At 41.2% G+C, this 144,179-nt stretch overlaps 3 protein-coding genes, 1 long non-coding RNA gene and 6 other non-coding genes across 18 annotated transcripts; 8 read left to right on the plus strand and 2 right to left on the minus strand.

Annotated features, from left to right (window-relative positions):
- The first annotated feature begins 8,622 nt into the window (after positions 1 to 8,622).
- Positions 8,623 to 22,163, plus strand: cygb.L (cytoglobin L homeolog). The gene is made up of 3 exons (XM_018235363.2): positions 8,623 to 9,064; positions 19,635 to 19,866; positions 20,739 to 22,163. The coding sequence occupies exons 1-3, from the start codon at positions 8,922 to 8,924 to the stop codon at positions 20,901 to 20,903; spliced, it is 540 nt and encodes a 179-aa protein (XP_018090852.1). The 5' UTR covers positions 8,623 to 8,921; the 3' UTR covers positions 20,904 to 22,163.
- Positions 22,164 to 36,753: 14,590 nt separating this feature from the next.
- LOC108701134 lies at positions 36,754 to 46,722 on the plus strand. 6 transcript variants are annotated; one of them, XR_001933103.2, is made up of 12 exons: positions 36,754 to 36,833; positions 38,452 to 38,508; positions 38,714 to 38,740; positions 41,279 to 41,335; positions 41,546 to 41,593; positions 41,728 to 41,782; positions 41,987 to 42,012; positions 43,257 to 43,343; positions 44,058 to 44,106; positions 45,658 to 45,807; positions 46,084 to 46,134; positions 46,425 to 46,722. It is a non-coding gene; the product is annotated as an uncharacterized LOC108701134 (long non-coding RNA). The 6 variants fall into 6 exon arrangements; XR_001933105.2 differs by having other exon boundaries at positions 46,428 to 46,722; XR_001933104.2 differs by lacking the exon at positions 36,754 to 36,833 and adding an exon at positions 38,046 to 38,297.
- On the plus strand, positions 38,571 to 38,643 carry LOC121398587. Its single transcript, XR_005964408.1, has one exon. It is a non-coding gene; the product is annotated as a small nucleolar RNA SNORD65 (small nucleolar RNA).
- Positions 41,397 to 41,469, plus strand: LOC121398588. Its single transcript, XR_005964409.1, has one exon. It is a non-coding gene; the product is annotated as a small nucleolar RNA SNORD65 (small nucleolar RNA).
- Positions 41,844 to 41,916, plus strand: LOC121398589. Its single transcript, XR_005964410.1, has one exon. It is a non-coding gene; the product is annotated as a small nucleolar RNA SNORD65 (small nucleolar RNA).
- On the plus strand, positions 43,112 to 43,185 carry LOC121398581. Its single transcript, XR_005964402.1, has one exon. It is a non-coding gene; the product is annotated as a small nucleolar RNA SNORD49 (small nucleolar RNA).
- Positions 44,185 to 44,258, plus strand: LOC121398590. Its single transcript, XR_005964411.1, has one exon. It is a non-coding gene; the product is annotated as a small nucleolar RNA SNORD65 (small nucleolar RNA).
- LOC121398582 lies at positions 45,935 to 46,008 on the plus strand. The gene has a single exon (XR_005964403.1). It is a non-coding gene; the product is annotated as a small nucleolar RNA SNORD49 (small nucleolar RNA).
- A 19,243-nt stretch (positions 46,723 to 65,965) lies between the features above and the next one.
- On the minus strand, positions 65,966 to 88,730 carry st6galnac2.L (ST6 (alpha-N-acetyl-neuraminyl-2,3-beta-galactosyl-1,3)-N-acetylgalactosaminide alpha-2,6-sialyltransferase 2 L homeolog). Of its 4 annotated transcripts, none has more exons than XM_018235378.2 (10): positions 88,385 to 88,730; positions 76,819 to 76,899; positions 76,672 to 76,711; positions 75,573 to 75,750; positions 74,369 to 74,531; positions 70,636 to 70,774; positions 69,332 to 69,435; positions 69,171 to 69,254; positions 68,862 to 68,961; positions 65,966 to 68,436 (listed from the first exon to the last, which is right to left on the minus strand). In XM_018235378.2, exons 1-10 carry the CDS (start codon positions 88,486 to 88,488, stop codon positions 68,269 to 68,271), a joined length of 1,161 nt encoding a protein of 386 aa, XP_018090867.1. In that variant the 5' UTR covers positions 88,489 to 88,730; the 3' UTR covers positions 65,966 to 68,268. The 4 variants fall into 4 exon arrangements, with proteins under 4 accessions (XP_018090867.1, XP_018090864.1, XP_018090862.1 ...); XM_018235375.2 differs by having other exon boundaries at positions 76,672 to 76,723; XM_018235373.2 differs by having other exon boundaries at positions 75,573 to 75,756; positions 76,672 to 76,723.
- A 28,892-nt stretch (positions 88,731 to 117,622) lies between these two features.
- On the minus strand, positions 117,623 to 130,045 carry LOC108701136 (alpha-N-acetylgalactosaminide alpha-2,6-sialyltransferase 1). Its single transcript, XM_018235379.2, has 9 exons — positions 129,832 to 130,045; positions 125,050 to 125,296; positions 123,946 to 124,114; positions 123,044 to 123,215; positions 122,424 to 122,568; positions 121,764 to 121,867; positions 120,738 to 120,827; positions 120,446 to 120,545; positions 117,623 to 118,370 (listed from the first exon to the last, which is right to left on the minus strand). Exons 1-9 carry the CDS (start codon positions 129,945 to 129,947, stop codon positions 118,200 to 118,202), a joined length of 1,314 nt encoding a protein of 437 aa, XP_018090868.1. The 5' UTR covers positions 129,948 to 130,045; the 3' UTR covers positions 117,623 to 118,199.
- Positions 130,046 to 144,179: the final 14,134 nt, after the last annotated feature.

A 144,179-nucleotide genomic window follows, 5' to 3' on the forward strand; every position in this document is an offset into this window, starting at 1 on the left:
CATACCACTATCCAGGGCTCTGTATATCTCTACTACTCAATTATTGCCTGCTAATCCCCTTATTGAAGAAAGTCTGTAATTGTTTGCCAGATATCTCACACAAAAGAAAGATTCCACCATTCTATGTCCGGCCACTTACAAGAGAGGAGCTCTCAGTTCAAAACTCTTCTGCACACCATACACATTAAGATCTGTTTGTTTGGTGGGGTCTTCAAACAAGTGGATCTTTGCCTGATTTATCAACCTACATGTTTGGCCAAATCAGGTTGATCTGATTGTTTGCCTCTCGATTGGATAATAACAGGCATCTATGCAGGCCCCTTGGGAAAGGGCCACATTAAGGTGCCAATCTTGCCTGAACCTGGTGATAGATCTTTGGCCCAGATATCTGCTGGGGAGACAACTGTGTAGTGACCATACATGGGCATATAAACTGCCAACTTGCTCTGAAGGAGCCAAATTGCCATCTTAAATCTGGCCATGTACAGTATACTCAGCTTTAGTGGGAAAATCCTCCTGGCCAATGCAGAATACATATAGGAATAGGGTCCTTCCATATATCAGTGCTCCGCACACAGGAGCGTTGCCTCCTCCATGCAGGAAACACATATACTATGCAAGGAGTCGAATGAATTATAAATAATATTAAAGTAGTAATATGGGTGGAAAGAGGTGTAGTAGAGCATGAATAAGCGAATGGCACAAGTTGTGATGTTTGCATTCAGTGCAGAATCCTGTGAGTGAAACGAGAACAAGAGCAAGGTGAGAAGCAAACACAAAGGGGCTGATTCACTAAATTCGAGTGAAGGATTCGAAGTAAAAAAACTTCGAATTTCGAAGGTTTTTTTGGGCTACTTCGACCTTCGACTACGACTTCGAATCGAAGGATTCGAACTAAAAATCGTTCGACTATTCGACCACTCGATAGTCGAAGTACTGTCTCTTTAAAAAAAACTTCAACCCCCTAGTTCGGCAGATAAAAGCTACCGAAGTCAATGTTAGCCTATGGGGAAGGTCCCCATAGGCTTGCCTAAGTTTTTTTGATCGAAGGATATTCCTTCGATCGTTGGATTAAAATCCTTTGAATCGTTCGATTCGAAGGATTTAATCGTTCGAAGGAAGGAATAATTTTCTGCGCTAAATCCTTCGACTTCGATATTCGAAGTCAAAGGATTTCAATTCCTAGTCGAATATTGAGGGTTAATTAACCCTCGATATTCGACCCATAGTGAATCAGCCCCTAAGTGACAGCAGCAACTGACGGATAGATGTATAGATGTACATACACCAGTACTAACGTCAGGTAACATGACATGCACATTCATTTCACATGAAAGCACAAATACACCAAGAAGAAGCAGAATCTTTCCAATACAGTAAATCATTTCAATGGAAAATAAAAGAAACAATTCAAGGATGACTAATTGGTGGCTATGCTATATTTTTAAACTGCAACTCCAACCATCCCACTAATAGCTGAATGCTGAGCAAAAAGCCAGAGCTTTCATAAGCTGGCCATACACGGTGTGATAAAAGCTGCCAATGCTAGACTTATGGTTCCTCCAGACTGAGTTGGCAGCTTATGACGCTCCTGATCCATTGCAAATCGTTTGGCAAATCAGGACTGTTTTACACCTAGTAGGAACCATACTGAGGTAAGCCTCAGGTGAGTTTGGATTCAGAATATAGAGCTGCTTGACAAATCCAGCTTATCCATGCTTCCACCCACACCTGCCTGAATGTAGTTTAGGAATAGCTCGCTGCTCACTGGAGGAAGCTGCACCAAAGTGGGCCACATCTGTCAACTTATTTTTTACCATATAGGCCTGACCACAGTACTCACATAGAGAGAAATATGTCCAAAGAGAAATAGCAATTTTTAGATGCCAAAAATGTACATAGGTGTTCCTAATCATTCTCTTGATACATGGCATAGAGGTCCATAAACAGAGCTGTGAAGTCAATTCAAATATATACAGTATCTAGCAATCTTCTGTTTTATTTTGTAATCATTTTCTGTTTTGTTTTTGGACAAAAGTGGTTCAACTTTCTTTTCGCTCACTATCAGGAGCTGTGTGCCTTTTTTTCACCTTGGATCTCACTACAAGCAAAGAAAAACACAAGAAGGGCTAAGACCACAATGTGAGAATTAAAATCCAGTTAAAATGATAAACACTTTCCTGTACATAAAACCATGCTCTTGTTATGTTAGAACTCCCAGTACCTTCAACTTCTGCAATGAGATTGGACATCCCAGAACTAAACAATTCATATATAATTTTCTAAGCACCCCCTCTGACCCAGAAGTGGCGGAGGCTTAGGGTACATGCTGCAAACAGGCTTTAGCTGGGAAAGCTATTTTAATTGGCTTCCTGGTCCTAATCTACTATGGCATAGTACAGCAGAAAATCCCATAACATTGTATATTTTTCCCCAAACAGCAACAGAGAAAAACAGGACATGCCATGCATTCACTTCCATAAAGATATGTGAGCAAAACAATAGTCACATTAAAAATGGATTTAATGTTAAAATAAGACAATGGCTTGTTTACTTAGGGGATGGCAAGTGCTGGAATGCTAAGGGTGCAAAATTGCTCCACTCATATTCCATATGTTAAGGACCTGTGGTGGTTCATGCAGGTTTATTTTTGTGCAAATTATGTCTTAGGTCCCCTTCCTAATGCTTTCCCCTTAGCTTAGCACAAATTTGTGCTTTGACTAATTACAGGAGTGGCGCTGCTACATAGGTAATACAACCTGCACTTGCAGGTCCCATAGTTTAAAGGGAGGCCCATCACTGGCAAGAGATGATCTAACTTAGGTGGTGGGGCTGGTGAGGACAAAAGACATGGGTCTTTGCCCTAGTTAATCTAGATCAAAGTGAAATCCTTGAAAACATTGTTAAGGTTGTTTTTTTACCAGTAATAACTGATAACATGCCGTGACATAACTAGTGTGCACCACCCCCTTATAAAAAAAATCTTCAGATGGGCCTGGTGTGCAGGTGGCAGCAGCCACAAGCTGAAATTTCCACGACTCGCATATTTTCACAGTAAAAAATCCTATTCATGCCGTAGGATAAAATAATCTTGCTTCTGTTTTCATGGGATGCCCTTGAATGTAATGGTGAATAAGGCACCAAGGGGTTTATTTTAGGTTTTAGGATCCCTTTAAAAACGTTGGAAAAGTTTTCAATACCTACAGTTTAATGGTATTTATTATGATCTATATGCACAGGCTATGAGCAAACACAGAGGAACCATAGAGGCTGTTCCTGCCGTTTCCTTTGTACAATTACAATATATCATCTATGCTGGCATACTTTTGCATAACTGTGCTCAGTACAGGAAATTTTTATGCAGGCATAGTTTTTAGATATGTCCAAGCTATGAGCAAAGGGAACATCTCTATAATTTGTGGAATAGTCTTGGAAAGAATTATGTTGCATGGTAAACATATCATATATAAGTTGTCTTGTGAAGAAATCAGATTGGTAACAAAAGTCACATGAGATTTTGAAGGCAGCTCCCTGATCCGTTGTATAGAGGGTCGGAGAATGAATCATAGGCCTGCCCTCCGCACCTGTTAAATTATATACAGTGTACAGGGGTTATGTACAAAGTAGAGGTTGTGTCCTGCTAGTGTTAACCGGAATAAAGTGGTTGTACATAGGTTGAATCCAGTTAGAGAAGCTTCAGTCATGAGACAAGGTGAGAATACCCCTCAGCAATTTAACATCAGCAGTAAAAATTCACCCCTGGTAACAATTTTTACTTTGTGCACCATAAGTGCTAAATTGCTAAAGGGTACAAAATTGCTTAAACCTCATACATTAAAGGGAATCTGTCATCATTTTTATGGTATAGTTTTTATTACTAAATTACACATTGCAAGCAATTAATTCTCCTATTTAACATTTTATTATTGAACCAATAAATATATATTTTTTTAGTCGTAATATTGGTGTGCAGGCAGCTATCTCAGGTCATTATGACTGGTCATCTGCTTTCAGATAGAGCCAGCACTTCACAATGGAACTGCTTTCAGATAAGCCTTTGTTTATACTACTCAATGTAACCGAAAGAGTTGTAGTGTGACTTGCATTTTTACTATTGAGAGCTGTTCTCATATCTACCATGGAAGCATTTTTAGTAGTGCAGCTGTTACTGTACCTTCTCATTGTTCTACTGAAGGGCTGCTGGGAGAAGGGAGGAGTGTGAAACCACTGCAACTTGCAGTAAAGCAGTAAAGAGTGACTGAAATTGATTATAACACAAGTCATATGGCTGGGGGCACATGAAAAACTAACTAGCTCCATGTCAGATTTCAAAATAAAATCTAAAAATAACAAAATGTTAGCAATCTGTTGGCTCTTTTAGGATTTCAATGCTGGATTCACTATTAACTGATGCACTTTGTAAAAACATGTTTTCCCATTAGAGCATCCCTTTAAGGACCTGTTGTGCCGCATGTAAGTTGCCTGATTTGGCCCACCCCGTTGCCTTTTATACATTCTGACCAAGCAATGAGGGTTTATTTTAGGGTTGTTCAAAGATGGTTCACTGGAAATAAAGACCTTTTAAAAATCTTCTATTTTCTTTGTACCTCTTTTTCTAATAGTGAAATTTAATGTTTTCACCTCCTTAAGTTTTTCTGAAGCAGCCTGAGATGGGGGATGTCACCAACTCTGTAAACTGTTCTAAATTGATAAGAAACCATTTTTAATGGTGGTAATGCCAACAGTATGATGGCATAATTTAATGGTATCTATACATACAGGCTATGAGTAAACATAGATGTAGGGGCTAGCAAGTACAGTTACAATATAACTATTGTATACTTATACATTATATGCAGGCATTGTTTTTTCTGGTCTTCTTGTAAAGAGTATGCGTTTGTTTTAGGTTATCTCTCTGTATCGCAAGGGGGAAATCTCTTTCTGTAATTTTTTATATAGTTCCTGAAGTAATTTTGCTGTATAGTAAATATGCCGTATATAAAGGACGTGTGAACAAATCAGACTGTAAACTTGTGTAGCAAAGGAACACGTGATTTTGTGGCCTTCTCCTTGACCCGGTTTCCCTGTAACTGGTATAGATTGTTTGAGTCGGAATCAAAGGCCTTTCGTCAGCACCTATTAATTTATATACAGTGAACAGGGGTTGCGTGCAAGTTGGTGTTAGTGTTAACTGATATAAATGGGTTGTGTACAGGGTGAAGGCCAGTCAAGGATGTTTCCCTCACGAGTCAAAGTGAGAACACTGCCTTAGGCTGCACTTTAACATAGGTAGTGAAATAATTTTTTAAAGGGAATTTTTTTTGCAAATGAGGGAGGAACTAGCAGTGTCCCCACTCCATTGCATGATATGCTATGCTATGCTTCCTGTAAGTGCCATACTCTGTCCGCCCTATGTTCCCTATGTGTGCCATACTCTGCCTGCCCTATGCTTCCTGTATGTGCCATACTTTGTCTACCCTATGTTCCCTGTGTGTGCCATACACTGCCTGCCCTATGCTCCTTGTATGTGCTATACTCTGCCTTCCCTATGCTTCCTGTTTGTGCCATACTTTGTCTGCCCTATGCTCCATGTATGTGCAATACTCTGTCTGCCCTATGTTCCCTGTGTGTGCCATATGCTGCCTGCCTTATGCTCCCTGTATGTGCCATACTCTGTCTGCCCTATGCTCAGGGCCAGAAGTAGGCACATGCCTAGGGCACAAAGCTGGGGGGGGGCGCCAGGCAAGTACCCGCTCTGTCACCTACCCCATGTCCGGTCCCTGGCTCCCCATCTTCCTGCGATTCCGCACATGTGTGCTCAGTCGGTGCCGCAGCCGGCCAGGTTGCCTAGGGTGCCGCAGCCGGCCAGGTTGCCTAGGGTGCCTGGCCAGTGTGACCCAGCTCTGCCTATGCTCCCTGTGTGTGCCATACTCTGTCTGCCCTATGTTCCCTGTGTGTGCTATACTCTACCTGCCCTATGCTCCCTGTATGTGCCATACTCTGTCTGCCCTATGCTCCCTGTTTGTGTCATACTCCATCCGCCCTATGCTCCCTGTGTGCCATACTCTGTCTGCCCTATGTGTGTGTGCTGAACTCTTCCTTTCCTATGCTCCCTGTGTGTGACATACTCTGTCTGCCCTATGCTCCCTGTGTGTGCCATACTCTGCCTGTCCTATGCTCCCTCTGTGTGCCATACTCTGCCTGTCCTATGCTCCATTGTGTGTGCCATACACTTCCTTTCCTATGTTCCCTGTGTGTACCATACTTTGCCTGCCCTATGCTCCCTTTGTGTGTGTAAATTATTTTTAGGGTACCCTAAGGTGTAATCATGTGCTTGGGGCTGCTGTGTTATCTACAGCGGAGGAGGCATCATATACAGTATTTAAGGGTATGTTTTAATATGACTTAAATTTTCCACATATGAGTGATGAGTGCTATCCCTTCAGTCAGCCCCAATCAGTTTTGTGGACATGGTCTTAAAAGATTTTTGGGTGTAGTTTACAGTGGGTGTAGATTAAAAAGCGCAGTGGCCACAATTTGGCTTCTATTATTGGCCCTCCACCACATTGGCCAGAAAAATACCAGCCCTCTGTACTAGTTAGAGGCTAGCTAATGCACACATTCTCTTGTATCTGTTGCACAATGGGTGAACATGATATATTTTTATTCCTGCATCTTGGCCATTAGTTCTACATACCTCTTGGCTTGGCATCATCATTTTAATAAAAACGAGTCCACTGACACAGCATGTATAGGATAACTGAGACACTAGATGGAAAACGTCTGACAGCACCGCATCATAGGAGATCTGCAGTCCAGTCAAATTTACAGCCCATCATGTGTAGGATATGGATTAAGTGCTTTAATTCCGCACCGGGGCCAATGGATCTTGGCAAAGATAAACATCCACAGTACACCTACTATGAAACTTCAGGGTCCTTAGATATCTAACAATAACAGGTGAATGTAGGGTTACTTGAAAGGAAAGAGCTGTGTGAATAGAGAAGTACAGGAAGGTCATGTCTGAAGGAGAAAGAAGAGAAAAGCCAAGACTGGGGGAGGGCAAACATAGTAAAAGGGCAGATTACATACACTCAATAAAAGAAAGAAAAGGGAAGGGGATACTGTAGCAAATCAAACTGAGGAATGCAGAGTATGGGGAGAGACGTTTGTAGAGAAAAAGGAGGATTTTTAAAATTGAGAATACTGGCTGGGGGAAGGATAGACACTGTCAAAGGAATATAGATTGAAGAACATTAGGGCAGCCATGCAGTGGAGTGAGATTATATATATATATATATATATATATATATATATATATATATATATATATACAAATACAAGAGGTCCTCTGCAATCAATCCATTATCAATATATTTAAGACATAGACATTTTGTGCATACTGCTACTGAAAAATGCCTTAACCTTTAAACAAAACAGGGATTGTTTGTCCATATATTGCAATATATTTAAGCTGGCCAACTACGTCAAAGTCATCCCATATCTGGCCAGTCCTACACTCAAATTGCATCTGATTCATTAAGAATTCAATTGCTTAATTATACATTTTACAAAGGGACTAAGTTTTACCTGCAACTTACTAGCTGCTTTCAAAGTAAAACTCCCAAACTTGGCTGCCCTTTTATTAGACACCAGTGGGATCACCTGACTATAGTTGGGAAGTGTGGGAGCTACAACAAGGAGCTGGTCACTGCTCCTGTATAACTATAACAAACAAGGGAAAGTTGTGCTCACCACTAGTTTCTAAAAACATTAGGCGGGGGTGCAATGAGGCTGTGACCACAAAATACATATAGACAAAATGTTATAAATGTTATAATGTTATAAAAATGTTAAAAATTAGTGGTGAGCACAACTTTCCCTTGTTTGTTATAGTTATACAGGAGCAGTGACCAGCTCCATGTTGTAGCTCCCACCCTTCCCAGCTCTAGTCAGGTGATCCCACTGGTGTCTAATAAAAGGGCAGCCAAGTTTGGGAGTTTTACTTTGAGAGCAGCTAGTAAGTTGCAGGTAAAACTTAGTCCCTTTGTAAAATGTATAATTTAGCAATTGAATTCTTAATGAATTTAATGAAAATTGAGCGTAGGACTGGCCAGATATGAGATGACTTTGACGTAGTTGGCCAGCTTAAAAATATTGCATTATATGGACAAACAATCCCTGTTTTGTTTAAAGGGTAAGGCATTTTTCAGTAGCAGTATGCACAAAATGTCTCTGTCTTAAATATATTGATAATGGGTTAAGTGCAGAGGACTCTTGTATTTGTCTATATGTATTTTGTGGTCACAGCCTCATTGCACCCCAGCCTAATGGTTTTAAAAATTAGTGGTGAGCACAACTTTCCCTTGTTTGTTATATATATATATGGGGTCCCAAATGTCCTATTTGTAGAAGCCCCTAGCGGGTATTATGGGTTTCCATTGGTGGCTTTTGATATCATAATGACAAGCTAGGAATGATATGCAGATATAGAGGGGTAAGGGGATATATTCATGGGAAATAGGCAAGGCGTAGTGAAGAAATAGTTAAGAATAAGTAAAAGGTGAAAAGGGGAGGGAAGGAGGCTGGGACTAAAAGGGAGATAGACAGGGAGAGATGAGGAGGGGGAGAGGAGGGAGATGAGATGTTTGCACCCTGCCTCAGCCTTTTCACAATGCCTTGAAATATCTTACTTTTGATCAGTTCATTTCCCAGCTGACAGATTCGCACACACACACTCTCACACACAGCAGCAACAGTGGTGGTGGCAGCAGCAGAAGCAGCAATGGGCTCAGCCTGGAGGTCTGACAATTAGACAGATCTCTTTCCAGACACACACACAGCCACCTCCTCCCCCTGAGCCCAGCTGGGGGGCTCTCATTCCTGCTTGGGGGGCTGTGTGATTTCTTCTTGACGGGTCCATGGAGAAAGTCCAAGGGGAGAACGACATGGAGCGATGGGAGAGGCTGGAAGATATAACTGAGAGTGAGAGAGGTGTCATCAAGGAAACCTGGGCACGGGTATACACCAACTGCGAGGATGTCGGAGTCTCTATACTGATCAGGTAATGTCAGGACAGAAGAGCAATGAAATCCTTAATCATATTAGTGTCACACACACACACACACACACATACAATCAAAGGATGGCTTTGCACACACACACATGCCACTGTAGTTTGTCAGGGTCACACACGCAAACAACCCGCGTACTGCATACATAGGAAACATGCCCCCTGAGTCTGTCAGTGTCACATAACAGGGAAGACTTATTGGAAACACACACATGAACAGAAAAGGAACACCCAATGTTTATCTGTGTTACACACAGTCTCCCTCAGTTTTTCAGTGGCACACATACACTTATTGCCTCCCCAGGTAACCTGGGCACTGTCACAAAAGACCAAATTCTCAAATCATCTTATGGCAGCAGCGCCTCTACCTAAAAGAGCAGCCTGGCTCCCTAAGCTATCATGGCAGACAGATTGCCACTGTTGTCCAACAAAAAGCAGCAGTGGTCAAAGCCCCTCTGTTGGTCTGCCATTGCTTGTAATGTCACGCACACATAGAAAAAGGGTTCCCTCAGTCTGGTGGTGGCACAAACACACAGGAGAGGGGTGCCCTCAAACTCTGAGTGTCACAGACAGAGAAAAGGGGTTCCCTCAGTCCTACAGTGTCACACAGGGCTCCCTCACTCCCTGGTGGTGGCACAAACACACACAGGAGAGGGGCACGCTCATGTCACAGGTAGAGAAAATGGGCTCCCCCAGACACATAGAAAAGGGGTACCCACAGTCTGGTGGCGCACAAAAATACACACAGGAGAGGGGCACCCTCAAACGGAGAAAAGGGACTCCCTCAGACTGTCAGTGTCACACACAGACAAAAGGAGCTCAAACACACACGCAGGCAAGGGGTTCCCTCAAAATATCAGTAGGGGGGCACCCTCAGTTTCTCAGTGCCATACACACAAGTGCACTCCCCTCAGTCTGGCAGTGTAACTACTACACATAAAAAATTGCTCCTGTCCACAAATGTAACCCTATTCATGACTGTAATGGCATGTTGCATTCATTTTGTATATTTTCTTATTTAGCAATTAAAGACATTAAAAAAATTGCTCCATCAGACAGTACCCATGTCACATTCCAACCACCATTAAAAGACTAATATCTTTATCCTACAGAAACTGTTTTGTATATTACAGACAGTTGTTGCATGAAAAAAATGCCATTCATTAACGGTACTTGGGTCCAAAAGCGCTCCTTGCACTTCCGCATAGTTGTGCTGAGCACCTGTTAGTAAAAATTGCATGCAGTACATCTATTGCCACAGGGGGACCCTGAAGATACCAGCACTTTGGAAGATGATAGTAGCTTCAGGGTTCCCACAGTGGCTCAAGTCAATAGAAGTCTAAACAATCATGAGCAGATGTAATTTTGCTTGAAATGCTTGAAATTAAAGCTTTTCATTGCACAGAATGCATGGGTTCCAATTGTGTAAGGCGCACTCCCCGCCTTAACTGTAATTACACTGAAATTCTGAGTAAAAAAATGGAAATTTGCACTCTAAATTGCACTTTGCACTTGTAAATGACCCCTTTAGCCATCAGTGGATAGCAGCAGGTCCCTTTTTTTATTTCTCATCGCCTCTTCTCTCTCCCACACTCTTCCTCATCTTTTGCTGCCTCCTGCTGCTTTTCTACCATCTTCTGGACCATTTTCAAATTAGCAGAGGGTGTCTGTTATAATTACATAATTAATTAGTGCCTGGAATTCTCGCCGGCTGCAAGAGGCCAGGCTGCGAGGGGCGGATGTTAAATATATGTTTAAATAATGTACAGAACTTTTTTCAGGGGACCAAAAACAATTGTGAAAAATGTAAAATCAGGAAAATGTGTTCAAGCAAATTATTCTTCAAGTACACAGGAAACACATGTGTCAGTTTTTACTAGGTTAATCATAAGAGATAAGCATTGCCACATTAATACTACACTATGGGGTTGGGACATGTGCAAGATCTTTCTGACAGTCGCATGCACGACCTAAAGCAATAAGTGATTTGTGCTTGGCTGTAAGTGCAGACTTATTGGAATTGACTGTTTACAGTCAGAACCATTACAAAATATGCCTCTGGTTAGTATATTAAACCTCTTAATTTTACTAATAATAACATTCCCAGAGGACAAACAACCATTTTTGGGCACATCAGACGTTAAATCCATAACAATGTTATGTAAAATTAGGGAAAAGCACCCATTAAAATGCATTACAAATGAATGGGACAACAAAATATTAGGGTAAGTAAAATTGAGGTTTCACTATATATGATACATCACTTACAATACAAACACCTCCCAAACTACAGTAGTACTCTTCCCCTTCCTTACACTTTTATATTCTGATAGCAGTTGAGATATAAAAATGGAATGAGAACATTTTTCTCGGAAGAGGGAAAATTCGTATTTGGGCCAGTCTCTGAATAAACATGTAATTAATGTCAGCAGCCCTGTGTTTTAACACTTCCTTGAGACTTTATAATATATTACCGCTTCAGGGAGACGATTCCTCACTATAAAGAAGCCTTTTCACATCTTTTAATGAAACCTTTCTGTTAATCTCAATAGAAACCTCTGTATCTTTTGTAAAGATCCACTTGTGATTTAGGCAGCAGGTATTTTATTCTACAGTTGCCTTATATTATTATCCTTTTTTTAGATAGCTGCAAAATATTCTGGGAACAAGAGTACCTGGAGGAAACCAACCCACATAGGCACTTCTTCTTCCATAAACTTAATGCAATACGTAGAAATGCTGGCACAAACTGAACCGACATGTTCAAAATGTTGCAGATAAAAACATCATTTTATTTAAAGAAAAAGCATCTCAAATCAGAACAAGCCAACACGTTTCATGCCTAGGGGGCACTTTGTCATATCCTGGAGAATCACATATAAAGTACAATATTTAAAGCCAAGAACACCAAACAAAGTGCACAAATGATTATCCAATCAGATAATGTTAGTAATTAGCAAATAGCCAATTTGAGTGGCACAATAAAACATATATTAAAAAGTGGTTTCCTAGAACCATTTGAAGATGTTATTAGCCTTCATGATATTGGGGGCGGGGGGGGGGGTTCGGTGGGTGTTGTTTGATTGATTCAAGCAATTCATTTTTTTTTTGATTAATTCGAGTATTTGGGTTTTTCACCCCAAATTCACAGATTTGAGTTTTTTACATTCTAGCTTTTTCACAACATCCAAATTGTGAGTTCATTCCAGATATATATATATATATATATATATATATATATATATATATATATATATATATATATATATATATATATATATATATAAAAAGCTCACAAACTTGACCTTTGATAAATAACCCCCTGTTTGTCCTTTTAAGTATATTTTCTCTTATTCTTTCTTTTAGAGTACGCCCATTTGTCCCACATATTGCTTAAGACATTTATTGCATGTAATTAAATAACATTTTTAGTGTTACAGTTTATTGTTTATGGCATATGCTTTACCTGATGTAGTGAAAGTAAAGGTTTTTGTATTTTGTACATGTAATACACCTAGCAGAACTACATCTATACATGCCTTTAGTAGCAAGTCACATGGTTGGTGTCATTTCTGAATTACTTATAAAACTAAGTGATAACATGTCTCTGAGTGTCCTTGAATGCCTACAAACAAAATTACATTTAGGGTCCAATATTTCATTAAGGATGAGTTCAGTGTGGTGTATAGCCAAATTATTTTGTATAATCCTTTATATCTTATGGAACTGGGAGTTAAAAGTTAGAATGCAGGATATACTATAAACTATAGTAGTGTTTCTACAGCAGTTCTTTTTGGAATTCTCTAGTGGGATTGTGGGAAAGCAATTTATATGATTCCATATCAAAATATGCTTGTCTATCTAGAATCACAATTCAGCCAGCCTTATCAGCTTTTGATTTTTTTCTAGGGCCTTTTTCTCTTATACTGTTATGTTTGATTTTTTTATTCATGTTAACAAATTGGTCAACTACCTCCACTTGTTTTTGGAACATGAGTATAACATTATCCCTTAGACATACTGGAAAGAAGGACACCATTTTTTAATCTGAGATAAAGGTAAATTAGCACCCACTTTCCCTGCATCAGGTGAAGTTTCCCTTCTAGTTCTAGAGCAGCATTAATCTCTTTAAACGTGCCACATCTGAATTAATAAAATTCTTGTTTAAATAGAGATCAGAACATTAGAATTATTCAATATTGATTACATCTTCTTCCATGTCAATAACTGCAACCTGGCCAAGCTTTCCTTATAACCTTTTATACCTTTTATTGGCTTAGTTGCTCTTCTTTGGATCACTGGAGACCAAAACACCACTGTCTATTTTAGATGAGGCCTTACTACTTATTATAAACAATAATTACGCTCTCTTCTTGTTAATTTAAACCCATTTTAATACAAGACAATAGCTTGCAGGCATTTGCTTCTGATGACTTATATTGCTTGCTACAACTAGGTTTATTATCCACAAGCACCCTTAAGCCCATCTCCATGAATGACTAGCCTAACTACAGGTTGCCATATACTATGAGATCCACTTATTTAGAGAGGTCACCAAATAAGCAGATCTTAGCTCAATTTGTCCAGCCATGCCAAAATGGTATTTAGCGATTGAGGCTATTTTGGCATTTGGCTGAATCCAATATTTATGGATTATGGCAGGTTTAGCTATGGGTAAAGGCTCTCCCAATTTAGATAGAGCTCTCTAACTACTGGGGAGCCTAAGAGTCTAGATCAGGGGTCCCCAACCTTTTTCACCCGTGAGCAACATTCAGATGTAAAAAGTGTTGGGGAGCAACACAAGCATGAAAAATGTTCCTGGGTGCTGCCAAATAAGGGCTGTGATTGGCTATTTGTAGCCCCTATGTGGACTGGCAGCCTACATGAGGTTCTGGTTGGCAGTACATCTGGTTTTCATGCAACCAAAACTTGCTTCCAAGCCAGGAAGCACCTGCTTTGAGGCCACTGAGAGCAACATCCAAGGGGTTGGGGAGCAACATGTTGCTCGTGAGCTACTGGTTGGGGATCACTGGTCTAGATAGACTCCTCAACTGATATCTGTTTGGGCTTAGCCAAATATCAACCAAATATCTGGTTATTACTGCTTTAGTACATGGGTCTGCAGTGATCCGATTAGTGACCTGTGGGATAAACAATCCAATATGCCCAATTTAACCCACCTCCTGGGTGGTGAACTTTGGCAAGGGTCTACTTATTGCGTGTATAACGTGGTAAAGGCATTTTGGTCAAGCAATTAATAATTTTTTAGCCTTTGAAATGGCAGATTGCATTTTGCCATTCATCTTAAATTGTGGGAGCCAAAATGCAAAATAATCTCTAGGTTTTGTAAGCCCTGATTTAACATGGGAGGCAAAACTTCCTGTCTGTCATCACCCTTAAGCTGGCTATAGACCCAAAGATCTCATCGTACGAATCGAGGATTCTCGAAACGTGTGTGGAGAGTCCAGACATTTTTCGTCTGGCGGAGATCGGTTGTTTGGTCGATCAGACAGGTTAGAAAATTTCTGTCGGCTGCCGATAATATCTCTGCGTGTATTGCTGATCGTACAATTTTCTGTGGGAGACTGTCACTAGCTTTGTCTATCGTACGATTGCTGTCAGGGGCAGAACATCGGCTGACCTGTTCTTTAACTACTTTATTTGGTCGGAATGGTAAGACGTTGATCGGAATGGTTAGTGGCAGGTCGGGAGGTGGGAAAGTCCGATCGTACACTGATTCGTACAATCGGATCTTTGCGTCTGTGGCCAGCTTAAGGGTTAGCACATAGAAAAGAGATAGCAGACTGGAGAATGAACCAAACCTGATCTTATTTGTTGTGTGTTGTTCTGTATATAATTAACTATAGCTAACTTGGTGGTTACATGGTGGTACCATGTGATACATTCAAACATGTAACATATGATACGATGTGGATGTTTCTTCTTGTTATACTGCCTTACAAATAGAGTCTGAAGTCTTGTTTCTTTAATTCCTCCAGTTATACTGAGCCTGTCACAGAATAACAACAAGAGGTAGTAAAAGAGCCAAAACCAACATGTTGTTGGGGACAACATCTTTGTGCATCCATGGCTGACCAGAGCAATCTGTAATGTGAGAAATAATAGTCCATACAGCTGGGGGCTATGAAATGTTTGGTTTATAGTTTAAACCATATTCCTATCAATCACATTCTTTATCCACACATCAAAGGAGACCAAATGCCATGCATAAATTCTCTCTCTCCCAAATCGCTATTAAACTGTCTACAGATTGTACCTCCCTTAAAACCCAGTGGCAGCACTGACATTAGTGTTGAATTACATCCAGCCTGCCAAGTATCAAGGACACTTTACCCTTCTGAATCCCAAATTCGCTGTTGCTTCTGACACTGTCAGTCATTGCCATCCCTTGGGCTTTCTCTTCTAAGAGCAGGTTATGAATAATAAAGCTTGCTGTTGCTTCATATTATTCATTCTCTGGCACATTTCTCCATATGAAAAGGCTATGAGTTTGTCACTGCTCTACTCCTTAATTCTTCGCTTTATAAACTTGAGGTTACCCAACTGCAGGGCTGCACTATATGGGGGGGGCAAAGGAATTCTACGCATGATGTCATTCTTTATGGCTGTCCTAAAACTATACACTATTAACACCATCATTTTATTAATCTGTAACCCTTTTATAAATGATTATGTATGTGCGGGGACCAAAGTTTGGATGAGAAACAGGGCTTATAATTTTGCAGTAAAATAATACAATCTTTATTCTTTCATCAATTTACCACCTCATTACACAATATAACCCCTCTTCTCCCAAACATCTCCCAAATGAGTTCAATTAGTGGAAGGGAGTCTGAACAACATTGTTTTTATAAAAAAACTGAGATTAATTCAAGTTTTAGTAAATAATTGCAAAAAGTGCAATCTACCTGATGATACACAGGGGCATTCTCTACCAACTTCAGCCAATCAGAAGAGACCGCAAAGCCACCACAGCTACTTCATTCATCTTTTTTATGGGAGTGGCAGCACAAAGTTGGTAGTAGCATTTTTAGCATGAAAATGTTCATAATAGATTGCGCTGAAAAGCACCAGTATGAGTGCTGCTGTGCATTTAGTATTCTAGTGAATAGGAGGCAGCAGTGGGGGCTTTGGGCACTTCTTCATTTGAACTTGGCTCGTGGAAAATACACCCCCTGTGTCATTGCTCTTTTAAATATTTGTTTCATCAATATCCAACTGTTTTCCTTAGAATTTTTTTTTCAACAATCCCATTACTAAGAAGTGCTCTCCTATTTCTAATTTTTTCTCAAAGGCACACTAATGCAATAAAATGATTCTGGTTAAAAAATGCTGTATTTTATACACTAAACCTGCTATCCCAACCCAGAAGTTCAGCGGTCCTATAACTCTAATGATTCAGGCCTTTAAAGTTGTCCATAGAAGTGCTCCATTTTAGATGTTGTTAGGCAATCCTTTGGATGGCACACACACAGCGTGAACTGGGCCGCTGTTGAGGTTCGTCATAAATTATCCATCATGAGGGTATTTTCTTATAGAAATGGATGCTACAGGGCTGATTATTACATTCTGATGTTGAATGCACTGGTTTCTGGTATGCCATGCAATTTAAATCCGAAAGAATTATTAACTAGCCTTGTATTGTGACATATATATATATATATTATACACTGTATATCTTGCAACTGACAGTACAGAATGAGCAGGAAAGAATATGGGGAGTTTCTGGGGCCAAAAACACACTAGAGCTGGGCATAAATGCGAAGATGAAGTCATATGTATCTTCGCTTCGTTTGATTTTCAGACCTGTCTTGTCACTTTTCGTGCCATGGCGATCAATCGTTTAGACGATCGGGCATGTTAGAACATTTCTGTCGGCTAATGATAATATCTCTGCATGTATTGCCTATTAATGGGTGACTGTCACTGCTATTTTCATATGAGTGCTGTCTTTGAATGAATGGCCAGAACATTGTCTGATTTGTTCTTTTTATTACTTTATTTAATCTGACTGGTTGGTGGTAGGTTTGGAGATTGCAACGAACGAGCATGCATTGGACATAAGGATATATCTGCATGTCTATGGCCTAGGGTTGCCACCTGGCCAGTGTATTACCGGCCAAGCTGGTAAAACACCTGCCAGGGCCGGTATTACAAATTTACTGGAAATGTAGCTGCTGGTAATTTGTAATACCCTTAACAAAAGCCCTTTTCTTTGTCTTCTGTCCCTCGTGCGATGTGGCCCCGCTCCCCTTTGCGGTGCGACCCCTGTGGCCCCGCCCTTTTTGTGGCACGACCCAGCAACTCCGCCCATTTTTACATCACGGCCCGCCCATTTAGTTACTGCCCCCACCACTGGCCAGTATTTTTTTTTTTTAAAAGGTGGCAACCCTACTATAGCCAGTTTAATTTACATCTACAAGTGCAGTGTGCCAAATGCAATTGTGGATGTAATCGGGTGGGGCCCTGAGGGGGTGTGGGCCCTGGCCAAATCGCACCCCCTGCTCCCGCGGTAGTTCTGCCACTGGATGAAGTTGGGGTGCACATCTTTCCCATTGTGGAAAAATGTGCACAGTTGTGCAAGTGCTTTAAGATGAATAGAACGCCTTTGTGCTGTAAATTGCTTGGAGTCAGGAGAGCGTCCATTCCTATGCTCAGCATAACATCTACAAGTGATTCTTTAGTATATTGTGTGTATTGACACAGGTCACAGTTGGAACCCTGGAGCTAGCGCCACCAATAAGTTCCAGGGTCTCCCTGTGTCAATTGATTTGGACCAGGAGGCAGGAGAGACGTACCTTTGACAAACTATAGGGCTATGTAGTAATGTCTTTGTACACAAATACCTTTAATGAGTGGAGTCAATAAGCAAAACCACTAAATCCGTTGTTGCAACTTATAGCATATCTGAATGAAAGTGTTTTAAAGTAATGAAAATATCATGTACTGTTGCCCTGCACTGGTAAAACTGATATGTTTGCTTCAGAAACACTACTATAGTTCATATAAACAAGCTGCTGAGTAGCAATGGAGGAAATTGAACAGGCACAGGTTAAATAGTGGATAAAGATAATATTATGTTCTACAGAGTTTATCTGCTATCTGCTCTGTAACCTGATTCTTTTCTCCTTTGAATGGCTCCCCTATGGCTACACAGCAGCTTATTTATATAAACAATAGTAGTGTTTCTGATGCAAACACAGCAGCTTTACTAGTGCAGATCAACAATGCATTATATTTTTATTACTTTAAAACAATTTCATTTTTTGATGTTACTGGTCCTTTAAGTTGTGGCTAACCCTGGATGAAAAATGTTACCATTTTAAAGCAATTGTTTTGCATAATAATAATAATAATAATAATATAAAATAAATATAATTTATTCTAGAAAAAGTAACATATAGCATCTGAATGCTGACCTGACCAAAATCTAAGGTCATTCTGCAAACTCAAATCACAAAAGTTGACCCAGGACTTCAAAACACAAGAATCATGGCCACTATCATTGTCATTAGCAAAGTGGCAAATTAAAATATATTAATACATTAATATTTGACAGGCGCATAATTATAGACCCTGTGGCTGCAGGGGGGCCCAGGAGGTATAGGGGCTTTATGAGACCCTAATTAATATACAATTTCAATAAGTATTGGTAAACCAGGACAACCACTAGACATTTTGGGGGCCTGAAAAATAATTTGATGTGGGGCCCAGTAATATCTAGTTACGCCACTAAGATTTGGAATTGGCATATCATTTTATGTGACTGAAGGATAGGACTGGCAACTGCCACTGATATGTATAAATGTGTGTAGGCTGTAAAATAATTTTTATACTGTACTGTGTAAGAAAAACAACATGGCAGCAATATGTACAGAGCAGGAATATTTTCTGGGCTCATGATGCTCTAGCTCAGGGGTGCCCAAAAGGTAGATCAGGATGTACCAGTAGACCATTAGCTGGTGGTGATCAGTAGATCTCAAGACACTGTCAACAAACAGCTTGGCTAAATCACCCCCCTGTTTCATGCTTTTTATTCAGATATTTATTATGTTACATACGAAATGGTTGTTTCTTAAATAAAATAAATAATTACATTCTTAAATATAGCAATATAACTTTTTCATTTCCATGGAACAGATGCTCTTATGGATGTAGATCATAATGGGACAACATCACTAAAGTAGACCTCTCATTAGTAAAGTATGGGCACTCCTGCTCTAGCTATTATATGGAGAGGATTTGCTATCTGCAATATTTTTATGGAGAGCTACAAAAAGAAAGGTATTTCTAAGGCCAAGTTTTATTCCGCTAAACACAATGCTGCTCAAAGCCCTTCTGATAAGATAAGCAAGTTCCTGCACACTGAACATTGACAGACCCAAGCGGCATACATGAGCAACTGTTCTGCACACATTGGTAGCCTAGGAAATCTGTCTGTGTTCCAGCTCTGAAACTCACACTGCAGTATGTAACTCTCTTTTTTTAATTTTCTCTCCCAAAATACTTCACCCTTTTTCGCCCCACAATGCAAAAAAAGGTTCTTTGTCAACTTTCCATCCGCCAAGCAGCACTTCAGCCAGTTTAAGCACATGGAGGACCCTTTGGAGATGGAAGGCAGTATGCAGCTTCGTAAGCATGCCCGGCGGGTGATGGGTGCTGTCAACAGTGTGGTGGAAAACCTCGGAGACCCAGAGAAAGTGACTACTGTTCTGTCAATTGTAGGAAAGAGCCACGCTCTCAAACACAAAGTGGAGCCTGTCTATTTCAAGGTAAGGGAGGAAGACCTCTCCCTAGCATTCAAAGGCATTCCAAATGTTAAAAACACCCACACATACAGTGGGACAGAGGTCCATATGTTTTGGGCCTCTTGTGCCATCCCTTAATTAAGAAAGAGAGATTGTCATAATTGTTTGTTTGGAAAAGGGTCGTAAGCAGTCCTGCCATACTTTATGGCTACGATTCTAGTTATCTGTATAATTAGGGTTACCACCTGGCCGGTAATTTACAGGCCTTGCCGGTAAAAATGAAGGTTGATCCCAATGTTATTAATAGGGGAAAAAAGATAAATATATAGGAAGGCTGGTATTTTTTTCCAGAAAAGGTGGCAACCCTATGTATAATAGAGCATTCTGTGACACAAATCCTATCTGATCCCCATTGTAAGCAGCAGTCCTGCCCTGCTTTATGGCTGAGATTCTAGCTATCTTTATAACAGAGCATTCTGTCACAGTGACACAGATCCTATCTGATACCCATTGTAAGCAGCAGTCCTGTCCTGCTTTATGGCTGAGATTCTAGCTATCTTTATAACAGAACATTCTGTCACAGTGACACAGATCCTATCTGATCCCCATTGTAAGCAGCAGTCCTGTCCTGCTTTATGGTTGAGATTCTAGCTATCTTTATAACAATTCACTGTGTTCCAAAAACTTGGTTATGTAGATATGTAATTCCAGGCAATTCACCATTACAAATTCAAAAGTTGTGCCCCTTTGTAAAGGCTTCAATGGCATCTGTGTCTAGATGGATTTTGTTTTGCATGCCCTTGTGTAAATAATAAATAATAGGGCAAAGGTGTTGCTCATACATTGACAGTATTACGCAGTACTGATATTCTGTTGCTTTGACTGTTCCTTTTTAGATTCTGACTGGGGTAATGCTGGAGGTCATTGCAGAAGAGTACGCCAAAGATTTCACCCCCGACGTACAGCTAGCTTGGAACAAACTTCGAAGCCTCATATACAGCCAAGTACAGTCCGCATACAAGGAGGTGGGCTGGACACAGTACCCCAGTAATTCTGTGTGAGCCCTCCCTGAGTATCTCCCAATGATGGCCTAATAAGGACTCCTGGCCCTGGCTGTCTCAGACCAAATTTATCTGGGGCAGGTGAAGCAGAGAAAGTTTTAGGGTGGGTGGGATATTACAATTGTTGCTGCTAGTGGGGTTTAAAACATATTAATTGTATGGGTGGGAAGGGGACAACAGGGGTGGATTAGAATTAAAGGGCCAGGAAGAGATATTTTTTCATATGCCAGTAATTTTCCGGATTTGGGCATACTGTTATCCTTAAACATTTATTACTCTTTCCTTAGTAAAATCAAGGAAATATCATTACAAAAATGTCTGTAAAAATGTGAAAGTCTTCTGGGGGGAAATAGAGAAAGGGCAGAGATATATGAAATAGATTCTAATAACCAATATATATTATATCCAGCATGTTCAGCTATATTACAGTCTTTCCTGTTATATTTTGTTTACAAACATATACAGTCTGCAGCCAACCAGTTGTTTACATGTAACTCCCAACAGACTACAACAATAGTGTTAAGAGATAAAAAGCTGTAGGGCTGCATGTTGGACATCCCTGCTCTATTTCATGCATTATTCAGGTTTTTGAGTGCATTCCGCATTCTGAGAAATATTACATTATATATATATATATATATATATATATATATATATATATATATATATATATATATATATAGCAAAACCAAAAGCTGCTGTTTGGGGCAGGAAATAGTATCTGGAATTAAATGGGTTGGCTGTTCCATGTTGTTAACCTTCTAATCACTTGATGTCTCCTGATTCGCCATCTCTTCTTGTTCTTGGAGTGACTTTGATGACATCATCTGAGAGACATCCCTTTGCTGTTGTCAGTTTCAGAAGGACCAAAACTGGAAAGTCTTTTCGGGGGAAATAGTAGATAAATAGATTAAAAAAATAGAAGCAGATCAGCTAAAATTGCCATGTCTGTGCCAAATGTGTTACACAAATAAATGATTGTCCACAGTACATTAATGAAATGGACCACCCCCCCCCCCCCATTCTGGATTATACCAATTTCATCTTCGGGTTGCTAGAGAGGTTTTCACAAGGTGCCATATGAATTTTTTGAGTGGTGTGGAGAGAATTAAGTTGTGAATGGGATGGGAGAAAAAGAATTTCTGGGACAGACCCAGTTGTATTCATTTATGGGCTATCAGATGTTGTGTCATAATATGTCAGTCCTTATATTACTCCGTTTTACTGTAACCTAGAAATAAATATATCTATATATATATATATATATATCATTTGACTTTTTTTTTTAATTTTGTTTGGTCATGATTGTTTATAAATTGATATTGATTATATTATGGAGAAAAAGACCCTTGTTATGAGCTAAGGCCCCCTTAGCTCATAACAAGGTTACAGACATATAGAAACATTGAGGTAACACTCTGCTATAATGGGGTACCCAGGGCACAATAAACACTCACCCCAAATCTCACCTTAACTGGCCTTCAGGCTTGGCCCCCATGGCTCATAACAAGGTTACAGATATATAGAAACATTGGGATAACAGTCATCCTGCTATAGTTCCAGGGGCACAAAATAACACTCACCCCAAATCTCCCCCTAACTGTCCTTCAGGCTGGGCCCCTTTAACTCATAACAAGGTTACAGATATATAGAAACATTGGGGCAACATTCACCGTTCTACAGTTACAGGGACCTAGTTTAGCAAATAATCCCAATGCTGTGTTTGGTTCCCTTAGATGCCCTAAATTGACATATGTATGATAGAAAATATGATATAGAAGCTACCTATATAATTGTATTGTTTAAAGCCAAACTCTTATTGAATCTATATCCTGCATGGCTAATTATCAGTTAAATAAGATGCATGCTGCAACAGACTGTTTTGGTTTATTGAAACCAATGAAGGAATTTCAATATAATTGCTTTTTAACATTTCTTTACATTATACATTGCATTCCATATGCCTTTCCCTCCTCTCTGCTTCACAAGGCTGAGGAATTTAACTTTTTTTTTCTAATAGTGTAACATTTCTCCCATGGGTGAAGGTGTCAGTTTTGCTTCACTGACAGCTGGGGAAACCATGCAGAACTAGAGGTGACAAGAAGCATCTGTGTGAGCTGTCACATCTTCAACACCAGAAAGATGAGGTCACTAAACAAGACTCACCCTTTCACCCGCCTTTCTGGAAGAGCAGAGATTCAGCTAAAAGAACAGCTGAAGGGACAAGTGGGATCTGAGAGACCATCAGTCCTTTGTATAACAAGTGAGATAGGATCTGAATAGCCACCAGCTGGATAGGATATGTAAGGCATTACACAGAATGCTACATACTGTCCGCAGAACATTATAAAGTCCGCTAAACACGTGCTGCAGTCTATTTTATTTCTTGGAGAGCATCTCACATTTGAATATATACAGGGCTGGATTTACATAGCTAGCACCCCTAGGCCCTCTGACATTCATCGTCCTGTCCCCTCCCTTTTATTCGCACAAATTTTCATCATCGGGATATATAGTACATTTATGGTAATATTAGACTACTTGAGCAGTGTGCAACCAGTTGGGCAGGATTTAGAGATCAATAGTCAAATAGATGGGCACAGCCAGCATAAGCAGACTTGCATAGCTGTAAATAGGTAACTAGACCTACAGTATCTTTCTGATACAACAGATCAGTTATCAAATCCCTAGCAACCTGCTATGAAGATTCAATAAAATAGTGTCAGCATGGCCGGAACTGGGGGGAGGTAGGCAGGGTCGGACTGGAATGGTGGGACACCGGGAAGAAACCTGGTGGGCCTCGCTGGCCTAGACCCAATCGCCACAGCCAGCAGCTCCTGCGCTTCATGTCCATTAAACTATGGCAGCATAGGTATTCCCCTGTACTGAGCACAATTCAGCAGCAACAGTTTGAAAATTGCCATTACACATACAAGTGAAATTATGCAGGCAAATTTGAAGGTAAAGAGGCCTATGACTATCATAACTATGCTCTTCCAGCAGAGTATTTTGTACAACTGTGATACATGTAACTATCAAAATATCCAAACAACGACAGCTTGCTGAGAGATATCACAAACAGCTTCAGTGTTCCTTGGCATAGAATTGTTTGAAACTCTTTTGAAAGGAATGCTGCGCTAGTGTTGCACACAATATTCAGCTCATGTTTTGCAAGCTTGGCTGCAAAATATACAGTAAGTGAGCAGTTTGGTAAAGATCTGCTAACTGGAATGGTTACAATATTGCTTGCTACACTATTCTTGTCACATTATTCAGTGGCCACTCATACCCCTAGCATGCAAACACTGTTATGCTGTAAAGCTAGGACCAGACGCGGCAGAAATCAGCCTGCTGAAATCCACAGGTAAGTTACAGGTAAGTGTACAGAATGAATTCATATTTGTTGGCATCTAATTTGCCCTTGATAGCACTGGGTTCCAGAAGTTTTTGGTTCAATCTCAAACACTTGGTATGCGTCCAGTCATCTTGCTCCAGTGTAACCAATGTAAATATATACCCCATATTAAGAAAGCAACAATAGCAAAAGGGGAATTTTTAGCTGCACAATAAGGTTTATGCACTGCTGTCCATCTTCCTTGATGTTTTGATTTGGCTGAACCCCTCTGATGTCCATCATTAAGTCTAGCCAATTAATTAATTTAGCCATTCATTTAGCTAATTAATACCAGTGTTTGACCCAAATCTGATCCCCAATGGTCGTTATGCTTGGCTTTTAGTAGTAGGCATAACAGAAAAAGCTGTTACAATTATATGCAACTTGCCTGAAAAAGTATTTTTAAAAATGACCTTGTGAAGGTGAGATTTGACCTTCTAAGTGGTTCATTGACAGATTGGATCAAAAATAACTGATTATGGGCACTAGGACTGTGTAATTGTGCAACATCATCCACATCGGTGTGGAAGAAACTGGTTTCAATATAAATTTACTTATTGTGAAAAGTCCAAAATTACACCTGTGCACCTTCTAAATAGCAACCAATCAATAATGACTTTAGTTTAAGGTGACAACAAGCTGGGAAATTAAAGCAAAGTTCAGACTGGTGCTATTGGCAACTGCATTGATGCAGTTTAGCATTTCTATTCTATACTCATGTCATTTACTCAAGTGCTCCATTTACCTAGGTATGTGATATGCTTGGCATTGTAAGATAATGAGGGTAAAATGCCATACATGTGATTGACAGAACGCTAGTTCACAGAGAAATAAAATCTTTAGAGACACTGCACAACCTGATATGTGTAATCCAAGGATTTGCCGAGCATTCCACTAGGAGCCTGCGGTACGCTGGCAAGTTATCAGTACAAGCTGTACAAAGTATATGAATGTGCCTGTTATAAGCCAGGAATACTGAACAGCCGTCCTTACAACAAATCAGTCTCTGTGTTATCCATGAAAGGAAAGACAGACTCCCTCCTCCTTCCCTCTGTCTTGCTATCTTACTGCAACCTTTCCTGGTATTATTCAGTTCTACTTCTTCCGACTCTCCTCTTTATTCTCAGCAACATATTGCTCTCCAAACCCTTGGATGTTGCTCTCAAAGCAGGTGCTTATTTTTGAATTACAGGCTTAGATGCAAGTTTTAATTGCATAAAAACTAAGTATACTGCCAAACAGAGCCTCCTGTAGGCTGCTAGTCCACATAGGGGCTACCAAATAGCCAATCACAGCCCTTATTTGGCACCCCAAGGCACTTTTCATGCTTGTGTTGCTCCCCAACTCTTTTTACATTTGAATGTGGCTCATGGGTAAAAAAGGTTGGACAGTCACTATTTATTGAGCTGGTGGGGGCTGATTTGGCCTTTGTGTACCTGAAATGCCAGGGCCTATTTTGATTTTCAGTGCAGACCTGCCCTAGGAGATCCAATCATGGTAGTAAAGAACTCATGTTAACATTAGCATTCACAGACAAAATAAATGTTAACCTATGGCCTTCATAGTCAGTACATTATTAGAGTACATTAAAAAAAATAAAGCATCCCAGGATTACATAAGTGTAAGTGTTGCCATCTTTCTCTATCTTGTTCTACTGACACCATTACGTTAATAGACCTACAGTGGCCATATAATTGCATTTCCATTCCCACTTTGCCATACTGTCATTAAATTTGTGCATGGGTTTGAGGAGTATACTTGGATACTAATAAATTGTGTGTAGTTAATGATGTGAACAGTTGCAGCCCTGGCTCGTACTATAACCCCAGTAACTTTCATTAGTATCCTTAACAACCTTTAAATACATCACTTTCCCACCAATCCCACCAATCCCTTACCACCCATTTGTTCTTCTGTCTTTTCCAGCTGTTCCCTGCTATTCCTCAGTTCCAAATTCCTTTTACAACATTCTTATTCAATTTTAAAAGGTTATTTTTCTTTACTATTGTTGATTTCAGAGGAAGCATCTGCCAGAAACAAGTTTAGCCAAGCACCACAGAAGTGTAAAGTGATACATTTTGAGCACAAAGCAATGAGAAAGCTAGAGAGACCATCAGGACCTTACAGAGCAGATAAAAGGATAGGAACTCTTCAGCTATAAATATATTAGGCTTCTACAGCACATAAATATTTTAGGTACAGGCAGGAAAATAGGAGTACTGAGAGCAAGTGGTTTCCAAATTATAGGATAGTGGAATGAAGGAGCATTTATAAGCAAGATGGATAAATGAGGAGCCCACTGAATAAAAAAGGGAGGGCAACCAAATCAGAAAAACCAGACCTTCCATTTAATGTCATAAAAAGATATATTGTCAGTTCAGCCTCTGCGTGTATTTATTATGTGTCTGTGTAGCAGAGATCTTACTGTTAGTACTAGGTAATATCCCTGGCTGGGCCACGCCTGTAAGAGGTATGATGGTGTTCTCATTCAGGTGTAGGCATGAGAGGTGGGAGCTCCCTATTTGGCCAGGGTTCTCGGATGGCGTTGCCATAGGTTAAAAGGGAGGTATGAAACCTTGCTAAGACTTATATTACATTCATGCAGGAGAGAAAAAGGTAAATGGTAATGGGAGAAGACACTAAGGGGCACATTTACTAAGGGTCGAAGTGAATTCGAAGTGAATATTCGAATTCAAAAGCTTCGAATTTCAAAGTAATTTTTGGATACTTCGACCATCGAATAGGCCAAATTCAACTTTGATTCAAAGTGAAAATGCTTCGACTATTCGACCATTCGATAATCGAAGTACTGTTTCTTTAAAAAACTTTGACTTCGCCACCTTAAACCTGCCGAATTGCTATGTTAGCCTACGGGGACCTCCTAGAACATATAGCCAACATTTGGCTAAGTTTTTAGAAGTCGAAGTGAAATCGTATGATTGTATAATTAAATCGTTCGAATCATTTGATTCGAAGTACAATCGTAGTACGATCGTACAATGTTAAAAATCCTACTAATTCGACTTCGAATGTCGAACTAGCTTATTCGATGTTCGAATTTCAAAGTTGTTTGCACTTCGAAATTCAATGGGGACCTCAGTGTAGGGAGTAGGGACCCTGTAAATTAGGACTAAGTAACATGGTAACATACATAATAAGTTAGGTTGAAAAAAGACACTTGCATCAAGTTCAACCTTTTAACTCTATTTTAACCTGCCTAACTGCTAGTTGATCCAGAGGAATGTAAAAAAAAAAAAAATAATAATTTAAAGCCTCTCCAATTTTCCTCAGAGGGGGAAAAAATCCTTCCTGACTGATCAACTTGTACTATGAGCTATTTCCCATAACCCTGTATTCCCTCACTTGCTAAAAAGCATCCAACCCCTTCTTAAAGCTATCTAATGTATCAGCCTGTACCACTGATTCAGGGAGAGAATTCCACATCTTCACAGCTCTCACTGTAAAAAGAAAACCCTTCCAAATTTTTAGACTGAACCTCCGTTCTTCTAATATGAATGGGTGGCCCCTTGTCAGCTGGAAGGACCTACTGGTAAATAAAGCATTAGAGAGATTATTATATGATCTCCTTATATATTTATACATAGTTATCAAATCACCACTTACCCTTATTTGCCTCTTTTCCAGCATGAACATCCCTAATTTGGCCAGTCTTTCCTCGTAGTTAAGATTTCCCATACCCTTTATGAGCTTAGCTGCCCTTCTCTGTACCCTCTCTAATTCAGTAAGGTCCTGTTTAAGCACTGAGCAGTTTCGGACTGGCCCACCGGGATACCAGCAAAACCAGGTGTCAGTGGGCCCTTTTGCTTCTAACCATTTGGCCAATTTAATGGTCATTCCCTATTTCTTTATGGATACAAATGTGTAATAATGGAAGAATATAGTAAGTAGATATAAAAGACTAGGAGAATAAAGCGTTTGAGTGAGGAGATATTATATATATAATACATTATCTGGAAACCTGTTATCCAGAAAGCTCCAACTTAAGGAAAGTCCATCTCCCATAGACTCCATTTTATCCAAATCATTTTTAAAAATGATTGCCTTTTTCTCTCGAATAATGAATATATTATCTTGTCCTGCATCCAAACTAAGATGTAATTAATTCTTATTGGAAGCAAAACCAGCCTATTGGGTTTATTTAATGTTTACATGATTTTCTAGTAGACTTAATTATGGAAAGATCTGTTATCCAGAAAACCCCAGATCCCGGTTCCAGATTCTGGATAACAGGTCCCTGTATGTTCTTTAGATTCAAGTATCAACTCTGTATCCAGCAGGTTTTAGATGGCAAATGGTTGAAGTTGAATTTTTAAAGAGACAGTACATGATAAATTTCAAAATGCGAATTTTCGATTTTTTTTCAAATTTGAATCGAATTTGGACTATGCCCTAGTCGAAGTACACAAAAATACAAAATTTTAATTTTTTTCATTCTAAATTCACCTCGATCTTTGATAAATCTGCCCCATAATGTAATTCTATTATTTTGGAGAGTAATGAGATTTGAATTTGAAAAAATTTGTAAAATTCGAATATCGAAATATATCATGTACTGTCTCTTTAAAAATTCGACCTCGACCATTCGCCATCTAAAACCTGCCAAATTGCTGTTTTAGCCTACGGGGGACCTCCTAGAACCCATTTGGAGTCAATTGGTAGACTTTTTTGGGAAAAATTTTGAATCAAATTCGACCGAATGCACTCTTCCTCCGATTCGAACCAATTTGAATTCGGCCAAAAATGCACCTATTTGATCGAAAACTGACCTATTCGACCAAAAAAAACTTCAACTTAATTTTCGGTTGGTCTTCTTGAATTCGAATTTCGAAGTTTTTCAATTCGAAATTCGACCCTTGTTAAATATGCCCGTTATTGTTAATTTATTTCTTAATTGTAGACATTGTAGACAAAGGAAGAATTAAGGTAGGTAGAAGTGTACTTTAAGGATACCAGCATACTACTTGGGTTAGGAGAGTGGGTCAGTTTTATAGGATATTGAGGCACACTAGATCAGGTGCAATATAAGCAACAGAAAGAAACAAATGCAGGAAAAACTCAGGGAGTAGAAAAGAGTATTAATGATCCAGCCTAGATTGTGTTTTTATCTCTCAGTGGTAGGTTAATCTTCTCTTTAATTTCTAATCAAGTGTCTGCTTAATGGCCCAGCGATATGTAAAACCTGCAATCCAATTAAATCTCTTAATGGGCTCAGCACTTTCAGTTCTATAGTAAACCTTAAGCTACTCTATGTAGCCCTGTCTGAGCAGAGGAATAATTAAAGGGGTAGTTCACGTATGTTATAGAAGGGCCAATTTTAAGCAACTTCTCAATATGTCTTCATTATTCCATCTCCATCTAAAAAACAAATGCTCTGTAAGGCTACACATTTATTGTTATTACTATTTTTTATTACTCATCTTTCTATTCATGCCATCTCCTATTCATATTCTAGTCTCTTATTCCAGGGGTCCCCAACCACCGGGCCGCTCCTGCCAGGGCAGCGGTCCTGGTGGGCCCTGGGCCACCCTCCGGACCCCCTGACCTCCGTACTTGACGCCACACATGCGCACAAGAAGATACACATATGCGCACAAGAAGGTGCGCACGGAGCCGCACTGCGTGCTTCAGTGCACGGAGACGCTGAGTGCTGGGGCCCACTGGGTCTTTTCCCGGTGTCCCTCCGGGCCAGTCAGACCCTGGCTCCTGCACTGGGCAGCCGAGCCCAGCCCACAAAAACGAGGCGCGCCCAACTTGCTGTCGAACCGCCCCCCAACCACACCCCCAACTCCACCCCCGGTCCTTGTAAAGAAAAATATATTTTTTTTTGCACCGGTCCCCGGTCCAAAAAGGTTGGGGGCCGCTATCTTATTCAAATTGATGCACAGTTGCTAGGGTAATTTAGACCCTAGCAACCAGATTGAAGAAATAGCATACTGGATAGCTGCTGAATAAAAAGTTAAACAACTCAAAATATGAAAACCAAATGCAAATTGTCTCAGAATATCACTCTCTACATCATATTAAGGGGCAGATTCACTAACTTCGAGTGAAGGATTCGAATGAAAAAAATTCGAATTTCGAAGTATTTTTTGGGTACTTCGACCATCGAATTGGTTAAATTCGTTCGAATTCGAACGAAATCGAACGAATCGAAGTAAAAATCGTTCGACTATTCGACCATTCGATAGTCGAAGTACTTTCCCTTTAAAAAAAACTTCGACCCCCTACTTCGGCAGATAAAACCTACCGAAGTCAATGTTAGCCTATGGGGAAGGTCCCCATAGGTTTGCTAACCTTTTTTTGATCTAAGGATTTTCCTTCGATCGTTGGATTAAAATCGTTCGAATCGTTCGATTCGAAGGATTTAATCGACCATTCGATCGATCGCAGGATTAGCGCTAAATCCTTCGACTTCGATATTCGAAGTCGAAGGATTTCAATTCGAGGGTCGAATTTCGAAGTATTTTTAACTTCGAAATTCGACCCTTAATGAATCTGCCCCTAAAAGTTAATTTAAAGGTGAACAACCCCTTTAAGCACATCTATAACAAGATTTAGTACCAAGGAATGCCAAAACGCTTACTTGTTCATATCAAAGAGGGTTCAGATGGAAATCCTCCATGTGCCATGTGAAGCAGAGATCTAGTTACTCCTGACTTTCTTAAAGGAGGAACAAACTTCTTATAAAAATAAAAACCCTACCCCCCCAACCCCACATAGACCCCCACAGCCTAGCTGCAACCCATGGCAAATGCTCCTAACTTTTAACTTACCCCTCGGTGCAGATTCAGGGATCGGAATTCACGGCAGCCATCTTCCAGGTCTTCGTGTCTTCCGGCGCTTCTGCAATTTCCGTCAATTTCGGTGAAATTCAATTTAAACCCCCTGGGCCACCATGCAGTTCCCTTAGGACAAGTGAGGATGCAGGTTGGGAATAGAAAGTTTATAGCAAATCAGTTTATATGAATTATTTTTAATGTAATTTCGAGTTCATCCAATAAAACTAACTATGGAATAGGTTTGGGGCACTTCCCTGTAGGTGTCAATATCCTTTTAAAGGAAAACTATACCCCCCCAAACAATGTAGGTGTCTATAAAAAGATATTGCATAAAACAGCTCATTTGTAAAACCCTGCTTCACGTAAATAAACCACTTTCATAATAATATACATTTTTAGTAGTATGTGCCATTGGGTAATCGTAAATGGAAAATTGCCATTTTAATAAATAAGGGCCGCCCCCCTGGGATTGTACGATTCACTGTGCACACAAACATACTAACAAACCATACTTTAGGTCACATGAGCCAATTAACAGACAAAAGTTCTGTCTTTTGTTTTAACACTTCTTCCTGTTACAGTTGGAGCTGCAGTAGTTCTGGTCAGCTGATCTCTGAGGCAGCACAGAGGCAAGGCAAGAAATGTAAAAGGGCAAGATTTACTTAAATATATAGACCAGTTTGGTAAGATTATTAAATATGCCACCTAATATGATGTAAACTATCTGTTGCTTAAGTGTTCATTTTGGGGGTATAGTTTTCCTTTAATGCACTGCTTGCTCACATACACAGGAGAGATTTGGTTTTTGAAAGACAAAGAAGAAAAGTGATAGTGCCCATACAAAGAACTGCCTGAGGCGCTTGTTCAGTATGGCAGCAGGTGGTGAAATCTATCCTATTAAATACTCCAGTTCCCACATTGTGAAAACATTAACAATTACAGCAGCAAACCAATTCTAGACGTGAAAGTTCCATTTAAGTTAAGAATATTCTACAAACTTTGTAAAGACACTCCTAGGATTGAGACGCAGAATATACTCAGTACACACTCAGTACTGGCAGAAGGGAACATTCTCAAAGAAATGCTGCCACCTGGTGGTGTTTAATTTGTTACCAAAGCTCCAGCTTGACAGCTAGTGCATAACATGTAGACATCTCTGTACTATTTATTTAATGTTCAATATCATCTATCTATCTGTCCGTCTGTCTATCTATCATTTATCTAACTATCTCTCTATCTATCTGTCTATCATCTATCTATCTATCTATCTATCTATCTATCTATCTATCTATCTATCTATCTATCTATCTATCTATCTGTCTATCATCTATCTATCTATCTATCTATCTATCTATCTATCTATCTATCTATCTATCTATCTATCTCTCTATCTGTCATCACTCGAGATGCATTTATGTTTTATTTTATTTATTCTTAACAGTTTATGTAATTAGGGATGCATCAAATCCAGGTTTGGGAATTGTTTGCCAATTCTAAACCGTTAGGGGGTTATTTATTAAGGTTCAAGTTGTGTTTTCCATGAGAAATTTGAGTTTTCAAGGTTATTTTTAGTCAAATATAAATTTTTTGAGTTAGAAAAAACTCTATAATGTTTTGATTTTTTTTTGTTTTTAAAAAAATAAAAATTTCGAGATTTTTTATACGCCGAACCTGGAAATCTGAAAATACACCATCTAAAACCTGTCAAGGTCATGTAGAAGTCAGTGGCAGAGGTCCCTTGAACTATTAGAAGATGTTAATAACCTTCATGATGTTCAAGTTTTTTTTCGGTGGGCTTCAATCGAAAACTCGATCAGTTTGTGCAATCCAAGTTTTTTCCCAAGGAAAACTCGATTAATTTGAGTTTTCAGGTTGTTGACCCTGACTTCACTGATAACAGTTTTTTCTTAAATTAGAAATCATTCAAGTTGTGAGTCCATTCGAAGTCTAAAAAAGTTAATGTGCAGTGGTGTAACTATAAGGGCAATAGATCCTGTCAAGAGAGGAGGCCCAGGAGGGAACACAAGCCTTCTACTCAGCATGTGACCTGCAAACCTCTAAACCTCTACGTTCCAGAATTCATCACTTCACCAGTGCCAGGCCTGGCCAGCCAGGTGCTCTAGGCAACCTGGCCGGCAGCTGCACCAAATAAGCGCACGCATGTGCACCAGTGCGAGTAGGTGCGAGCATCTGCACCAGCACGAATAGACGCGCATGCGAAAAAGGCCAGAGAGGGGACCGGCCTAGGGAGAGGAGCCAAAGAAGGTACGTGCCTGACGCCCCTCCAGCTTTGCGCCGTAGGCACGTACCTACTCTGCCTACTCCTAGTTCCGGCCCTGCACTTTACAATAGAACAAAGTAAGTGAGGAGTTGCATTACACTGTAAATCTTAGGCTATGGACAGGCAGAGCTTGGCTCTTAGTCTGTATATTTTTTTTAGGCTGAGAGAAGCATGTATGCTCCATGCCCCATCTCCGCTGATTTAAACTAGCATGCATGCAGGCAGATGCAAGTCAGCCCAAATACATGAAAGCAGGCCTGCACACAAATGGAAGCTGTTCAAATGAATGCAGCTGGAGCACACAGTGGATCCGCTTCTCTGAAAGCAGCGGAGTCAACACTCCATCCATGGCCTTAACGTTGTGGGGAATTGGTCCCAGGCAGATCAGACAGACTATAATGGTTTCCTTTCAGGCCTGGACTGGCATTATTTGGATTCTGGCAAATGCCAGAGGGGCTGCTGTAAGTTGCCATAGACAGGGTCGGACTGGGGGGCCGGGGCCCAGGGGCTTCTGCCTCAGGGCCCCCTTTGGCCCCCTGGACTGATGCCTTAGGCCCCACCTGTCCGCCCCCTCCATCTGGCGCACGTGTGCGCAAGCACTGCGTTTTCGTCATGACCGCCAGTAGCAGTAGGAAGAAAAGCAGGGTGCGGATCTGGGCTGGTGGGGCCCACTAGAGACGGATTTTTCCTGGTGTCCTTCCGGCCCAGTCAGACCCTGGCCATAGACACTTCCTATTAATTGGGCTGGTGGGGGCTGTTTGGGCCTCTGTGTTTTTGAAATGGCAGGACTGGACTCCCAGTCCAGTCCTGTTTCCTTTAAATCTATGGAATCAAGTGTGACTATGTATTTTTGGAAATTTAGATGCACCTTTTTTACGTAAGCCCAACTGAACTGAATCAGATCATGTCAAATAGATTAGAATTAGATGAAAATGATCAGCAGTAATGAAGGTAGAGAGGCTTGCACACTATAAAAGAGAATGGAGACATCCTGGGTACATCAAAGTATTGCAGAAGAAGGATGAAAACCAGCCAGAGGTCTGGTCTCTTGTAGTAATATAATTGTTCATCTCTGTTGTCCTGTTATCCAGATGTATATCGGAGAAAGTAAATTCAGAATGCTGATCTGTTCTCAATTTTACTTTATGTGTGGTGTGTATATATATATATATATGCCGGCACTCACGAAAAAATGGATCGATGTTGTCTGGGTGTTGCTATTTGGGCTCCAATGTGACATTGTATGTCAAGATACATTTTTTGCTACACTGTCCTGATTGCCCATTTAGTTGCTACACAATAACTAATTGTTTCCACATAGGAGTTACTGATGGAGCGCGCCCTTATTATAACTGGGGTTTACCTCTGTGTATTATATTGTATGATACATACAGTATGCACAAGTTTTAATTTTATTCTGTATTTTATGTTTACACCATTTTGTGGTTTTGTTATGTCACTTCCTCTGTTTGTCTGTGTTCTTTCCCACCACACCATGTATATATTCCATTTGTTGTATATCCGGTTCCAGCCGAAACTTTAGTTTTTGTCCAAAATAAATACTTTTTTGATATAATATAAAACCTGTGAGTGCGGTGTCTACAGCTTATATATATATATAAAGCTCTTTGTCGACAATAGATATATGGTGCCTTCCTCTGCAGGGTACTTAAAGGGGAACTCTGGCTTCCAAACCAAAATTTGATAAAATGGCCCACGTAACACAGAAACCGCTAACATATCCATCACAGTTACCTGTTTCTTCAAAAAGTATGAATAAATGCGATTTTCTATGCTGAAATCCAGCTGGTTAATAGTTATTCTCTTTCTGCATCATTTGAAATTCCTGTAGGGAAGGAGGGATTAAACACTGATGTTACAAACTAGTGATGTGCGGGCCGACCCGATACCCGCGGGTTTACCCGCTGGTCAGGCGGGTTCGGGTCGACCTCGCACTGCTCCTCGTGGGTGGCGGGCTTCAAATGTCGGCTTCCGACTTCCGGTTTTATAGTCTTGCGTCTGCTCGCCCCGCCCCTTTTGTGACGTCAACGGCGCGGCGGGTTGGCGCGGGTCTATAAAAGGACCCCGGTGCGGGCTGGAGCAGGGCGGCAGGGCGGGTTAGGGTCGGGTGCGGGTCAGGAAAACCCTGACCCGCACATCACTATTACAAACTTCTCCACAGCCTACAGACAGTATGCAGGAACTAAATAACCCACAATGCATTGCAATGTGATGTTCCATTCCTTATTGAAATCACATGTGCAGGGAATTGTGGGGTTTGGAGTATGCAGGCTAAGGACTGCTGTCTGCTGATACAAAGTAATAGCAGTCAGACAGCTCAGCAAAGTAGCAAAGTAGTCAGACAGATCAGCAGGAGAGCAGGGGGCTAGGCTTAGGGAGCTGTTTCAAACCATTAAAAATCAAGTCTGCATATTTTTTAATTGATGTATATTGCAAAGTTGTTTGAAATTATGTCTACTTTTCAAAAAGTTCAAGTTATGTTTGTGTGGAGTTCCCCTTTGAACACAATCTCCATGACCAATTAATACCATACAGAAATACTGTTGTCAACTTTCAACATATTTAACGTATTTTCACAATGTTCTACATATAGATTGATTGCATTCTGTGATTTCGTAAATTTGAATACACACAAGGGCACATCACTTTGTGTGTATGTATCGTTTGCACCAATATTTTCAGCATAGCACATGAGATACAGGCTGTGCCATTGTGTTACTATCTTTTTTTCAGATAAAGCAAGACCATTAATAAAGTGCCAGTCATACCGACAAATGGAATTTGTGTATCTTCACGTATAATGCGTTGTTTTACTTAGGAATGCACACAATACAGGATTCGGTTCGGGATTCGGCCAGGATTCAGCCTTTTTCAGCAGGATTCGGATTCGGCCGAATCCTTCTGCCCGGCCGAACCGAATCTGAATCCTAATTTGCATATGCAAATTAGGGGCAGGGAGAGAAATTGCGTGACTTTTTGTCAGAAAACAAGGAAGTAAAAAATGTTTTCCCCTTCCCACCCCTAATTTGCATATACAAATTAGGGTTCGGATTCGGTTCGGTATTTGGCCAAATCTTTCGTGAAGGATTTGGGGGTTCTTCTTTAACATGAAGTTACATTTAAATTAAATATTATAGAGAGCGTTTCTTTATTCAATTACCCATACTAATTGATGTGGTGGTTCACTAACATTTACCACATTTAACGTTTCAATGGCTTCACACAACTCGCCAAAGCGCCACTGAAATTACGCCTACAATTGAATTGCGGAGGCAGGGCGCATGCGTCGTGTAATCGCCCGGTATCTTATAGAGACTACATTTCCCGGCATGCAGCGCGTAGACTCGCGAGATCTCGGTAAGGTAGTTATGGGTATAAATTAGAATGTAGTGGATACGGAAGTTCTTTTATGCAGCCATGGTTGGAGTGTGCAGGTTAGTGGCGTGGGAATCTAACATCATCGCGTTGATGGTTAATGTTCTGGGGGTTGTAATGATAAATATAAGTGTCTTGCATCGTTGTCAACTATTGCTAGTTGAATGGTTTGCTTTTAAAGTGATGTGCATAATAACCCTGTTCCCCAATACCATGTGTGGCCCTTAACTTTGTGTTTTTTATTCGCTGGTTGACCAGAAGCACGTGCACAATCTTCAAAATTACATTTCCCATAACTTTCTCACTGATTTGTTTAGGAAACTTGCCAGGGCCCATTTTGCATAGGTGAATTTAGCAGCAAACTGACCTTAAGGGCAGGAACTACTTTTAGCAGTAGGCAAGTTTAAAGCTGTGGATTTAATCCTATGTTAAACTAAAGATAAGCTGTATACTGTAAGATTGTTTGGTAAGCGGATCTACTTAATCGAAGAGTATAGCCACCTTAAAAGAGAACTAAACTCTAAAAATAAATAGGGATGCGCCGAATCCAGGATTCGGCCTTTTTCAGCAGGATTCGGCTGAACCTTAATTTGCATATGCAATTTAGAGGTGGGGAGGGAAAGCACGTGACTTTGTCAGGGAAAAAAGAAGTAAAACATTTTTCCCCTTCCCACCCCTAATTTGCATATACTATTTAGGGTTCTGTATTCGGCTGAATCTTTCACTAAGTATTTGGGAGTTCAGCCGAATCCAAAATAGTGGATTTGGTGCATCCCTAAAAATAATATGGCCAGAACAGATTTCTTAATTTATTACACCAACCTAAAGTTTCAGTTTCTCCAGTAGCAGCAAGGATCCAGGACTTCAAACTTGTCACAGGGGTCACCATCTTGGAAAGTGTCTGCGACACTCACATGCTCCGTGTGCTTTTAGCTGCTGCAAATTATCCGCAGAATTGTCTGTTTAAGATGATGCTACAGGGCTGATTATTAAATTCTGATGCTAGTTGTGCTGGCATATAGTAATTATCTGTATTAATGACTAATCCGCATTATATTGTCACATTTATATTTAGTGTACTGTATATTTTGTAGGGATGCACTGGATTCAGATTTGGCAGAACTGAATCCTAATTTGCATATGCAAATTAGGGACTGGGTGGGAAATTGTGACTTTTTGTCACAAAACAAGGAAGTAAAGTGTTCCACTTCCTACCCCAATTTGCATATGCAAATTCAGGATCGGTATTCGGCCGATCTTTTGTGATGGGTTCGGCCGAATCCAAAATAGTGGATTGGGTGCATCCCTAATATTTTGAGTCAGTAATTGAGGTCAGTAACAGCAGCAGCACAGAGCATGTGCAGTGAATCGGCAGAAAAGATGGGGGAGCTACTGGGGCATTTTTGAAAGCACAGATTCATGGTGTTGGTCTGAGGGATTGGGACTAGCAAATTACCTAAAACGCTATAGAAAAGTGCAAATTGATTTAAGATATGCAGGGTTTGTGTGCACTAGTGAAAATGGTAAAAGCACTTTTTTTATATATTTTTTTTTTTACTGCTTTGTCTCATGGCAAATTATCATTGAAGGGGGTTTCATTGTAACTACATTAATCCACCTGCATTAACTGCAATCCAATGAGGGCTGCATTTAATCTATAACATGTTTGTTTTACAGGTCTTTGCCATGTCATAATGAATCACCTGAAGGAGTTCTATTCACTCATAATGTGATGTAAGTAACCAATGCAGGGGGAAGACTCTGGATAGTTTTAGCTTTATTATGGCAACTGTGCCCTATGATGAGTTCAACCTGAAATATAGCTGGAATTACCGGCAGATTGTAGGTGGTGAGACTGGTTTTCTGAGAGCTTTGTAAGAAACGGTAAATGAGTGCATTTCACAAGCAGTTCTATAAAGTTTTTTTTTTTTTTTTTCAGGCAGGACTTTCTGCATAGCAACCAATGGTAAGTGTCTGGTGTCTATTGGCATGTGTGTGATTTCTGGTACCTAGTTTTGTGCTGCGATCATTGTAGAGCAGGACAGGGCACTCTGCAGCTGTACATAGGCCCTATAGTACTGAGTTGGCCTGTGGGCTAAAAGGATACAATTGAAGAGGAGTTGTAGAGCAGCAGATCCTTAGGGTGAGGGCACATGCTAAGATTCTGGGGAAATTAGTCACCCAGCAGCAAATATCCCTGAAATGCAAGGGCAAGAATATTAATAGCTGGCGGGATGGCACTCGGATCGCTTTTTGCAAAGTTGCTTCACAAGGAAACTTTGGGCGACTTGGGCAAACCTGAAATTGTTTAGAATGCCATCCCACCAATGATTAGCCGGTGGTAAAACACTTCGGGAAGATTAGTCTACAGATTTGTTGCTGGGCGACTAATCTCCCGTAATCTTAGTGTGCCACCACCCCTATAAACTATACACCCAAAATTAATATTTAAGCAACAGTTGTATCACTTATGTGGCATGTTGAAGAATCTTGCCCAACTAGAATATACAGTATATTTCGAGATATATTGCCATTTTACATCTTTTGCCTTGAACCACCATTTTGTGATGGGTTTGTGTTGCTGCAGACATCACCTGACTAGAAATACTACAACTCTTAAACCTCAGAACTGTCTGTTAATTGGCTCATGTGACCTAACATGTATGTTTAGCTTGGTTTGTGCACCATGAATCCTGGGATCCCAAGGGTATGGCCCTTCTTTTAAATGGCAATTTTCTATTTGATTACCCAATAGCACATGCTTCATATAAATAAACCATTTTCATAATATATTTTAGTAGTAAGGTTTTTACATATTAGCCGTTTTATTCAATATCTTTAGAGACTTATATTGGGAGGTATAGTTTCCTTTATTCCCTGCAGCCAGGACTGGTTAAAGGGGGTTGTACACCTTTAAACTAGTTGTTTTCAGATAGATCACCAGAATGTGTCACCATATATTCTAATTAAGTGTAGTGTAATTTTTCACCTTCTAAAGCTTTGGGAGGCCGGTTGTCAACCCTGTGAACTGTTCTAAATTAATACATTTAGCAAATACAATTATCTCATTTGTCCCTGCTGAGCAGAATCTCTGGGTTTCATTACAGGCAGCTGTAAGAATTGATACAATAGTTGCTAATACTCCAGAGATGCTGCTGAGAAATGTATCAACTAAATGTTGCAAAATTGTAACAGTTCAGAATCTGTATATGAATTACTGAGCTGCCAGACTCAAACACCAGAGACATGAACATTCAACTTTAAAATTAGATTTTAGAAAAAACTTAAAATTAATAATGGAAAGTAATTGAAAAAAGTCTTATTTCTGGGGAACAGTCTGAAAACTGAACTGAAAAAGGTGTTTGGAAGGTGGAACACCCCTTTAAGCTTGCTTTTATATGCTATGGCTACTTTTCAATTGTCCTTAAAGGGATACTGTCATGGGGTATCTTTTTTTTTTTTTTTTTTTTTTTTTCCCAAAATGAATCCATTAATAGTGCTGCTCCAGCAGAATTCTGCACTGAAATCCATTTCTCAAAAGAGCAAACAGATTTTTTTATATTCAATTTTGAAATCTGACATGGGGCTAGACATATTGTCAATTTCCCAGCTGCCCCAAGTCATGTGACTTGTGCTCTGATAAACTTCAATCACTCTTTACTGCTGTACTGCAAGTTGGAGTGATATCCCCCCCCAGCAGCCAAACAAAAGAACAATGGGAAGGTAACCAGATATCTTGTGTTAGGGAGCTGTTAACAGCTGCCTGGCAGATCTAAGAACAACACTCAATAGTAAAAACCCATGTCCCACTGAGACACATTCAGTTACATTGAGAAGGAAAAAGAGCAGCCTGCCAAAGTGCAGGCACATGACCAGGGGCAGCTGGGAAATTGACAAAATGTCTAGCCCCATGTCAGATTTCAAAATTGAATATAAAAAAATCTGTTTGCTCTTTTGAGAAATGGATTTCAGTGCATAATTCTGCTGGAGTAGCACTATTAACTGATGCATTTTGAAAAAAACATGTTTTCTGATGACTGGATCCCTTTAAAGGAGAAGGAAAGGTTAAAACTAAGTAAGCCTTATCAGAAAGGTCCATCTAAATTCACATCTAAATTCACTAGGAAACCCTCAAAGTAGTGCTGCTCGGAGTCCTCTGTCAAAAGAAACTTCTATTGTGTCCACTTGGGCTTCTGTATCAGACTTCCTGCCTTTATCTTAAACCTTATGCTCAGTTTGATGACAGTGTTAATACTGCAGCTGCTATCCTAAATAGAGCTAGAGCTTTTTACTCGGGGATGGTAAAGCATTCTAGCTTGCACTACTGCAATAAAATGCCTCTGTAGCTTTCCTTCATTAAGTTTGTTTTGGTTTTTTAACCTACTCTTTACAGCTCTGCTATTTATATTCCAGTCTTATTCCAGATCAAATCTGCGTAACTGTTACTCTACCTGCAATCCAATGAGTGCTGCATTTAATCTAGAACATGCGGTCTGTTTTACAGGTCTCGGCCAAGTCATAATGAATCACCTGAAGGAGTTCTATTCACTCACAATGTGATGTAAGTAACCCATGCTGGGGAAGACTCATGGTAGTCTTAACTTTATTATGGCAACTGTGCCCTGTGATGAATTAAACCTAAAATATAGCTGGAATTACCGTCAGATTGTAGGTGGTGATACTGGTTTTCTGAGAGCTTTGTAAGAAAAGGGTTATTGGAGCATAATTCACAAAATACTAGTTCTAAAGTTTGTTGTTTTTTTTTTTTCAGGGAAAGACCATTATGATGAAACATTTTCAGATGTCTTATCTCTTTAAGGTAACTTTTAGTGTTATAGTAACTTTTAGTGTTATAACTATTCAGTTGTGTTTTTTTTTTTTTTTATACTCTTCACTCTAATTTTCATATTCCAGTCCTCTTCCAAAATCTGTGTAATCCATTCTGTCTTGCAGGTCTCTGTCATGTCATAATGGATCACCTGAAGGAGTTGTAGTATTACACAATGATGTAAGTAACCCATGCAGGGGAAGACCCAGGCTAGTCTTGGCTTTACTATGGTAACTGTGCTCTATGATTAATAAACCTGAAATATAGCTGGAATTACCGGCAGATTGTAGGTGGTGATATTGGTTATTCTGAGAGCTTTAAGAAAAAGGTAAATGGGTGCAATTTACAAAAGGAAGAGTTCTAAAACTTTTTTTTTTTTTTCAGGCAGTACTTTTTGCATAGCAACAAGGGTAAGTGTTGAATGGTTTACCTTAAATGGGCAGAATGTCTGTCTGTTCAGGACAACCTTAGTCTATTGGCATGTGTTGACAATGATTTCTGGTACCTAGTTATTTTGTGCTGTAGAGCAGCAGAACCGAACATAGGCCCCATAGTACTTTTGAGTATTTGCCTGTGGGCTAATAGGATGGCTACAACGTGAGCCTATAAATGTGTATAGCAACCATTGTATTCCAATGTTCCTTTGTTTAGGACAACTGCCCAAATGACTGGATTTGCAGGAAGTGGAGTTGTGAGCAGTAGCTCCTCAAAGGAACCATAACCAAAAATAGGAAGTGTTTTAAAGTAAGGAAAATATAATTGTGCTGCACTGGTAACTGTTTGCTTCAGAAAAACTGTTTTATATAAACAAGCTGCTGTGTAGCCATGGGGGTAACCATTCAAATATGTAAAAGGAGAAAAGGCACAAATACACTCTTTAGTATACAATGGGATTCTTCACTTATCTGTTATCAACTATGCTTGAATGGCTACACGGCAGTTTGTTTAAATAAACTTGTTTTTTCTGAAGCGCACAACTTATTTTGGTGTCTAGGCAGTGTTGTGTGTATGGCATGAGACAAGTCAATACCTTCTTGCTTTCAAAAGGCTTCACTTTGCATGTAAAATGCTAGTGAAGGGCTTTTTGACTCCTTTTAGCCTTTCTCACCCTAACCAGGTTTGGTTTTCCAAACTCCCAGACTATCATTCACTGCATCGTACTTAAGTTAATTTAAATATGAACACCCCTTAATATTCTCACGTTTATTGCAGCCGTATGTCACTATTTGTAACATTATGCTGAGTAAATGGGAGGGCTCTAAGGCTACAATACAAACTCCTATTTATAATCCAGTATTAGTCAAATCCATTTGTGGTTGCTAGGCTAATCTGCAGAAATTGCAAACTGGAGAGTTGCAAATTCAAAAACCACAAATAATATGAGAACCAGTTGCAAATTCTCAGTGTCACACTCTAGATTAAATATATTATGATGTAAAGTTGAACAACCTCTTAAGACTTTCTGTAAAAAAAAAAAGGCCGTTGGCTAGTAAAATGAGCAAGTAAAATGAGCATGATGAAACCAGGATATAGGAAGTGCCGTCTGATGCGATAACTGACGAGAACCTTTTCCTGTTCTGACTTTAATGTGATTTTCCTCTCCCTCCCAGTGGGCAAATGAATCACTGTGCCTCACTCATAATTTCTTTTGCAGGTTACCCAGACAGGTCACAGCAGCAAGAAGGTTACCCAGACAGGTCACAGCAGCAAGAATGGGGATATGTTAAGAGACCATAAACTGGTGGGTATAACACTAGGTAATAAAAGCATTTGTGGCATCCCTGACCATTCTTTGCCAGAGGTTTGCTGGAATTTCTGTGCAGTTTGTATGTAGCCTGTGATGTTGTGTTATCCCTGTCTGAACATTTATGAGGGACATTTTTATCCACTGAGGCTTCATTCTAGGAACTAGGTTATCTGACTGGCAACCTCTGGTCCTTAAACTGGAAAGAGAAATGTTTAATTTAGGATTAATTGGGGGAAATGTATTAATTTAGGATTAATTGGGGAAATGTACTAATGGCAGACACTAAAATGCCTTTTACCCAAGGATCCTCCTAGGAAGGCAGCTGTAAATATTGCATGTTGTGTGCCATGAACCTTGTGAATACAGCAGCACTTGCATATACCTTCACTTGTATATCCCATGCCACAACATGACTTCTGTGGGTGCCTTTCTGTATCTGGGTATAACCAAATTTTCAGGTCCAATTTACCTGGATATTTGTTTGCTTCCCGTTTTTCATGAGATTACTTGGAATTCGCATTTTAGTTTCCCGTTGGCCAGAAGCAATTTTTATTAGTGGAAAAAGCTGTGAGCAATTAACTGCATCCATGTTCACCTATATGCTAGACACGTGGTAGAACATGGGCAAACAACTGTACATAAGCCTGGATTTAATTGGCAAATGACTAGATCCTGAGGTATTTTCTAAAACATAGTATCTTTTTACAGGACTCTACCATGTGCTGATGATACATTGAAGGAGTTTTCACAATGTCGGGTAAGTAGGAAACTTGTGCAGTGGAAGCCAACTAGAAGCAATTTTAGCCACAAACATAAATGTTTTTATTGTTGTGCCTTATGATGAATTAAACCTGAAATATAGCTGGAATTACCGTCAGACTGTAGGTGGTGATACTGGTTGCTCTGAAGGCATTATAGTGGAATTGTTGAAATGTATCATTCAAGAAGGCCAAAACCTGTTATAATTTAGTGTTGCCATGCACTGGCAAGGTGAGAGTCTGATTTGGCATGTGGAATGACAGGCTGAGAATCCACTCCTGCTGCCCTTCTGGATGCTGTGCCTGCACCCTGAAACATTACTTCTGATTGAGTGCAGGTAGATTCCGTGAAACTTGTGATTTTGCACAGGAATTGCCACGTCTGCCTGCACCTGAGTGGAGGTTGATAGATACTTGGTGCAGGCACAAGGCAGCGACCAAACAGGTTCTCTGCCTGTGGAATCCATTGGTGTGACCCTAGTCTAAAGCTAATGTGTTTGCTTCAGACACACTGCAATAACCCATAGCAACCAATATTTGCCCAAATGGCCATAAGTGTCTTTTTCCAGCCAGCTGAAGATGGAATAATGCATGGAACAATTTGATTGGTTGCCACGGGTAACTGCCTACAGGCAAATTGGCCCAGAATTGATAAATTACCCCATTGTGTGAACAAGCTCGTATAGTAATGGTGGCAATTGAAATGGGGTAAAACCGCACAGGGTAGATAGCAGATAAAGGACAAGCTTTAAAGGACAAGCTTTGTAGAACACAATTAGTAGTACTTATCTAGTATCTACTGTGTAACATCAGCTGCCCTATGGTTACACAGCAACTTATTTATATGTTCTCACTTTTAGAAGTGCAGGGTAATCTTAGTCTTTCTGTAACATTGGTGTGTAGGCAGTCATTTTGCCTGGTCATGCTTTCAGAAAGCGAGCACTTTATTATGGAAGTGCTTTCTGGCAGGCTGTTTTCTCTTACATTCCAGGTCCCACAGATTGTTACATTGAGTAACAATCTGTGGGACCTGGATTTTACTATTGAGTGCAGTTTAGATCTACCAGGCAGCTGTTAACCAGATAGCAGCTCCCAAAAACAAGAGACCTTCCCATTCTGTTGGGGTTCGGTGGGGCTGGTGTGGGGGGTGATATCATGCCCCACAGTAAAGTGACTGAAGTTCATCAGAGCACAAGTCACATGACTGGGGGCATCTGGGAAACTGACCAGAGCACAAGTCACATGACTGGGGGCATCTGGGAAACTGACTGTCTAGCCCTTTGTTGGATTTCAAAATTAAATATGAAAAAAACATCTTTAAGGATTTCAGTACAAAATTCAGCTGGAGAAGCACTATTAACTGATGCGTCTTGAAGAAAGTTCCCATGACAGTATCCCTTAAGTATCAAGTGTACCTTAAACCATAGCAGCCAGTTGTTTAGTATTTGAAGTTGCATTACTGTGCAGCTAAACACAGATGCAATTCTGGTGGATAGAGGGGTTTGGTTGTGGGTCTATATAGTATTAAAAAAAATTTCTCACTCCTTTAGGGATGATTGCCATGGCATATTGTATTCTTCAAAGAATATTGTGGAACAATCAACAACCCAAATACTAGACACTAGCTTCAGTGGAACAAAAGCCAGCACACAACTTGACTTTCTGCAGAAGCAGGCCCTGCATCTATGGTGAACTTAAAGGTCAGCCTCCAAACTTCAAGAACAATGTTTATATACCCCCCTGTAAGAATCCTGCAGGCATGAGCCTAGAGTTCCTTGTTAGCAGGCACTACTCTCTAATAATGGGTTAGTATGTTGTCCAGGAAGTAAACATGATGAAAACGGGATATAGGAAGTGCCGTCTGATGCGATAACTGACGAGAACCTTTTCCTGTTCTGATTAGAAGTCTGAGCAGATACAGACTCTTTGAGCCATAACCCAATTTTTTACTTTAATGTTCTTTGGGTCTATTGCAGTTTCAACTGGTCGTAACAGCAGGAACTCTGGGCAATGGTTGAGACAAAGAGGTATGTATAATGGTACCTAGGGAAAAGTGTAAGTTCAACATTACATGCCAATTTTTGTTTGGGAGGGGTGCTGTGCATTCTCTAGATATAAATGCCTAACATGGCAGATCTGTTCTATAGCCTGTGATGTTTTGTTATCCCTGTCTGAAATACCTTGAGGGAAAAATTCTTTACTGAGGCTTCCTACATTATCAATGCATTGACTTCCATGCAAATGACAAGATTTACCTAAATTCTTTATACTGCCATTTGTTTTGAATTGGAATTAAATTATTTTTTTTTCTCTCCAGCAGATTAGCTGCAATTTATGCCAAGAAGGAATGGACACGTCCCTGACACATTCTGGAATGACATCTGCTTCATCACTCTAGGAATGTTCCTCATGGCAAGAGGCTATGGGTGGAATCTGCATTGCTTTCGTTTTGTTTCTAGAGGGTGTCTGTTAAATTAAAACTTAATAAAAAGCACTTGAGGCACCCATGTGTCTTGCAAGGTTTGCTTCCTGTACATTACACATGACTTCTAATGGTACTTTCACTGTTTTGCACACTATACAGTACCTGAATAAATACTTTTAGATAAGTTTAACACTGCAGTTAATGTATTTACTAGAAATAAAATGTGTCCAGTGGGATGCTTAGACTGGATAACTAAAAAAAAAGTTGGGACTCTCTGCCTCTGGAGGGTTTAATTTAAGGTGCATCTTTTTTTCTGTAGGACTGATTATACAATGTTATACTGTTAAACTAAGTGTCATTATCTCCCTAATCTAGATAAATCTAGATAATGCTGAATAATAGTATAGCATTTGTAGCCAAGCCCAATATCCAAACAGACAAATGGCAGCCTCCTTAAGAATTTTCTGATACTTATTGAAAATAGTTGTAGCAATGGCTGATTAATGAGATACTAGGCCCCCGGGCTACATTCCTGCTCACCATCCTTCACTGCTGGGTCAGGATGCCTGTGTATCCAATTCCAGGCATGTGTGAACCTAAGCCAGGCCTGGTTTGGCTCCTTTCCTGTGTTCTCACAGAAGGTGTGCCTAACCAGACCCTACAACACAGACAGGTAATTAAAATGGTAATTAGGTCATAGGGTGGGCTAAGTTTTCCCCTGATCATATGGAGTCCCTAGGGTAGCTTGTGCGTTAATCCAGTGCTGGCTGTAAGTGCAATGACACACAGATTTGTTGCCCATGGCAAAAATGCATTACTGCAGGTGAGTAATCTGCCAAAAATGTTTTCCCACAGGCAATCCACAAAAGCATTTTTGGGCCATTTGTCACGTGGTAGTGCAGATTTCACAATCATTGTCCAAAGATGCAGTTGTCAGGAGATCCCCATGTATACAAGCAGTGATAATCCTGGCAATTAAAAACAATATATCTGCCTGCCTTTGAGGTACAATTACATTACAGGGTATCCTAGGCCATGTGAGGCAGATTCTCCCCCCCTCTATAAAATAGATTAAAAACACCAGAGTTAGATTCAAGGAAAAGAACTTTCATTTGAAGCAGCATAGGTGGTTGTTCAGTGAGGACAATGATATTGTGGAATGTCCTGCTAAATAATGTGAAGGCTTATTCTGTTTGTGCCTTTAAGAACAGCTTCGATGGTTTCTGGGGCAAACAATATCCAAGCCAAACCATGAGCTTCTGGTTGGGGATCACTGCTCTACATGAATATCCAGCATTTTTTTTGAAGGGCCAAGCCTTAAACACAGAGTACTGAATTTCCATTTCAAGATATCTAGTAGTACAGTAGCTATTTGTAATTAACATTCAAGCTCAGGTTTGTTGGGTTACAAATGGCCATATGTTCAGTATGTTGTGCATAGATGCAGAGGAATGCTGGACAATTGGGTTAATATTTCTGAAATGTACATGTGGGCCTGTCACTAAATCAGATATTTTCAGAGGAGCGGCAGCCCTGGGGGGAAAAAGGCAACCCTATTGAACTAAGCTTCTATTGGCACCCACTAGTGAAGTGAACTTTCATTGTCTTCCAGACAACCACTTTATTCCAGGGGTGTCCTGGGCACAAGCGCTCACCCCAAATCACAAACTAACTCCTTCAGTCTGCACTCACTCGGCTACAGATCTATATAAATTGTGGTAAGGGCAGTGGTACACTGGATGTCTTGTCTCCCATGATGAATCTGAGCTACAGTGGGCAACAAAACAGCCATTGTTTCTCACCAGCTATAATGCAAATTGCTGTTGGGGAAACATATGCTGCTCACTACTTTCAATAGTAGCCAGAGGTTTCTTTGCAAGGAGACTTCAGACAACTTTGTACAGCATACGTCTCCCTGGCTTTTTATACTCTGTGTCAGACTAGCCCACCGGGATACCGGGAAAACTCTGTGGTCCCCTCTTGGCTCTAACCATTTGACCTATTTCATGGTCATTCCCTATTTCTTTATGGGAAAAAATGCTTAAGGGAAGAATAAGAGTAAGTAGATCTAAAAGACTAGGAGAATAAAGAGGTTGAGTGAGGAGAGGAAAAATAATAGTGTCGGTCTGGGGTGCCAGGGGCACACTTTCCAAACTGTTTGTACTTTAGTCAGTGGGAAGGAAACCTGGAAAGTCTTGTTGCATGATGGGTCGTGCACCTGCACATCACTACTTCAGGGGTATCTATGGTAGTAAATTACCTCTGGCTATAGCACAAGGACCATACTGTTTATTTGCCCTAGCTGCACTCAAGAATGTGGCAACAACTGTTTATCTTTGGATTGCTTTGATGTAGGTTCAGTTAATGCAACCTTTGTTTAGTGATAACCTTTTATTTGTTCAAAGAACTACAGGACAGAGTTTGATCAGATAAGTGTGGTGGAACATATATAATTGATCTGTATTCAAACGCCTAGTTAACTTTGTGTGTACAGGGAAAATTCCTTAGGGCAGTGGCCGACGGAGTATATTCAAGTGACTGCGCTATATAGTTATATATACCTCCAGCGATTTCAGTTATTTCCAATGGAGACGTATTTTCTGGAGATTTTTCGCTCGCAGTCAAGCATATATATATAATCGCTGGTGACAAATCTCCCAGTTGCCCTTACCCCAAATATTCAACTTTAACTGAACAAATCTAAGGTGGCCATACACAGAAAGATATGATCAACAACCTGGAGTAATTGAATGTTTATATTAATGGTTGATCGTTTTATATACCAATGTTATCTTGGACATACAAATGTTCTTGGACGGCTCGGCTGTCATCCAGGCCATGCATCTGAAAAAGAAAGTAGAATAGCCATGAAGGATGATAAATGGTTTACAACTTTTATCGATTGATCATACACCATCAGATATTGCTTGAGCCAAACCCAGGAACATTTTTAAACTTGTCCAATTTATGAAATGAGAATCTCTATTCTGATTGTGTTGGACTAAAACACATATCTAACTACATCTGGACACACAAGACCAACTTACTGTGTCTATAATAAGTAGTATCTTTGCTAGGAAAACATTTTGGGAAATTTAGGCACACCTTTTTATTTTATATAGGTTTGAATTTTGATTTTATATAGTATCTGGCACATGAGACAATACAACTTGGCTTGCCACGCTTCCTGATATGTTTAAAGGACAAGGAAAGTTTAACTAAAGAAGTAGGTAGAAATGTTGTACATTATGTTTTGTGCTTCTGTACCAGCCCAAGGCAAGAACAGTCCTTTATCAGGGAAGATCTGTGCCTCCAAAGATGCCCCAGTAGCTCCCCATCTTCTTTTCTGCTGATTCACTGCACATGCTCTGTGCTGCTGTCACTTACTGAGCTTAGGGACACATAGAATAGAAATGTCACAATATAAGGCTGATTAGTAATTAATACAGATAATTACTACATGGCAGCACAGAGACCAGTGCAACTAGCATCAGAATTTAATAATCAGCCCTGTAACATCAGTTTATATTACAGACCAACCTAATTTTCTGCTGGATAATTAGTGACGACCCCTAAGCTTAGCTTCTCAACAGCTGCTCAGAGTCCACTGAGCATGTGAGTGTCACAGACACTTTCCAAGATGGTGACCCCCTGTGACAAGTTTGAAGTCCTGGATCATTGCTGCTATTGAGATGCTGAAACTTTAGGCTGGTGCAATAAGTTCAGTATATAAAACATGACATTTTTAGCCCTATTCGTTTTTTAGGGTTTAGTTCTCCTTTAACCCCCACATAGGGTTGCCACCTTTTCTGGAAAAAAATACCGGCCTTCCTGTATATTTATCTCTTTTCTCTATTAATAACATTGGGATCAGTCATCGTTTTTACCGGGCAGATCGATTAAATACCGGCCACTCGGCCAGGTGGCAACCCTACCCCCACACCCACTTGATGAAACCCCCTTGCTGTGGCTCAGTGTGCTCTGCTAATTTGTCACCCACCACCCAGTCTTCCCTTGCTTCTGCCCCCTACCCTTAGTTCTGGCCTAGAACTGGCTTATAAAAGAATATGGACAGTGGAGTTGGGCAAAGCACCCATCTGGTTGACAGCTCCAATGGAATATACCACTTTATTTCTTGATTGTGGGTGTGTGGTTGAGCAGTTCCTTTATACTGCATGTGTTGGAATTTGTTGGCCAATGTAACATTACGGTGTTCTGTAAGATGGACATGGCCCTTAAAGTTATGAGCACAATAATTAGAGACATGAGTGGGTATGAATAAGTATTAATTATGTTATTTGATTATTTGTATTTGTATCCCACCAGACTCTCTGAGCACGTATCACATTTCGGGAGGGCCCTTTGGAAAGACTGCAGAGAAAAGTGCTTATTGTGGTATTACCTTTTGCCTTTTACATAAGCTGTTATCTTCTGTTCAATAGATGTTTATGCAATGCCACCCTCTTCAACCTCCCATGTTTACTTTACTTGCACCCAGTGCAGGTCAGTTTGGAAGGGGAGAATTTTTGGTTTAAAAAAAAACCAAAAAAAAAACCAGAATTGAATTATTTTAACTGATTAAATAGAAGCATCTGAAATCTGTGAGAAATAAAGTAACACACTTCATAAAAATTGTCATTCGATATTCATTTTTATTATTTATGTGCTGAATGACCGGTCGAACCTCTGTTGCACATGACATTTTCACTTCATAAATCATAACTATTGTTCCAGTCCGAGTAGTTATGCCCGGCCATAGTAACCCATTAATATCTAACATGTTTTCAGGTAAATACACAATGTTTACAAAGCAGACAGGAAATAATGGAACAAGAAACCTTAAACTGCTTCATGTAAGGGTCAGGGCACACGCTCAGATTTGGGGAGATTAGTCGCCCGGTGACAAATCTCCTCTTCTTCAGGGCTACTAATCCTCCAGAACTGCCTTCCAGCCGGCTAGAATGTCAATTTCTGGCTTTATGGCATTCGGAGTGCTTCCTTTTCGGAAGTTGCCTCACGAGGAATATTCGGGTGACTTCGGAAAACAAAGTGCTCCGAGTGCCATTCTGCCTGCGATTTACATTCTAGCCGGGTGGGAGGCAGTTAAGGGAGATTAGTTGTCCCGAAGAAGAGAAGATTTGTCACCAGGCGACTAATCTCCCTGAATCTGAGTGCAGGGTCGGACTGGGGGGCCCGGGGCCCACCGGGACTACTGTCCAGGGCCCCTTCCGACCCGCCCCCCAACCCCTACTGCGACGCGCTGAGCGCGCGCACACAAAAGCGTGAAGGCGCCTGGCGCATGCGCAGAAGGCGCTGCGCTGATCGGCACTGCGGGAGGGAAACTTTTTTAAAGATATCTGGAGAGGTGTCTGGCCCGGCGGGGGCCCATTAAGGGTCGGGGCCCACCGGGTATTTTCCCGGTGTCCCGCCGGGCCAGTCCGACACTGTCTGAGTGTGTACCCTGACCCAAAGGTGGCCATACACGGGCAGATTATGCTGCCGATATCGGCCATTTAGACCAATTTGACAGCTTATCTGCCCGTGTATGGGGGGTTCCGACGGGTCTTCCCGATCGATATCTGTCATAAGCAAAAAACGCGTTTCGTGGCTTTTGAGGAAGTGGCGAGAGGCCACAAAACGCGTCAAGCATGGGATATTGATCACATTCATATGAACCATATTCATGCTTTTAACTATATTCAATAAATGAAGATTTTAACTAATACACCAAGTGCTCCGTATGAACTGTCGATCGATATCTGGCCACGATGTCAATCGGGAAGGTTTGATTTTTACCCGACAGACCCGTCAGGGCCCCTTAGAGTATCGTAATTCGATTGTTTGACCATAATTTCCCCCGATATAGCCATGCTGTTAGTGGCATATCGGGGAAAGATCCGCTCGTTTGGCGATGTCGCCAAACAAGCGGATCTTTGAGTCTATGGCCAGCTTTAGTGTGCATGCCATGTAACAAGTAGTATATCAAAGATCTACAGATATTCCTTCAATGACACAATTATACCATGTGACATATAAACAGAATTATTTGTTATGCCAAAAATGACCCCCCACCCCTCCCATCTGTTGATGTTTCAGGGGATGGGCTTGTCTGGTAGAGTCAGCACAAGCCAAGTTTGACTTGGAAATTAGGTATTTACTTATGTAAACAGGAATACCCAAAGCCCATTGGTTGTACTCAAGGGCATGGAATAGTTTGGATATAGTGACAGCTGCAACAGTATACTGACTGAGTGAGTGTTAAATGAATCGTATGGCCTTATTGCCAAAAATTCTGTTCTTAGAAAGTTTGCTATTTGGGTGAATTATGTTCAGGGAGCAAAAAATCAGGGAGCAAATTAGTTGCAGCAACAATGTACCCTGCCATACAGAATGTTTCATCGTTGCATCATTCTATCATTGCTGGAACACTAGGCACAAATCCATCAGGAGCCAATTAAGAAACACAGGAAGATCATACAAACTGCCCTGGTTGGTAGTGAATGCAACACTATTAAAAATGAATAGACCTGTGAAGTGAAATCACCTGCAGGGAATTATATTTATGTTTGAATATTAGCTGGAAGAGATATGTCTACTGATACACTGTTTTCATTTGTAGTCAGAACCAGCGGTGAAGATAATAGCAAAGGACAGACGGATTGTTCTTCAACAGCAATTACATTTAGACCAGAGCCGGTCCGTGGGATTCAGTGCCAGGCACAAAACCACCGCCCTCCTCTGCAACCGTTTGTGCTAGTCAGGGCTGTTTCAGGGCTCAGAGACAACCTAAGGTGTCCAAATTGATGCTGCCCCTTGTGCAAGTGCTGCCTGACGTGAGGTGCTAACCATCCATCCACAGTGCTAGAAAGGGAACGGTAGGAACTGCAGCTTCCCCTCACTAAAATTGTGCCCTAGGCAGTTGCCATCCCTGTCTATCCCTAGTTCTAGTCATTATTTAGACGGATAGCCCACCAAGTGCCCAGAGCAGCCATCAGGGGGGGACAGGGGGGAGAGTTGTAGGGGGCCCTGAGGGTAAGGGGGGCCCGGCCACGCCACACTTACTTGATTAGCCGGGCCCCCCATCTTTCTGAGAGCTGCTGACTTTGGGATGGCATGGACGTTTAAGGGGCCCTGGCCACCAATTTTCTCATAATGTTGAGAGGGGGCCCTGACCACCAATTTTTTTTTCTCATGTGGGGTCCTAGCCATCTATATTTTTTTAAGTTGCAAATGTTTTTTAATGGGGGGCCCTGACCACCAATATCTTTTTTTTTGTAATTAACATGTGGGAACCCTAGCCACCAATATTTTTTTTGTTTTTTTACTGTGTGGTGGGGGGTGGACCTGTGGGGTGGGGAGGGTGGACCTGTAGGTGGGGCTTGCGGTGGGTGCAGCCCAGGGGGAATCTAGTGCAATGAAATATTGTATTACCGCACACCTCCTTCCACTTTTCTGCGTGGTGGTGCTGGTCCTCCGTTGACCAAGCCCGGTCTCCTTACTGCTGTACAATTTCAAAAACGGTCCGCACATACCAATGTTGCAGTCGGGGATTGTGCCCCTTTTATTAATGCCACCAACAATCAACGTTTCGGGGGGAACACAACCTCCCTTCTTCAGGATAACATTATCCTGAAGAAGGGAGGTTGTGTTCCCCCCGAAACGTTGATTGTTGGTGGCATTAATAAAAGGGGCACAATCCCCGACTGCAACATTGGTGTGTGCGGACCGTTTTTGAAATTGTACTGCAGCCCAGGGGGCCCAGGAAATTTTGTCGTATGGGGCCCTGCGATTTCTGATGGCGGTTCTGCAAGTGCCTGTTCTGCTGGTCTATCAGCCGCAGTTCCTCTTCAATTTCCTCTACTCTCCCAATTGTTTAGGCTAACTGCCTAAACAATAGAAAGACAGCCAACTGGTTGGATAACATAATTTGCCAGCCAATATGTCGTTGTCTAATGTCGGGTTTTGATTGAAAAGGGAAGTGTGAACCCTACTGCACCAAGTACAATTGATTAAAAAGCTGTAGATGGTAAGATATTTTTTGGGTGTGAAGTCAGCCTTAAAGGGGTAGTTCACCTTTCTGTTAGTATGTTATAGAATGGTCCATTCTAAGCAACTTTTCAATTAGTTGTCATTACTTATTTGCAGCGCTTTAATTTCCGAAGTCGCCGGAAGTTTCCTCGTAAGGCAACTTTGGAAATAGAAGTGCCTCGAGTGCATGATCGCTGGCATTTTCTCATTATAGCAGGCGGAAGGCAGGGGGAAGGCAGTTCGGGGAGATTTTCGCCCCGCAGAAGAGGCGATTAGTCACCAGGCGACTACATCTCCCTGAATCTGCCCATGTGCTATCTCCCTTCATATTTGCAGCTGCAACTTGCTCTGAAAAGCCGCGGAAGTGAAACACCTGGAGTTGTCACCAGATGCTTCCCATAATGGACAACAGTACTCGCTACACATATGGTAGACTGTCAAAACCGTTGCCTGAAAATGCAGACATATGTGGCAATTCCAGTTGTAGGGAGGGGGGGGGGACAATGACAGACTTTGCGTGCTATTTGTGATTAATGATCCCCTAATTTAGTCTATAACGTCTGCCCTCTGTGTCGTTTGAACAAACCACGCCTCCCCCTGCATTGCAATGGCTGCCCTCCCGTGTAAATACATTATATGAGTAAAATTATGTCAGAGCTAATTCCAAGTAATTTAGTGCTTGTCCTTCTTTTAGGCTTTCGTTTCTCTTTAATATTCATATTTGTGTCATCTCCAACCTCACTGCCCTCCCCTTACCCACAGAGACACACGTTTGGCTTGAGATAGTAATTAGGCTAAGTGGTGGCGGGTTTCAGGTTGCTGTGCATTGTGTCTCACGCCATCTGTCCCTCTGAACAAGAGCTTGGAAATGGTTGTTCCGTCCATGACCTTGTCTGGGATCTTATGGACTTGTTTTAACATTGACATTCGCATGCAATGGCTGCTACTCTGGTTACACCCAGTGACAATTAACTTCTTAGGCTTCATCTGAACAGTGTTTAAACCTTGACCTGTGAAGGTCACCCACTTACATTGATGTTAGAGGGCTGGCAGGGGTAATCTGCAGCTCTTCATCTGTTACATTGTGTTTAAGGGGTGCAGGCAGTTGTCATTTACCATACAGATTTATCATTTTGCCCATTCTTCATTCCAGTCTCAAGTGAACAAACAAATGCTGAAAAAATTCTCTTCTCGATGAAATGTCATTTCATATATTTGCTGAATGACCGGGCAAACCTCTGTTGCATATGACATGTTCTATTCATAAATCATAACTATTGTTCCACTCTGAGTAAACAGAAGTTATGCCCGACCACGGTAACCCAGGAATATATAACATGTTCACAGATAAACACACGGCTCAGTGAGCAGGGCAAAAAAATGGGGGCAAAGAAACCTTAACTGGTTCAGTTATATCATATAACGCATTGAGAAATAGAATGATGGGTAAATGGGCGTGGCATGCAGTAAGACGATGATTTGAGGTTGGGATTAGTAATGTGTAGGTCAACCAGATACCCGTGGGACCTGTGGGTTTATACACAGGTTGGGAGGGTTTGGGTTGACTTCCGCATACAATTGCTGGCACAGACCTTACAGTGCCAGCTTCTGCCTCCAGTGAGCATTTTTTTTTTGTTTTCCATTTTTTTTAGATATTGGTTTCCAGTTGGGAGCAAATATGAGAACACAAGTAAAGTTACTCTTCCCACACAGACATTTTATACATCTTTTGTTTTGATATTGCTGTTGTTTTGTAATATATCATATGTACTTTGGTTTTGTATGGTTTTGTCTATCTATATATATATATATACAACGGTACCACATTGTGCTCTAGACCTTTTTTTACACGGGACGATGATCTAATTATGTAAAGAGGTTGCTAGGGGCTCCTAGCAACGTATGTTTGGCGCCAACTGCAGCCATTTTAAAAGTCCTGTCCACTCACTGTTAATTTTCTTTTCCCTGACGAAGGCTCTAACATGGAGCCGAAACGTTGGAATCAATAAACCTGGCTTATCACTAATTTTTTGGCATTGTTTACTTCCTTGGAGTGCTGTTACTTGGCGAAATATGTTTATCTATACCCAACTGGCACCCAGGCCTCGGCTTTCTTATGGAGTGCGGTCCAAATCCGACTTGTATATATATATATATATATATATAAATATATGTATAAGTGTGTATATATATACACACTTGTATATATATATATATATATATCCACGAATATCAAAAAATCGGCACACCCATGTAAAAAAATCTTCACTTCTTTATACGCATCATATAAAAGTCCAACGTTTCGGTCCTATTTAGGACCTTTCTCCTTGAGATGATGCAAATAAAGAAGTGAAGATTTTTTACATGGTTATGCCGGTTTTTTTATATTTGTGGATATGCATAAATTATAACTGTGCACCCCGGTTATACACAGAAGCAAAGCTAGCCTTGGAGTTGCTGATACCTAATAGACCTAATATATATATATATATATATATATATATATATATATATACAAATTCCAGGAAAATTTTGGTTTATATATATATATATAGTGGTCCGGGCCTAAAGCTGCAGCCCTATGCATGGGCCCTCGAGTGCCTTTATAAAATATGCTTGTGAATTATATACAGTATTAGTGATATGCGGGTCACCAAAAAATTCATCCTGCACCCAACCCTAACCTGCAAAACCTTAATCCACACCCATCCCTAACCCATAGAATGTTTCCATTGTATTACTTACACCAGACCCATACTCTGTGCACTACTTCTGTGCACATCTCTGGTTCCAAGACAGGGAATCTTCAAGAGCAGCAGAGGAATGTACTTTCCCAGTCTGACCTGCACCTAAACCTAAGCTGCAATGGTTGGCCAAATTTCAGCCTGCCCAACTGGTGGTCAACCCGCAGGTCACCATAAGTTTCAAGTCACCCCTCACATCACTATATAAACAGGTATAGGATCCATTATCCGGAAACCCATTTTCTAGAAAACTCAGAATTACAAGGTCATCTCCAGAGAGTCCATTTTAATCAAGTAATTCAATTTTTTTTTATAAAGAAATATCCTTTAATAGAAAAACAGATCCTTGTACTTGATCCTAACCAAGATATAATGGGGCAAATTCACTAAGCCGCGAAGCGCCGAACGCTAGCGTTAATTCGCTAGCGTTTGGCATTTTCGCTACTGCGCAAATTCACTAACGAACGCTGGCGTAGTTTCGCTAGTGTTACTTCGCAACCTTACGCCAGGCGAATCTTCGCTAGCGACGAAACTACGCAAATTCACTAACTTGCGCAGTGTACTGAACGCTACCTTTTACGCTAGACTTCCTTCGCCACCTCAGACCTGGCGAAGCGCAATAGAGTAGATAGGGATTGTTTAAAAAAAAAGTCAATTTTTTTCTAAGTCCCAAAAAAACGCTGGCGTGTTTTCTACATGATGGCTGAAAAAGATCGAAAAATTTTTGGGGCTCCCCTTCCTCCCCCCTACATTTCCTGACTCATGGCAACTTACCTGGACAGTGGGCACATGTGTAGGGCACAACAAAATTTTTATTTGCAGATTTGAAGGTTTTCTAGGCATTTGTAGTGCAGATACGTGTTCCTCCATTGAAATTTGAATTTCGCGCCGTATGCAAATTAGCCTTCGCTAGCGTAAGTTCGCTTTATATAGCGAATCAACGCTAGCGCAACTTCGCAACCTTACGCTACCCCTGTGCGCAACTTCGGATTTTAGTGAATTTGCGGAGCCCTGGCGAAACTACGCCTGGCGAAGTGCGGCGAAGTGCGGCGAAGTGCGGCGAAGTGCGGTGAAGTGCGGCGAAGTTGCGCCTGGCGCAACTTCTCATCTTAGTGAATTTGCCCCCATGAATCTTTATTGGAGGCAAAACAATTACGGAAATACCCCTTATGCAGAAAACCCCACCTCTCAAGCATTCTGGATAACAGGTTCCATACTGTACTCTATAGCTTATGCATTTTACATATTGAATATCATCATTGATTGGATTGGGAGGGATATAAGATTCTTTAGGTATTTTGCTCAACAGTGTTTACACTATTTGACAAAGTAATATGCTGTTCGATCTGTGGCTTATAATATGTCAGCGAAGCACCTTGTAAAATATGTTTTCAGTTTTGCTGCTTTATTCATGTTTTTGCATGTGAATGGCTAACACCCTGCCAGGCTATTATGTGGAAATGACCACCACTAAACTGTATGTACAGACATGTGCAGGACCTATCTGTATAATTTACATGAGGCTCTCTCCATATCTAGGTTTTTTTTTATCTTCACGTAATTAATTAAAATATGACAAGATTAAATGAATTAATATGTAAGTCTTTGTTGTGACTGGCAGAGAAAACATGGATGTTAAAGGTCTTAAATAATTGATATCATTCTGTCAAGCAACATACGTTCAGTGATTCAAACTGAATGATAAATATATTGACACAACACGTTAGTGCTGAGACTATATGAAAAAATGACCACCTCAATGAAAAGTGATAATATATTCTGTTGGTCAAGCTTAAACTTTAACCTCTGGATGCAGTTTGTAAATTAATGTGGCATCTGAATATGTGTTCTGTTTCTGTACCAATTGAATGTGCACAAGTCTTAGAGTAGAATGTAGGCAAGTCTTCTCTGTTACAGTGACAACTAAATACTGTATGGATGTGTAATGTACTCAGTAACACAGTGTCTGGCAGTTAATAAAGGATGAGATCTCAAACTAGCTGTCATGTGCCCTGTATGGCTGGCATGAGATAAACTCTAAGGAACTCATTAGCTCCAATGAGATGGGCAGGCTACATTTAATCCTGGTTGGAACGGTGAACTGTTAAGAATCGTTATCATCATCAATTTATATAGTGCTAGCAGGTTACGATAAACCAACAGGGATTGCAAACAAGGGTTACCGAATAAAACAGTAGGACTTGAAGGCCTCAGCTTTGGGGTTCTATACACAATCTGGAGAGCCGCTGAATAAAAAATATAAATAACTCGAAAACCACAAATGATAAAAAACGAAAAACAATTGCAAAATGTCTCAGAATACCACTCTCTACCTTATCTCTATCATACTAAAAATGAATTTAAAGGTGAACACCCCACAGTAGGGTCTACTGTAGGGGAATATTGGGAAAGATACACGCAAATCCGTCTTGTTAGAACAAGTTCATCGAAGTTTAACCTGTTACTGTAACGCCTATTTGTTTAGTTTAGCAGTTTCTATGATGTACTTTGGTGCCTTCCTTCTTGCTTAAATTGTTTCACCTAACAGAATGGTATGTGATGGCATTATGGCTGATGATATTCTGTTATGTGAGACTTGACTGAGCGTTATTATTTTAAAAATATTGGTGTTCAGTTGAACTCATCTTCTCCTCAGTGACAGAAGCTTCTGCGGCTTCGACTCCCTTCGGCAGCTTCAAACTCAGCTCCATTTGGCGGCTGTGTCTCCCTTTGTTGGCTTCAACTCCCTTTGACGGCCCCCCTTTAAAACTTGAAATTCCACAGGGCCCGGGACAACTGCACCCTATGACCCCTGATGGAGGCCCTGAGCACATACCTCCGGTGGGGAAAGATTTTTCATGTTATAGGTGACCTTTAAGAACAAACAGGTTTGATAACTGCTTACCCAAGTTCTTTCACGTGCGGCTTCCAAAATATCTTGCCTCAAGATTATATTTTTGACAAAAGCATTCTTATGTGTCATAAAGCATACAAGGTGTTCTCAAGAAAATTCTTTACATAAAGTACAAAAAGTGTTTGAGCTTTAAGGTCTTTTATAAACATTAAGGCCAATGCAACAGTGCTGGTCCACAACTTTTTAATCTGGAGGAAAAAATCAGAGTCAATGTTTAAATTGTATACCAGTGCTTAAATGTACCCCCGCTGCCCCTCCTGAACTGTGGCAATATCCATAGTAACCTTTGTTCTGTGCATTTAATCGTGTGTAGTCAGCCTGAATTTTTTGGTTCTTTGGTTCCGAGGCAATTGACACCTCTGTGAGGGCAAACAAAGCTATGATCGTTTGTAGTAAAATACACATAGTTAGCCCCAATTTCAAGCTGAATTGACCCCTATAATCGCCCTCCCAGACTAGGCCGGTATTTTACTGGCCTGGCCGGTAAAAATGATGGTTGATCCCAATGTTATTAATAGGGAAAAAGATAAATATATAGAAAGGCCAGTATTTTTTTTCCAGAAAAGGTGCCAACCCTAAATTGGTCCCCTTTGGAAGCTGCCTTTGTGGTTTAGAGAAAGAATCAAACCCTGTTTGTCATTAATGACAGGGACTTTTGCCTTTCTGGCTTACAAAGATGGCTGGTGAGAATTCCAATGTTATTTGTCTTTTTATATAAATGGAAGATCACAGAGATTGCCTAGCTGTAACCATCCTGACTGTACCCAGCAGTAGCATTGCCCAACCCTGGCATGGCTGCCATTAAATCTCTGAGAAAACTTTAAAAAGGATAAAGAGTCTATGCCCACATCCTCATCTGCCCTAGCGCCTTAACACCAGCTGCAGGCACATGGAGCAGCTTTTGGCTCTGAAATGTATACTCGCATGTTTCTGCACTGAAATCCACGTTCTCTGCCGGAACCCGGGTCAGCACAGTATCTATGCTGGTATAGGTTTATGGTATCTCTCTGTACAGGCTATCAGCAAACTTATTGGTTTGTTACTGCTGCACAAAGGCTGAATTGTTTATTTTTTTAAACACATACATGTAGATTATTTCCCACAGACTTTTTGGATACAGAGCTTGGACTAGGAGTAGGTAGACAGCTAAAAAAATACAAAAAAAGGAAATGGTGCAACCAACCTGTATGAGCACTACTGAAATAAACACAATTTTGTGAATCAAATATGAAAATAGGAGGATATACTCACAGTTCACCTCAGTCCAAAGGCTGAAATTATTAGGACATACTTAAGGCATGGCCTAACGCGTTTCGTGCCTGTTTGGGCACTTACTCATAGGCACAGCTGTAGGTAGACAGCTGCCTGTGGCGCAATGGCATGGGGGGCACAACCTGGAGAATATAAATAAACGAGTCACCTACATAGGGGGTCATGGTGCGAGTGACCAGATGGGACAATGTCGTGGGAGGAAGGGGGGGTCAGGGGTGTGGGATGGATGTACGGCATGTCTTGGGTGCAATTACATTTTTGCCTATTTGCCTGTATATATATATATCTTTATTAGTATGAACAGTACAAGGCTACAATAATGTATAAATAAGGGAAGGAAAATCTTCTTTAGATGTTGCTCATCTATAAATCCGAGGCTAAACCTGACAACCATCCCCTGCCTGTCCCTGTTTAACATCATTATTTATAAAAAAAATTATATGAAAAGTAACTACAATGTCCCTTTACAGTCATTACTTGAGTAAGCGCCAATGTCTCTGGAATATTTACGATTTTTTCATCATAGAGATGTGTGAGAATAAGGTTATACAGTCCCATTTGGTCCATCATCATTTATTGGCATATATACCTTGTTTGAGTCTATTTGCTTATATTTACAGGTTATACAGTCCATTACCTTGATACAAAGTTGCTCCTGTGGACACACTGTAATCTGCATTTTTTTGGGTTGCACTTTAAATAGAATAAAGAAACTAGTAAATGCATGGTATCTGATACTGTGTTGCATTGTGATGGGTGCTGAGGGCAAACAATTTATAAAGGCCAACTAAAAGCTGCTCTACTGGTTTTCTTTGACAAAAAAGCCTTGTTGTGACCTAATGGGTTTCTCTGTTCTCTGTGGTCCACCCCCTCCTCTTTGCACAGTGGCCCACCTTGTGCTGCAAGGTTGCAATACAGCCAAGAGACCACAAAGGGAAGCAAACTACAGAGCATTAACCGTGTTTAGATATATATAATAAAATTGTCTACTGTATGCATGAGCTTTATAATGCTTTTACATCACTAATTAGAGAAACCAAGTTCCTCTGTGAGAAAAGGGGCTGCCAAATTTGTGCTGCAGTAGTCTGCGCTAGAAATTCTAACTGACAGGTTGAAAAGTGTCAGCAAAGCAAACCTAATAATAAAAAAAGATCAATAGGTAACTTTTAACGAACATTAATATTTTGAAAAGTCGTTTTTTTCATGTTAGTATCGCTTAAAGAGACAGCTAGAGACTCCCAAATATATTGCCCTGTTTAACTGACACTTTAATTATCTCTACTATTCATGCTAAAGATGGAAAACAGAGGGCCATTACTCTAGTTAAGCTTGCACTTTCTTTCACTGCATCTTAGGCATAGTGAGTGCACACTAGCCTTTACCAGCTGCTTGCATGGCTTACTGATACTTTTGATGGTAGTGGCGAAAAAGGCATCATTTTGCAGGAACAGACATTAAGTTTGATGATAGTGTTTATGGAGAGATGCCATAAAACTGTATCAGCATCAGTATTCCCCTGTACTGATCCTAAAAGAATCATTTTGAAAATGTATCCAGAGGGAGATCACAGAACCTGAACTCCTTTTTTACTGATTCAGTAGACATTAGACATTGACTGGTGTAGCCCCATAATCCTGGTCCCTAAGCCAGATGGGGTAGTAAATGTCTACACCTACCCTGTGCCCCAAGTAGATTAACTATTGGACTCATTGGGCTATTGACAGATTCCTTGAGTAAAAGTCTAAACCCAAAACTACTTTTGCAACTCCCTATGGTTTACACCAATTAACTATGATGCCATTTGGCATAGATGAAGCCCCTGCCTATCTTGATGCCATTGTTGTTTACAGTATAACTTGGCAAGGTCATCAGGATCAATTGAAGGCTGTGTTGCACTCTTTAAGAGAAGCCGGCCTGGCACCATAGCCTAAGAAGTGCGTAAAAATACTTACTTGGGATATGTAGTAGGTAATGGGCAGGTGAAACTTGTAGCAGACAAAGTAGTGACTCTCAAACATAAACCAGCTTCAAAAACCTGCTACATAATCTTTTTTTTTTTTTTTTTTTTTACTGTTTAAAATATTTTTACATAATCTTTGATGTTATTGCATATACTTGTTTATTATTTTCAATATTTTTCTTAGTCCCCTTGTTATAGTAGATAAGGAATGTCCGTCTCTACGTAGTTGAGTAAAGCAATGTAAATAAACATGAATCTACACACCCTGGGATTTTCCCACAGCTATATCATAATACAAGCATGTGGGTTAATTTTCTGGAGACATACAGTTAGAATCAATCAAGCAGAAACCCATACTAAACCCTTTCATTGCTGGGAATTTCTTAATGCTTGTAAGTAATACAGGATACACCAACACAGGCAATTACCAGACATATATTTATATATGTTCCCAGGAATTTGGGGTTTTAATCAGTCTTTCTCTGGTCATAAAGGAGCTTGGTTTAACTCATATTCTCATGACTAGGTGAAAATAGGTGCGAAACGCGTAGGGTAGATGGAGATGCAGCTATATTTTTAATTTTTCTACAAATAAAATAATTTTTTAACTGAATTCCTTTGGTCCTGTGGATCCGTTTGAGTGCCGGTCAGCTCTGCTTCCATATCCTTTGCTGTACTGCTCCCTAAACTGGGGGTCTGGGGCTGGTGCACTGTTTGGTGAGTCACTTTACATTTCATTCTGGATTCTCTTCTAACTATTTCAAATGAACTCATATTCTCCCCATTCTACTAACTTTACCCAGAAAACTGTCATGAACTGTGGAGCCTCTTGTTTAACTTGGAATCCAGGTTTATATATTTGGTCCTGCACAATCCCTAGTGTATAGATATCGATTAGAATAGTTGGACCACTATACAAATACTAAATATTGTACAAAAGATTTTATCGGTATGAGATCCTTCAGCGGCTAGTCAACATCCAGTGTCAAATGTGGTACAGAGAAAAACCCCATTTTGCCTCGATCCTCTGGGATTCCTCCAGCCCAAACTCTGCCTACGCAACCTGGCACCTGTGATCTCTTATATAACTGATGACAGTAAAGTAAAATCTCTGTAACACACTGCAGAAATGTGTCTGTGCTATATAAACAACAGGAAATAAATGAATGATAATACCAGCAGTTTGGACAATGCTTTATAAGAGATCACAGAATTCTGATTTAGGCGTTTCAGTTGGGAGTGGGCCGCAAGATGTAGTATTCCTGGTTGGCCCCTGGAATCAAATTTGACTCTGTCCCTTTAAATGCTGCCTGCTCTGTTGCCAGGATAAGGAAAACAACCTATAGACATGAAAATATTGACTAAAGTCTCACCTTGCCTCATATGTGCCAGCCTCAAGCATTGTCACAATGTGGGAGATCTTCCCGAAATTGCAGGTAACTAGAGGACAGATTGCTGAGTCCAGAGGAAAGGAGATTTCGTCATCAGCATGGAAATTCATTTTTTATTATAATTGTTATAAAGGTATGCAATTCCCTAGCAAGAGAGGTGAAAATAAGAGGTCCATCGGGCGAACAAATTTGTCAGGAGGCCTTTCTAGTAAAGTTCTAAGCTGTTTTTCCTTTTCTTCTCAGGTTTTCCTTTCACTCTCAGATCTGGTTTCAATTCTTACCTTTAATAGCTTTGAAAATAAGGACTCGAAAAAGTTCCCTTGGCGAGTATGTGCAGACGTGCATGTGATTTTATCATCTTTTAAAGTGTTGATGGGTTTTTTTTTTTTGTTGTTGTTAATGCTAATGGAAATATTTTCTGTACCATGGGAGATGCAAAGCCTGCGTCACAAAGTTATTTAGGTTGAACAAACAGAGACTTTGTATTTGACATTTGAAAATATGTTAAGAAGCAATCTTATTAACCAACATTGGGATAATGAATAGGAGATGTCAGGAGAAGTGTGGCCTTGTTCAGAGTAACATGACACTATATGTAGGTCACCCTAATGCCCTTGGCACAAGACAATTTGTTGCATTTTGTCTGTCCTTTCTAAATACACAACATGGAGGTGATATATTCCTTTTGGCAAACTCAGCCCCGTGGCAATTCAACTACATGCAGGATCGGGCCCAAAATACACTTTGCACATAATAAATTACCAGCAACTTTGTATGGAACTTTGTTTATTGCAGCAGAAAAAACAACAAAAGCTTTCGGGGTGCACCCGAGGAAGGGGGTATCCCCCGAAAGCTTGTGCTGTTTTTTATGCTGCAATAAATGGATTGAAAAGACATTGGCCATAGTTGTGCTCCTTCCATACAAAGTCGCTGGATACTATTTGGTTTCTGAAGCAGCCTGGAAGTGTATGCATCCTTGAAAATCAAGTAAGTGGGGTGCTGAGGAATTTTGTATTGAACATAATAAATTAACCCCATTGTCTCACCTAAAACAAGCAGTATGTTCATGGTGTGTTTTAGCATCTACCCTTTATAAAAAAATAAATAAAAAACTTCACCAGAAATATAAGCAACTTTTTATTTAAAAACAACATTTCAAACAGTTGGGAAACAGATTAAATTGAGGCAGCAGCTAATTCTAGGCAGAAAAAAAGCAATATCTTTAACAGCTGAAGGGTTAAAAAGGCACAAGCCAATAGAAGACGGCCGAACACTGGCATCACAGTGATGACATCAGCACTTCTATTATGTTAAAACAGGACGTTTACCCTTCTTAAGGTGGCCATACACGGGCCGATTGTTACCAGGTCAACAATTTAGGGCCTTCATACACGGGCAGATATAAGCTGCTGACTAGATAGGGGCGAATTTATTTGCCAGGTGCGAATTTGCGGCGAATTTCCATGTTTCGCTGCCAGCGAATAAATTCGCCTGCGTCAAAATATATTTGACGCCAAAGATAATTGGGCATCAGAATTGTCAACATTTTTCGCCGTTTCGCGGGAAATGGAGAGAAATTCGCCTATCACTACTGCCGACAGATTGAGTCACCCAGTGTATGGGGCCCTCCGAAGGGCTTCCACGATCATTATCTGGCCAAAATAAGGCAGATGTCAATCGGGCAGGCTTCAGATCATGGACCTCATCGGTTCATTGATTCGGTCCCCAATCTGACCGCCTGTTTTCTCCCCGTTATGATCTGATTGTTGGACCCTAGGGCCCATGATCGAATCAGCATGATGTTGCCTACCTCAAGGTGGCCATATAGGGGAGAGATCCGCACATTTGGCGACCATCCTTATTGGCCTGTGTATGGGGCCCACCAACAGCCTGCCTAACAGATATTTGGGTGAAAATTGGTCAGGTATTAATCTGGAGAAAATCAGGTCTCCATAAAGCCCCTTGTAGATCTGGCTGTGTATGGCCCCCTTAGTAACCAGCAGCTGTCTCTTACCCTTTTTTGCTACATACAGATTACAGGACTCTTATCTTGCTTTAAGAGATACTGACACCAGAAAATAACCTTTTTTTTATATACATCAAAACTTTATCTTTGAATGCTATTTATAATTTTGCCATAAAAGTATTTGCCTGATGCTTTTACATTACCTTTCTTACCTCTCATGTTCCTCTATGAGGGGGCTGCCATATTTGCGCAGCAGGAGTCCATTAACATAAGAAATTCTTAACTGACAGACTGAGAAGGGACAGTCAGATTGGCAAAACAGTCAGGTTTAGGAACTTCAAGCAATAACTACTTACAAAAGTAGAACTATCAGCAAAAAACGATCAACATGACCGATATGTTTTAATGTCGATTAATATTTCGAAAAGAACATTTTTAGTGTCAGTATCACTTTAAGGATATTTAAAGGACATATTCACTGTTTCAGATTAAACTAATGTTTTTTTTTTATTATGCCCATGTACAAACTTTAAAGGGGCATTTAAGCTTTCTGTTATGCTTTAGATTGTTATAGAATTTCCTTTCTTACCAACTCTTCATTTGACCTTTTGAATTATCTGCCTACCTCTTTACATTTTTCTTATGCAGGTCATTGACCCCCGTCAACCAAAGAACTATCACTCGGGTTGCTTGGTTGCTAGTGAAAAATGGGACCCTAGCAACCAGAGAGTGAGCTGCTCAATAAAATACCAAATAACTCAAAGCCAAAAAAATTATAAACAGTTGCAGATTGTCTTAGAATCACTGTCTATATTAAATTAAATGTTTAAATAATTAGAAAAAAATCATTCTAAAATGATACCTCACCTGTAATTCTAAGGGAGAATAACAAATTTGCAATAAATCCCCCCTATCAAATTAAACATACAAATGTTACAAATAGTTACAGCTGCTAAAATCTGACTTGTAAAAAGTTTCCTCATGACATAGAAATACTACAGTCACAGTAAAAAGGTTATTCTGCATCTTCAATGACCAAAAGCAGTTCACATTGTATCAGTTAGTGCAAGTGTCTGTACAATGTACCCAAGTGCTTACACTCCAGTAAAGGCAATGCAGGGTGAGTTGTGATAGGTACAGCCTTAAATTTTCACCAGGCTGCATCCAGAAGTCTTTTTGCCGTAGAGAAACAATTTTAATGTCTATAAGGCCACTTAAAATATAAATGAATCATGGTTAAACAACTCAACCTCTCAGAGGGCCCCTCATAACCCAGTTGTTCAACTTGAGGCCATTTTTCCATCTGTAAGGGAACCACACATGTTGACATAATGGTCCAACCATGAAAAGTCCTGCCCACCCTCCCATTTCCAGTGTTCTAACAAGAGGTATTTTATCTTGTCGGATGCTCTGCACCACAGTTGCTATGGGGGCTGAAACACTATACGGAATGAACTTTCCTCATCTCTTGTACAATTTGATGATCCCTCTGTCATGCAGTCTGCCCCACAGCTGCATTTCCATAATCATGTCGTGATTGGCGTAGAATTCGAGGGGCACCTTCTGCCGCTCATAATAGTGGTCTGAATAGCGATTGTAATCTGGAGTGATGAAACCATAGGCGCTCACCTGGGGGGAGGAGAGAAAGGTATAAATTTGATGCATAACACCTGCATTGAAAGGCCAAATCATTGGTGGGTACTAATTTGTTAGGCACCCCCAATGAATATAATCACTAAACTTGGGATACTTGTCAGTAGAGCAACACCATCATTTAAAGAATACGTACAACAGCAAATATATTTTCACCCAAATCTCATCCTAGCTGATATTCAACCTGCTCTTTTAGGTACATCAAGGAAAGGAAACCCAAATCTCACCCTAACTAGCTTTCAGGCTTAGCCCCCCACCCAGGTCAACCAGCCCTACAGTTTCTGAGCCACTTGTCTATGTACCCATAGCTATTTTGTGGCATCACGTACATAGCCACTGGCCCATTTTGTCTCCCTCGTGTGGATGTCACTGTTAAATAATTGAGTTGGGGACTACCTTACCTGGTCACAGCTGTGCAGAGCAGTCAGTAGCATAAGTCCCCCAGTACTTGGCATATACAAGTTGGCGTACTCTGTGTTTAATAAGTCTGACTTCAAGAATCTAGTAGGGAGATATAAAGATTGTTTATGCCTTTATCGAGAATGCCATTACTATTATTAATAATAATGATGATAACAAGCATATCATTTCTGATTGGTTGAATTTGTTCCTGGAGTGAACGTGTGAGAGTAAAGGACAGCTTGTGAGCTGAGGTCACAGTGAGAGAAGCAACAAGGCAAACAGTCAAGACAAATGGTTTCTATATTTACCTATCCCTTGTATATATCAGGAAATCTGGGTGCAACATTTTGAACTTCTTGGAAGAAGGTTTGGGTCCAAAGTATTTAGAGGGTCTGAGAAGAGATTGTAAATAAATAAGGAGCCATTTTCCACAAAGATTAACAGAAAGACCATAATGCCATCTACTTACTTATCCCCTTTGTCATATCCACTGGGCACCTTGACTCCCAAGATTCCAGAGCGCAACATGACATAATCACGCAGGTCAGAGGGAATGAAGATGTATCGAAGATCCTGAAAGACAAACATGGATTGTCGAAGTCGTTAATTGAGAGTGGGATGCCAAACTGCACTAAGGACAGAAATCTGTCCCTACTACATCTAACCAGTACAGTGGCTATTTCCCTAACCAATCACTTTTGCTTATTTATGTCATAAAACATCATGCAGGAGCAAGAATAAGGGTGAGGTTACATAGTGACCAGTGCAGGAAGGATGTATGGGAGCAACTAATGGTGGTGGCAGTAGGTGAGGGCAATGAGTTGGATGTGATTGACCACAGTGCCTTAGGAGCCACCATAACTTGGCCTGGCACTGACATTATGAGATAAATGCCCAACAATGGACGTTCTGGATCAGTCCATATCTAGCCTATAGTCCTTAGGAGTGGGGGCAGACTGTGGAGCTAAGGGGGAAGAAAGTAGTGATGGACGAGCTTAAATGCTAAGTAGGGTACAATTTGTGGGAAATGTTAATTTGTTCTTTACAAAGGAAAGCTCAGTGTACGGGTTAATAAGTTTGAGATCTGAGTTCAACATTTACTTGCTGTGCAATATTTTTGGAACGATGCCTGATATAACACTGTTTTAATGCATGTAGCTTTAACCTTGTTATGGTCTAAAGCTGGCCATACATGTAAAGATCTGCTTGTTTGGTAAGGATCTTTCACTAATATGGCCTTTGGGCAAATGATCGGATCATAATTGCCGCTAGGCAGACAGTCAGAATAAGAACCATATGAATGTGCAGATGTGGTCCTCAACTCAACAGCGAAATCAAACATGCAATTGATATCTGGTCAATTTTTGGCCAAATATTGTTTGGGCCAATAAGCTGCCAACTTGGTCATAAAAAAAGTGTATGCAGCTTTTATCAGCCCATGTATGGCCACCTTAAGAGGGGTGCTAACCAAATGGCGTTTAAAAGGGGATTTAAGGTAAAAATTATGAAAAGAAGTACATAAGGATCCAAAATGTCAAGCTGTATTCTTTGTTTAGATTTTGATAACCAGAGCACCAGAGAATGTCAACAGAAGCAACTGGTACTTGACTTATTTTTGTTGTGATATGCAGCTCATATTCTTAGCAAGAGTCTCCCCTATAAAGCAGCACTCATAAAGACTCATACGGTATGTCTTTGAAAGCATCTCTACTATGTCTACATTTATTTTTTGCTAGCTACCAACCTATTGGTAGCTGGTATGTATGTACTTACCTCCCCTTTCGGCGTCTGGGTAAAGCCATACTCATTGTAAGATATCAGAGAATTCTTCATGGTGTTGACGGTGAAACCATAAAATGACGTCTTCGTGCCAACATCTTTCTCGAATCCCTTTATGACAGCCCCATTCAACCTTAAGAGAGCATAATACAGAGATTAGAGAAATAAGGTGTAAAAGGAGAACAGTGTATCAAACAGGGAGAAAGTATGTTTTTCTCCAGGAATAACATGTATCAGTGGATAAAACTTACAGTAAAGGAGAACAGGCTACAGAGAGATGTTCGGGAAAAGAAGAAAAAAGCACCCTAAACCTTTAGCAACTCTGAAACTGGTTCCCAGGCCTGGGTTTGCTGCATACATTTATCAAGATGTTGACATGGAAATGGGCTTGGCCTGTTGGACAATGTACAGTAAAGTGTGATGGCTATAATATTGGTATAGTGTGTAACGTTAGCCAATATGGCATCAGAGATGAGTCTGTAGCTGTGATATAGAGTTCTTAAAGGAATTGTTCAGTATAAAAATAAAAACGAAGTAAATAAGACTGTGGAAAATAAAAAATGTTTTCAATATAGTTAATGAGCCAAAAATGTAATCTATAAGGCTGACATGTCTAACATAATAACCAGGACACTACTTCCTGCTTTGCAGCTTTCTTGGTTTCCACTGATTGGTTACCAGGCAGTGACTAATCAGTGACTTGAGGGGGGGCACATGGGTCATAAGTGTTTTCTTTTGAATCTGACCTGTATGCTGAGGATCATTAGCAAACTCACTGAACTGTCCCATGTGTTTTCCCAAAAACTTGAATTTTTCGGGAAAACACAATTCAAATAACCCCCTAAGTGTTGGTTGGGGTGAAGAGTAAGGCAAGATGGTATCAAGGGAAGGTAATAAGTGTTGCATAGTAAGGAAAGTGGTACCAGGAGAAAGGACTCTCGGGTGTATATTATACCAGGATTGTCAAACCTGCAAGTTCCGGCTATTCTTGAACTACAAATCCCAGCAATCCAGATGTAGTAAATAGGCCGCTAAAAAGCTAAAGATTGTATTATATTGAATGGGTAAATTGTGTCTTTCATTTATGTAGTGCTCATCACTCTTTGTTGTAAAAACCAAGCCTCTTCCTTTTCATCACATTTCCCTTGAAGTACAGCAAAAGAAATAGAAGTATGTGATCACACACCCACAAGTGTACCGGGGGGGGAGGAGGAAAATGAAGGAAGTGGTGATCAGAGATGGGTTCTGCAGCAGTGACTAAAGTAGTGCCTTTCTACCCAGTTGAAAACAAAACAATGATAGGCAAAATTAAACACAGATTTATATTATTCTTGCTGGGCTTTCCTGTGCATTTATACCGTTGATTCTAGGTCTGCCTTAAAGGAACAGTAAAACCAAAACATTCAAGTGTTTTAAAGTAATAAAAAAATATCATGTGATGTTGCCCTGCACTGGTAAAACTGGTGTGTTTGCTTCTGAAACACTACTATAGTTCATATAAACAAGCTGCTGTGTAGCAAAATGGCACTGGTTAAATAGTGGATAACAGATAACATTATGTTCTACAGAGATTATTTATCTGCTGTGTAACCTGAGCCTTTTCTATTTTGAATGGCTGCCCCCATTGCTACACAGCAGCTTGTTTATATAAACAATAGTAGTGTTTCTGAAGCAAACACAGCAGTTTTACCAGTGCAGGCAAACACTGCATTATATTTTTATTACTTTAAAACACTTTCATTTTTTAATGCTACTTTTCCTTTAAATAAAGAGTCTTCTTATTGTCATTCTGTACATCTAAGGCACATTGTATATTATGTTCACTGCTGCTATCAGATAGAACAGTAGCAGACAAAAAAAACCCCCTCCCCTGTCAAGGTTCCTTAAGGTGGCCATAGACGGGCCGATAAAAGCTGCCGACAGACCAAGTCGGCAGCTTATTGGCCCGTGTATGGGGGCCCCCCGATGGGCTTCCCCGATCGAGATCTGGCCGAAAGTCGGCCAGATCTTGATCGGAAGGGACTAAAAATCCCGTCGGATCGCGGCCGCATCTGTTCGTTGATGCGGTCCTGCGATCTGACCACCCGTTAGGCATCGTTAGGATCCGATCATTGCGCCCTAGGGCCCACGATCGGATAAGCCCGATATTGCCCACCTCAAGGTGGGCATATCGGAGGGAGATCTGCTTGTTTGGCGACATCGCCAAACGAGCGGATCTCTCCATGTATGGCCACCTTTACTCATTTCTGTGCTCACCAGTTTGGTATGATCCTATTGTTTGGCTCTGGGAGCTTATGGACACCCATCAGAAGAGAACAACATCAACTGCTTATGCAGACCTTGCCCAACAGGATGACCCACGCACCACTAATCCCTTATTGATGAATCATTTGTTGACCTGCCTCTGCCACTTCTGGAAACTTAATTAACTAATAATCAGAAATTGTAAAGAGTCTTGCTGAGCTTTCACTAAGGGCACAGACAATCACAACTGTGTGTGGAATGCAAATATCACCTTTAAAGGAGAAGCTACACATATGTAAAGTTGTGTTAATTTATGTCCTGCTCTTTCTAATCACAGCCCCTTCTACAACAGGATTTAAGGAAAGATAAGTCTAAAACGAGGCTTGCTAAGATTGGTCCATCTGGTCCGAGCAGACAAACTATTCAGAGAGAGGTGGGGGGGGGTGGGAGAAGAATCTTGCATTCTCTGCCTCTGGCCGCCTAGTGAACTAAATCCCACAGCTACTTGGTACTTGCCATAAACACAATGTTATATTCAACCTTTTGCTCCATTCTTTTCTTGCTGTTGGAGGTCACGGTGTTTCAGCAGCACATAAACAGTGGTACAGCATGCCCCACGGGGGTTAGAAAGCTACACTGTTTTGCAGATTTAAAATTATACTGGCAATGATAAAAGGGCACTATACTACCATCTTTACTAATGTGATTTGTCCCCTGAGGGCAATTGCTTCTTTATAATCTAAGGGCAAAATACTGTAACTTTATCGCAGGACAGAAGCAGCAATTAAGCAGGTCCTATACCCTGAAATGAGAACATATTAATTGTGGTGTTGCCTTCCACTGATTAAGTTGTGTCCTTTAAAAACGATGATTACATCAGTAGGGTCTGTAACAAGTTTATATGAGTTGTCCCTTAAATCTAGATGTGTTTTGCCTTCACTGCCTACCTTATCGCATGTAACCAGGGCCAATATCAAGGGGGTACAGTGGGTGTTGTAGTCCCAGGCCCCAGGGAAGAGGGGGCCCTGAGATGGAAAGGTGTGATTTGTGGCTCACAAAGGGGGCATAACCTGTGGGGAGTGGGCAGGGTTTGAGTTTAATGGGTGACGATTGATGGAGTTTGGGCATAAGCACCAAACTGTGTGCAAGGGTGATTTTTTTTTTCCATTGGGGCCCAATTTACCCAGATGACTATTGTGCTAATAATGGGGACCCTAGGAAGGAGGGCATTATTAACTTATCAGTATAAGGTCCTAATATTGCTAACAGTGGCCCTGCATGTAACACATATAAACAGAATGAATAGTAAGAAGTGGCTGTTTATATCTAGGTGTTTTAACTTCCCTATTTCAATTATACTATGTTAAACATTCATTCAAGAGAGTAAGAACATAAGGGCCAACATAATGAGTGACAGGCAGTTTTTCCAATGCCTGGAAGGGAATATCCTGATTTAATTAGATACCTTAGTTTTCCTTCTTACCTGAATACATAATCATGCCCATCAATCTCTTTTCCCATTTTGGATCCGTTCAGGATGCCCCCATTCCCCACCACAGCACAGCGGATGCACTTTTGGGGGGCCTGCCTCTCGAACATGGCCCGGTGTAAAGAGTCATTGAGCAGCTTGAGCGTGGAGGCCACATCTGTAAAAACAAAGTAAAAATGTATAAAAAAGAATGGGTGTTATATGATTTCTAATCTTTATCCTTTTACCTGTCAACAACTAAGATTCTATGTTGACCGTCCAGGTGGATACAAGAATCTACATTCAGTTTAAATCAAGGGTAAAAGTGCTTTGCATAGATATTTGCTGTTGCCAGAGCAGCTGCTGCAGAGAAAGGGCTTATGTTACACCGTAAACCAGTTACTGGCATAAAGCAATACTAGCATATAAGGTTTTCCTTCTATTTCATTTTCCCATTTAATTTTCAGCTTTAAGACTTCCTTCTGATGATCTGAATCTGGCTTGATATATTAATATACACATGAAGTTGTAAGCGGAAGTGAAATGTTGTTAGTCACATTTAGCGGTTGTCTCTGAAACCACCTGCAGTAGTGTTTTTTAATAACTGATGAGCATCCTGAGCACTGGGTGTTTAGAGCAATGTCACAATCACCCACGTGCATGACTAGTGTACTGTGCAAAACACAAGGGTTGAGCTACAGGAGATGTGCTATAAATTGTACCATCTTCTGCAGCACTGAATGGGTTACCTTCACTCGGATGCCGAAGCTTTTGCTATTAATGTGGCCCGAGCAAATTAGGTCGCACATAGGAGCACTTGGCTCTCCTAAAAAGAGCGAGTCTCATTGTACCAGACACTTGATCTGCCGAGCAGTTAAACATTCTCTATTACACTGTTGTAAAGCCATTGTGCTTTAGAGGAGCAGTGGGAAGGGGCACAGTTAAGTCAACAGTGTGATTGGAACTTTCCAACTGGGGGTGTTAAATCTGTAACCATCCTGATGTTATTAACTCTCAGCATCCTTCTCTGACAGGCGCTGAAGTTTACAATGGATATTGGGCTGTAGGTTTATTTTTGTCTATTTGTTTTGAAGGGCAGAATAAAGAAGGCAGATCGTTGTGTGTGGTTGATAAAGAAAAAAAAAAGAATGTTTGGGTTTAAAGGATATATTTGTTATCTTCCATTTAGTGTTATATTGTATGCTAAGGGCAATTCTACCTTCCCGGGGAAGATCTTTCCAGCCGTAGGGAACTGGCCTCTTGCTCAGGGTTTGCCAGTTACTCTCTGTCAAGTGACTGTTCCACAACAGCAGCGGAACCTCAAAGTTAAAGAGTGTCTTGAAATAGGAATCATTCTTTACCCGGAGCTGTAGCGATGTTGGACAGGTGAGGGGTACCTGCTCCTTGATGGAAACAAGAATGGTAGATAAGTACGATGAATTATATTAGATTGGAGCAGGAAAAGGGGATTTGAACAGTGTAAACAGCAGGATGAGTAGCAAGATGATAAAAATATAAGAGACGATTTGTGGAAATAGACGTGATACAGAGAAAAGTGAGTGTATTATAAAAGTTATAAGACAAAGCATTTGGCAGGGAGAATGATAAATAGTGCAAAGTGATAAAAAAAAGTTTTACAAAAGGGCACAACAAGCAATGAAGTGTTAGCTCGAACACAAAGATGAAACGGCTCACGTGAAAGTAAGAAGGAGCATGAGAAGTTGAGTGAGTTGGAGGAGTGCAAGTGAAGAGGAGGAAGCATTGCAAGGGAAGAGGGCTAAATTGAAACAGGGCAAAAATGAGGTTACCTAAACCTAAATTATTTAGTAGAATGTAGTAAACTACGGCAGTTCAAAGGGAAGCAGAGTGAGCTAGTAGAGGTGCAGAGGACAGTGGATTCATTGGCAGTTCAAGTGAAGAGGAGTAAGCGGAAGTGGTGCAACTAAAGACAGCGTGAGTTTGAGCAGGTAAATTAGGAAGGTTGAGAGGCAGTAGATGAAGAGAAGAGGAAAGACAGTGCAGGCAGTGTAATTAAGACATAATGAGTAAAGTTGGGACCAATGGGGCAGTGTGAGGTAGAGTAGGGAAAGTAAAGCAAGGTAAAGGATACAGTGGAGGGCAAGACGTAAAGGGGAGAAGAAAATGGATGGAAAGTAGGAAGTAAAAAAGGGAAAAGAGAGAAAATAATAAGAAAAAATGTCAGATTGGAAAAGGGTCGCAGAAGAAATGAAAGGATGAGATGGTGAATCAAGCAGGTAATGAGAGAAATAATGCATCAATAGCACATGTATAGTATCTGGTGTGGGAGATGCAATTACCTTAGTTGGTCTCTGCACTCTCAAAGTCTGCTCCTGGTTCCTGAGTGAAAAACTGATATCACTTATCTGCATAGTTCTCAAATTCCCCACTGGAACTCCATCTTATTCATACGTAAGCTCAGAAACAGACATCCCATCAGCCCTTACCTTTTCTGTCCATGTGGAACAGCTGGGATCCACTCCAAGCCCTTACTTGGAAGGTCATAACCTACACTTTCCCGAGGGGTCCTGCATTGGGGAAAGAGAAGGTATATTATATAACTCATTTATATGCAATCCAACACTTCTCACAATCATTTCAGTGTCTGAAATATTTTATCTCCAGCTGGTCTAATTCTGAACTGTTTAGGCCATGTAATACTATGCCATGTGCCCAGTGCCCTTTTGATCAATCTGTTTTTTGATATAAAAACATTTTATCTAATCTCAGAGCTGACAATCAAACAATCCAGTAAACAATATGGCCTCTGTGCTGTGTATGAACGAAAGCAGTGCTAAGGGTGGGGGGTAGGGGTGTTGGCAAGACGCACAAGCCAAGCAAGAATTCAGAAGGGGACAGTAGGACACAGAGCTGTGACATTTGGAACCCGGGAGGAACGTGCAGAGGGTGAATTATGGCACCCATCTGTTTGGGATTCTGTTGCGCTATGTGCTTTTGAACTATGCAATGCCACTGAAAAGGGAAGGGGCGTTGGGGGGAATGGAGAGAGAGAGAGAGGGGAAGGAAAATAGAACTGAGAATGACACTACAAGATGTGCAAGCACACTATAAAGAAAGAGAAGTCTGCTAAAGAAATAAGGAACTCTGTGTTGGATTTAGCAAGACTTTCAAAAAAATATGGCATTTCCGAGCCAAAAAGAATTTCTAGCTGCTGCATAACGGACAAACCTGTCTGGCTGTCCATGTGGCAGTGAAAGAAGCACTTTGTTTCTACATCAATGTCTTCCAATAGCGCAATCCCTTCTTCACACATTGATACTACTCATAGTAATATAGTAAATTATGTTGAAAAAAGACACATGTCCATCAAGTTCAACCTTTTAACTTCATTTTAACCTGCCTAACTGCTAGTTGATTCAGGTTAACTTACCCAACATCTCATGGATTACTTAAGGAGCTGTTAGAGTCCTGCAATTGGTTGGATATTTGCAAAATGGCAGATACTTGGTGGCTAGCATGTAAGAATTGCAGATATGAGTATAGGTGCAGGAGAGCATGTCATGGGTTTCAAACTAGGCTATCTAGTTTGTGGAGTAGGCTTCTGTCTATCACACAGCAGTCAGTCAAAACCATAGCTAAGGGACCTCCAAATGCATTTGCTTACCCAAATTACTCCTTCTGTGTATGGCAAGCTTTGTGTTGTAGACCCCTTGGAATTGGCCCATTATAATGAAAGTGAGGGACATGGGCAAAATGTTCTCAGTTAGCCACTATTGTCATCATCACGGCCTTTATCCCCCCAACCACACTAACCAACACGTTTCATCTCTCACTTCCCCCTCCTCCATACAGACGTATTAATCACTAGTATGTTATGGAAAATCTCACTCGGCCTAACCTACAAATCATATCACTACTGCTGGCGGGGCTTGTAGCCATCTGTTTGTACTATCACTCTTATATCCTCTTCTTGATCTTCTATAATCTGCGTTTTGTCCAAAACATTTACTGAACCTAAACAGAATAAAGCTGGCTATACATACAACAGTAATATTGTACAGAATTAACGTCCATACAGATTATGGTAAGTGTATGGCGATTCTCCAATCCTTTTATGCTCTCAATCCATTTCAGCCCATGGGTCAGTTGGGTGGAGTGTGTACCCAGTTGGCCTGTGTATGGCTGGCTCAGTCACTGTCAAGTACAGCTTCCAATTTATTGAATGACAATTGATTTCAGACAGGGAAGGATGTTTTTGATTGAAGTGCACCATAGCAGTCACATTGCCTTGTATGCCCCAAACCTGAAGACTGATTACTTTTATCATTGATCAGGGCTGCTCAGGCTCATACCTGCAAAAGCTAGAGAGAGTGCACCCTGAAGCGCTGTCTGAAGCAATGCTGGCTAGCTGTAATTTTAATCATTATAGTGTGTGATTGTAGTCTGAAGGGGTGTGAAAGTTAGAGGCACCCCACTGGGTTGGGCGCAAAACACAAATATGTACTTGGGGCTGCCAAACATGCTGGCATATTATAAATACTGTGTAATAGTAATTATTCATTCATGGCTTGCCTTGTGTTACACCTGTATGTCTGTGAGCCCATGTTTACACAGAGTAAATAAATAATCATGCATATACACATAAATACAGGGGTGGGTATAGGTACATATCAGGAGTACCTTATCTATGCATGTGTTTTCTGTGTATATATTTACATTTCCCGGCTGTCAGCTGTTGGCAAACCATGAGCTACTGCCCTGTGGCAGGCGATTAACATATGGTCACCTTCACAGTACCACAGGGGTGTAATCAGACGAGAAACTCCCAGTGTTTGGTCTAATGAAAAAGTAGCTTTGGTTTTATGACTCAAAGAGAAGAACACATTGCAGTAAATAAAGTTACTGGGCCTTAAAGGGATACTGTCATGGGAAAAATTTTTTTTTCAAAATAAACCAGTTAATAGTGCTGCTCCAGCAGAATTCTGCACTGAAATCCATTTCTCAAAAGAGCCAACAGATTTTTTTATATTCAATTTTGAAATCTGACATGGGGCTAGACATATTGTCAATTTCCCAGCTGCCCAAAGTCATGTGACTTGTGTTCTGATAAACTTCAATCACTCTTTACTGCTGTACTGCAAGTTGGAGTGATATCACCCCCCTCCCTTATCCCCCCCTGCAGCCAAACAAAAGAACAATGGGAAGGTAACCAGATAACAGCTCCCTAACACAAGATAACAGCTGCCTGGTAGATCTAAGAACAAGACTCAATAGTAAAAACCCATGTCCCACTGAGGCACATTGAGTTACATTGAGAAGGAAAAACAGCAGCCTGCCAGAAAGCATTTCTCTCCTAAAGTGCAGGCACACGTCACATGACCAGGGGCAGCTGGGAAATTGACAAAATGTCTAGCCCCATGTCAGATTTCAAAATTGAATATAAAAAAATCTGTTTGCTCTTTTGAGAAATGGATTTCAGTGCAGAATTCTGCTGGAGCAGCACTATTAACTGATTCATTTTGAAAAAAAAATGTTTTTCCCATGACAGTATCCCTTTAAAGAGAAATCATCTTTGGGCCCCTTAAACATTAGAAATAAAACATTATATATTATACACTATATATTTATATATTGAAGCTGCATATTACTCAGTGTCCCACTGGGACTGTTTCTTCTATAGCTGTTCCCCTGATAAACTACAATACTAAATATACATATATTTATACATACCTTATATTAAAAAAATTCCCCAAAAAGGAATGTTCATCTTTAGATGCACTTTAAGAGGGTTATTTACTAAAATCCAAATTTATCTCATTTTTTAAATAAAAAAAAAATACACAACCAAACTCAATACCAGATTTTACCTTATTTATTACAGGTATGGGATCTGTTATCCAGAATGCTCAGGACCTGGGGTATTCCGGATAATGGATCTTTCCATAATTTGGGTCTTCATGCCTTAAGTCTACTATAAATTCATTTAAACATTAAATAAGCCCAATAGGCTGGTTTTGCTTCCAATAGGGATTAATTATATCTTAGTTGGGATCAAGTACAAGCTACTGTTTTATTATTACAGAGAAAAAGGAAATCATTTTTAAAAATTTGGATTATTTGGATAAAATGGAGTCTATGGGAGACAGCCATTCCGTAATTCGGAGCTTTCTGGATATCTGGTTTCCGGATAAGGGATCCTATACCTGTATTATTAAAAAAAGCTTGATTTAATCGTTTTAGGTAAAAACTCAATAAAATCGAGCGAAAACCCAAATCGTATGATTTTTCCAAAGCATTTTCCCTGAAAAGCCCACATTTTTTGGAATTTTGCCTGAAACGTCTGAAATGGTCAGATTTTTGGTCTAATTCCAGACCAAAAAACTTCAAAATAGGATAGGGACTTTTGCCATTGACTTGTACAAAACCTCTGCAGGTCTGAGATGGTGGATTTTCAGATTCTGGCTTTTCCTGCATCGAAAAAGTTTTCAAAAACAAAACCCGAAAAATTTAAGTTTTGCCCCAAAAAGCATGACAGGAGTTTAGTGAATAACCGTACAAAGAAGAAGGGCAGGCACTAGCAGAGACCAGTCTTCAAGGCAGGCGGTGAGGCTCACCGAGGTGATGAGGTTGTATCCTTGAATTCTACAATGAACTACTTTATGTTTTGACAAGCCTGCCTGGAAGACTGGTCTCTGCTAGTGCCTGCTCTTCTTCTTTGTATGGTGGTCCGCTCCCTAAGCTGAGGGTTCAGGGCGGTGCACCTGGACCTCCCTTCATAACTGGTGAGTTCTACAAACACCTAAGAATTGTTCTACTTTAGTTGCACATAAAACCTGTATACTGCCAAACAGAGCCTCCTGTTGGCTGCAAGTCCATATAGGTGCTACAAATACCCAATCACAGCCCTTATTTCGAATCCCCGGGAACTTTTTGCATGCTTGTGTTGCTCTCCAACATTATATTATACTTAAGTGTGGCTCATGGGTAAAAAAGGTTGGGGACCCCTTTCTTAGGGAAAGGATTCACTGTGCACTCCAGCTCCTTGAGGGCACATTTATTAGATATTTCCCCCAACCCAACCAATATAAAGGGATTAGGTTCATAACATACAGAACATACTTTTTATATATATATATATATATATATATATATATATATATATATATATATATATATATAGTTTTTATTTAATTTTTTACATAATAAAGTATGTTTTTATTATGCAGTTTCATACTTATTGATAACAATGAGAATAAATCCTCAACATTTTTTCAACAATATAAATAACAGTTTGAAAAATTCAGCTCAAAATTTTGTATCGGACCCTATGTAGGGATTAATGGGTATGTAGCCAATAATCTATTCATTTGATGACTCCTGTGAACCTACATTTTTAATGATTCCTCACCCCAGAAACAACTCCATAGTCTATTGACCCCTGCCACCAACTACCTCCCCTACACCAGCTAAAATGCAGTGCTCAATACGGACCTTCCAACTTTGTTTACAATACCCCACTACCATTATCATGCTCCGTATAGCATTTCTCGATCGGACTATTCCATTGGACACAATTGTGATTGATTGAGCTAAATGGAGTTCCTTAGAGCTTAGAGATGCTGCCATAGGGCAAAATATTTAAACTTGAAAAAAATGTTTTGTGTCCCAGAAAAAAATGTAACGTTATAGCACAACGGCACAATTAAGGACACCATAAGAATGTAAAATATTAGTTTCAGTTAATACATTGACCTTATGCTGTACATGTTAAAATGTTTCCTTTGAAGTAGACGTCCTAGTTTTCCTGGCTTCCCAGAGGTCTCATACAGAAACTAGCTCAGCACATGCAACTTGAGCCATACCAGCAGGAGGGCCACCAGTAGCCAAGCCCTGTTATATCCTTCAGAGAATGTCTCAGTACTGAACCAAGAGCAGCACATTAAAACTAATGTCCCCACCCTGTGTCTCATTATGGGTAGATGTGACAATATGGCCCTAGTGAGAATACAGGGAATAACTTTGGACCTGTAATAAGCCTCCTTCCCTAGAATATTTTAGGAAATAATGCCCAGCCTGGCTCCCATGATGACAGCAGGGTTTTGTTCAGCATAGTAAGGACACATTTCTTTTCTTTGGAACAAATAATCACCCAAGATCCCAATTATATGTGAAAGCTGCAACGGGGCCTGTCAGCCGAGCTCCAAAAATAACCCATTGCTGTAATACTCTGCTGCAAGTTTCAGCTTGTATTCAAACAAAAGAGCAAATGCTCTGAGCTGCTCCACATTCCGGGGACTGTTGTGACCAAGCCACATTGCTGTTAGTCTGTAATACACTTAAAAGAAAAGCAGGTGAAAAGTCATCTCCATTAAGTCATCTCCATTATAGTCACCCCATGTCCTTTCCTGTCTGCTCCCCTCAATACACTACTCTCATGCCTGTCCTTTATTAGCCACATCCAATACAATTCACTGTAACTCCATCGCCTCCTCTTACTCTGTTCACCTTCCTCTCCTTGTTTTGTTCTTCTTCCTATTTGCTTCCTTGAATTCTGCTCCATCCACACACTCTGCTTCTTTCATCTTTTGCTTCTCATTCACTTTTGAACTTGTCTCAAACCAACTTTTCTCTTTCATGGTCCACTACCTACCACTCGTTTCTGCTCATTTCCACGTTATATTTCTCCCTTGGTTACTTTCACCTTTCTGCTTCACTCCCAGTCTGCCATCCTATTAGCTCCTCTACCTTATTTCACTTATTCGTTGCTGTTCTCTACTTCATTCCTATTCCATTTCATATTCTCAGCTACCTCTTTTTTTCACACTCCTTGTCTTATTTCTTCTCAAGCCTGTAAAGCTGTTGCCTTTTACTGTATACGTCTCCTTTTTGCCTCACCCATTTGTTCATCCCTTCCTCTCTGCAGCCTCATTACTTCTAATTCCATTAATCCCATTTTGTTCCATTGCTATGCAACTCATGTCTAATCTATTACATTACCTCTCATATCTCCCTTTATATGTCCTTTTAGCTCCACTCTGTCAGTTTTTCTCTAATTTATTTTAGTTTCTTTCCCCTACCACTAGCCTGCTTTCACTTTCACCCCCAATCTCCCATCCCTACAACGCTCACTGCTACTAGTATTCTTACCCATGCATTACCTTTCATGTTTAACCTTTATACCACTTGAGCTTTCTGCTTCATTGCCACATTTTCACAATTTAAGCTCCACTCTCTCAGCCTTTGTTACCCACTGTATGTCTTATTTGTCAAGCTCTTCTCCTTTCTGTTCCACTCCTATTCATCCATTTCTTTAACTGTTATTTTTCTTTAATATGAATTGCTTCTTTCGCAATCCTATTGCTATTTATCTCTTCAGCTCCACTGCCAAATACTTTTTTTAATCCCCTATCAAGTACTCACAGGCTAATTCCACACAAGGCTAATATCTGCTTGCATCCACTCTCCTGTGCTTGCACCCAGAAGTACTGCACTGACCTGGGTGCAGACACACGGAGTGGATTTCGGCACCAAAACGCTTGAGTATGCATTTTCTCAACAAAATCCATTCCGTGTGTCTGCACCCAGGCAGATGCTGTACCTCTAGGTGCAGACACAAGGGAGCAATGATGTGAGCGGAGGGGCTGTTTTCCACCCTACACTTATTTGCCTGGGTCATATAATCAGCTGGCATCTGCTACATTGTTTCAGGACCAGACAGCCAGACAGAGGCTGCTTTCAACATTGACAATATTTAATTAATAAAGACACAACTTTAGTTTGTAAGGCAATCGTGTAGTTCGCATGATAAAAGAAGATTATAACTGCGCTGAAAGAATCAGAGCAACATACAATTAAAAATAACAAAGGAACAATACATTGTAAAATGTTGGTTTCCTTTGGAGAATATGTGATATGGAAACTTGAACCCATAAAAGTACAATAAAGAAAGATCCCATGGAGCAGGGCTGTACAACTAAATGCACAGGGGCTAGACATGTCAGTGTTATTTTTATGGTCCCTGCCTACCTATAATCTGCAAACACCCCTGTGTATGAGATCAACATATTATTCAACCCAGCCCCCTGTGTATGATATCAACATTGTATTTAATCCAGCACATAACCATGTTGTAAATCATCTAACTGCTACACTGGAAGAGTTGGACAGGACTGACATAAGGGATGAGGGTGTGGTGGCACATTTGCTTTCAAAAAACATTTAGATGTCTTCTTGGATAAGCAAAATATCCAGGGCTACAACAGTAACGATTTAATCCAGGAATAATTCTTACTACTGACTACCGGAGCCAGGAAATCACCATTTACTCACTTGACGAATAGAAGGAAACGGCTGCAGGCAGTGATGGGTTTAGAGCAGAGCAATTCTCTGGGGCAGACTAGAGTGCTAATGCATGTTAGCATACACTTCCCATGACTCTCTGCAGAACATTCAAGGTAAATGAGGGGGGAATACATATCATTGTGAATATACAAGAAAGAGTTGAAGGTACCCCATTGTGCGTCTGATTTCTTGCAAGCTGGTAACATATTCATGTATCTGGTTATTTAAAGTCAGACAAAACCAATTACTTCAACATGTTACCTAGTGGAGGATTGGTGAGCAGCGTCTAGATCCTAGTCAGCCCAGAAATGTATGTAAGCAGAGTGGGAGTAATACAGGCCTGGACTGGAAATCAAAATAGGCCCTGCCATTCCAAGTACACAGAGGCCCAAACAGCCCAAACAGCCCCCTACCAGCCGTAACTTTCTATGGAACCATACAGCAGCCCCTCTGGCATTTGCCAGAACCCACAGATTGCCAGTCCGGGCCTGGAGTAATATGTAAATGTATGCTAATGCTCTTCACTAGATTACATATCTAATTGGTCTCTCCCTTTAATAATGTGGCCATAGGTATGCTAGTTTTTTAAAACAGAGCATTCTGTCAAAGTGGGACAGGTCCATACCTGATCTCCATTGTAAGCAGCAGTCCTGTCCTGCTTTATGGCTGAGATTCTAGCTATATTTATAACAGAGCATTCTGTCACAGTGACACAGATCCTATCTGATATGATACCCATTGTAAACAGCAGTCCTGTCCTGCTTTATGGCTGAGATTCTAGCTATCTTTATAACAGAGCATTCTGTCACAGTGGCACTGAGCGTATCTGATCTCCATTGTAAGCAGCAGTCCTGTCCTGCTTTATGGCTGAGATTCTAGCTATCTTTATAACAGAATGTTCTGTCACAGTCTCCACTTTAGGCAGCAATACTGCCCTACTTTACAGCTGAGGTTATACTAACCATGATAACTAAACATGTATTTATAACATTGGCATATAAAAGTGTTTTTATTGCTTCCACTACTGTACACTACAGAGGGTTTGCAGAAGATTCATAGTAAAGTGGTTGTCATAAAAGAGCTTATAATGTGGAGGCAGTAAACTCAATCACAACTGCAAAACTATAATAATTTTAATAAGGGTAGATTTATAATGATAGCCAGGTCTGGGCTGCTATTGGTTTCTTACAGCAGCCCCACTAATGTTCACCAGAATCTATAGAATGCCAGTATGGGCCAGATGGTAGTGTCCCATTAAATGACATAGCAGCAGACAAATGTTACTGGCAGATGGACATTGGACAGTGAGATAGCAGAGATGCAGTAGGTGTGGCACATGTATGAGGCAGCAGCAGACAAGCCTCACTTAAAGGAGAATTCAACCTATCCTGAAAAAAACCTGTACCCCCCACCCCAGGTAGACCCCCTTCCCTCCATACTCCAGAGGGAGACCTAGATCAGCACTGGCATCATGAGTACTGGGCACAAGTGATAGATTCCAAGAGGCATTTGAATGAGTGGCACAAAAAAAGGAGGCACAGGTGGGTCAGTGGGGTCTTTGGGCACATATGAACTAGTCACAGAGAAGAAGATGCACAGGTGAGGTGGTGGCAGCAATTAAGCACCAGTGAAAACAGCAGAGAAAATATCCAGGTGAGGCATTGGCAGGGATATGGCAGCAAAGACAAGGGTAGTGGTAGTTAAATGGCACATGTGTGAGAATACATAAAGGCCCCCATACACAGGCAGATCAAGTCGGCAGCTTATTCAAGTGGCTTCCCTGATCAATATCTGGCTGAAAGTCGGCCAGGTATTGATCGGGCAGGTTTAAAAATCCAGTTGGATCGAGGACCACATTGGTTTGTTGATGCAGTCCTGAATCCAACCGCCTTTATTCTCAGTGTTTTTATTTGATCATTGGGTCCACGAATGGATCAGCCAGATATCACCCACCTCAAGGTCACCAAACGAGAGGATCTCCAAATGTATGGCCAGCTTAAGTGGCACAGGTGGGCACAGTGACAGAAGTAAGTCAAAGGTAAGAAATCAGACTTAAAATGGGACATATTGTTACTTCTCTTTCCTAGAACATCTTTAGCACCAGTTCCCATAAATAGGCAATCTCTTCACTTCATCCCTCTCTTTTGCCACTGATGGTAACAAGCACCCAGGTTAACAAGCAGCCCAGCTGGAGCAGTTCCAAGAGGACATGGGGAGCAAACAGATACCTGGCAGATCTGAGGACAGAGGCAGTTAAGTGGCATAGTTACGGGCAAAGCCCAACAGAGAACTGGCACATGGGAAGGGCTTTGGCAAACAGATTGCACAAATGAGGGAACAATAGGGGCATGACTAAAGCTGGCCATAGACACAAAGATCTGATCGTACGAATCGAGGATTCATACGATTTTCGGACCGTGTGTGGAGAGTCCCGACATTTTTCGTCCGGCGGAGATCGGTCGTTTGGTCGATCGGACAGGTTAAAAGATTTCTGTCGACTGCTGATAATATCTCTGCATGTATTGCCGATCGTCCGATTTTCAGTGGGAGACTGTCACTAGCTTTGGTCAGACATAACTTTCGTACAAATTTGCTGTCAGGGGCAGAACATCGGCTGATCTGTTCTTATCTACTTTCATTGATCGGAATGGTTAGTGGCAGGTCGGGAGATGGGAAAGCCCAATCGTACGATGATTTGTACGATCGGATCTTTGCGTCTATGGCCAGCTTCAAGCATAAGCAGACCCCGCAGCTGCAGGGATGGGACAAGAATATAGAGAGACACTGGGCACTAAAAAATAAGCAATTTCTATATTTTAAAAGTAAAAAGGTCCAGTCTATATGGTATTTGCTGTCATATTGATTTTGATTGTTTATTGTGAATATCAAATAAAATATTTTAAACATAAAAGTAAAAAGGTCAGTTCCGGAAGATCTGAGGGCCCTAAATTGAATTTGCTGTGAGGCAAACTGGCATAGTAAGGTTAAGGGCACACGCTACGATTCTGGGAAATTTAGTCGCCTGCGACAAATCGCCTCTTCTTCTGACAACTAATCTCCTGAAAAGCCTGTTGGCTAGAATGTAAATCGCTGGTGGGATGGCACTCAGATCCCTTCGTTTTCCGAAATCGCCCAAATTTTCCCGTGAGGCAACAAAGCGTTCCGAGTGCCATTCCGCCAGTGATTTACATGGCGTGAAGGCAGTTCGGGGAGATTACTCGCCCGAAGAAGAAACGATTTGTCGCTGGGCAAAAAATCTTCCAAAATAGCAGCGTGTCTCTGCGCTTACTCATGGGGTTGATTAGTTTAGGGGGACAGTTTAGGGGGGACACTGGCACAATGTAAGTGAAAAGAAGGGGAAACCTGCACAAACCAGGTTTGCCATCCCTGGCAAGGAAGTGGGTATGCCAGGGGTTGCAAATCCCCTCCAAACTGTCCTCTTTATAAACTAATCACCCTCCACATATGCAGTTGTCACCATGATACTGACCACAAGGGATACATACCCTGGTACCAGGTGGAGAGGGAGACCTAGATCAGCACTGGCATCATGAGTACTGGGCACAAGTGAGTAGGGAACTCCTTGGTGTAGGGACCCCAGTGTTAAACTACAGAAGTTTTTCAGAATCTATTGAACGTATGTGAATCATTAACCCCCAACCCACCCTGGCAACAAAGTGCACTCCTCTTCCCCATGCCCCCCCCCCTTACCTGCCGGCGCTGAGTAGCGAGCTATAGTAGTGCCCATAGAACAGGGAACACAGAGTCAGGGCGCCGATCACGATCCCCACAGTCCTCAGCCAACGGGGGCGCATTGATGGATACGGGGCTGTGTGCTGGGAACACCGGGATCAGGCTTTCCAAATCAGTTCCAGTAAGAAGCTCCTTCCTTTCCGCTGTGTCTCGGTTTCAACCCTCTCTTGGCTGTTGGGGGCAGGTGTGCAGCCCCTTGTTGTGCATATGAAAGTACCACCACGCCTAGCTCTGTACTCCAGTGAAAAGAGCCAAAGATCACAGGCAGAGCTTACTTGCTACTAAATGCCATCCGCTCTGACTGCCTGCTTATCTCCAACTGATCCCTCCCACTCACTACTACAGTGGGGTGGGGGAGTGTCTTGCAGTGTTGGGAGGTTTTTGTTAAGTAAACCCACTCATTTAATTGTGTATCTGCCTTGTGTCCAGATAGGGCTTCAGATCAAATGGCTACAGAAAAGTGATTTAAAAAAAGTTTGTATATATGTATATAGGATAAACTATAGGGGAAACCGGTCCTGTGACTGCTGGGGACCCAGGTGGTATATAGGGGTTCCAGTGAGGTATTAAATGACAGGTAAAGGTATATATTTATGAAAAAAATAAGTGTAACTACAGAAGCAGCAGACTCTGTGGCTGCAGGGGGGCTATAGGGGGCCCTGCAGAGCCATTTTAAGGCTGGTGGCACACGGAAAGATTCAGGGGGAGATTAGTCACCCAGTGACAAATCTCCTCTTCTTCAGGCGACTAATCTCCCCCAAATGCCTTCCCGCCGGCAAGAATTCGAATCATCAACGGGATGGCATAAACAGCACTTAGTTTTTTCGAAGTTGGCCAAAGTGTCCTCGTGAGGCAACTTCGGGCGACTTCGGAAAACTAAGCTCTATGTATGCCATTCCGCCAGGGATTCAAATTCTTGCAGATGGGAAGGTATTTGGGGGAGATTAGTCGCCCGAAGAAGAGGAGATTTGTCGCCGGGCAACTAATCTCCCCCGAATCTTACCTCGTTCCACCAGCCTAATATGTATTGGTTAAACAGGACAACCTCTGCATATTTGGGGGGCTCTAAAATGTATTTGCTGTCGAGCCCGATAACATCTAGTTACACCACTGTTTTAAAAAAGTCTTATTCATAAAGATTAGAGGGCCCTAAAATGATTTCCTTGTGGGACCTAATAAATTGTGGTCACCGATCCTGGCGCCAGTGTCTGCAAATGCTCCAGCGCCTAATTTAGTGCAAATGTGGGGCAATGCATTTTGCTTATACGTTGTAAATCATAACTGGGATTCATATGTGTGTACCTTCACTTACGTCCTCTATTTATAATCGCCTCTTCCTGAAAATTTAACTGCAGCTGGTTCGCAGGCATCTGAGCCGACGTTCCCTTGTGTAGCAAAGAGAGACGCCAAGAAGTCGAATTGTTGCTTATGGGATAGTGATTAACAGCTGTGGTTAAAGTTACAGGTGAAATTAAGTTGTTTGCCTTGTCCCGAACTTCACTCTCCTGTTTACTGCACAATGAATGATCTGCTAATTATGTCAGTGGGGGAGCCAGCAATAATTAACTGAAAAAGGGTGAAGAAACTCCCAGGCACTATTGAATATTTAGAAGACAGCACACGTGTAAAATAGAACTCACACCTTTAGGTGCAAAAAGAAACACTTAGATGCAACACTCTCCATATCAATTGGGGTCAGCTTTGGAGGTACAAATCTACCTCACTGCAGACAGACTAGACCAGTGATCCCCAACCAGTAGCTCGCGAGCAACATGTTGCTCTCCGAACCCTTGGATGTTGCTCTCGGGGTCCTCAAAGCAGGTGGTTATTTTTGAATTTCTGGCTTGGAGGCAAGTTTTAATTGCATAAAGACTATGTATAGTGCCAAGTAGAGCCTCCTGTAGGCTTCCAGTCCACATAGGGGCTACCAAATAGCCAATCACAGCCTTTATTTGGCACCCCAAGGGACTTTTACTTGCTTGTGTTGCTCCCCAACTCTTTTTACATTTGCATGTGGCTCACGGGTAAAAAAGGTTGGGGACCCCTGGACTAGACCATTCTCACTGGGAAGGGGTAGGGTAAGGGCTCTTACACATGGGCGTTTTTTGCTGCGCTCCCCTGAGTTCTGCTTTATTCCGTTCAGCGGCAGTGGAGCGCAGGAGTAAACGCACCCCTTGACAAAGTGCGTTTACTCCTGCGCTCCCCTGCGGCAGAACGGAAGAAAGCGGAACGCAGGGGAGCGCAGCAAAAAAGTCCATGTGTAAGAGCCCTAAAGGTGGCCATCGATGAACCGGTAATATTGTAAGACACAAATTTTCGGACGATATTCGGTGGATGTATGGCTGAATCAGATACAGGTTGAATTTTATTGTTTCTACCTGTTTATCTGACGATTCAGCTCTACACATGTGTATTGAAACAAACACTCTTTCCTGGAAAGATCTTTTCCAGGAAAGAATGTAATTGTAACATCTATGCAGGCCCGAATTTTTGGAAAGCTCACAAAGACCCAGGCTTAGGGTAGCAGGATTTTAGGGGGCGGCATGCTGCCCAACCACACCCACATTGGTTCAGAAACACTGGGGATGCGCAGGAGATATGATTGTTTTTTAAACTTCCCGTGCACCAATACCCGTTGCTCCAAAAATTGGTGCGAATAAAGGGGAGGGGAGATGGGCGACGAATGACAGCAGGCCTAGGGGAGTGTAAATCAGGCCCTGCGTCTATGGCCTGGGGTGGGTCCCTCTGGTTTAGTTAGAGATTTACGGAAATCAGTCATATGGACTCCCGACCTACAAATAATCTGCGTCTATGGCCGCCTCAGTGGGAAGGAACAAGTACATTATTGATTAGTAGGGTGTGTTTTACCTTGACATGTCTATAAATGATCAGCCTAAAACAAGGACATAAACAATGGGGTGTAGTTTATTCAACAGTTAGGGTGGTGGCACACGGGGAGATTAATCGGCAATCAACAAATCTTTTCTCCACTTCGGGCAACTTTGGAAAACCAAAGCAATATGTATGCCATCCCACCGGTGATTCGCATTCTTGCCGGTGGGAAGGCATTTGGGGAGATTAGTCGTGTGCCACCACCCTTAAGTGAACTTAAATACTCTAATGCTCTGTATTGATTAGCAGAAGTAGTTGCTTGTAAAATTAAGTCTCATTTATTACCTCCTTTTCAAGATTAGTCACGGGCGCTTCACCAATTGTGTACTAGCATCCTGGACCCTTGAGATTAGTGCTTACCATACTGGGAGCTGCCCACTTAGGTTTACAGTAAAGTTGGGCCTGAACCCAAAAAAATCTGCCTCTGCTCTAGATTGTTCTCATAACTCAGAAGTTCTCAGGGTTAGGACACTCTGGTCCCAAGTCCCAAAATTCGAACCACCCCAACAAGAGTTATTTAGAGAGACTTGGGACTCCCAAGTCTCTCTAAATAACTCTTGTTGGGGTGGTTCGAATTTTTGGATTAGTTGTTGCAAAGTGAATAGTAGTGTTTCTTAAAGGAAAACAATACCCCCAAAATGAATACTTGAGCAACAGATCATTTATATCAAATTAAGTGGCATAGATAAAGAATCTTATCCAACTGGAATATATATTAAAGTTGATATTGCCCTTTTACATCTCTTGCCTTGAGCCACCATTCCGTGATGGTCTGTGTGCTGTCTCAGAGATCACCTGACCAGAAATACTGCAGCTCTAACTGTAACAGGAAGAAGTGTGGAAGCAAAAGACAGAAAAGACAGAACTCTGTCTGTTAATTGGCTCATGTAACCTAATATTGTTTGGTAGGTTTGAGTGCACCGTGAATCATACCATCCCAGGGACAGCCCTTATTTTTTAAAATGGCAATTTTCTATTTATGATTACCCAATAGCACATACTACTAAAAAAGTATATTATTATGAAAATGGTTTATTTACATGAAGCAGGGTTTTACATATGAGCTGTTTTGTGCAATGTATTTTTATAGAGACCTACATTGTAGGGATTTTAGTTTTCCTTAAAGCAAACACAGCAGTTTTACCAGTGCAGGGCAACACTGCAGTATATTTTTATTACTTTAAAACACTTTCAATTTTTATATGTTACTGTTACTTTAAGCCTTTAAGCCAGAGATGACTACATAAGAGTGACCCCATGTGGCCAAAATCATGAAAAAGAGGCCGACTTTTTGCTTGGTTGTTAGTTTCAAAGATTTAAACTGCCCATGCACAGGCAGATTTTGTCACCACTCTGTGAACAGTCTTATCTAAATGATTGTTTTAATGAATGATTCATCCATCGATGGAAAATGATATGTGAGGAGATTTTATATCTTTGTTGTGTTGGCTGCAAGATCTACATTAACCAATGGCTGTTTGTTCCTTTGTTTAGTTCTGCATTAAGGGCAGGGACAAATCTCCTCTTCTTCGGGGCGACTAATGTTCCCGAACTGCCTTCCCTGCCTTTGCGCCGGCTGGAATGTAAATTGCCGACGAGATGGCACTCGGAGCGCTTCGTTTTCCAAAGTTGCCTCATGATTCACTTAACTTTTAATCCCCCTAAGGGCTAGTCCACACGAGGAGATTCGGGGAGATTTTGTCGCCTGGCGACTAATCGCCTCGTCTCTTGAGCGACTATCTCCCCGAACTGCCTCATTGTTTTTCCCCATAGGCTACAATGAAAAGTCGCCTGCGCTAATGCACACGCGGCAATGCGTTTTCTATAGTCGCCCGAAGTTCCCTCACCGAGGCAAATTTTGGGCCGTGGCGATGCGTTTTCTATAGTCGCCCGAAGTTGCCTGTGTGAGGCAACTTTGGGCGACTATAGAAAATGCATTAGCACAGGCGACTTTTCATTATAGCCTATGGGAAAAAACGCTTAGGCTGTTAGGGGAGATTACCACTCAGAAGACGAGGCGATTAGTCGCCAGGCGACAAAATCTCCCCAAATCTCCTCGTGTGGCCTTACCCTAAAGGTTTTTTTAATGATGATTATCTGACCAATTTCATAATTTCACAATGAAAAATCTTAAGGGTAAGGGCACACAGGCAGTTTTGGGGAGATTAGTCGCTCTAGCGACAAATCTCCTCTTCTTTGGGGCAACAATCGCCCCAAACTGCCTTCACCTACCTTCCTTATAAGGAAAAATCGCAAATGGGATGGCACTCGCGGCGCTTCATTTTCCGAAGTCGCCCAAAGTGGAAACTTCATGCAACTTCAGAAAACGAAGGGCCGTGAGTGCCATCCCCCTGGCGATTTTTCGTTATAGCTAGTGGGAATGTAGAGGAAGGCAGTTTGGAGAGATTATCTCCCCGAAGAAGAGGTGATTTGTAGCTGGGGCGTCTAATCTTCCGAATCTGCCCATGTGTCCTTACCCTAAACCTATCCAATCAACTGTTGGGACAATGTTGTTGGAATGATTGTAAAATTTCCAACGTTTGCACCCCATCAGTGTAACCATATGTAGATGATTTTATCGATCACCAGCAGGAAATAATATATACAGTGTTGGCCACTGGTGGTATTAAGTACCTTAAAGGAGTAGTTCACCTTTAAGTTAACGTTTAGTATTTCATAGAATGGCTAATTCTAATCGACTTTTCAATTGGTCTAATTATTTTATTTTTTCTATAGTTTTTTTTAAAATCAATTGCCTTCCTCTTGTGACTCTTTCCAGATTTCAAATGGGAGTCAGGCCCTCTCCTATTCATATTCCAGTCTCTAATTCAAATAAATAAATTCATGGTTGCTATGGTAATTTGGACCCTGGCAACCAGATTGCGGAAATTGCAAGCTGGAAAGCTGATGAATAAAAAAACCAAATAATAAAAAACTAAAACAAATTGCAAATTGTCTCAGAATATGACTGTCTACTGACATCTTCTAACCCATATATGCCTGGTGCATAATCAATTTTCAATACTCAATATTTTAAAGGCACCATCCACCCTGGAAGGGTTGAGCAAAAGGCAATGTACAGCTGCAGACAATGTATCATAACTAATTGGCTTGTTTTGCAAGGCGACAAACTAAACACTGTACACTGTACAACTGCAGTTGTGTTGATTTTGGATCAGTAAACACCACTGATTTATTTGTTCTTTTGTCTATTGAATGGGATGTGACAAAAGTAACAGTAGGGCCGATGTGGGCGTTGGCTATTTCAGCTCATGCCAGGGGGTGGGATGTTTACTGTTATATTGTAGGGAAGGGCTGTTTCCACCCTGGAGACTTGGAGTAAAGTGATCACTCAGAGGGGAACACGAAACCAGACTCTTAACCCTTCAGCCACATGAAAACCTTTTACATTTGTACTTGTGTAGATTGTAAGCTCATGTTTTCAATCGCCAAATAAATCAGCATACTTGTGTACCTCCCTTTTACTTTCTGTATATTATAAGAAATAAATGAACACAGACTTTAACTATCTCCATGTTATTAGGGAGGCAGGGCCCCTCCTGGGATGAGGCAAGGTGAGAACCTTGCCTAAGGTGGCAGTGAGAGGCCAGTTACGAGGGGCAGCAAAAAGCCGCCTCCTGTAACTTTAAGGGCTCTTACTGATGAGCGTTTTTAGTTGCGATCCCCTGTGTTTTCCGGTTTCATGCGTTCAGCCGTAGTGCAAGAGTAGACATACTGAATTCCTTTCAATGGGGCTGTACTCACAAAGACGCATGTAAGCGCCGAACGCAGGTTGAGACGCAGAATGTTGCATTTTCCTGTGTTCGGTGCTTACATGCGTCTGTGTGAGTACAGCCCCATGGAAAAGAATTCAGTTTGTCTACTCCTGCGCACCCCTGTGGCTGAACACATGAAACCGGAACACAGGGGAGCGCAGCTAAAGCGCTCACCTGGAAGAGCCCTAAGAGTTGAATTACGATTTTTAAAACAGAAATTCATCACTGCCAGTGCAGAGAGCTTTAGAGCACTCATTGTACTAGCAAGTGCCCCCCTTAGACCTGCTCCAACACTAAAGTTTTAAGCTCAGAGTGGAAGAGGGGGAAGGCATTGGGGCAGAATCTCCCCTGTAGGGAGCTAATGATCCACTCCCAGGGCCGGATTTACATAATGGGTGCCCCTAGGCCCACTGATGTTCGTCGCCCCCATTCCCTCACTTTTGTTTGCGCAATTTTCATAATCGGGACCGGAGCAATGGGGATTGGCGCACTGGAAATTTAAAGAACTATTTTATCTTCTAGGCCCGGTCCTTTGTGGGCTTTTTACAAATCCGGGCATTCAGTCATTAAGATTTGAAAAGTAAAGTGAAAGTACATTTCAAAAACCTACATACACTATACGATTTGGCAAGCTCATGAAACAGGCAGCTTTTTGCCCAATTTGGCCACCTATGTACTGGGCCAATTCAGGATCATCCAATGTTATGACCCCATGGCCAATGATCGATCATAATGGAGGCCTTGGAAGACCTGTCAGGAGTGGACCAGGGTCGAACTGGGCCGGCGGGACACCGGGAAAAAACCCATGCGCATGCAAAGGTATAGGAGGTTGGGGCTGGGGGCCCCTGACTCGCTCCTTCACTGTCTCCCTCTTCTGCTTACCAGCGTGTGTGTGCGTGCATGTAGAGGGGGTGGAGGAGATATTGTGGCATAGAGTAGTTTGTGGCTGGGGGGCCCTGGGGACAGTGTGGGTGGCCCCTGATTCTGCAGGCGCAGTGGGCCCCGGCCCTCCAGTCCGACACTGGAGTGGACTCTTTCAAACGACAATGTGGTCCTCATCCAAAGGTACTTTGTAACCTGCCTAATACATACCTACCTAATTGCAGGGCCTGATACAAGGGCTAATAAGTTTCCAACTTCGTTAGAAGGGTTCTATTGAATGCTGCATGTTCACAGTGGAAAAGGTCTAGAATGGACAGTTGCTAATATGCACACAGAGGAAACATGGCCTAAATGTAATGCAAATGTCAGTGATCTTATTTAGTGACTTACTCCATACATGAACCAGGAAGTGCCCAAGGACCACAAACCCTAGAAGAATTTCAATACAGGACACTGACATTCAAAGGCAAACACGTAAAACTGCAAATTTCCCTATACAACCACTCAGGCCTATTTGCATTGGTACAAACCATGAAAAACAGGAAACCCTCACATGGCAGTTGATGCCTTGATCACAGGTTCTTTGCCTCAGATTTTATTACACACTGAAGCAATGTTCCCTCTAATTCCTTCTCGGCTATGTGCATACTTTTTAAACTTGTGTGTGCAGTTTTTAAAAACTGTGTGCTCAGGTCAGAATTAATACAACATTTTGTATGTTTACACAAAATTCTTTGTGTGCACCACAATTTGTTGTGTGCACTGGTCTTAACATTTGTGTGCATGCGCACGAGACCCACAGTTTAGAGGGAACATTGCACTGATGTATTGCTAGGTGTGATAAGAATAGTGTGAAGCTGCACTCCCTTAAACTGGCCCCAGACACAAAGATCCGATCGTACGAATCAGCGTACTATTGGACTTTCCCATCTCCTGACCTGCCAACTAACCATTCAGATCAAATAAAGTAGTAAAAGAACAGATCAGCCAATGTTCTGCCCCTGACAGCAATCGTACGAAAGTTATGTCCGACCAAAGCTAGTGACAGTCTCCCACTGAAAATCGTACAGTACGATCGGCAATACATGCAGAGATATTATCGGCAGCCAACAGAAATCTTTTAACCTGTCCGATCGACCAAACGACCGATCTCCACCGGACGAAAAATGTCGGGACTCTCCACACACGGTCAGAAAAATCGTACGAATCCGTGATTCGTACGATCGGATATTTGCGTCTATGGCCAGCTTTAGAGTTAGGTGCGCAGAAGCACAAAAGTTTTATACATAGGTACAATGAAGGTGGATCGCACTCCAAATGTCCAAAGTGCTTTATTCCATAAATTACACCACCGTTTCGGCTCCTGCTTGGGGCCTTTTTCAGCCTCAAAACACCTTCACTGTACGTATATATATATATATATAGTCCAGGTGTGTATCCGCACTCTGACTTGTCCATGTGTGCTATATCAAAATATGATAAATAGCGAAAAGGAAGATAAGCACTCCAATATTAATGGTCAATAATCATTTATTCCACTGTGCATACCAACGTTTCGGTCCACATCTGGACCTTTATCAAGGATCCTTGATAAAGGTCCAGATGTGGACCGAAACGTTGGTATGTACAGTGGAATAAATGATCATTGACCAGTAATATTGGAGTGCTTATCTTCCTTTTCGCTATATATATATATATATATATATATATATATATATATATATATCATTCATTTTACAGGTAAATTTATGTTAGTGTTTGATGAGCCGACAGATGATTCATAAAGAAGTCCAAAAGAGATTAAACTAGGAATGATAAATCAATAACAGCAAGCATGCAGCATTTAGATGTACTATTGAAAGAGGGCTTTATCTTTATTAATTATGTTTAGTACCATAACTAGGCGTACCAGACACAGTTTAGAGTATCTCTCTGTACAGGCTATACACAGTTCCTGCTGAATCATGCTAACACAGGATATACTTAAAGGGATTCTGTCACGATTCTGGTTACATTACAAATAATTCACTCTACCATTTAAAATTTAATTAATGAACAAACAAATGTGTTTTTTTTTCAGCTGTAATATTGGTGTGGAGTCAGCCATCTCAGTGCATTGTTCCTGATTCTTAACTTTGAGAAAGAGCCAGCACTTCAGGGCAGAGGCACGCGGTCAGATTCGGGGTGATTAGTCGCCCGGCGACAAATCTCCTCTTCTTCGGGGCGACTAATCTCCCCGAAGATTAGTCTGCCTTCCCCTGCCTTCCCACTGACTATAATCTAAATCGCCTGTGGCATGGCACTCGGAGCACTTTGTTTTCCGAATTCGCCCGAAGTTTCCTCGTGAGGCAAGGGGAAGGCAGTTCAGGGAGATTAGTCGCCCTGAAGAAGAGAAGATTAGATTAGTTATATCAGATAGGACCACATTGGGAACAGGAATACCTGCATAGCCTTGATCTAAGAAGGCCAAGGACTGACTGATCCTGTACAGTGTACGACCGACTGGCTAGTGGGAAAAATGGACAAACACCATACGAGAGGCGGGCCTACATGGCATTGCTTGCTTTTGATTTTTCCACTGTGGGGGGCTAACAGCCCAAATGAAGGAAACAGTAGGAAAATGAAGAGGATCTGCAGCTGTAGCTTCATCTGCACTTCTTCATCCACTTATGCATTATACACTGACCAACATGGTACTAAGGCAAATTTTATTTTAAGATCTGCTTGATTCATAAAATGACCAATATCCATCATCCGGTCTGAATGCCTGTACAGAAAAATACATGCAACTTTGTTTCATTCATTTTTATTGGTTGCTGTATGGCCAGCCAGTGTCGGACTGGCCCACCGGGAGACCAGGAAAACTACCGGTGGGCCCAGGTGTCAGCGGTCCCTCATGCTCCTAAACTTTTGGCCTATTTCATGGTCATTCCCTATTTCTATGAGAACAAAGTGGATAAATGAAATAATAGATTATAGTATGTAAAGAAAAGAGACTAGGAGAATAGAGGTTGAGTGAAGAGAGGAAGAAAATAGTACTGAGGGTGGGCCCTTGGTCTGAGGTTTTTTGGTGGGCCCCTAGTGTCCCAGTCCGACACTGTGGCCAGCTGTAGACTAACTGACCCAAAAACATCCACATGGAGTCATTTGCTGGTGTCCCTATCAGGCTCGTCTGCAACTGATCGTTTTCGTAATCCCATAGCTCAAAGAAGCAAAATGACCGAATATACTAATGACACCCAATTCCCTTACTGTCAGAAGAGGTTACCATGCCACCCAGTCTGCAGATTAAAATGGATGGGTGTGACTAGCTTTTGTATTGGACAGATTGCTCCTCACTTTTTCCTCTGCTAAATTATCCAATTATTCTTTATTAAATCAGTTTAAAACTGAACTTCAAATGAACATAGATTATACTACTATACAATCTATTAGGTAGACATGTAAATTGGTCTAATTTCCCCAATTAAGCAAATTAAGGTAAACAGCTCTCATTGTCTCAGTGGTTGCAGATGAGGAAGAATGATTCATGTCCAAAAACATTTTATTTCCCTCTCAGACCCCTCCCTGATTATCTGGCCATGCTGCTAGTGCCAAAGCAACAAAATTGTGCCCTTTAGTGATTATTCTCGTCAGATTGAAAACTCAACAGATCGCAGGACTGGGTTGCAAACAAGCCCCGTAGACGCAAGCAAGGGGATGGGCCCAATGAAATTGCTGTGGGGCTTAATAACTGCTGAATTTTTCATGTAGGAAATTCAGTAAATGGATCCCAATATAAACAGCTCTATAATAAGTAAAGTCAGTTTATTGGGGGTCAATGGAGTTCATATTAATTCATTGGGGGTCAGTGGAGTTTGTCCCTGCTACTCCTGTTAAAGAGATTGTTCACCTTTAAATGAACTTTTAGTATGATGTAGTGAGTGAAAAGTCTGAGGCAATTTGCAATTGGTTTTCATTTTTTATTATTTGCAGTTTTTGAGTTATTTATCTTTCCCAGGTTACTATGTCAGTGTTCACATCTATGGGTCATCCCACCCTGCTTGCTGATAGGACAAAAAGTAAATATTTCTGCCTTTTTCTTTTCTCTACAGCCTTTTTGGTAAGTTTTTTCATGAGGGCTCATGGTTGTTTCCATTTTTTATTTCCTTAGACTGGTTATGGAGTCACAGGTGACTAGTAGCCCAGATAATACTGTCCATGATAGTAGGAGGTGAGCGATTAGTACGGTAAGTTTGTTAGTTTTGTAAGCTTTGTCTGTTTGGTAAAAGTAGAAGGCTTATCTTTATGGGATTATTTTTTCACTGTCAGTGTGTCTCCCCCAAGAAAAAGAACAAGTAAACAGAAATCTGTGATCTCTGTGAGAGATGTACATGAAGGTTGGCAGGCGAGGCGGCTGTAGATACCGCAGATGTCATGAAATGTATTAGGGAAGCTGTGGCAGAAGGAGTCAGAATGGTAAATAAGAGGTCTAGAGAAGTATCTAGCTCAAGACTTAACACTCAGGAGTCACGTAGCTGAATGGAAAGCAAAAGTAATTTTCTGCCTAGCCTCTATGCCTAAGGCATGGGGGCAAATTCACTAAGATTCGTAGTTGCGCCAGGTGTAACTTCGCCGCACTTCGCCACACTTCGCCAGGCGTAGTTTCGCCAGCTCTCCGCAAATTCACTAAAATCTGAAGTTGCGCTCAGGGGTAGCGTAAGGTTGCGAAGTTGCGCTAGGGTTGATTCGCTAAGCGAAGCGAAGTTACGTTAGCGATGGTTAATTTGCATACGGCGCCAATTTCAATGGAGGAATACGTACAATCACTACAAATGCCTGGGAAACCTTCAAAACATCAAATAAAATTTTTATTTTGCCCTGCACATGTGCCCACTGTATAGTTAATTTGCCATGAGTTAGGAAATGTAGGGGGGAAGGAGGGGAGCCCCATAATATAGAAAAAACACCAGCGTTTTTTGGGACTTAGAAAAAAATTTAACTTTTTTTGAAGAAATCCCTATCTACTCTATTGCGCTTCGTCTGGTCTGAGGTGGCGAAGGAAGTCTAGCGTAAAAGGTAGCATTCAGAACAATGCGCGCGTTAGTGAATTTGCGTAGTTACGTCCGTTGTGCAAATTCACCAGGCGTAAGGGTGTGAAGTTACGCTAGCGAAGTTACGCCATGGTTGGATATTGAATCTGGAGAAGACTCTATTGAACCCATCTCAAGATCTGACCTACTTAGGGGTGAGATTTCTAAAATGTCAGGATACAGTAACCTTGCCAGAAGAGAAGAAGATAAAGACAGTTGTGAAAGATTTATGTGAGAGTGACTCCATGTCAGCAAGAGAAGTGAATGTAGGGAGCATAGGGCATGCAGAGTATGGCATGAACAGGGTGCATGAGGCAGAGTGTGGAACACACTTGGAGCATAGAGCAGGCAGAGAATGGCACACACACAAAGCACGGGGCAGGCAGTGTATGGTACACATAGGGAGCACTAGGGTTAGTATGGAACACACAGGGAGCATAGAGCAGGCAGAGAATGGCACACACAGAGAGCATAGGGAAAGCAAAGTACAATATGGCACACACACAGACCATAGGGCAGGCAGAGTATGGCGCACACACAGACCATAGGGCAGGCAGAGTATGGCACACACAGGGAGCATAGGGCAGGCAGAGTACAGTATGGCATACACACAGAGCATAGGGCAAGCAGAGTATGGCACACACAGGGAGTATAGGGCAGGCAGAATATAGCAAGAGAAAGGGAAACCTATCAGGACCACTCAAAGATGAACAGTTCATACAGAGCTACATACAGTGACACAATGCTGGTGCCCCTCCAGGTGTGAACCTTACTGTCTGAATTTGAGAAGTAAACATCGCAGGGGCCAGTTAATCTCAGTACCTATACATTTTAATGCTTATAAAAAGGTAAGCAGTCACAGCAGGTAGACTTTCATGTGGGGGGCCACACAAGGGAGGTCACGGGCTGCCAGTTGGACAGCACTGCTCTAGAAGAGTCAGTGGCCTAAAGGTGCTTGCTGCGGATCCACCATTTACAGATTTTAACCGGATGTGGTGGTGTTGAGGGCAGTTATGTCATCTCAATCTTCTTTCCAAATCCAACCTCAGAGCAAGAGGTGGCAAACATTGGACATAGTCAGATATTTATCTATTTACATCAACAGGTCTAGTTCCTGGAGAAGATCAAAGAAATTATTTATCATTCTAGTGGCTAATTGATAAGCCAGCCTTATACAATTCATCAACCACCTAGTGGACGTGGAAGCTTTGAGACCTTTTCTAAGAAAGGAAAACCATTTCCCAAGGTGGTAAAGGCACACTCTATAAGGACCTGGAGTACATCTTGGGCATTTCAAGCAAAAATTTCAGCTGAGTAGCTGTTCAGTTTCCCGGAGCTCTGTTAGAACCTTCCATGTTGATGTATCTTCCTCAGGTGTGATGACAGTTTTTTCAGAAAAAGTTTTGGAGTCAGTTTGTTTCTCAAATAAATGAAGCATGATGATGTCTTGATTGGTAGTTATTTTTCTGTACCCTCCCTTCTGATTGCTTGGGTATTTACCCATAGGTGCGAATGCTGCCATAGTAACCAGAGAAAAGGGAATATTTATTATATAATAATACATACTTACCAGAATTTTTTTCCTGGTTACTATGGGCAGCCTTCACACTGTTCCCTCCCAAAGTTTAAGCTCAGGTATAGAGACAAGGACTGTGGTAAGGGGGGAGGTTATATAAGATAGGGTTAAAATTAATTGATTTACTTTCTGTCCTATCAGCAAACGGGTAGGATAGCCCATAGGTGTGAAGGCTGCCCATAGTAACCAGGAAAAAAGTATGACATAAATGTTCCCTGTTTAATTCAGCAATCCAGTTGCTAGGGTCCAAATTGCCCTAGCAACCATGCATCAATATGAATAAGAGACTGGAATATGAATAGGAGAGGGCCTGAATAGAAAAACGAGTAATAACAAGTAGCAATGACTTTAAATTTGTAGCCTTACAGAGCATTTATTTTTCAATGGGGTCAGCGACCCACATTTGAAAGCTGGAAAGAGTCAGAAGAAGGCAGCAAATAATTCAAAAACTAAAGAAGAGAAAAAAATGAAGGCCAGTTGAAAAGTTGCTTAGAATTAGCCGTTCTATGACCTGCTAAAAGTTAACTTAAAGGTGAGCCACTCCATTAAGCTTCTCTGCATTATATTATTTATATGTAAATTAGCAACTTTCTCAAAGCAGCAAAGCCCCCATGAAGACAGAGAATTCACTGTGCCCGGCTGCTGTTGGAAGTTAAATTGAGACATGGGGGTCTATGTTGCCAGTCCAAAAATAAGGCAGCTGAGTGTCAGGGACTTGCCCCAGTTCTCAAGGCACACCATTAAACAAAATGTATTCAATCAGCATCATAATAAAAATACATACATACTGACCCCGTTTGATCCACCTTAAGTGTTTCATACCCTCCAGTACTTAATCATAGGTATTTCGGCTGTTGGACTATAACATCAAGCATGCTTTGTAAATTATAGTTGGACAACAAAATGTTTTGCATCCACCAATCTCTTCTGCTGTTTTGGAGCCTGCAGCCATCTCCCTCCCTCTCTCACTGCCGTATAACTGGTCCTGCAACAAATACTTTGGTGAATGTTCAGTGACCTAGAATATTGCAATATTTAGGACAAGCTGACCTGGCAATGGCATGTCATATAAATCATCTATAGAAACAGTTGCACGAGACACATAGAAAGGAACTGCTTCTTTAAGGCACAAAGCACCATCATTTAACTTTCCTCCTATGTATATTCCTATATAAATATATATATTTCACTTTGCATCATGGCTAAAGTATTGCTTGTAAAGCACATTCTGGTTTTGCGTTTAAGTCCATGTAGTGTAGTATAAAAACAGCATCCTTGCTTTATGGCAGGGATTGTAGATATGCACTCAGGATCAAAGTTGCTCCTTTGATTTTGTGCATATGACTGTCAATGCATCATGATGATGGACTGCACGGGTTGTTGGGTTCTCAGCAAAGAAAAAGTTGACCTGAGGTTATCTGACTATCAACATGTGCAAGAAAATATTCGGACTGGAACAGGAATAAATATCCGGTGTTGAAACGATGGTGGAATGTGCTAAAATACACTGGTTACGGCTACGCCTCATGTTCCCCTGTAGCTCGCTTCACAGACTGCTAGGAAACAGACTTTTCGTTTGTCATTGTGTAAACTGCCACCTTGGAATTGTGTTCCTTTCTTCTGGGTCAGTAGCTCTCGCCTTTCGTGCAAACCTGCCAATTCCATCTTGAGAAGAAAAAAACATTCTTTTATTTACTAACACTAGGGGAAAAATAAACTAGTTTACTAGATTGCTTGGGTAGAAAAGTTGATTCTCTCGCTATTTATTATTATTGCTGTAACTTTTTATGCTCCCAAAAGTTCAACTTCCCCATAGATTTACATTAAAAGTGGGGTCATTTACAAAGACGCAGGATATAAGAGTACACCACTTTGTGCTCATCACCTTGCACCAGCTTCAGCAGGGATAGGTTGGCCCTGACCTAACTGTATGCGTCCACTGCTGCTCCATAACTTGACGTGCAAGTTTGGGTAGGGAACAGGAGTGGGGATGCCAGCATACAGTGTCGGACTGGCCCACCGGGATACCAGGAAAACTCCAGGTGGGCCCAGGTGTCAGTGGTCCCTCCTGCTGCTAAACATTGGCCTATTTCATGGCCATTCCCTATTTCTATGAGAACAAAGAGGCTTAATAAATGAAATAATAGATTATAGTATGTAAAATAAAGAGACTAGATGAATAGAGGTTGAATTAGGAGAAAAAGAATAATAATACTGAGAGTGCGCCTGGTCTAAGGTTTTTTGGTGGGCCCCTGGTCTGAGGTTTTTGGGTGGGCCCCTGGTGTCCCAGTCCGACACTGCCTGTACAGGGTCAGACTGGGCCGGCAGGACACTAGAAAAAAATTCAGTGGACCCCGCTGACCCAGACCTGGCTGGAACCATGGGCCCTTTCCCTTAGACTGCAGCCAAACAGGTATGCGCAAGGGGGGCTGCAGCATAGGATGTGGACCTGATGACTGTGGCAGAGACCCCGGGAATGGTGTGGGGGCTCCTGAGGTGGCAGCCCTGGTGGGCCCTGGACTCACCAGTCCGACACTGTGCCTGTGTATCTATCCCTGTCTGCCACCATAAATACAGGGCTGCCAACCAGTAATGTAATGATCTTTGGCCTGGCCTGGGTTCAGAATTTGCAACTGCATTCTCCTCTCCAGATGCACATATTCTTATCCGACTTGCATGTAAGCTCTTAAATTTCCTTCAGTTTGGACCCAGGTGCAAAAACTCATTCCCTAAGTAATTACACCACTGTTGGCAAATATAGGCCGTGATTTATTCTTGGAGTAGCTGCAATCTGTCAAGGAAACAAGGCGGTGCAAACAAAATGGGGGATTGGAAAATTGTTTTGCACTTTGCACTGAGCTCTGTAGTCTTCCATGTAACCTAGGTCCTCGATGGCTAATTAGTAGTTCATTTTGGAGTATGGTTTATATCTAAACAAAAAGCAATGTGTTAAAATAAAATAACTAGTCACTTATCCATGTAAAGTCAGCCATACATGGGCCGATCCTAACTTCCGACAGACGTGTTGGCAACTTATTGACTTGTGTATGGGGCCCTCTTACCCCACCAATATCTGGCTGAAAATCGTCCAGTGCCTTAATTATTATCCTTTATTCGTATAGCAATGACATATTCTGCATCATCATTATACATCATTCCCATCAGGCCCTGTCCCAGAGGAGCTTACAATCTAAGGTCCTATCAAATTCACAAATATACATTAGGGATAGTTTTATTAGGTGCCTGCTTGTTTGTGTTTGGACTGAGAGGAGTATCCAGAGAAACCCCATGCAAGCATGGATAGAACATATCCACTGTGTACACTCCAGTGCCCTGTTTGGAACTGAACCATATACTGGTGTTGTTGCTTAGTGGATATAGCTTAAATGACACCGCAATATTTTTATTCCCATTACCAGTTCAGATTTCATACATTTACGTATTTTAGAAGTTCAATAGGTTTGTTTACTGTGCTAACAAGAAAAGAACACGCACACCTAACTCTAGTGTTGCACATTTTCCTATATGAGCTGGCAAACTGAAAAAAAAAACTTTAAAAAAACTGAAAATTAAAAAGAAATCAAAATGATATCACCATATGGTTGTTATAAGGAACAAGCTTTTCTTATCCTTTGCGCCTGATTGAACCGTGCACTAAAGGCAATGCAGAGTTTTATATGGAGACATTTTAGCCCTACATAAAAAATTTTGTATGGCGGGCAATTAAAAACGTTGTAAATTTAGTGTCCTGTTTGTTTTAAGTTTGGATCGTAAAACACTCATTTACTCAGAGTTGTTTGAGACCCTGTTGTAGTGTTTGTAGATTTTTAAAGGGAAATTAAAAATATAATATAAGCTTCATCATACTGAAATAAAAAACTTTCTATACAATCAATTTAATATTCTGCACCGTTTCTAAAATAATCAAGTTCATGTTCACCATCCCTCTCTCAGCATCTGTTTCTCTTCATTCTGTCTTCATGCAGCAGTTGGGTGTCAGATAGTCATTGACAGTTAGATCCAATATATTGGGGCGCTTCCTTTCCTAGCAGATGAATTAAAGCTCACTCAAATAACTGATTCCTTTTGCACAAATTCTGCATGTAGAGAGACATGATGTCTGGGGATGTTGATAGAGTGAGATCTAATACATCTTCTAGGCAAAAGGAACCTCATATAAGATATATTGGATCTAACTGTCTATGTTTATCTGACACCCAACTGCTGCATGAAGACAGAATGAAGAGAATAGTGAAGATAGGATAGTGAAGATAAACTTGATTAGTTCAGAAACAATGCAGAATGTTTAATTGATTGTATTTGGAAAGTTTCTTATTTCAGTATGCTCAAGCTTACATGAAATTTTTGCAATAGTTCCCCTTTAGAAATACTGTGGTCTTGATTGCTCTGCTACTATGATGTAGCCATCATCTAATTAGCCTACAAAAACACCAGGCCAAATAATCCAATAATGATTCAGACCCTGACGTTCGACATTCATGCAATTTATGCTGTCTGTCTGGACAGTGATCACTTGCACAGACTATTAAGCTGGCCATAGACGCAAAGATCTGATTGTACAAATCGAGGATTCGTACGATTTTCGGAACGTGTGTAGAGAGTCCCGACATTTTTCGTCCGGCGGAGATCGGTCGTTTGGTCGATCGGACAGGTTAGAAAATTTCTGTCGGCTGCCGATAATATCTCTGTATATATTGCCGATCGTACGATTTTCAGTGGGAGACTGTCACTAGCTTTGGTTGGACATAGATATCGTACGATTGCTCTCAGGGGCAGAACATTGCTGATCTGTTCTTTAACTAATCTGACTGGTAAGACTTTGATCTGAATAGTTAGTGGCGGGTCGGGAGATGGGAAAGTCCAAACGTACGATGATTCGTACGATCGGATCTTTGATAAATATGCCCCTAAAGCTGGCCATAGATGCAAAGTGTGAGATTAGAGTTCACCACAGAAAAATCCACCCACTTTCTATAAAATCCTGTGGGTTTTTTAAAAACATATTGATCAATAGGTGAAAGTTAGGGGCAAATTTATTAAGGTTTGAGTTGTGTTTTCCATGAAAAATTCGTGTTTTCATAAATAGACTTTTCAGGTTAAAAAATGTGCATTTTTTGAGTTTTTTTAAAAAAAAAAAAAGAAAAGAAGAGACACCATCTTAAACCTGTCAAGGCCATGTAGAAGTCAGTGGCAGAGGTCCCTTGAATCATTTGAAGATGTTAATAGCCTTCATGATGTTTGAGTTTTTCTCGGAGGGTTTCGCTTGAAAACACTGTTAGTGTTTTTTGCTGAAAACTCAAACAAGTCAAGTTTTCAGGTTCTTAACCCCGAACTCAATAATTTGGGTTCTTTTTCCATTCAAGTTTTTTTTTTTAATAAGAAACCTTTCGAGTTGTGAACTCATTCAAATTCATTCGAAGTTTAAAAAAACTCGCATAACTCTTCGACCTTTGATAAATAAGGGGCAACTTTACTAACCTCTGAAAATTTGCCAGCGACGGCTTCGCTCACATCGCAACACTTCGCCAGGTGTAGATTCGCCAGGACAATGCTAATTCACTAAAATCCGAAATTGTGTCCAGGGCGCCGAACGCTGGGAAGTTGCGCTAGCGTTACTGCGGAAAGCAAAGTGAAGTTGCGCTAGCGTTGCCTCATTTGCATATGGCGGGAAGTTAAAGTTGAATGGACGTATATGTTGCAGCTAATACATTACACTACACAAATAAACCTTAATAAAATAAAATAGAGTTGTTGTATTTCCCTACACATGAGCCCAGTGTATAGTTTATGTGCCATATGTTAGGAAATGTAGGGGGGAAGCTGGGTACCCCAGAAAAAAACTTACGATCTTTTGCAACCTATCACCCTGAAAAATCGCCAGCGTTTTTTGTGACTTAGAAAAATTTTCAACTATTTTTTGACAAAGTCCTATCTACTCTATTGCACTTCGCCTGGTCTAAGGTGGCGAAGGCAAGTCTGGCGCAAGAGGTAACATTCAGTAAAATCCGCATCTTAGCGAATTTGTGTAGTTACGTCCATTCGCCAGAGCGAAAATTCACCAGGGGTTAGGAAGCGATGTACCGCTAGAGTCTATCTCCTTTGCTAGTGAAGTTACGCCAGGGACCCTAGGTGGTGAATTTTTGATAGCGGTAGTCACTTCGCCCTTTAGTAAATTTGCCCCTTAGTGTTTGATAAATACGCTTTGAATAATCACATAGGCATGCATGGAAAGTGTGTGTTTTTTTTCTGTGGTTAGCTCTAATCTCACATTTTGATACATTTGCCCCTTAAAGTCATATTTGAAACAGATGTAAAAATTATTTGGTTGGAACTGGTTGGCATTATCTGCTCATGTGTTGCCAGCAATAGATCTTGACATCATGTCCCTATGCAGCATTGGTGTAAACAACAGATGACCAGTGTCTTTCACATAGAGGCCCTGCTAAATGTCTCACATTGTACAGGGACAGCATTGGTTTCCGGTGCAACAGAAGTGGACAATCATGGTAGGATTAAATAGCTTTAGCGTGGGGTAAGTGTGGCTCAAAGAGGAATGACAAATTAAGGTGTGGCACAAATGTCACTAAATTGTACCTGGGAATGTCACCGCTTTGTTGCTAGGATGCTAGTGTCAGGATAATTCAGTTACTGGTGAGTAGGGTTGCCAACCCGGCTGGTATTTTACCAGCCTAGCCTGTAAAACACCTGCCAAGGCCGGGGCCGTTATTACAAATTTACCAGCAATGTAGCTGCCGGTAAATTTGTAATGCCCCTAACAAAAGCCCTTGGCCTGAACCCAATCTGCTCAAAACTTACCTTTTCTCCACCTTCTGGCCATCGCACCATGTGGCTCCACCCCCTTTTAAATCGTGGTCTGCCCTTTTATGTCACAGCCCGCCCCTTTTGTTCCCGCCCCCCACTACCGGTGGAAATTTTATGAAAAGGTGGCAATCCTACTGGTGACCACTTAAGGTGCAAAGTAAAAACACATTTTATTTGCCACAAGCTTCATGGATTCCGAACTCTCAGGAGCCACAACCCTGAACAAAAAGAAAAAAACACAAGGTTTATATATATATAGTGAATAAAGTACCCCCTTTTGTAAAATATAAGGATATTATAAGTTACCGAGGAGTTTCATGACCATATAAAAACACGAGGCCGAAGGCCGAGTGTTTTTATACAGGTCATGGAACTCCGAGTTAACTTCTAATATCCTCATATTTTACAACTGGGGGCACTTTATTTATTATAATACACAAGTTTCAGTGAGTCATGTGACAGAAATGACATCAGAACTCAGCGTTTATAACTGATGACATCAGAACTCAACGTTTATAAGGATATAATTTACAAGATATTCATAGCTTTTGTGTATTATAGACTGTTACATGGAACGTTATGCAAAAGGAGTACACGAGTGAATGGGAGATGTCATTAAGCAGTAAAAAAGAGTTACTGGTGGGAGAGCAGAGACATTTTTTCACAGCACAGCCAAACCGGTGGCTCTGCTCTCAAGTCCAGGGTATTAGTGACCAAGGCTAACTTGAGAACAGAACCTATCCAAGTCAGGGGGGACTCTACAGGGGAATCTGCATACACACAATTTTGTTTCTAGCACTAGGATTTATTATGAGCACACACACAAATAATTCAGATCGTACCAACTAATATATATAGATTTTTATTAATGAGCAGAAAAAGTAAACAAACCATTTTGGAGTAAATATCACTATAAAAACCTATTTTGACTCTATATATATATATATATATATATATATATATATATATATATATATATATATATATATATATATATATACAGTAGTAATGGATCAGCACACTCATTTTAGAAGTGATTAAAGTGTCTTTCCCCGGTCACTATGGCAGCCATCACATCATGGGTTAATTCCCACCCTTCAGGTTGATAGGACAGATTTCCAAACTCCACCAATCAGATCTTCCCCTCCCCTATACATACTTCTTACCATATCTGACTCTTTGTCTTTTTTTCTGTCCTCGTGACTTGATAGGATAGGTTTTTGAGCCACTTCCCCATTCTTGACTCAGTAGTTATTAGTAATCAGATAGGAACAAGGAATTATCAAGGGAGTCACTCCCTGGATGGATAAAGCTATATTGAGTCTCATAGACACATTACAGAAATAAAGAAGGATCGTGGGAGGCACTCCCTAGATGGAGAAAGCTATATTGCGCCTCTTAGAGACGTGTGCTTATGTTCCTTAATGCGTAAACAGCCTATGTGTTACACAAGATAGGTTGGGAAAACGCGAGTCTGGAAGCCAGAGGCGCCATCTTGCTTTCTGGCGGAGGCAGAATATCATAGGCGTTCTCGAGCGCAAACACGCAGGACGTAAAAACGTCAGACGTTAAAACGCCAGGCGTAAGCACGCAGCGGCTGTGTGTTTGGCGTGTGGAGCGGTTGCAGTGCTGAGCGAATCGAGAGGGATATGGAACATTTGGAGCCTAGTAGCCCAGAAAATGCGGCCCATAGTAGTAGGAGGTGAGTCGGATTAAAGGGGAAGTGTGATTTTTAATTTTTTGTTTTTTATTTTTTAGTTACTTATGTCAACGTGTTGGATTGTTTTCAGTGTGTCTTCACCTAAGAAGAGGGCTAGCAAAGAAAAGCACAGGAACTGTGTTGCATGTGAAAATACAGCCCAGAAGCATTCTAGGTTGTGTGAACGCTGTTCTAGGAAATTGGCAGGTGATGCGGCAGCTGATACGGCCGACATCATGAAATGGATTAAGGAAGCAGTAGAGGAAGGAGTTAAAGCTGCAACCAAAAGATCTAGAAATGAGATGGAGATGGAGCCCAGGACTGATACATGCAGTCGGCACAGTGAAGACATTTCTGCTGCAATGTCAGATATTTCAGACGAGGAAAACTTCAGAGAGGAATCTCAAGGAGACTCTTTTGATATTTGTTCAGTAGAGCCTTTGATTAAGGCAGTTAGAGCGCAATTGAATATGCCACAAACAACAGAGGCACAAGCTTCTACATCAAACCCATTTAAGTCACTTAAGAGGGAGAGGGTTACATTTCCCATTCATGAATTTATAAAAGAAATTATAGTAAAGGAGTGGGAGAAGACGGAAGGCAAATACCCAGTACCTTCGAGACTTCACAAAATGTACCCATTTCCGTCAGAGGAAGAACAAGTGTTGGATAAGTGTCCGAAGGTGGATGCGGCAGTGGCTCGTTTGTCAAGCAAAACGGCTTTGCCGGTGGATGATGTAGTATCATTCCTTAATCCAATGGATAGAAAAATGGAGGCTTCTCTTAAGAAATCCTATATGGCAGTTGGAGCTACGGTTAAACCAGCACTGGCTTTAACTTCAGTGTCAAGGGCCTTACAAGGATGGATCCAGAATGTAGAAATCGCATTAAAAGAAGGCGTAAGTAGAACAAAGATTTTGGATGCCTTGTCGGAAATAAAATTGGCAACGGATTTTGTTACAGAATCTTCATTGGATTTGGTGAAATCTTCATCCAGAGCTATGGCGCTATCGATAGCAGCAAGAAGAGCTCTATGGTTAAGAGACTGGAATGCGGATAAAGCCTCCAAGATGTCATTGTGTAATTTGCCTTTTGAAGGCTCCATGTTATTTGGAGCAAAGCTGGAAGACATAATCAAAAAGGTGACAGGGGGCAAGAGTGTCTTTTTGCCTCAAGAAAAGCCGCCAGTTAAAAATTTCAATACAGGGGCGGAAAGGAATTCATTTCGCGAAAGAAGATTTGCGAGGGGTAGAGGATACTTCAGGGATACAAGACAGCCCGCAAGAACCAACCAGTGGAGAGGCGGGCAGAGTTCACTTTTCAGGTCTCAGCCCGGGAAAGGTAATCCTGGGCAGGCCAAGAAATTCTGAAGGGAAGACAGTCCAGTCCTCATTAATACCCAGGAGACTAGAAGGTTTTGCAGAGGTCTGGGCGAAGTCCATAAGAGATCGATGGGTAGTTCAAACATTAAGAGAGGGATATCATCTGGAGTTCGAGACATATCCAGAGAGCAATCTATTTCAATTTTCAAAGATTCCCAGTCAAACGCACAAAAAAGAAATACTAGTAGATTACATACGACAGTTGTTACTGGATGGAGCAATAGTACCGGTGACGACAGAGTACAGAAAGAAGGGTGTATACTCGAAACTTTTTCTACTAAAAAGAAAACAGGAGACTATCGCCCAGTGTTAGACCTAAGACCGATAAACTCGTTCTTAAGAATTCGTACATTCAAAATGGAGTCCATTCATTCGATCATTGCACAGATACAGCAAGGAGATTGGATGGTGTCCTTGGATCTAAAGGATGCATACCTGCACATACCAGTTGCACAGGTGCATCAGAGATTCCTAAGATTTGCAATACAGGAGGACATGCATTACCAGTTTACATGTCTACCATTTGGTTTGGCAACTTCACCAAGGGTATTCACAAAGGTGTTGCAGCCAGTAATTGCGGAGATAAGAAGAACAGGAGTCCAAATTTATCATTATTTGGACGATATATTAATAAAAGCCAAAGATCCAAGAAGGCTAGAAGACCATCGAGATTTTGTGGTGAAAGTGCTGAACGAATATGGATGGGAAATCAATTTTCAAAAAAGTCAGTTGATCCCGTTACAAGATTTGATTTATCTGGGAGCCAGATTTTTAACGAGACAAGCAATAGTAACTTTGCCGGATCAGAAAAGACAAAAAGTAAAAGTAGTAATAAATCAATTGTTAGAGGGATCAGTGTTTTCGGCCAGAAAGGTAAGCAGAATCCTGGGATTCTTGAACTCGACAACACCCATGTTGAGATGGGCAAGGTGGCACATAAGACCGTTACAGCAGTGCTTCCTTCAACAGTGGAGAAAAATGGAGCCAGATTGGGAGCAGACTATAATAGTCTCACAAGAGGTGAAGGAGCGAATGAGATGGTGGTTATCGAACAAGAATCTAACCAGGGGGGTGTCAATCAAGCAGACACAATGGACAACGCTAACAACAGATTCCAGTCCCCAAGGTTGGGGAGCGCATACGGATCAAGAGTTGCTTCAAGGCAATTGGAAAAAGGAGGAGCAGGTTTTATCATCCAATATACTGGAACTCAGAGCAGTGGGGAGAGCGATTCAGCAGTTAGATCAAAGTCTGAGGGGAACAGCTTTGCGGATAAGATCAGACAATCTCGCGACAGTAATGTACATAAAGAAACAAGGCGGGACTCAGAGTATAAGTTTGTTAAAAGAGTTATACCCGATTATGAGTTGGGCGGAGAAACATCTCCAAGACCTAACAGCTGTGCATATACCAGGGAAATGCAATCGGATAGCAGACTTTTTGAGTCGAAAGACGATAGACAAACACGAGTGGGAATTGAATCAAGAGGTTTTCGTACAAATATCCAGAATCTGGGGGAAACCGGAGAAGGATTTGATGGCAATATGGGGGAATCAGAAGGTGAGCAGATTTTATTCCCGTTTTCATTGTCCCCAAGCGGAAGCGGAAGACGCTCTCAATCAGAGTTGGAGTCAAGGACTCCTGTACATTTTTCCACCATTTCCCCTGATACAGAGGATTTTGAAAAAGATCAAGAGAGAGAAAGCCAGTGTAGTGGCAATTTTACCAGATTGGCCCAGGAGGGTGTGGTACCCACTGTTGAAATCAATGGAAGTGGACAAAGCATGGGTTTTACCCAACAGGCAAGACCTTTTGGTACAGGGACCAATCAAACATCCATACCCTCAGGCGTTATCCCTAAAGGCCTGGAAATTGAAAGGAACAGGCTAGTGGAGGAAGGGTTTTCAAAGGCAGTAATAGATACTATGATAGCCTCAAGAAAACCCACTACAAATAAAACTTACGAAAGGGTTTGGAAGACCTTTATATCGTGGTTACTTAAGAAAGGAGTCACTCCTGAACAAGTAACGGTCCTACATATATTGGAATTTCTTCAAGCTGGACTGGAGAGTAATTTGAGTGTACGAACATTGAAGTTACAAACTTCAGCAATTTCGGTTATAACAGGGATTCAGTGGGCAAAGAATCCTAAGGTTATAAGATTCCTAAGAGGAGCTCTTCATATAAAACCGCTAGTGAAGGTCTATTCAGCAGCATGGAGTTTGCCCTTAGTGCTGAGTAAATTAACAGCACATCCATTTGAGCCGATAGAGACAATATCGGAAAAACTATTGACTTTTAAAGTAGTCTTTTTGGTGGCAGTCACTTCAACAAGAAGGGTGAGTGATTTGCAGGCCTTTTCAGCAAAGGAACCTTATACAATTATACAAGCAGATATGGTTCGTATGCGAACAGTGCCGGAGTTTTTACCAAAGGTCGTATCAGAACAACATCTCAATAAAGAGGTTGTTTTGCCAGCTTTTTTTCCGGAACCGGAATCACATCAGGAAAAAGAATGGCACAACCTGGATGTGGTGAGGTGCCTAACGACATATTTAACCAGAACAAGTCTATGGAGAAAGTCAGACAGATTATTTGTCATCCCTTCAGGCAATAGAAGGGGACAAGCAGCAACAACTCCAACTATAAGCAGGTGGATTGTAAGCTGTATAAAAGTGGCCTATGAAGAAGGTGGAATGGCATTACCAAAAGGTGTAAAGGCACACTCCACAAGGGCAATTAGTGCGTCATGGGCATTTCAGGCTGAAGTGCCACTGGAAGGAGTATGCCAAGCAGCAACTTGGAGTTCTGCGAATACTTTCCTTAAACACTATCATTTAGATGTCAAGTCCAATAAAGAGTCGAATGTGGGCTTGAGAGTATTAGAAGCAGTCTACGATGCAGAATAAAAAATTTTTTCGGTTGAGACAAGAGATGAGTTGGTTATTTACCCCCCCTTTTTTTTATACAGATTGCTGAGGTATATCACCCATGATGTGATGGCTGCCATAGTGACCGGGGAAAAGGGAAAATTTAACTTCATACTTACCGAAATTTTCTTTTCCTGGTTACTATGGGCAGCCATCACACTATCCCTCCCAGGAAAGATGACTCGGACAGAAAGACAAAGAGTCAGATATGGTAAGAAGTATGTATAGGGGAGGGGAAGATCTGATTGGTGGAGTTTGGAAATCTGTCCTATCAACCTGAAGGGTGGGAATTAACCCATGATGTGATGGCTGCCCATAGTAACCAGGAAAAGAAAATTTCGGTAAGTATGAAGTTAAATTTTCCCTTTTATTGGTAACACAGCATTGTTATCTGACGTTTCAGTCCCACCTGGGGACCTTTCTCAAGGTGGGACCGAAACGTCGGATAACAATGCTGTGTTACCAATAAAGACACTTTAATCACTTCTAAAATGAGTGTGCTGATCCATTACTACTGCATATTATGAACATTGATCGTGCACCTCTACTCTATTGGAGATCGAGTGCGGACACCCAAAGCAACTCTATATATATATATATATATATATATATATATATATATATATATATATATATATATATATATATATATATATATACAGTACATGTATATCATGCTTATAATGAATTCCAAAAATATTTTCAACAGAAATATCTCTCCTCTAGATCAGTTGAAAACTATCATATCCTATAGGAGGCTAAGATCATTTGTATTTTAGGAACATGAGAGATATGTGTTTAAACCTAACCTATGCCTGAACTGGTTGATACTGGTGCACTTAATGTAGCCCTATAAAGTTCTTAGTAATTTAACTATATTCCCCCCTCACTGGGTTCCTCTCTGATGTTGAGGCCCAAGGTAATTGCCCTTTGTAGACTTCCTTAACTCTATATTTGCATGCAATAGACAACAGTCTTTTCTGTTATATTATCTCCTTATTTCTCCTTATATTTCAGAAAGCGCTATTAGAATAATCTAAACCTCTTGTCAGGGAGAGTAAAAGTAGAAAGAAATGAAAGTTGTTGAAGAATATTACAAACAGGAGGCGGGAGGGAAGGAGTGAATAAAAAGAGTGGAGGGGAAAAATATATTGTAAAGCGGGTGAAAGAAATTCTCTGTTAATCTTCTACCCCAGCAGGGCTAATGAAATGGGACATTCCTTTCCAACTAAACTGAACGCTGTTCTTTGGGAGATCACTTAGCAACTTCTAGGCTAGATTGTCCTGTATGGAGGATGGGAAAAGGGGGAGTGGAAAATAAGCAATGAAGAAATCCACAATAAAAAATATATACTTAAGGTTGCAGTATACAACATCTTTAAAAAATTGTACAATAAATAGGAGTTGTGTTGAAAATGCATTCTACCTGTTAATTCGAATTTTTAAAGGAATTGTTTGGTGTAAAAAATAAAAACTGGGTGAATAGATAAATAAAACGAAAAATGTTTTTAATATATAGTTAGTTAGCCAAAAATGTAATGTATAAAGGCTCGAGTGACTGGATGTCTAACATTATAGCCAGAACACTACTTCCTGCTTTGCAGCTCTCTTGGTTTCCACTGATTGGTTACCAGGCAGTAAACAATCAGTGACTTGCAGGGTTTGCTTTTGAGCTGCATTCTAAGGGTCAAAAGCAAACTCAATGAACAGTTATGCCCCATACAGGCCCAGATTTGTGGGCAGGCCACAAAGGCCTAGGTCTAGGACGACAGAGAGCGGGGGGCGGCATGTCACTTGCTGGCAGCATTTGAACTTGGGACTGAGCGGGAGATTTAGCAGTTTGAATCTGTCACCCCCATCTAGTCCCCAGCGCTGGTAAAACATGGAACTAGCGATGGAGGTGAGCAGCGGGGCTGCACGAGAGGAGCGAGTCAGGTATGGGGGAGCAGGTCGAGAGCTGGTGCAGGGAGGAGAGGGTCGGGTGTGAGTGGAGCGGGGTGCAAAGCTGGTTGGGTGGCCTATGGGCGCACAGTTTATAAATCTGGCCCTGGTCTAACTCAGAGTTAGAGAGCTGAAAAAGCAGGAAGTATCGTTCTGGCTATTATGTTAGACATTCAGTGACTCCAGCCTTTATACATTACATTTTTGACTAACTAAATATATTAGAAAAAATGCAAATTCATTTTGCATTTATCTAACCAGTTTTTATATTTACAATGAACCATTCCTTTAATAAGTATAACCTGTTTATAGGGGTGGGGGGATTGAGTCAAGTGAGAAACAAAACAGTTTTCCATAGGGGCATTATAATAGCAAAATAATAAATAAAATAAGGATTTGTGCCAAGGGGAGTAATGAGCTCTGTATGAACAACCCCCTCCCCATTCCCTAAACTGCAGCATGGCCTTAATGTTGGGCTGGAAATTTCCTTGATCAGTTTCTCTTATGCAAACAGTGACTCTGCATAACAGGAAGTAATAGGCAAAACAGTATGTTCAGCACAAAATGGGGGGGGGGGATTACTATTTGGCCACAACATACACAATAAAAATGTACATCTTCTAACACCTCTGTAAAGTCTCTTTCTTTCCTTCTTTCTTCTCAAGATTTTATACCCACTCAAAATGTTTTCAGTTCTCCCATTTAATGTCGGCTCCTAATTGAACAGGTCCCACGTGACCAGAAAAGCAGCTACACCTATTTTCACACAAAATTTCCTTTCTATGTCCGCTGGTAGAGTTTGATAATGTTCTCCTCGTGCAGGCGACGCCACAAGTCTCTCTCTAGGCGGAGGTCGTGGTTAGCGTAAAACTTGATAGGTGTATATTTTAGGTCATAATAGTGATCAGAATAGTTATTGTAATCTTCTGTCATAAAACCATAAGCGCTGACCTTTAAGAGAAAAAAAGCATGATAGGTGGCTCATGTAAGGAGAAGCAACAGTTCGCTACTGTTGTATATAACATTCCTCTCTCTGTAAAACCTAGGTGATCCTGTGTCAGCCATATGCTTTGCATACATTTGTAAAGTGTTTTGAAAGTTTGGTTTCAATGGGCCTAAGTCTGGTTCAGTCAATATACTAGCTATTGATATAAGAAAGTGTAAGGAGACCTGATGGTCTAATGGGGCGGCGAGGCTGCTCACTGCGTTCCGTGCGGGGATTCCCGCATCTTCCTTAAAGTGCCGCGCTCATTCCTGCATGTGTTCAGGTTTTGGAGTGCACGTCTTTTTATTTTCGCTGTGCCTAATTCTCATCACCCAACGTAGGTCTATTGTTAGATAGTTCCTGGGTGCTATTCTGGATTGATTTACTGTTCCTTGCCTTAACCATTCCTGTCAGGGCCGGAACTAGGGGTAGGCAGAGTAGGCGTCTGCCTAGGGCGCAATCGGGGGGGGGGCACTTTTACAATACAATACTCTTTTGCTTGGCCTTTAATAGTTTTTCAATTTCAAATACCCTGTTTCAACACCCTCTTGCCCGTGATTCATACTGCGGGACCCTCCCTATTGGCAGCTGCTGGCGCAGGTTCAGATTTGTGGGCAATATCTGGGCTGCTGCTTGAACAGGTAAACAGATGATTAGGGGCAATATGATGGATTTTTGGCTGCTGCCAATTGGGGGCAATATGAGGGATTGGCTGCTGTTGGCTCAGGTACATGGGGCAATATGGTGGCTGCTGGCACAGGTAACAGAAGTTAAGGTCAATATGATGGGTTTTTTTGGCTGCCACTGGCATAGGTACAAATTGGGGGTAACAATATGATGGATTTTTGGCTTCTGCTGGCACAGACACAGATTGTGGGTTTGGGGCTACCCTGAGGGATTGACTGCCGTTGGCACAAGTAAAAATGGGGGCAATATGATAGGTGCTGACACAGATACAAATGGGGGCAATATGATAGGTGCTGGCACAGGTACAGGGGGCATATGAATGGTAAGGATGGAGGGGGCACTGATTGATGCCCTTGCCTAGGATGCCAAAATACCTTGGCCAGGCCCTGATTCCTGTCTGCTACCTGAGCCGACCATTGCCTGTTTACTGACTACTCTTCCGGATCCTGATTCTGTATCTGCTGTTGGATTGATTATTGACCCTGGACTTTGCTGTAACCCTGTTCCTCCTGCCGCTCTTGCCGTGGTTCTCACACTTTAAGTCCTGGCGGCATCTGAGTAGCAAAGGGCTCCTTCCGACATGAAAGGCGACTGTTATAGGCAGAAGCGCGAGCCGTGACCGGAACCTTGCCATCTGTTCTGAGTTGTGGGATACCGGACGTGAAACCCAGGTTTTTAGACCCAGCTGGACTTGTATTGGGGCAACCCTGTAGCCAGATATTTTAGGGAGTCTGGACACAATGATTCACTTATCAAGAGGTGAAGAGAGTGGTACAGGGAGGCCTTAGAGAAAGGTTATGTCTACAGTGATGCAAGATGGCCTTTAGCTACAATGTTCCTGAATGGCTTGAATGAGAGAACAGAACTGGTTTCTATAGATATACTGGTAAATGCAGATCTAACTTTCAGCTCCGACCATACTGGTGAGTATTACATGCGTGTGGTAACTAGTAACTTGTTTAGATTTCAGTTTACTAGGATGACTGTTACTCCCAGAATATCACCTATAGAGACATGACCTTGCGAGATGTGACTTTAGTGCTGGAGAGGTGCTGCGACTTGTCTATATCAATGGCTGCTATTTGTGCACTGATGCACGGACATTAAGAAAGGGGGGTGGGACGTCCCTGAAATGTTTGTCATTTCATCTATCCTCCAATAAATTAATTTTGGCCTATGTAGTCTCAAAATCTTACATTTTATAACCTACACCAATTAAAGGTACATTCACCAGTTAGTTCACTAATTAAAGGTACATTCACCAGTTAGTTCACCAATTGAAGGTATATTCACCAATTAGTTCAACAATTAAAGGTACGTCTAATTAAGATGCATTAATTTCATTCCTCCCTACCGTGTCACACAGATGGAGAGCAGTTAGCATTAGCAGTGCGCCTGTACTTGGCCTGTATAACATCCAATTTTTCGAATTTAGGACGTTTCCTCGTGCAAACCTGGAAGACATAAAACACACATTTATATCTGGGGTTACTTATCCTATTAGTTATCAAACTCTATGTTATGTAAATATGGCAAATTTGCAGCAACCCCCTAATAACCTCCATTATGTGAATGCTTCAGATACCTGGACATGTTGTCGGTCATAGCTACTGATTACTTGGCCTATTCAAGGAACTGTCTCTAACCTGTTTTTTAGATATCTCATAAAATCCGGATGAGCAACCAGTAGCTTCTTTGGGTCGAAGGAATCTCCAAAATCATCGCGGGGGCGTTTCCTGGTGGTGGACAAAGAAAAATGCAAAAATAAAAAACAGGTAGAATGTGCCCCAACTGTATAATATAAGGATATTAGAAGTCACCCAGGAGTCCCGTAACCACAAAACCGTAGGTCGAATACACAGGTCATGGAATTCTAAAGTGGCTTTCAACATATTCATATTTTTAACAGGGGGTACATTATTTGTTATAATATGTAAGTTTCAGTCAGTCAAGTGACAGGAATTGCATTACTATCAGGCCCAGATTTGTGGCGAGGCTACAAAGGCCTGGGCCTAGGGCGGCATGCCGCCCTACCACTTCCTGAGGCACAGCTCCCCAGTGCTCCGGCTTGTGCGATCGTGCAGACGGCGGGCGCTAGGACCTTGCGATCTGATCCGCGAGATCCGAATCCGGCCCTGATTACTTTGGAACCGATTATAACTAATGACATCACTAAGCACCGTTAAAGAGATGGTTCACCTTCAGGTTAACTTTTAGTATGTTACAGAATGGCCAATTCTAAGCAACTTTCCAATTAGTCTTCATTGTTTATTTTTTTTTATAGTTTATGAATTATTTGCCTTCTTCTCCTGACTTTTTCTAGCTTTCAAAAGAGGGTCACTGACCCCCTCTAAAAATATCCTCTTTAAAATCCTCTTTAAAATCCTCTTTAAAATCCTCTTTAAAATCCTCTTTAAAATCCTCTTTAAAGCTATACATTTATTTAAAATGCTTTGGGTGGAGTTCCACTTTTGTGCCATAAAACTAATAAGAATTTATTACTCTTTCAACAAAAAGACTAAACCATTTAAACACTAGCATAATATATGTATTACAGAGGTTGTGCAGGGATCCAAATTGTGTGGCGAGAGGGAAGGTTGGGTGTGGCTAATTAATGTAACCTGTTTGGGCTGCAGTTTCCAAAGGAACCAATCTCCATTTAAGACCTTTACCTGTAATGTTCAAGTGTTCCCTTGCTGATCTCTTTATTCTTCTGTACAGCATCTAACCATGCATAGTCTCTACGTGCCTCTGGGATTAGGATGTACCTTGTCTCCTGGAAAACATATAGGCATTGGCTGTGTTTTGCACCTTGCCCCCTTGGATTATAGAAAACGGAAAGCCATATTATTTGGATTTCATGACAATGTGAGTTCTACTTTAGACTGCTTCACACAAGAAGGTGTCCTTGCCATTTCCTTAATCGAGTGCCACATCCAAGATGGCACCACTAACAGTATGTTCTATGTCCATTATAATGGACTTACAACTCTAAGGGCTGTGAAATAAAATTTCTGATTAAGACTGGTCAATGCTGATTTCTGATAAGTTTCTGATAAGTTGCTATGAGTTGCTATGCTGGTGCCTAGGATTGTCACCTCACACCTTTAATAATAGCCACATAATATGGTTAGTTAGCAATACATTTAGATGCATACTGTACATACAGTAAATCAGTTCAGCCTGCAGCATGCATTTGAAGTAATTGCTAATTAGCCATGCAGGATGTTGCCGGTATTAAAGGGGTAAAATAGCAACCCTTCTGGGTTAGTAACTGACCCCCAAAGATGACATAAAAGATCAACGTATCCAGCCAAGTTTCACCCACTCACATTGTGCTTGGGAAGTTTGGAGAAGCCTCTTTTATTTAGGTCAGGATTCTTCAAAGAGGCAAGCATGGTGTAGGCAGAAAATCCATAAAATGAAGTGCGGGTGCCAACGTCATTCTCAAATCCGTTGATTACTGCCCCATTCACTCTGAGGGGGAACAAGTAATGAGAACATTGAGCATTTGGGTGGGGAATAGGCAGGTGCAAAATTATGATGATGTAAATGGGAGGGCCAGTGACCCAAATAGATCAACGACACAGGGGTGGTCTTGCTGTGCATTCTGGACCATCCCTGCTGAGAATAGGTAAGATGGAGCTAGATTTAGGGTGAATCTGCCAGGAATACAACAAATTGCAGTATTATAAATTTGTAGAACTGGCCTTGGCTGGTGTTTTACCAGATGGTTAGCAACCCTACATTGGAGCAAGGGATCTGTGTATTAAAGTACTTCCCACTACCCTAAGATGCATGCCCTTTAAAATGTGCAACCTAGACCTGCCCCCTCTATATGCACAAATTGATGGACACATTTTTGTGGCTTTTGCACCTTATCCCCTTTTTGATAAATGAGGGCAATAGCTTTAAAAATAGACCCACGCCCAATTAATGTTTTAGGACCTACCGAAACACATAATCATGAGAGTCAATCTCTTGGCCAACACCTGATCCATTCAGGATTCCTCCATTTCCCACTACTGCACAGCTGATACACTGGTGGCCTCCTGGCTTTTTTTCAGAGTAAAGGATCTGCTGTTCAAGCAAAGGAGGGAGAGACGAAACCACTTCCTTAACAACTAAAAAGATGATGGGTTTTGTTATTAGAATATTTCACAGAACCAAAAACATTTAACTTATGACAAAATCAGTTCTGGGAATACAAAACATTTATTTTGACAGGACAACATTCATTTTATGCCTACACATTTTTAATATTGAATGCAGAATCCCTTTATTCATACAGAAGATAACTTTTTATTGACTTCCTGGCCTTGGTGGACTAGGGCGTTGGGACCTGCTAGAAATCCATACACCACAGACCTACTCTCCACACTATTTTTCCTCCTATCCTCAGCAACATTTTCTCCTAGTCTCTTCACTTTACATACTCTCATCTATTCCGACTGTTTTTGCTCTTTCTTCTTATAAATTGGGAAGTGGGGAATTAAATTGGGAACAAGCTATAGAAATATAAGTGGTTGGTTGTACTGATATATGGGCTTGCCCTTTGGGCAAATTAATTGCACTCCTACTGGGTCACCTACAGGGCCAAATTCTGCTCAGTGCCCCCCAGCTGCAATGGCACTCTCTAGTCCAGATGCATCTTTGTCATTGCCTCTTATTACATCTCCATATGACTCTTGTTGGATGCTTTCTTTCATAAATTTGTACCTGCTCAAAGTCAAAGATTTTTAAGTCATGTTAAGGCTGGGTTTTAGGTCCATTTGGGAGTTTTGCTGGTTTCCAGGTGGGCCAAATTAATTAGACGTAGTACTGAACTGCATTATAGCTGAATGGGAAACCTACCTGTATAATTTAATTCCATCCACCCAAATGGAGGTGTAAAGTGCTGTAGTCTATCCCATATTTGCTTGCTGAAATGACGATTGTCCATAAAAAGGATAATTTTGGGAAGGAAAATGTCTGATAACCAAGGTGAATTAAGAGCCTTTGACTTCACTGAGCTGGGACAACTCTGGTTAAGAAAAAAAAGCAAATACAAGAGATGATGAAATGAGCCTATATTAGAGGATGGAACTTTATTCTTCATATTAAAATATATATATATGGTTAAGTGAGAAGCTTTGTCTTAAGACTCATTGAATATGGAATACTTTCTGCATCAACATCCCAGGGGTGCCGTTGTTCACTATTAATGATGATTTTTAATGGCCAGGCAGCAAAAATACTGGCCAAGCGGCAACCCTACCGTTGATATACAGTATCTGAATGTTACAGTCACATTGTGCATATGTAGGGGAGTGTATTCACTGTTATATTTTTTTGTTTTATTACGTGAAAAACGTATGGGCAAGATCAGTAGTGTAACTACAGAGGAAGCAAATCCTGTAACTGCAGGGTCTGCTTCCTCTGTAGGGGGCCCTTCAGGTTACCTGCGACCCGTGAACCACACATAATTGTAGGTTTTTTTGTATGTCACAGGTAATTTTGCATTTGGCTGTATGGGAACTTCAGTCTGATAAGTTTTTTTAATTGCATCTGGCTGTATGGGAAAATCTGATATTGAATTAAGAGGTACAATTAAATTATAACATTGAATCTCTATGGTATAAGTTGGATACCTGAGTATATATGTTAAAAGTTGTGTAATTTTTATGCAAGGTATAAGTTGGATACCTGAGTATATATGGTATAGGGTGGCAGTGGGGGAGGGAGACAGAGAAGGGGTGCGGGGTGACGAGCAGAGCTGGTCTAGGGGCACTGGATATGTAAATCCGGGCCTGTATGGTAAGTTGGATATTTGAGTATATTTGGTATAAGGTGGATATTTGAGTATATATGGAATAAGTTGGATATCTTGGTAAATATGGTATAAGTTGGATATTTGTGAAAAGGTGTTACTGGATCTATACAATCTTACATGACAAGATCATTGGCTAAATTACTCACAGTGTTTGTAGATAAGTTGTCAATTGTATATTCATCATCAAAACTCCACTTTGGCTCGGCCGCAAAGTCATCTGCCTGTAAAGGCCTTGTGGTGGAGCGACTGAGGGGGCTGCTTGGTGCTTTGGTGCTTTTTGGATATAATGAAACAGTTGATCCTTTTTCAGATACCCCATCATGTTTTGTTGTGGAGGGCAGGTTAATGTTAAGTTGGTCTGATGTAGTCTCAATTCTTCTGTATCCTTCTTGCCTGTTTTGGGGGGAAGAATCAACAGCTCGTAAATCAAGGTATGCTCTGGCTGGAAAATGAAGTTAGTGAGCAGAGAAGAGTCATCTAACATTTCTCTGGTAAGTTTTAAGCAGAGCGACAACTCAAGACCTGCTCAAATGAACTGGCAGGTGGCGCTGTTGTATCAAATTCATTACATGCTCAGTTTGAAAACTGTTAATATCAGGAAATTGAGAATAAAACAAATTAATGCAAATTGCAAAAGTGCTGAACAATGTTACATTCCTTTGTTTTGCTTATTCCTTTAAATATATATTGTTGCGTGTGTAGAATGTTTTACACATATTGAGATAGGAGTGGGAGCGCTCATGTTTTTATTTGGATAAGACACAACAGAACATAATACTTTAGACCTACTGCTCTAATGAGACCAAAAGTAGGTTCAGTGGGTCAGTGGGTATTTTGACATGAATTTATTTTTGTTTAAGGAAAAATAAATGCAAGATAACTCTTATAAACAGTAGAACAATACAGGGAGTCATTTATAAACACTGGGCAAATTGGCACCTGGGCAGTAGCCCAAGGCAACCAATCAGATTTTTGCTTTTCTATTAACAGTTGACTGAATAAAAAACAATCACTGATTAGCAATGCTGTGGGTTACTACCCAGGTAAAAGTTTGCCCAGTGTTTATAAATGAGCCCCCACAGTTTTGCTTTTAATCACTGAAATACGCAGTAAAGCCTGCAGATTATTTATGGGTAGGCGCATCTCAGAGCTCAGAAAAATGAATATGAAATATTTATTAGAGGTGTTCCTACCCATGAAACTGCAAAAAAAGAAATAAAAAAAAAGGAATTCAGATATACCATAGTAATGGAGGGAACACGTAAAAAATGTCCACCAACTGCCTGGGTGCCCTGTAATAGCTCAGTAAACACATCCACAACAATGACTCAGCACTCGCAGGACTAGCTTTGAAATTGTAAAAAATCCTTTTATTGTGCAAAATAAATGTTTCAGACACAGAATCAGACCTTTAGCAAGATGAAAAAGGTATGAATATGTGACTGAAATGTTGTAATGCACAATAAAAGGATTTTTTTCCTTTTTCAAGCAAGTCCTGCGAGTGCGGAGTCATTGTGGTGGATATATATATATATATATATATATATATATATATATATATATAAAAGAAACTGAGCTTTTCACAATTTAAATGGCACCAAGCCCCCCTCTTCTCCCTGAAGTAAATAATACTGAGGGAGATACTCCTTTTGAGCAACCGTGCAAGTTGAGCAAAGCTATGAAAGTGGACATGGTTTAGGTGTATGCCACCTATCCCCCCTCAATGTAACTGTTCTTCTCAATACGTGGCTGCAGATTAAAGTGACTCCAAAAAAGTGACTCTGCAATACATACACCGCATAGCTGATCCATAGTCGGACCCAGATTACCAGAGGCTGTTCCGGAACTGGGATGAATGTGCAGATAATGTATAAGAAAGAGGTACAACTCTGCCATCCACAAACAACATCATTATTTATTACAAATTCTAGCACCCTCCCCACCCTACTTGTTATGCCTGTATGAAACAGGCATAAAGACACTCAGCAACAGAATTAAATATCGATATTAAAAAAACATTTTATCAACAAAAAAGAGCAAAAAATAAAAATGTAACACAAATTTATAAAGGTATACACACTTTGTTTGTTTCATATGTAAAAGCTCATATAAACACTTATTTTACATTAGACCTGAATGGTAAAAAAATACACAATTAGAAAACCTTAGTATGCAAAGCACAAATAAATACTAACCCCAAATCTTACCCTAACTGACCTTCAGGCTGGCCCCCCTTAGCTCATAACAAGATTACAGATATATAGAAACATTGGGGTAACAGTCATCCTGCTATAGTTCCAGGGGTACCCAGGGTACAAATAAGCACTCACCCCAAATCTCACCTTAACTGGCCTTCAGGCTGGGCCCCCTTAGCTCATAACAAGGTTACAGATATATAGAAACATTGGGGTAACAGTCACCCTGCTATAGTTCCAGAGGTACCCAGGGCACAAATAAACACTCACCCCAAATCTCACCCTAACTGGCCTTCAGGCTGGGCCCCCTTAGCTCATAACAAGGTTACAGATATATAGAAACATTGGGGTAACAGTCACCCTGCTATAGTTCCAGGGGTACCCAGGGCACAAATAAGCACTCACCCCAAATCTCACCCTTACTGGAGTTTAGGCTGGGCCCCCTTAGCTCATAACAAGGTTACAGATATATAGAAACATTGGGGTAACAGTCACCCTGCTATATTTCCAGGGGTACCCAGGGCACAAATAAGCACTCACCCCAAATCTCACCCTAACTGGTCTGTGGGCTGGGCCCCCTTAGCTCATAACAAGGTTACAGATATATAGAAACATTGGGGTAACAGTCACCCTGCTATAGTTCCAGGGGTACCCAGGGCACAAATAAGCACTCACCCCAAATCTCACCCTTACTGGAGTTTAGGCTGGGCCCCCTTAGCTCATAACAAGGTTACAGATATATAGAAACATTGGGGTAACAGTCATCCTGCTATAGTTCCAGGGGTACCCAGGGCACAAACACTCACCCCAAATCTCACCCTAACTGGCCTTTAGGCTGGCCCCCCTCACCTCATAACAAGGTTACAGATATAGAGAAACATTTGGGTACTGTCACCCTGATATAGTTCAACGGCACAAAACTCACCCTAACTGGCCTTCAGGCTGGACTGGCTTGGTCCATAAGGAGGTTACAGATATATAAAAACATTGGCGTAGCTTTACACCAGAATGAAGGGACAGACCAGCTTCTACTAAACCTGCTACATGCCAGGCTGCTTGTTATGTTCTATGAGGGGGATCCTAAATGCAATCTAGAAAGCAGGTCCCTATTGGAGGGTATTGTCAGTAGAACAAGTTTATAACTTCAACAACAGTGAGTTGCAAATACTCCAAAAGAAGTACACAAGCACTAAAGGAACTGAGGGGTATTAGGGGAGACTGTTGGGAGTACCTTCTGTCCCCTACAGAGGCACACATATGTAAGAAACAGGAATAAAATAAACATATTGACAAAAATAAACATCAGAATTGATGTTATCTAACAACTGTATAATAAGATATACGCATTAATGTACTAATAAATCAGTCCCACCCAGTGCATGATAGACAGCCCATTAATTTTAAGGTCAACATCCCTGTAAACATTTTGGCTTAAAGCTTATGACACTCAGTGTAAGAGAATCATTAGAGAAGCCAGTGCATTTATTTATTTCTAAGGCTGCATGCAGTTGGCTTTGGATCGTACACGCTACCCTAAGTTTCTTTGATATATCAGGGATTATACGTTGTTTAACAAGAAAATTTCCCCTATCGGTCTCACTAAAACGAGCAGGGATTCTGTAAATACAGAGCTGTGATTTCCTATTGTATCATAACTGGCAATTTCTAATCTGGTTTAATTGCCATCAGTATTGTTGTCAGGTTATACTAGTTCTGGACAGGGGGTGTTTTAACCACGAGTCAAAGTGAAAACTTTATATTGGTTGACATTAAGTACTGCCCATGTTCTGGAAAGGCTTTTTTGGGCAAAATACTGTAACTCTCACGCAAATGTGGCAAAATTTTAAGAAGGAATTTATACAGAAACTGGTTTTTGCTAAACTTGCAAAACAAAAGGAGGGACTACTGTAAGGGCTGAGGTTGTGTTATGCGGGTTGTTGAGAGAGAGAGAGGAATTTTTGAATGTAAAACATCTTAAAGGGGACTTTATGCCTTGAGGTAGGATATATGGACTCTTCTCCTTTGACAACTGCAGAAATAACTTTCCTGTAAAGGAAAGAAGTAGATCTGGAGGTGCTTAGTATAACTTAAGTTTCACTTTTAAAATCTGGGTCAAAGTACATAGTCCCTGTGGGAGAATGGAATCGGCACTTAGGTACTGTATTGCTATTTCCCACGGTACACTGATGGCAAGGTAGCCGGTTATATGTGAAAATGACATTGGTAGTGACAAATGTGTTAATATAAGAACAGCTGGGCTCACATGTTAATGTAAATCTGGTTGGTGTCAATTGGCATGTGAATGATATGTGCTCTGTATTCACCACTGCCATTGTGATTGATGCAGGGCGCTGTGGGAACTCTGGAGCTAGAACCTGGTTCTGAAGTGGCGGTAGCTCCAGGGTACCCCTGCATTAATAGGTGCAACGACTCTTGATTCAGAACAGGTGGCAGGAAGGATTGGGTGCCTCTGAGTGCAAGCAATGCCTTTTGACATAGGTAATTTTAACGAATGGAATTTTTCCACAACTGAAATTGGCACCACCACAACTGCACTAGTGCTTGTATATGACCTGTAATGTGGCAGCTCCAACAAAGTGGGAGCAGATAGGAATCCCCTGGGTTAAAATTATATTTATGTGGTCAATCAGCACCAATGGCAAGTTCTATAAACGCCTGTAACATGGCACACTGTTTTGGGTAGCTACAGCAATATGAGCACTAAGGACTTACCTTTTGGAGAACAGAGGAATCAGCTTGGGGCTCTGTATCAAAAAGAGGACCAACGACAAGACTAACATCGCCTGGATTGACAGGCAGACGCATATTGTTCGACGACAGATTCTCATCTTAGAAAGAGTAAAAGTGCTTGGTCATGTTAGAGTTAGTTACTGTAATGCCTGAGTGCATGGCAGCTTCTTTTTAGCCACTGGTGTAGACTGAGTCCCAGCCTTTGTTTAAACTGCTTATGCATCTGCAAAAATAAACAAGGCTTTTTTGTTGTTGGTTTGTTTTTGGAAAAATGTAATTAGTCTGAGTGACTTAGACCAATAAGCACAAGACATTTTCCCCAGGGAATATGAAACTCTGCAGTGTAACCCCTTACGTGCCAAGCAGGTGTCCAGAAGTACATTTGTCCTATAGATGAGCCTTTTAAGTAAAATATTTCTTAATAATACACAAGCCATGATTATCCCGTAAATTAAATCCTTATAAATGGTGCTTAGTGATGTCATCAGTTATAATCGGTGCTTAGTGATGCAATTTGGGTCACATGAGTCACTGAAACTTGATTAGTATAAAAAAATAATGTACCCCTTGTTAGGATGGAGATATACAGGGCCGCCATCAGAAATCGCAGGGCCCCATAATATAAAAATTCCTGGACCCCCTGGGCTACGCCCACCATAAGCCCCACCTACAGGTCCGCCCTCCCCATCCCACCACCCAGTAAAAAAACATTGGTGGCTATGGTTCCTACATGTTAATAAAAAAATATTGGTGGTCAGGGCCCCCCCATTGAAAAAAACATTTGTGGTCAGGGCCCCCCCATTAAAAAAACATTTGTGGTCAGGGCCCCTCTTTAAAAAATATTGGTGGCTAAGACCCCACATGGGGAAAAAAATTGGTGGCCAGGCCCCCACCCATGTTTATAAGACAATTGGTGGCCAGGTCCCCCTTAAATGTCCATGTAAAAAACTTGCCCCCCCCCCAGAAGTTTAAAAAAAAATTGGTGCCCAGGGCCCCACCACACAACAGGGACCACAAAGGGTTACCTTTAGGGGGGCCCTGCCATGTTGTATTTACTTCATTAGTGTGGCCCACCTGCTGTCAGTGAACTGCCAACTACAGAAGGGAGGGGAGCACAGGTGGCTGCATCTTCTTCCAGTGACAGCATTTTCTTCCCTTATTGGTCAAAGATTTTCAAGTCCTGGTAAAGCTGCATAGTGATTGGATGAGCTGGAGGAGAAGTTCAAGCCTCAGCTATCCAATCCCTGAGCAGCTCAACCGGGACTTAAACTTAGTGACCAATAAGGGGAAGTAATCGACAGAAGATACCTCCCCTGTGCTACTGCCTTGCCTTCCCGAAGTCAGCGGCTCTCAGAAAGCAGGGGGCCCGGCTAATCAAAAAAAGTGTGGCGTGGCTGGGCCCCCTTACCCTACGCCCCCCTTACCCTGGGCCCCCTTACCCTCAGGGCCCCCTTCAACTCTCCCTCCTCTCCCCCCCTGATGGCTGCCCTGGGGATATAAGAAGTCTCCTTAGCTTTCCATAACCTGTATAAAAGCACTCCTTACATGGTCATAGAAATTCTTCGTTGACTTATAATATCCTGATATATATATATCTATATCTATATATATATAATACACAAAAGCCATGAATATCCTGTAAATTATATCCTTATAAACAGTGAGTTCTGATGTCATCAGTTATAAACGGTGAGTTCTGATGTCATTTCTGTCACATGACTCGCCGAAACTTGTGTATTATAATAAATAAAGTACCCCCAGTTGCAAAATATGAGGATATTCGAAGTTACCTCGGAGTTTCCTGACCTGTATAAAAACACTCGGCCTTCGGCCTCGTGTTTTTATATGGTCATGAAACTCCTCGGTAACTTATAATATCCTTATATTTTACAAAAGGGGGTACTTTATTCACTATATATAGATATATATAGATATATATAGATATAGATAGATATATATATATATATATATATATATATATATATATACTGTATAAAATACCCCCTATTGTAAAATATCGGGATATTATAAGTCAACTGAGGAGTTCCATGACCTTTTTTTTTTTGGAACTCAGAGTGGACCTCTAACAATATTGGGTACTTTATTTATTATAATACACAAGTTCAAAGTGATACTGGCACTAAAAAAAAACACTTTTCAAAATAATAATCTACATTAAAAGTTACCTATAGGTCATGCTTTTTGCTGATAGGTCAGCTTTTGTAAGTAATTGTTACTTGAAGTTTCTAAACCTGACAGCATTAGAAACTCTGACATGTTAAGAAGAGACAGTCAGATTTCATATACTGCTGTATATATACTCATTATTGTTATTTTCCACTTCCACGCTATCCTTTGTAATGGGCTTAAAAGCATATTTACGAAAGTTAAGGATAAGCACGCCTTATTTAGTTCATTTAGAGTCCGGGTTCCTTGTGACTGCCCTAGAAGTAGATATGTGGACGTTCATGTGATATTTACGCACTAAAGGCAAACAGAACTCTGTTTTTGTTAAGTCATTGCTTGAATTGGTACTTACACGTAGATGATGTTTTTCAGTATGACCCAGCTCCTTAGTAGGTGGGATAGAGTGGGATTGTGAGTACAAATAATTTTACTCTTTTCTCTCACTGGTAACTCTTTGGGGCTAAAGAAGGGCTTAGTTCTGGAATGCTGTGCACTCCCATTCATTTTTACAATGTGTTTATTATTATTCAGCAAAAATTCCAAAAATTTAATGTAAAAGCACAAAGATACAGTAGCAAATGATGCTCTTCAAGGACAAACCAAAAGCAATAAAGATCTAACAAAAGATCATAAAAGTAAAACTGAACAATATAAAAATGACATTAGACAAAGAAAAATAAATAAATACATGAAAGAATTAAAAACAAAAGTGCACTTTCATTAATAACAATGACTCTGGCCCTTGCACCTTCCAAGTCTGTGTAGCCCAGTATTCCTTTGCTTATGTTTAAAACCATATTTAACATAGAGAATTGTCCCACTTTCATTGCCCAGGTAGTTGCAAGCAACACTGCATATAGAAAAAGGACCAAATCCATTTTGCGAGGTGCATTTCCTCCTGGAGTGGGCAGAAAAAAATGCAGTGTTTTGCTCCTGTGTTCTGTATTTTGCACCTTTACCCCCTTGAAAATTTATCCTGCTTCTCTATCTATAGGTATTTATACAGTTTCCTATGTGTCTGGTTTCTTTCTCTTAGCTGGGCTACTGTTCCAGTGCCTTAGAATGTATTTTATTTTAGACTATTATATGCAAATACTGAAATGTTCCAGAAAGAGCCTACTATTGGGCAGCGATATATAGGTAAATATCAGTCGAATGTGAAAAGATCAAGTGCATTAGAGAGGTGGAGAGAAGAGAAGATGCCTAAAAATAGTACATTCGATTTAAAATCAAGGCACTCACATGAGCACGAGTCAACTACCAAGAACACGGAATGTGAATAGCATGACGGTAATGTTCCAAGGAAGTTCAGTGAAAGTAAAAGTGAATTATAAAGATGCAACTGAGAGAGAGAAAAACTGTATTTGAGGGGCGGGGCGGGGTATAATGTGGATTTGGTCAAACTACTACTAACTATTGGGCTGCACTTGTACAGATGAACCTGAAAGTCTATAGCTGCATATCTATAAATTAAGTTCATCCTACTGTATGAATAAAAGACATTTAAACCCTTAAAGCAATGTAATGTAAAATTCTGAGCAAGAAAGCTAGTGGCCGGTCATTTTGACCAACTAGCTACAGTCATCTGAAAATTAATTTCTGCTTAGAAAATAAAGTTATCAATGTTTAGTGTTTTCTATTTTTGGGCAGGTATGCCTTGTTTGCTTTAGACATTATAGGGCTAATCTACTAAACGAATACAAAGTGCAAAATAATATGCAATTGACCATGCTTTTTTACCCAAAATGCACCATTTCCTTGCCAGGAATTCAGTAAAATTGTGCCTGCCAGAATCAAAGATGCAAAGATTTGTCAAGCAAGTGGGACAAAATCATATACTTGGCACAATCATCAACAGGGCTGCCATCAAAAATCACGGGGGCCCCATTCAACAAAAATTTCTAGGCCCCACTCACCACCACAGGTCCCATCCTAGACCCCACACACCAAAAAGCCCCCTACAAAAGTAAAAAAACTTCACCGGTGGTCAAGCCCCCCCCCACAAGTTAAAAACAAAATTGGTGGTCAGGACCCCCCATAAAAGTTAAAAAAAACTGGTGGCCAGCCTCCCCCCCACTATCAGTTAAAAAAACCCATTGGTGGCCAGGGTCCCTCCACAAGGTATAAAAAAAACATTGGTGTTCAGTGGAACTTACCTTAGGTTCTTCTTACTTGTCCTCATTGGTTTTCTTCTGGTCTTTTTGTGGCTTCAGGGCTTCAGCTTTGGCTACTTTCGTAGCTTCGGATGTTTTTGCATCTTTGGGGCTTCTGCTTAAGCTCCTTTTGTGGCTTCAGGATTTCAATGTCTGGTCTTTTTGTAGCTTGGGTTTTTTTCACTGCTTCGGGTCCGTTCACAGCTTTCGGGTCTTCTCCACTTCAGAGCTTCAGATCTTCAGGACCTTGGATCTGCAGACATTGGGTCTTCAGATATTCGGGACTTCGGAAACCAGGTGCAGACCAGAGGTTTGTGTAAGTCTCACAAGTAGGATGGGACTTATTGTGGTAATATGAAGGTTTGGTTGGAACATCAGCATGTTTTGGGTGTAAATGGGCCTGGCGTGGGCCCATGAGCCTTCTGCTTATTTGGCTGGGCCCTACTAAGTATGGTCCGTTTAATTTGGAATGTATCTTTCCCAGTCCCTACTATACCTGCTATCCCACAGTTAGTCCCATTTCCAGAGTCTGTTATTCCTACTGCCTTTATAGGCACCATTTCTCTCAACTATACCTGTTATCCCACAGTCACAGTCCCTTCCCAGAGACTATTATCCCACTGTTACTATAGACACCATCTCTCCCTACTATACCTGCTATCCCACAGTCACATTCACTTCCCAGAGACTATTATCTCACTGTTACTATAGGCACCATCTCTCCCTACTATACCTGCTATCCCACAGTCACAGCCCCTTCCCAGAGACTATTATCCCACTGTTACTATAGGCACCATCGATCCCTACTATACCTGCTATCCCACAGTCACAGTCCCTTCCCAGAGACTATTATCCCACTGTTACTATAGGCACCATCTCTCCCTACTATACCTGCTATCCCACAGTCACAGTCCCTTCCCAGAGACTATTATCCCCACTGTTACTATAGGCACCATCTCTCCCTACTATACCTGCTATCCCACAGTCACAGTCCCTTCCCAGAGACTATTATCCCACTGTTACTATAGACACCATCTCTCCCTACTATACCTGCTATCCTACAGCCTCAGTCCCTTTCCAGAGACTATTATCCCACTGTTACTATAGGCACCATCTCTCCCTACTATACCTGCTATCCCACAGTCACAGTCCCTTCCCAGAGACTATTATCCCACTGTTACTATAGACACCATCTCTCCCTACTATACCTGCTATCCCACAGTCACAGCCCCTTCCCAGAGACTATTATCCCCACTGCTACTATAGGCACCATCTCTCCCTACTATACCTGCTATCCCACAGTCACAGCCCCTTCCCAGAGACTATTATCCCCACTGCTACTATAGACACCATCTCTCCCTACTATACCTGCTATCTCACAGTCACAGTCCCTTCCCAGAGACTATTAACATGGCAATGTGCAATAATGGGTTAATATAAAAAACATACTTCTGCCCCCTTGCCATCATCTTTGAACTACTGGAGTCTCCCCCAACAAGGGTGGGAATCTATGCCAACTGCCATGTTCCAGGCCAGGAAAAAAAAAAGCTTGGTCAGTATCGCATGATTTCTTTTCTTAAAACCACTACCAACATGTCAGTGGGCAACAATGGGATGTACAGAAGCACAGACACCAATTCAGGGAGGAATATTTAATCACTAGGTAAGGTCCAGTGCCAAACAGTCATTCAAAAAAGAAGAGAATGTTTTAGCAAAAAAATTCAATTAGTAGCAGGTTCGGACTGAGAATTAAAATAGGCCCTGGCATTTCAGGTACACAGAGGCCCAAACAGCCCCCACAGCCCACTAAATACTGACTTTCTATGGCACCTTATAGCAGCCCCTCTAGCATTTGCCAGAACCCACAGATTGCCAGTCCGGGCCTGATTAGTAGTGTTTGACAAGGGTATGTAGAGATGTTTGCCAGAAAAACCCAGGATTGGAAATCTCTGAATGGATAGGAGGTCTGAGATTCTTTTTTTGAAAGATTATCTTTATTGATTTTATGAATGATAGCATGAAGTAAGAAGGGAAAGAAAAAGGGGGAAGGAAGGGAGATAGATAAGAGGGTGGGCATTCCCTTATGCAATAAATTATATCTTATAGTACAAAACCTGGTTAGCAGCTTTCATAGTCATTAAGTTATATGGCTGTAGTGCCTGTTTATGGTTCAGTTAGCCACCTGTCCCAAATTTTCTTGAACTTGTCTGGGCACCCATGTGTTAGATATGTCAGTTTGTGACTTGGAAGAATGTCATTGCTCATTTTTATGCAAAAATTCTAGGGCAGGGGAGTCTAGGGCTTTCCATGTAAGCAAAATAGCTTTCTTTGCATAATATAGGAGCTGATGTAAACACAACCTGTCACAAGATGAAAGGGTTAGTCCTTCTAGACGTCCCAGAAGGCAGACTGCTGGTGTCCAAATAGCTGGGAGTCCCAAAAAGGTGTTAATAAATGCATGAATTGCACTCCAGAATTGCTGAATTTTAGGGGCACTCGCAAAATACATGTATATAAGTACCACTGAATTACATTTGAAACTCAAATCTGGGTATCCTTGGTATATTTGTGCCAGCCTGTGTTAGGTCAAGTAAACTCTATTTAGGAATTTAGCGTGTATGTAAAGATTCCTTACAGATATGTTTGTTTCTGGTATTTGTTCAAGAATGTTTTTCCAAGATCCTTGCTTGTTCATATGCTTGACTGCTGCCATGTTGTCTGCTCTGAGCATCGCCGCCTTGTTTGCATATAATAAATCCAGCAGGATTAACTGGATTGTCTTTAGCTCATTGCAAATGGAAACTATCTTCCTATGGAGACCATGTGCCCTGAGTTCTGTAACTTGCCATGTGAACTTCTCAGCCTTTTTGCTAGTGTCCATCATAATTGCAAAAGTATGTAGATCCTTACTGTCGAGATTGGATGATTGATGAGCAGAGAAACATATGCTTGTATGTCTGGGATTTCCCTTATAAGAAGACAGAGGTTGAAAGACATGGATTTTCAGTAGCAATGGTGATTTTTTTTTTATGACTTCATAAACAATAGTTATTTTTAGAGATGCACCATTGTCTCTGACATGCTCCTCAACATATACTATAGCTAGTTCGACCCATTGGAGTTATAGAACTAGCAGAAAAGCATAGTTTCATATTTATAAGTATATTTCTGCTATGACACATAAAATGTTTTTGGATCAGCGCCTAAAGCAAGCGGAGAAAGTAGAAAACAGAAACAAACCTTCAAATTTCATGATTTTTTAGTGAAAACCTTCAAATTTCACTTTTTTTGAGTGAAAACGCCCAAATTTCAAGATTGTATTCATGAAAACATTCGAATTCCACGATTTTTTTCGGGAACTTTCACGATTTGGCGCAAATTTGGGAAATTCGCAACTTTTTCGGCGAAACGGGACAAATTCACCCATCACTAATACTGAACATAGCAGGAATATAGCGTAACACTGAACCTGCATAACTGCAGTGTTATTATATTGAACATAGCAGGAATATAGCATAGCAATGATAACCTGCCAAGCCACAGTATTAATATGTTGAACATAGCAGGAATATAACATAGTAAAACTGACCTGATCTGGAAAAGACAGCCATATGCTATTAATAGCTTAGTAATGTTTTGTCATTTAGACTGCGGAGTACTTTAGCAAAAATAGTAGGCTCAATATGGTATAAGCATTTTATCTTTCCCATGCAACAGCACATTCTGCAATCGCAGTCTTGGCCAGAAGCTAATAGAAGAGTTGCAATTGTGCAGCTAGTATCTGGCTGAAGAAGTGTTAACTTTTCCAACTCTGCAACCTGCAAGTGGATTTAATCAAGCCATAATGAAATTAGTCAGGTTATTGGATGCTCCTTTCTTAGGGCTCTTACTCACGAGCAGTTGTAGCTGCGCTCCCCTGCGTTCCGTTTTTCTGCGTTCAGCCGCAAGGGAGCGCAGGAATAGACGCATTACATTTTTTCCAATGGGGCTGTATTCACACAGGCGCGTGTAGGCGCCGAACGCAAGTTGAGACGCAACATGCTGCATTTTTCCTGCGTTCGCCGCCTACACGCGCCTGTGTGAGTACAGCCCTATTGGAAAAAATGTAATGCGTCTATTCCTGCGCTCCCCTGCGGCTGAATGCAGAAAAATGGAACGCAGGGGAGCGCAGCTACAACCGCTCGTGAGTAAGAGCCCTAAGAAAGGAACATCCAATAACGAGTACAGCCCAATTGGAAAAAATGTAATGCGTCTATTCTTGCACTCCCCTGCAGCTGAACGCAGAAAAACGGAACGCAGGGGAGCGCAGCTACAACCACTCGTGAGTACGAGCCCTTAAGTGGAATGGTACAGATATAATTTACCTGATTCCCCCAATCCTTGCACTCTTTTCTACCACCTCACTTACCAAAAAGACTTACCCATAACCTTAGTTTGGCAGCATTTTTGGGCTTTGCATTTGCAAGGATCACCAGCCAGAGGGGATAGAAAGAAAATCAGCAAAACAGCTGATGGGAAATAAACAAACAAAGCCAATAAAAAAGATCTGGAAAAGAGATGCCAGTGATCTGCCCTGTTAACCCTTTTGGAAAGGGAATTGTCACACCACTGCTACCTGCCCAGCCATAATGGCATAAGCCTAATTGGTATCTGCAAGTAGAACCTTTTAGTCCCCCAGCTGCCTAACAGGGACAGTCAGGATGCAAGTGTAACACAGTGCATACTTCCATGGCTCTTCAGAGAAAGAGAAGCTGAACTTTCTCTGGTGTGAGTACACAAAACTGGGACCAGGTAAGCCTAAAAGAAAAATTCTAGCCTGAAAACAGGCACCCATCAGCTTCAGGACAGAAAAAAGAGGGGAAGGGGTGGATCTATATATAGGTGTGTTAGGGTGATTGCTTAATTATTCTTTTAATTCTGTCCTATCAGCTATCAGTGGCGGGAATAACCAAGTGAATGCTGCCATGGATAGCCAGGGAAAACAGAATCTATGTATTTATAATACAGGATTTTTTATGGAAACCTGTCGTATCCACCAACCCGGAAATTACTCAAAACTTTTAAATGAACCGGTGGAATGCATGCTAAGGCGGACCAGAACAGTTTCCTTGACAACTGAACGCGGTCAGCCTTTTAAGGAAGCTCTACAGAACATGCTTCATGCCTCTGAGGAAGCCGATTGGTGAAACGCGTCACACGTCATAGTAAGCTGCGGGCAAGCATCTGGTGACACCTGCGAACGACTTACATATATATGACCAAAAACTCATGGAAACAAATGTGACTGAAACAAATTTTTTTTTTTAGCTTTTTAAATAAAACAGTATTACACTATGAAATCTCTGTACCTTTATGTTGGAGCCTAACAGTGACCTGGGAAGAAGGGGAAGATATTGGTTACCATTACTACATGTGATAATTCTACTGCAATTTTGTAAGTAGGCATTTTAGCCAAAATTGGTGAAGGTCTTTGAAAAAACTTGACCTATCTATATACAGCACCGGAACAATAAGGAAAGTCTCTTTTAAAGGGAAACCCACATCAGAACTTTTTTTCTAGCACAGGGTGCTCCAAAAAGAACCAAAAATACTACACCATATTTTTTATTTTTTGTTTCTGTTTTCTACTTTCTCCACTTGCTTTAGGCGCTGATCCAAAAACTTTTTATCTGACATTTTTTGTGCAGCTGGGAGACTGAAAAGGAAGGGCAGGAGAAAGCTATTCCGAAGAACAAATTATTCCTAAGTGTGGTCATCTTATTATTTTATACTGTAGCACAGTCACAGTCCCTACCCCGAGGTTATTAACCCACTGTTACTATGGGGCTATTATCCCCACTACTACTACTATACTGTAGGTACCATCTCTCCCTACTACTACCTGGTATCCCTTCCCAAAGGCCTTTATCTCGACTGCTACATCAGGTGCTGCTGCATTGGTTGCACAGACAAGAGGTAAATGTAAAGTGCATTATTGAGCAGTTACCTGTTATTGAACCTGGGGTTTCCTCTGTTGAAGTGCCTCTTACCACTACAGTGGCTAAGTAAATCTTTATTCTCCTACAATGCTTGTGGAAACATCACAGTGCCATTCTCCTGAGACGTACCAGTATTTACTTAAGGAGTTGGCAAAGCCAATTGCTGAAGGATCTTCTTAGCTTTGAAACTTTCAGCAGGTGATTAAAGGGCACCTATCAGAGCCAAAATCAAACAAATATTAACAATCTGACCAGTAAAAGCTAAACACGTTTAATCAAACTACATATATAGTTTTTTGAAAAAACTGCAGGTTTTAAAAAAATCCCTTACTTTGTCAAATGGGTTCTATCACTGAGGGAGGCCATACTGTGACTATAACAGAGACTCTAATATGCAAATTTCATGAGCATGCTCAGATTGTAACACTGCTCTGAGTATTCTACCCAGAATGCCTTGTTTTAGTAAACTCCTCCACTAGAAGTATCAGGAGATTTCCCTATCTTGTCCCCTGCTGGTGATGTTATTATGCAAATGAAGGGCACACACTAACTTCCAGCAGGTGGCAGCACTACTGAACAGCAGCTAACACACAGGTTTGGCTGATTTGAAAATAGGAAGGGTTGATAAGCAACAAGGAATTTCAACTGAGCATGTGCGAGATTTCAGAGCTACAGTTGGCTGGGAAGATATAGGTAGGAGGAGCCAGTGAAATCCAATATGGCTGCCTCAGCTAGAAATGCAGGGGAGATAGGGGAGATCTTGCAGAAAGTATAGTGAGCTGATCATTTACATTATACAAACAATTCTAACTGTTTTAAAAATCGGATTTCTTGAACTTTCACATAGTGTATTTACTTAGGAAATGATTTTGGTCATGATTGGTGCCCTTTAAGTTGTTTAAATTCTCCCTTACTCTGATTAAGTCACGACACTATTGGGGCTCTGAGACTTCAAATCACCATCTCCCCCTACTATACCTGCAATCCCACAGGCACAGTCCCTTTCCAGAGACTATTATCCCACTGCTACTATAGGCACCATCTCTCCCTACTATACCTGCTATCCCACAGCCACAGTCCCTTCCCAGAGACTATTATCCCACTGTTACTATAGGCACCATCCCTCCCTACTATACCTGCTATCCCACAGTCACAGTCCCTTCCCGGAGACTATTATCCCACTGTTACTATAGGCACCATCTCCCCCTACTATACCTGCAATCCCACAGGCACAGTCCCTTTCCAGAGACTATTATCCCACTGTTACTATAGGCACCATCTCTCCCTACTATACCTGCTATCCCACAGCCGCAGTCCCTTCCCAGAGACTATTATCCCACTGTTACTATAGGCACCATCTCTCCCTACTATACCTGCTATCCCACAGTCACAGTCCCTTCCCAGAGAGTATTATCCCACTGTTACTATAGGCACCATCTCTCCCTACTATACCTGCTATCCCACAGTCACACTCCCTTCCCAGAGACTATTATCCCAATGTTACTAAAGGCACCATCTCTCCCTACTATACCTGCTATCCCACAGTCACAGTCCCTTCCCAGAGACTATTATCCACTGTTACTATAGGCACCATCTCTCCCTACTATACCTGCTATCCCACAGTCACACTCCCTTCCCAGAGACTATTATCCCACTGTTACTATAGGCACCAGCTCTCCCTACTATACCTGCTATCCCACAGTCACGCTCCCTTCCCAGAGACTATTATCCCACTGTTACTATAGGCACCATCTCTCCCTACTATACCTGCTATCCCACAGTCACAGTCCCTTCCTAGAGACTATTATCCCACTGTTACTATAGACACCATCTCTCCCTACTATACCTGCTATCCCACAGTCACACTCCCTTCCCAGAGACTATTATCCCACTGTTACTATAGGCACCATCTCTCCCTACTATACCTGCTATCCCACAACCACAGTCCCTTCCCAGAGACTATTATCCCACTGTTACTATTGGCGCAATCTCTCCCTACACTTGTGATCCCTTGCCAGTGGAGTTTATCTCTACTGCTCTACCAAGTGCTACAGCAATTGTGAAGTGGATTATTGGGCAATTACCCCTAGTTGGACTAAGCCCTGGTGTTTTTCCACTTGAAGTGCCTCTTACCATTACAGTGGCTAAGTAAATCTGTATTCTCCCATAATGCTTGTTGAAACAGCACTGTGCCATTCTTCTGGGGCAGAACAGTGTTTACTCAAGGAGTGGGCCAAGCCAATTGCTGAATGATCTTATTTATCTTTCAGCGGGTGATTAATTTGTTTAAATTCTTCTTTACGCTGGCTACATAAAGGTCTCTAAAACAATATAAGGCACAAAAAGAGACTTCAAAGAGACATCAAAAGGCACATGTCATATGAATAACAATGGTATATTTGCTCAAAAAAGGGGTTTATTTAAGGCAAAGTAAAATACACAAGTTCAGTGAAAGGGCTACTGAGCTGGCCAAACAGTGTGGGCCAGCACTGTCCTGTCCCACTCCGGCACACTACTACCCCCCCCATGATTACTGATGCCACTGATTACCAAGGCCAATGATTACCACCGTATTCTAGTGCTCCACCACACTGCACTTAATCATCTACCCATGTGCCCGGGGCTGCGGGTCCCAACAACATAAGGGCCCATTCCACGGGATTGATCAATGCACAACCCCCCTTGAAAAAAAAGTATGCACAGATACTAAATTAGTAATGAAACAGGGCACCAAGGAATGTGCATTGATCAATCCTCCTCTTTTGAATGGTTTATTTGCAACTGATAGTATAAGGGATTTATGTAATAATGCTGCAGTGCTAAGGGAGAAAAAATGAACACTCTTTAGAGCCCATCCAGTTTCCAAATGCACCCTGATTATCAACTCTGCAGGCTGAGATCAGCTTGGCCTCAAGAGCATTGGGGATGGGCTTGAGATCATGGGGGTGGGCTTAAGAGTGTGGGGTGGCTACATAGCATGGGGGTGGACTTGAGAGCATGGTGGTGGGCTCAAGAGCATTGGGGTGGGTTTGAGAGTGTGTGGGGCTTGAGAGCTGGATTTACATAGCGGACGCCCATAGGGCTGCTGTCATTCGTCGCCCCCGCCCTTTATTCGCACAAATTTTTAGAGCAATGGGTATTGGTGCATGGGAAGTTTAAAAATCGTATCTCCTGCGCATCCCCAGTGTTTCTGAACCAATGTGGGTGTGATTGTGCAGTTGGGTTGCCACTTGTCTGGTTTTGACCCGGTATTTTGAAGGGCTGCCCGGGTCAAAACTCCCTTATTTGGAAAACCGGACAGGATTCCCTTGATTGACGCGGCGATTTAAATCCCTATGAAGAATACTGAGGGGAGGGCTCCTTTGCCTCATTCTACTAAAGACAACTGACCAATGATGGGGGGGGGGGGTAATTAATACCACTAGGGGGCTGCTCAAAATGGGCAAATACATTGCAGGGTTGGTTAAAAATGGGTGATGATTTTGCTGATAGAGAAGCTTAGTAGAAGAAGTGGATGGGTTAATAAATCTGCAGGGGGTTGTTAGGGTGAGATCTGCTGTGTTACTTAATTGATCAATATGTCCATGATGGGGCTGAAAGGCACAGGATGCTCCTACCTACTATACGATTATAAATACTGAACTTTTATTGTTGGAAAGAATTACAATATAGCTTTACTCCATAGGCCACAACTCAACAGTATTTCTAAGACTGTAAATAATATTAGAATTCCAACTACTTCCCAGCAGCCCACTGATACTATACTAGACATTTAGTATATTAATGTATTTGATAGGGCAATGCCTATACTAGGATAATTTTCAGGCAGAGATTATGACTTGCCTACGCCAGTGAAAGGTGCCGCGCGCATGCGCAGAGGGCGACGTGAAGCGCATAGAAAAAACTTTTTTTGTCAAATACGATCGGGACAGGGGACTGGCCCGGCAGGGGCCCATTAAGGGTCGGGGCCCACTGGGTTTTTTCCGGCATCCCGCCGGGCCAGTCCGACACT

Source organism: Xenopus laevis, chromosome 9_10L (genome assembly GCF_017654675.1).
Source record: "Xenopus laevis strain J_2021 chromosome 9_10L, Xenopus_laevis_v10.1, whole genome shotgun sequence".
NCBI lineage: Eukaryota > Metazoa > Chordata > Amphibia > Anura > Pipidae > Xenopus > Xenopus laevis.

Coding starts and splice junctions, on each gene's coding strand:
- cygb.L (XM_018235363.2), top strand. CDS start 8,922: ATGGAGAAAGTCCAAGGGGAGAACGACATGGAGCGATGGGAGAGGCTG. Junction 9,065..19,634: donor GGAGTCTCTATACTGATCAG/GTAATGTCAGGA, acceptor ATGCAAAAAAAG/GTTCTTTGTCAACTTTCCAT. Junction 19,867..20,738: donor TGGAGCCTGTCTATTTCAAG/GTAAGGGAGGAA, acceptor GTTCCTTTTTAG/ATTCTGACTGGGGTAATGCT.
- st6galnac2.L (XM_018235373.2), bottom strand. CDS start 88,488: ATGCGCCCCCGTTGGCTGAGGACTGTGGGGATCGTGATCGGCGCCCTG. Junction 76,900..88,384: donor TCGCTACTCAGCGCCGGCAG/GTAAGGGGGGGG, acceptor TCCCCAATGCAG/GACCCCTCGGGAAAGTGTAG. Junction 75,757..76,671: donor GAGTGCAGAGACCAACTAAG/GTAATTGCATCT, acceptor GTTTCCATCAAG/GAGCAGGTACCCCTCACCTG.
- LOC108701136 (XM_018235379.2), bottom strand. CDS start 129,947: ATGAGAATCTGTCGTCGAACAATATGCGTCTGCCTGTCAATCCAGGCG. Junction 122,569..123,043: donor TCTCATGATTATGTGTTTCG/GTAGGTCCTAAA, acceptor GTTCCCCCTCAG/AGTGAATGGGGCAGTAATCA. Junction 120,546..120,737: donor ATGAGATATCTAAAAAACAG/GTTAGAGACAGT, acceptor TATGTCTTCCAG/GTTTGCACGAGGAAACGTCC.